The sequence below is a fragment of the Mytilus trossulus genome, chromosome 8, assembly GCF_036588685.1.
Source record: "Mytilus trossulus isolate FHL-02 chromosome 8, PNRI_Mtr1.1.1.hap1, whole genome shotgun sequence".
In the NCBI taxonomy this organism is placed as follows: Eukaryota; Metazoa; Mollusca; class Bivalvia; order Mytilida; family Mytilidae; genus Mytilus; species Mytilus trossulus.
This window is the reverse complement of record NC_086380.1, coordinates 26,623,942-26,765,243: the sequence shown is the minus strand read 5'-3', so window position 1 is coordinate 26,765,243 and position 141,302 is coordinate 26,623,942. Positions and strand designations below refer to the sequence as shown.

Below are 141,302 nucleotides of genomic sequence, written 5' to 3'. Positions count from 1 at the left end.
CTTCGGACGATGATGACGACGTGATACCTTTATATACAGCCATTTTGTGCAGTCGTATAAAAATTGAAATGACTCAATTTTACGTACAATAACAAATTATTTGAAAAAAATATCCTACAGTAGGATTTAAAAAAGCAATTTTATTTTTATTATCTGTTTGTGGAGACTGTATCCATATAATCACATGTTTGTCTTAATTTTAGATGTGTTAATAGGGGCTCGGCGCATTCATTTAATGTGGTGATGTTCTGTGGTCGTCAATTTTTGTAATCTTGCCTTTTATTTTCGGATCATGTGCTTTGTCTAAATTTTCCATTATATTTTTCTTTGTTAACAATTTTGTGGTTTGTTTTTATTGAGATTAAGATTACAATGCAATGTTGTCTGCTGAAGTCTGTACCCCTATTTTTGACATATTTACCTCTGTTTCGTTAACACTTTGTTGTCAATATCATGCAATTTTATGCAACTGTCAAACAAGTGTGAGGTTTTGCTAGATGTAAAATCCACTATTTTCTAAATGAGAAAATGCCTGTACCATGTCAGAAATCTACTGAGGGAAGAACAAAAATCTACAAACACAAATTTATATTTTTGAAGAAAAAAAGATTTTTTGTGACAGTAATGTTTTTTTTTATGAACAGGATAATTTTTTATGATTCTTAACATTGTGTTAAAATCTAAAATGATTATGTTTAACTGTATGTGTGCCTGGCCCTATTCAGGAACCTATTATTCAGTGGTTATTGTTGGTGGTGGTTTGTCATATTTGTTGTTGCTTTATTACATTAGCATACATCAGGCTGTTGGTTTACTCATATTAATTTTGTCATGCCATGGTATTTTACTACAGATGATCGATTTTACTCATGACTGAAATCCATATGTGCATATAGTTACAAATACATCATTTTGTCTCTGATTAATAGTGCTCTCATTGGCAACCATACCATATCTCTTTATTTTCATATTTTTTACCTAAAAATCTAAATGTTTACGTTGAAAAAAGGCCGTTATTGTAGAACAGTAGATGTCACATCCATCGAAATCAAATTTGACCAGTATCTTAAAGTTCATAAACGAATATGTGCAAATGTCACTTTAAATTTAACATTGGTTCTTGAAGTATCATCTGGAAACCCAAGTTTTGAGGTTATTATAAGTAACAAGTATTGACCAGTAAATTTTAAAACCATTAAAATCAAACTTGACATGTATTTCAAGGTCTATGACATTGTTTCCAATTTTCAAAAGTTTGGGTCAAGCAGTACTGTAATTGTCATCTGGAAACAAAAGAAATCGAATTTTTATGGCAACTTCGATTTTATGATACTGTGGATTCATTTATTTTCGTGGGTACTAAATTTTGTGTTTTGAGGAAAATTTGCATATTCATGGATTTTTAATTTCAGGGGTTTTGGCCAAGTCTGCATACAAAACCTTAGTAAATTTGTAATTCGTTGAACATTTATATTCGTGTTTCTTCTGAACCATTAAAATCCATGAAAATTGGTATCCAACAAATATTAATGAATCCACAGTAAACAACGATGAAAATGTAACTTGACTTGTATTAAGTAGATCCATTACATTTTTTCCCCAATTTTACAAAAATTGTTTCAAAAACTTTCATCAGGAAACCAAAAAAAATCTAAATTTCCGGTAAACTTACAGGGATATAGTTTCTTGGAATAGTAAATTCAAAAATAACAAAATCAAACTTGATTTGTATTTTACGCTCCATTGTGTTCAGATTTCAAAAGATTTGATCAAGAGATGGTTTTAAATTTTATCATTTGGCCATGGAAAACCAAACAATACATATTTGGACATCATTTTGTCCAGTATTCCTTGAATAAATACACAAAAATAGAACAAACTGCCATATCTATACTAACTTTTACTAATACAACATCATATTTACAAATTGCTTCATGTAACAACTAATACAATGATAATATGAAAATGTTGGACACAATTTTACAAGTCATAATTCATATATACATCTTACTATTACAATGAATGATCTCTGACATGACAAATGATACTCGGATCTCATCAACTTTTACTCATCATCAAATATAATTGATCCATTGACTCATTAAATATCATGGGTACACATTTTTGTAAATTTAATACAATTTGAAATTTCTTGGACAATTGATTTCTTGGTTTTGTCTAATTCTTAATAAAAGCTAATTAAAAAATTTGTGTTTTCTTAGAAAATTAAAATTCATGGTTAACCTGTAACCACAATACCTATGAAAGTTGGAACCCAAAAATAATAATAAATTCATATTAATCTATAACATTCATATCTATATGATTTAAGAGTGTATGTTTTATCCTTTTCTACAAGATTTTACAGTATCATGATTATATATGGAAATTTTTTGTGAATATTTTCCCTTTGAAATTGTTTTCATGAATAATTGGGGAAAAAAACATCCGTAAAATGTATCCCTGTTATCGTTATTAATCAAATAGATGATACAATGATAAAAAATGGCCTAATGTCATCATGATGATTCTACTTTTGGTCTCTTGACCGGTGATTCTTCTGATTCTTTACTTGTAGTGGAATCTGAAAGAGTAAAAACATAAATTATACACAAACAATAAAACTTGAGAAAAACATATCTAAAACACACACACATTACTTTGTTTTTAGATATTATTTATTGGAACAACTTTGCTAGTGCTTTTGTGATAACCAACCATGAACAGATCTTTTTCTTAGAATGATTTTTCTGTACCAAAAGTCAGGAAAATGGCAGTTATTTTCTATTCATATAGTCCATTTCTGTGTGTGCTGCTGTGCTGTTTTTGTTTTTGTTGCACTTCAGTGTTTCTGTTGTTTTGTTGTTTTCCTCTTATAGTTGATGTGTTTACCTTAGTTTCAATTGTAACCCAGATTTATGCTCAATCGATTTATGACTTTCTAACAGCGGTATACTACTGTTGCCTTTATTTAAAATCAGAACACCAAATTAGAATACTTTTATTATCATCGTGGATTTCATTGGTACAAAGGGACCACAATTTTAATGTTCAATAATTTACAAACATTCTAATGAAAATGAATGCAAACTTAAATCAAATATCAATGAAAATTCAAGATTTCCTATATTCACTTACAGTTTTAAAGATTTTTTGGAAGAAAATTTATGATATTTTTCAAATTGACAGTACATTGCAACACAAAACAATCTACTTTCTACAAATAATGCCTTCATCAAATTTTGTTTTAAAGGTTATAATTAAGTTTAAGTGTATTCTTATTTCAATTTTGAACTTAAAATGCTAAAATAAACTATTCAAAACATTATACCATTTGTACATATCTTACCATTTGTATCTTTCTTTTCTTCACGCATCATACTCATGGCTACAAAAACAAATAATATAAATATAGTAGCAATTAAAATGTCAGGAAATAATAGTTCCTTTCAGAGGTAATCTGGTTTAAACTGTTACAGATTTTTCCATTTATTGGCATATAGTTAGAGTTTTGAACATTTTTAATAACTCACAACTAAGTTAAACCTCGCTAATCTTGCCAATTTAATGTGCCTATCTCAAGTCAGGAGCCTGAAGTGCAAAGGTTGTTGTTTGTTCATGTTGGTCATCTTTGTATTTTCTTTGTTTTGTTATAAATTTATGAAATTAGGCTTTCAACTTATATTGCTTTTAGGGTTCTCATTTGAATTGTTTCACATTTATCATTTTGTGACCTTTTAAAGTGACCACATGGTATGAGTTCTTCTCATTGCTAAAGGCTGTATAGTAGTTTTTAATTATTTTCCAATAACTCATCTTAACTCTGGTGGATAGTTGTCTCATTGGCAATCATACCACATCTACTTATTTTTATGTACATGTAGTTTAGCTATAAGATAAGATAAGAAAACTTTATGTTGATTCCGCATGAGTACAAATAAGCAACACAAGCTCTAAGGAGCTTTTGACCGAATAAATCAGAGCTATAGTATGTATTTCTAAACAGACAATTACCTAGTCTGACATCAGTTGTTCTATTCTGATCTGATTCATTGCTATCCTCTCCAACTTGAGAAAATGCCATGTTAGAATTCTCAGCATAAGATTGGTTCGAATCTTCATTTATAAACCCAGAGCATTCACTATCAGCTGTGGACATAGTTGACTGCTGAGTGTTCTCATCTGTATAAACACTTGAGGGACCTGGAATATAACCAAACAAAATGACATTCTTTTTTAGCTTTTGAAATGAAGCAATATTCTTATGGTTCTTATCATTCTTATTGAAATATAGCATGGGTAGCATGTAATTGAAGTCATTATTTAAATTGCAACATCAGCAGTTGTTTTTTTAACAATGCTGGAGTTCAAATGGACATTTGTTTTGGTGGTGCATACTAAGAAAAAAATAAAAATCATTCTATAAGTCAATTTATATGTATCTGTAATATGAAAAGCTTGTTGTAGTGTGCAAGCCAAGGCTTTGTGTTGAAGACAGTACTTTGACCTATAATCATTCAACTAATCATATTTGTGTTCATGTATATTTAATTATATAGACTTTTTTATGAAGCTGTTGACATTTATCCTACCTTGACTAGAAAAGCTCCTATCATTAGATGGTGTATTTTCTTTGTTTTCGGTCTTCTTTGCCACAGTTTTACCTCTTGCTTTTATCGTTCTTTTAAGACCGCCACCCTGTAAAAATAATTGACATCATATAGATAAATACATTGTATTGTAGTTTGAGATTAACAGTAAAAAGTTGTCAAAGGTACCAGGATTATAATTTAGTAGGCCAGACAAGTGTTTCTTCTACATCGTCAGTGACGCTCATATCAAAATATTTAGAAAGCCAAACAAGAACAAAGTTGAAGAGCATTGAGGATCCAAATTCCAAAAAGTTGTGCCAAATATGGCTAAGGTAACAGGGTTTCCGCTGGCGGTCGCCATTTTCGCAATTTGCGAAAAAATAATAATTGTGGCGATTAAAATTCGTCATTGGCGAAAGAATTTGGCGAAAGAAATATATATAACGATTTATTTTCAGCCATCTTGTTTGTTTACTTTTTTCGTGTTTCTCTGACTTTATCCATCAGACAATACTCGTAATTCACCTTGAACTCGTTAAGATTTTGACAGAAAATCAATAATCAGCTGATTGCATTTATAGCTATCGACATTAAAGGACTAATTGATAAAGGTGTTGATTTTATGATATGACAAAATGATATGGTTAAATGGCTTCTGTCATATGTCTCAAAAGGGATTTATTTACCGCTTTGTGAAGCACGTGTTTGAAGCAAAATTTACGCTTCCTCTCCTTCCTTTGAAAAGAAAATTATTGTTATGACGAAAAATGTTCAAAAGCTAGAAAGGTCTCTGATTTAAAACTTTATCATTTAACTTTCATATAGATCATTGATTTGAGTGGGTACTTCAAAGTCGTTTCAGTAACACTGGTGTTTCAAGCATAGTTGTACTTATTTACGATGGTCTAGAAAAGAAAACTGTTGTTATAAAGAAATCTATTTAAAAGGTTGGCATGAGAGTAACCCTTCAATGTAATGACTACACTTTACACGAGGGATCAATTCCAAGTAATAAGATTCTTCGTTTTGTTGTAAAAAAACACTTCTTATTTTGGGGGAGGGGGGTTGGGGGTGCTGGAAAAAAGAAAATTTTAAAGGAAAAATATATTTGGCGAAAAAAATAATAAAGTGGCAAAAAATATATTGTTTTGGCGAAAGAGGTGGCGAAAAAAATAATTGACCCAGGGGAAACCCTGGGTAATCTATGCCTGGGCTAAGAAAAACCTTAGTTTTTTGAAAAATTAAAAGTTTTGTAACTGGAAATTTAAAAAATAACCACATTATTGATATTCATTTTGGTGTTGACTACTTGGCTGGTGATACCCTCAGGACACACAACCACCAGCAGTGGCATCGACCCAGTGGTGTAAATAGTTATCAAAGGTACCAGGATTATAATTGAGTAAGCAGACAAGGTTTCATTTCGTCAGTAACCTAGGAATATGGTATGAGATCTAACTGGCTATCCGTTTTACAATATTCATTTATTGATCACCAGCCCAGTAGTCATCACTTATGTGTAAACATGAATTTTCATTGAGATACAATGTAAAATACTATAATTATTTTTAAAATAACAACACTTTCAATTTTTCAAAATATTGAGGAGCATATATTCCAGGAATGAGTTTCTTAGATTGCATGCAAATTGTCTAAACACATAGAACAATAGAGAATGTACTGAATTTATTTTTTGTTCGGCGACTGATTTTGTTGATTCTGTCATCTCTTGACTTGTTTAACTTTATCACACATATTTGCAATTGTCTGTCCCACCATAACATCTCTTAGTCTTAAGTAAATTTGACACATGAATCATGATCAATTCTAATCAATCATTGTAACATGTTTAGATATTTATTTCTAGGTTTAAGTTGCTGTCCAATCAAAATGACACCAGATCTTCTTAATACATAATTGGGTTGCCGTTTACACTTAAGTCTATGTACAAACCTGACTGGGTTCAGAGGCTGTGACTGGTACCCATTTAAAAATCTTCATGGTTGTTTCTCCAATAGTCACCCATCGTTTCTCCCTGAAAATTATAAATTACAAATAAATCATAAATGCACATGATTGACTTTTAAAAGCATATTTGTACCTATAAACATGATAAATGTTAAAGGGGTCAAAATTACACTTTCCAAGCTAAGTTTTTAACATAAATGCATTTGAATGTAATTTATCTAAAGCATGTTACATGTACGCATTTAAACTTTTCCAGATTCATAGCAGTACTTGTACTTAGACCACTTGGCCATCGAGGCCCCTTCATATATGTTAATATTAGTGCATGTACACTGTGTATATTGTATGTTTGTAAATATTGTCATGTTTATGATGTTTGTCTTGGTATTAATTCAATATTTGAATTTTTAAACCAATAAAATTATTGACTTTTGGTTAGATAACCTTGATTAATGTGCATTGTACAGTGTACATGTGTTTATATATTTTTGTGTATATCAATTGTTTCAATTTATTGATTACAGTTGCTTCACTCCTGGACTATACAAGTCAATCATTTTATTGGTGTAAAATCCAAATATTGAATTATAACCAAGACAAACACCATTAACATGACAATATTTACAAACATACAATGTGTGTGGGTGGAATGCGTAATTTTTCCTTTTGTGATCAATGTCAGCTGTGCCATTCATGCATCCATAGTCATAGTAGTTATTATGTTTATTATCATAAGAATACTAATTCTCTACATGGTTAGTCCATTTCCGATGAACCCTGTCTTGTACAAATATTTCAATGGTGGACGAAGAAAGTTATCAAAATAACGATGTTTGACCATGTTGACAAGTTAAAAGAGCATTATTCTGCATCGATGGTACATGTAGCAGTTAGATTGGAACCCTCAATCTGGTGGTCTAATGGCAGCACTCTAACCAATTGAGCCAAAGAAGGTCTTCCCTAGCTAGTTAGATAGCTGCGAAAACATAGTTTGATGATTTTGATATTTGCGGACCATCAAAATCATCACCTTAAGAGCTACATTTTTGCAGCTACTAGTTACACTACATTTTATATATCTCCAAGACTACAATTGTTGTGAATCTCAGGGTCATAAAACTTTCAAGCATGATTTTTATACTCGGACTCAAATCAACCAATCAAATAGTACGAGATTACTCTGACGGACTCAAATCAACCAATCAAATAGTACAAGATTACTCTGACGTCTGTTTTGCCAGACAAGCTGGGGCCATGGGACGTCAGAGCTTGTCCCTATTAAAAAAGTGGATATTTGCCCACCCAAAATAGATGCACTGCTTTATCGCTTCTGGAGCTGACCGAGGGCCTTGCAATTATATAAATTGGGCATCAATCTCTTCATTTTTCATTTATCTCTTCATTTATGTAAGTTTCACCTACTTACCAACCTTTATGTGTCTATATTTTAACAGTTTTCACAGAGACCCGTCGATTTTCTAGAGTAATCTCGGACTACCAATAAAATTGCTTGATTTCATGTTTCGAGCATGATTTTTGTGCTCTGACAACTGAGCAAAGTTTTATGCCTTTACAACAATTGTAGTCTTGAAGATATAAAATGTAGTCAAATGGTTCAGTGGTCGCGTCGTGAAGCATAAAAATTTACAAATAAAAAAATTATGTTTACTGGAACACACTTGACACGTCAAATTTTCTCCGTTTTCTTACCACTTTCTAACTTTGTCAATTGCATTTATAACACGTTTGATGTCTTCCTTGGCTCTGCTTCGAGTTTCTGCTCTAACTGAGCGGGATAACATGATATATTTTGTTGATTGAGTTTGTCAATTTTCTTGTCTTTTGTTCTTTCCCCTTGTAGCCCGGATGATATGTGACCGGTCCATACCGGAGTGACTACGACATATTTCCGTATTAAAAAGAGTGGGTCTCTTCAGTGACAGATTTTAAGAGTGATTGAGAGTAGAATAGTCCGCATGCTTTATTCCGCTACATTCGCTTCTTCTTATATTACGTATATTTTGTTTGTTTTGTTATTTAGACATTTCAAGTTGGTATCATATATAAATATGCTGTCTTGCCGCCGGAATATCATGTATTTTTTTTTTTTGCAAAAATGTATCATTGGATGAAATGGGGTTGGGTTAGTGTTATTTACAGAAGGTCAATCAACTAATCAGATTGAAAGATCTTGCTTTATAAGAAATAAGGAAGTTTATGTCAATATTTGGTACATGCGTCCTGAGACTACTATAAAACATGTGTTATAGTAGTCTCAGATTCGTCATTCACTGATGTACGACGTGGACTGGTGGTTTGAAATATGCTAGACAAAATAAAAAAAAGATGTGTGTTTCCTATTACGGAACTCACCCTGTTTGTTTAGCTAAAAACTAACTTTTTGTATGTACTTATATGCATCATGATGTTTGATTTGTTTTATTGCTGTATATATACTTTCAAAATTAATAGTTAGTTTTCATATTTTACAAATGTTTCTAGATTGTCACCATTCTCTAATACAAATCTAATCAACTTAAAAGAAAAACCTTTAAAAAAACATCACCTAAACGGAGTCTAATGTATATACGTGTCTCAGTATACCCGAAAATGTTATGACTCGACATATAATATATGAAAAAAATAAGTCGAAATTATTGAAAATTTCTGCTTCAAATAAAAATAAGTCCAATATCCTCAGTTTATTGAGTTGAAACCTAAGGCACCAATGCCCCTTGTTTGAAGGTATGGATGCAATGAGGTTTACAGAATATATAATTACTACAACGTTCAGAAAATATGGCCTAAAAATATAAAAAATAGAGAAAAAATGACAAAAATAATAAGATTGAAAAGAGAATAAGGAGTGCTCGAATTAAAGGAAAAAAACATCATATCGTATGAGGGTTTGGATGGGGTTACATGATTAAAGAATAATGCCCTTAAAAATGAAGATTAGAGAATAACTTGCAAAAAAATGAAGATAGGAGAAAAAAAGGGTTAGCTTTTTGAAGATTAGAGAAAAAAGGGTTATTTTTTTGAAGATTAGAGAAAAAAGGGTGAAATAAGATGTTTACAGATTAAAAGACCCCCCCCCCCCCCCCCAATCCAGACCCTCATCGTATGGCTTAGAAAATTAGCGAACAAAAAAAAATAGGACCCAATCAGCCCCTCTTTGTGTGACTGAAACATCTATATTGTGTATTTAAAGATCTATATATATTGGGAGTGTAAATTTCCTACCGTATATGAGAGATAATTGATTGAAAATAGTTGCATTCAACAACACAAATTAGTGCCACACCACCAATTTAGCCAATCACAATGAAACATAATGTAAAAGTAGCTCTACTATGACAACATATGGCTTTTTGATGTACTTATAATAAGAAGGCTAACGAATTTACACGAATGCTGAATGAGTTATGCATTATGTAATAAATTAAGCCCGCTTGTATCTGATTATATAAACGTTGCGCACGATGTTCCTACAACACGACGTTACACCACCCGACGTCAAAGAGAGTTTTCTGAAAGTTTTGACTGACATATACATTTATTCAGTTTGCAAGTTGCTTTTGCTTTTTTTTGATTGATTCTAAATCTGTCTCTATTAATTTTGTGATGTCTATTGACCATGAATTTATTTACCTCAAGTTGTGGAAATCAATAAAAAAACTTTTACCCTTAATTCACCTTAAAATGTTGTATTGTCGTAAGTAATGAACTCGAAGGAAGGAAACATGGGACAGAAGTATACGTTTTTCACTAAATGAATTATAACAGAACTTTAATCGCAGGCTGCTAAAATTGCATGGTGCATATCATCTGTCATTGTAATTTTTTTTATATCTTGATTCAACCCTAATACAAATATATCCGACACTCTGCAAGTAAATAAAAACATATTTACCCTTGATTTATTTAAATTGAATTGTATTAAAAATTTGCTTGACACATAACTTGTCGAAATACAACCATTAAATAAGATTATTATAACCCGATCTTGAAAATTATTTTCTCAGTCATTTGAAGTTGCTTGCTTTTAAAATGTATTCTTCTCCTGAATCGTCCGTATAATATACGGGGTGGCATTAATTCAATGAAACTGTTTTTGTCGCTGTTTCCGACAAGTCTTTCATTTACCTCTGTTTCATGCACAACATGCACCGTGTGTTTTTTTTTCGACACAGCATTTTTTTTTTATAAATTTCACCACGCAATTCGTTTTAAGTATCAGGAATATACAATGGAACAAATTTTGCACATGTAACGTCGAGATAAAAAGTGTTTGTTTTGATTTTTCGACGTTTTTCGACGTTTAGACAAAATGGCTACCGTTTTGTAATGTTTCGTAGCATTTTATTCCTGTAAGACCCAAACATGCAGTCAAGAAAAAGAGAATCTAGACTTTATAATCTTTTCGTGTATCTAACTTTTGTTTTGTTAAATTATAAATTATTTATTGAAATATCAGGTAAAAAACCCGCATTAATTGCTGGGACAAATGAAATATCAACTTGGACAAAATGGCAACCGCTTGAAAAACGACTGTGCAGAGATGGTTTTATAGAATCTACAATTTTTGAGCTCACGAACAATGAGGCAAATGTTTGTTCTTTCGGTAGATGTTATAATTATCTCACATATTTGACATTTTTAGCTATGTCTACTTATAAAAGTACCTTTCAGTCGTTAAGTCAACGAAAAACGTCATTGGACATTTTTCTTATTTTAATATGCAGCCACCGAGTCAAACGAAATTCGACAAAAGAACGGCTTTAATTTTACCAAGAACTGACACACTTCGTTGCTTGTGTCAAGTTTTTGGAAGATCAGAGAATAAAAAATAGGATCACTATCCATAAAAGATAAAACAGTTGTTCAAAAATGTAACGTTGGATATCCGTTTTTTCACATAGCTTTGTTGTTTTAATCCTCAAATATACAAGATATTACTAAGCATATGACCAAGACATATAAGAACATAAAGGAAAACATATACTGAATTAGTTTTATAGTGGTTAGTGTTTGTTAACATTTTATTTTGTTTAGCGGAGGAAATTTCGAAACTTCTGTTTTAAATCATAGGGGTTGTAGGAACAGCGTGCGTAAAGATTGAAATAGAGTGAAAAAGAGTGCTATTTTTAGTCATTGGTATTAAACGTCATCTTTGAACATTCAAAAAAATATTCAACACAGGAACAAATGACAACCACTGAGTTACAGGCTTCTGATTTCGGACAGGCACATATATCTTGTTGTTCGGTGTGAGTCACGGCTCCGTGTTGAAGGCCGTGCATTGACCTATAATGGTTTACAAATTGTTATTTGGATGGAGAGTTGTCTCATTGGCACTCACACCACATCTTCCTATATCTACATACATTCAGAAGGTGAGGGTTTAAACATTTGACAGGCGCTCCCTATCAGTGGCGGATCCAGAAATTTTCATAAGTGGGGGCCCAATGACTGGCCTAAGAGGGGGGCCGCTCCAGTCACGCTTCAGAGATTCCCTATATAAGCAACCAATTTTTTTCTCAAAAAGGGGGGGACCCGGGCCCCTCGGCCCCCCTAAATCCGCCTCTGCCTATAACCTTTGACAGTGGTGCTACACAAACACCGAGTGAAAGGCTCATGACTTGGGACAGGCACATTATATAAACGCGATCCCGTTTCCTGGGACAGTGGTATAGCAATTCGTCAAGAACAAACAATAAATATCAGTTGAAAAGGCTATACTCATGAGATGGATACAGATAGAAATACATCTAACAAAAACATAAAGACGTGGCCGGGTACTTGTACATCCTAACATCCTAACAACATGCACAATAAAAAGTAACCTAGTACAGATCTCAGAGTACTTGCAGTTACTGACAGCTAGTTCTAAGAAAAAGTATGAAAATTCAACCGAACACCACTAGGTTCTTTGATATCACTTGATGGAAATTAAAAGAATTTTAATAATACATTAACCAAATATGATTAAAATACAGATACTGTGTCTTTGCTTTGACTGCCAATGATCTCATGACCATGCAGACAAGAGAATATATCTAGAGCTTGACATATTCAAATGTGTAAAAAAAAAACTACCTATTGTGAAGATTTAATGTCTATCAACTTTTAATCTTTATAGTCTATAATAAATGATTTGTATTAGTTGTTATTGTCTTTCGACTAGCTTTTAGTAACTGTAAGTACTCTCAGATCGGTTCTATCATTCTAAGTGATTTCACCTAAACGGATATCGGCTAACAACTACCGCGATTCGCCGTGTATAGTACGAAGTTGGTTATGTGTGTGCCTTGTGTTAAGTTTTAGCCAAACATGTTTAAGTTTGTCCTTAAGTTGTGCTGTAATACCACTGTTTACGATCAGAACACAAATATATTTTACATCGCCACATTATGTATGTTCCTATCTTATGTCAGGAGCATGTTATTAATTGAATTTTTCTTGTATCTGGCTATCGTATTTTTTGTACCTAAAACAGGCCGTTAATATATTTCGTTGGAATTGTTTTATGTTTGTCATTTTACAACTTGCTATGTGGTATTCAGTAGTGTTATCATTGATTTAGACCTATGGTGACCTATATATGCTTTTATCTACGTCATTTGGTCTCTTGTGGAATGATGCCAAATACCCTACATGTCTTCTTTATCATAGATGGTGGCCTTCGGTTGTTGTCTGTTCTTTGGTCGGATTGTTCTCTTTGACACATTCCCAGTCTCCATTTTCAATTTTATCTTTTGTTTTTTTTACGACTTCGTCTATTGCTTTCTCTTTTTCATGACGTATAAAGTAGACTCCACCTAAACGGCGATCGGCTAATATACCATTACCGTAATTGGCCGTGTATAGTGCGAAGTTGTATTTAATACGCACTCCTTTTCATCCCTACAAAAACGTTAAAAAAAAGTTTAAAAAAAGTTAAAAAAAAAAGCAAAAAATTAATAATTAGACAGGCAAAAAAGAGAATAAAATTTAAAAAAGTAAATATTATGGAAGTATATATTTCTGATATTGACTTATCGTGATTTTTGCCGCGGTGAATATAATATTTTAAAATAATTATCTATTTTGCAACTTCAAGAGTGATATAACTGCTCTTATCATACAGCCTCTTTGGTGTTTCAAATTAATAAACAATAACTATAGAAAATAAAAGCAACAACATAATGTATTAATTTCATTTTATGACATTTTTTGAAATTTTATTTTATACAGAAACAGTACAGTTTTAGTTGATCACGAATGTCTGGAATACAACTTGACTGATTTCCGTATTTGTTTATTCTGCTTATATCCCCTAACAGTTTCATATCAGATTTGCCATTATATTGAACAGTAGCTTCAAATTTACCCTTACTTGGGAAAGTATCTAATGCTATAAGATACCGTCTGTCTTCTGAGGAGGTATAGACAAACGTTCGTAACGACCATTCTTCTACAGCTTTGTCGCGCACAAAGTTTGATTTCACGAACGAAGCGCGATGTGTTGTGTTTAATGTCAATTTGGCACAACGGTGAAAATTATGTTCAAGAATATGGTTTATTTTATCGACAATATATAAAGAAACCTCCCTTACCACAGGATCTTTAATATCAATGAATTTTGATGAATAACATGGACAATAATGTTCGGGAATTCCTGCCTGATTGCAGCTTCGGCTTTCCGGAATTTCCCGAAAGAGACTTATACCTCTTGGGATACTTTTACGAATATCAAATGGTTTTTGAACCTGGAAATTTTTATTTAAGATATCCATTAACGTTTCGTGTACGTCAAATGGTGTTGTGAGTCTTTCTGTATTTTTCATTAAATTTGCATGTAAATGTGGAAAACGGTCCCGTATTTGTTTAGGTATATATATTGCTAAAGTTGGCATCATGCTGGTTACACGACCTATACCAGTGTTTTGAATTTCGCTATACCTCGGTCCGTGATCCGCGTAAAGAACGATAACGCCGTTATCAAGTTTTTTACTTTCTTTCATCCACTTGAACAATTCCATTGTGTCTCTATCACCATGCTCATAGAAATTAAGAAAATCATGTCCAATCTCATTCAAGAATGAAACTGCGATCTTTTTCTTGTTCCCATAGGATTCGATAAATCTTTTATAATAGTCTATAACAAGCTGATGCTTCGGTGTGTTGCCAAAACATAAAAATGAAACATCTTTTAATCTGAAGTTATGATGTTCTAAAAATAGCAACAATCTTCTAACATTACGTATTGATTGCGTGCGGATTTTTTCTGCTGCCAGGAAAAATGGTCGAAAATAATGATGTGCTGGCGGAACAGTAAAGTTAGTAAATGTGGCAATACTTGGCCAATCTTCGCAATACATGTCAACATAACCTTTAGCGGAGAAATTCTTCCACACAAAAGGCATTGTATCTATGTTTACTCCCGGCAACTCGCTGCCTCCTGTAGTCCCAGTAAACAGGGCAACTAAATTCGGGTACGAATTGTCACCTACTTTTGTGTAGCCGTTTAAAATATACGCACCAAGATTGTCTCTTAGATAGTTCATAGTCAGTGGCATCTTACGTTCAGCAAGTAAATGCGATAAAGAATCTAATCCAAACATATAAATACTTAATTCGTCCTGATTTTCGGTTTCTAACTGTTTTTGTTGTAAAATTGATTTATAATCTATATGAAAATGAAGGTTGTCATAAACTAATTTATCGTTCTGTTTACATTGCACATATATAATATCATGAGGTATGTAAACTGGTTTCTTGAATACCGTCGCTTCAGTAAATGTTACATTGAAGTCTCCGACACGAACTACTTTTTTGTAGACACACTTCAAATCATCATATCCCGACGCATTAACTGCAGAACTATTGAATTGTAACATCCCATCTGAATCTATTAACATAAGAGCATCCCATGGTTCACACTTAACTGGATCCGGTTTCCAGAAGAAATTAGCAATGGATGAATCGTAAAAGTCGAACTGCGGAAGAACACAAGGACTCATTATATCTCGGTTTATGAACACATGAAAAACTGGCCAGTTGTAATAAACTGTTGCAAATAGGAAAAACGGCACAAAAACGATCATAAAAAATAATATCCTACATTTTCGGTTCATATGACAGGAACAAAATACATGTATGGTGCTTGCACAGGAAGGTGTCATCTTCTAAGCATATCTGAAATTTAAAGAGTACTAATTTTACAACGCAATTATAACCAATTGACACGGATTCTTTATACATAGATATAGAAAAACCTTGCAGCCGAGTAACTCTTGACAACATGATACATTTGAGAAAAATTACTGAAAAGATTTTACCTATTGCTGCCGTCGCCATATTGGGATCGTCGTAATTAAAGTTACGATTATCAGTCTTTCACCAGAGGTCTTTAGTACGTGGTATCAATATTTTACGTTGTGAATGAATGAATTAATAAATACTTAATTCTCATTGAACATGTTAAAAATATTGTGAAAAACATACTTCATATTTTTGCGAAACTTCATGACAGTTATATGATATTTTTTCCCTCACTTGGTTTATACCAAAAGTCAATTTTACGTATCTGTTTGAATAAAAGGACAAAATGTCAATTTAGCAGATTATTTTCTGGTTCTAACGGTGGTGTCATTGTGCACAACAAAAGCCGACATTTCCGTGTAGATAATATAAAGGTCATACAGTCATTTTGCAGTTTAAACTTTTACTGAATATTATTGTTATATTAAAATTTTGTCTTTGGCAATTCATAATTTTTCTATAACAAAAATACAGCTCTGTGATTCAAACTGAAAATAAACAAAAAAGGCTTATTATGTTTTATTTAAAAAATCGTTTTATCCAAATTTCCTCTATTATACCAATCTCCTTATATATGGAGTCCCGAAAAACAGACTAAGGACATATATTAAAGTATTGATATGTTATTGGGAGATGCCACACAATAAAGTTTTTCTTTTGAATTCCAAACTGTCATATATTAATTACAAACTTTGTAGCATGATCTGATACTGTACGAGATCCCTTTTTTTTCAGATATAAGACTTAATTCAGACTTAGAAGGTCAGCCCTTTCCTCCAAAATTGTAATTTCTCCCAATTTCAACGAATAAGGCCGACATAAAAAATATGGCAGTTAGTTGTTTGAAAGTTAAAATCACAATTAATTACTAGTGTGGATCTAGCCGTCGATAGCAGCCGGCGTTAATATTCATGAGGCCAGCCTTCAATAATATTCATGAGCCGTCAATAATATTCATGAGATGACTTGCGTTCGAAGAAGTGTTATTAGAAACTATGAACGATAATTATAATTAAATAACGTTCCTATTTATATTTGATATTGCTTCAAACAGGCATGTCAATGGGTGTCTTCTTCGAGGTCCGCGTTTACTAAATCAACTTTGGGTCTTCCTCAAGGTCTGCGTCTTTAAACAACAGCGTAAATGTAATAAAAACAATGTAAATGCCTCCATAAATATAAAACAAAGAAATGGTCTTTTAACATTCTGTGATTAGAGAAATAATGTAAACTAAAGCAATGGCAAGTTAAAAAAATATATAATTACATATAGAAATTGAACGGGACATTACAACAAACAAATAAAGTAAAGGACAGTTCTTATTCAAACTTTGTGATAATGGAATCAATGTAAGCTACAATAAATAAAAACAAATGATAAAAAAAATTTTGAGTAATGACAGAGAATTGATGGTCATATGGGCATTCCATAATTTGTTCGTTGATTTGTTCGTTGTCTACAAATATAGTCCAATCATGAAACTAAAACATACAATACATACGACAGTATTTTCTACTTAACCAGACCAGAAAAATAGAAACATGGTTTATTGCAGAAATAAAAACATCAGAAAAATAAATAACTGGCAATAACTATTTCAATGACATATGATTCTTCAAAATTACGGAGACCAATCTGAGTCATTAATCAGTTAACATTACCAATTCATATTATTGCCTTTAAAATGGCCCATAGCACTTATGCCCTAGACCCGTACGAGTTAGTCAGGAAAGGATAAGGGGGTACCCTGGTATATCACAAATTCGAAAATGAACTATTGCCGGCTGGCCAAACGAAGAGATTCTCCACATGGGCAATGATACCAGACGAAGAGGTACTTATTGCCTTTAAAATGGCCAATAGCACTTGTACCCTAGACCCGTACGAGTTTGTCAGCAGAGGGTTAAAAGGGGGGATATGGTATCCCGGTTTACACCAATTCTTACTGAACTATTGCCGACTGACCAAACTAAGAGATTCTCCACATCGACCATCATACCAGAGGTAGAGGTTGGTATTACCTCTAAAAAGGCCCATAGCACTTATGCCCTAGACCCGTACGAATTAGTCAGGAAAGGATAAGGGGATACCCTGGTATATCACAAATTCGAAAATGAACTATTGCTGGCTGGCCAAACGAAGAGATTCTCCACATGGGCAATGATACCAGACGAAGAGGTACTTATTGCCTTTAAAATGGTCAATAGCACTTGTACCCTAGACCCGTACAAGTTTGTCAGCAGAGGGTTAAAAGGGGGGATATGGTATCCCGGTTTACACCAATTCTTACTGAACTATTGCCGGCTGACCAAACTAAGAGATTCTCCACATCGACCATCATACCAGAGGTAGAGGTTGGTATTACCTCTAAAATGGCCCATAGCACTTATGCCCTAGACCCGTACGAGTTAGTCAGGAAAGGATAAGGGGGTACCCTGGTATATCACAAATTCGAAAATGAACTATTGCCGGCTGGCCAAACGAAGAGATTCTCCACATGGGCAATGATACCAGACGAAGAGGTACTTATTGCCTTTAAAATGGCCAATAGCACTTGTACCCTAGACCCGTACGAGTTTGTCAGCAGAGGGTTAAAAGGGGGGATATGGTATCCCGGTTTACACCAATTCTTACTGAACTATTGCCGACTGACCAAACTAAGAGATTCTCCACATCGACCATCATACCAGAGGTAGAGGTTGGTATTACCTCTAAAAAGGCCCATAGCACTTATGCCCTAGACCCGTACGAATTAGTCAGGAAAGGATAAGGGGATACCCTGGTATATCACAAATTCGAAAATGAACTATTGCCGGCTGGCCAAACGAAGAGATTCTCCACATGGGCAATGATACCAGACGAAGAGGTACTTATTGCCTTTAAAATGGTCAATAGCACTTGTACCCTAGACCCGTACAAGTTTGTCAGCAGAGGGTTAAAAGGGGGGATATGGTATCCCGGTTTACACCAATTCTTACTGAACTATTGCCGGCTGACCAAACTAAGAGATTCTCCACATCGACCATCATACCAGAGGTAGAGGTTGGTATTACCTCTAAAATGGCCCATAGCACTTATGCCCTAGACCCGTACGAGTTAGTCAGGAAAGGATAAGGGGGTACCCTGGTATATCACAAATTCGAAAATGAACTATTGCCGGCTGGCCAAACGAAGAGATTCTCCACATGGGCAATGATACCAGACGAAGAGGTACTTATTGCCTTTAAAATGGCCAATAGCACTTGTACCCTAGACCCGTACGAGTTTGTCAGCAGAGGGTTAAAAGGGGGGATATGGTATCCCGGTTTACACCAATTCTTACTGAACTATTGCCGACTGACCAAACTAAGAGATTCTCCACATCGACCATCATACCAGAGGTAGAGGTTGGTATTACCTCTAAAATGGCCCATAGCACTTATGCCCTAGACCCGTACGAATTAGTCAGGAAAGGATAAGGGGATACCCTGGTATATCACAAATTCGAAAATGAACTATTTCCGGCTGGCCAAACGAAGAGATTCTCCACATGGGCAATGATACCAGACGAAGAGGTACTTATTGCCTTTAAAATGGCCAATAGCACTTGTACCCTAGACCCGTACGAGTTTGTCAGCAGAGGGTTAAAAGGGGGGATATGGTATCCCGGTTTACACCAATTCTTACTGAACTATTGCCGGCTGACCAAACTAAGGGATTCTCCAATTAGGCCATTATACCAGAGGTAGAGGTGTTTATTGCCTCTAAAATGGCCTATAGGTATGCCTTACTCCTGTCCGATTTTGTCAGCAAGGGATTAAAAAAGGGATTTGTACCTCTGTTTACAATGAAGTCGAAATAAACTATTGCCGGCTGGCCAAACTAAGGGATTCTCCAATTACGCCATTATACCAGAGGTAGAGGTGTTCATTGCCTCTAAAATGGCTTATAACTGTTATGCCCTAGACCCGTACAAATTTCTCAGCAGAGGGTTTAAAGGGGTATCTGATATTCTGGTGTACAACGAAGTCGAAATGAAATATTGCCAGCTGACCGACTAAGATATTATAAACGTGGACCATTTTAGCAGAGGTAAAGGTAGTCATTGCCTTTAAGAGGGGCCAAATCACTAACCCTGATTGCGTTGTCCATTATATCAGATGTAGAGAATAATATTACCTAGAAAATTACCTATGGTACTTATGTCCTAGACCCATATCTGTTGGTCAGCAAAGGGAAAGTAATAATGCTGTATATCACAGACAAAAATAACAGATTAGCCTTGTTGGCTATTAAATCCGATATTAACGTAGGTGTTTTCTCTTAAAAGGCCCATCGAACGTATGTCATAGATCCGTACGCATTTGTAGGAAAAGGGTAGGGAAAGTACTCTTGTATATCAAAATATTCAAACAAACTATGGGCTTTGATCATTGTTGAAGGCCGTACGGTGACCTATAGTTGTTAATGTCTATGTCATTTTGGTCTTTTGGTGATAGTTGTCTCATTGGCAATCATACCACATCTTCTTTTTCATATTTTGCTGCCTGGTCAATTTAAAGCCAATTATTACCTTTACCTCTGAATCATGGTCCATGAGGAGAATATTTTAGTTCGACAAGTCGTCATAAGATCAATACGACTTTGAGATATATAAAGGTACCAACCTTACTATTTGCTGACTAAGTTGTACGGTTCTAGGGAATAAGTAATATGGGTCATTTTAGAGGCAATGCCTACTTTTTCCTCTGATATAATGGCCCACTTGGAGAATTATACTGACTTGAATCTGTTTGCGGTTACAGCAGTTGACTATTTGGATCATCCGGGTTACTAAGCTAAAAGAATCTGGTTACTTCACGATCCTCTTCATCCAACCCATATTAACAATTCTGATGGGCATTGTTGACGACTTTTTTACGGAAATGATTGTGCGATATGAAATGAACATTTGTGTTGATTGATCGTTCATCAACTCTCTCGATAAATACGCGTTTTTCTTGTTCATTGATATTTTTTCCGTTTTTCTGTAAAAATTCACGACTAAGACGCTTAATGACATTTTCTGTTCTCCGTTGTGTAATACTTCTGTTGTCTAGTAATTTATGGTGTTCCTCCCAACAAGGTAACTTAGCGATATATCTTTCTGTTTCCATATGGTAATCTCTACAATTTGCTTTATATACATCTTGGAATTTGAAATTTAATTGATTGTACCGGACAGAACTTTTTTTCGACGGATTTTCGACTTGAAAGTAGTAGGTCCTACTCCTCATCCTATTCTATCATCGACAATTGACCAGTAATAATCGAATTCAATCAAAAGAGAAACTTCAACTAATTTGTCATGTGAGACCGAATGGGCTAATTTCAAGCCAAACAAATACTTTAAATTGGTAATATTATGTACATAAGTCTTCATTTGTACAGCTATGTATAGTACAATCAAAACGTTGATGGGTAATTTTCCGTTGTCTGTAAGTAAGCAAATGGTACCATTATTTAGATGTCGAACTTTTTTGCCCTCACTTGTGTCACCAAATCCTGACAAGTTTATTGTCTCCTGTCTGGTAATTGACAAACCAAGCTTTGTAGCTAATTGAATGCCCGACCTTACTTGCGCTACGGCAATTTTTAGTTATACATTAATCTGTATCTGTGATTGAAAAACTGTGCCCGTTTCCTTCGCGTTGTGTTGGTTTTCCTAAATTAAGTTAATATTTACATTAGTGTCACTCTGTTTTTCCTCTTTTTCAACTTCGTCTTTGCATAAACTAGTATGGTGCCATATTTTACATTTCCTTCAACTTCAGTTTGATTTGCAATCAGCTACATTTTTATATTGGGAGGTCAAAGACATTTAAAACATAAACGATCCAGTTTAACATTAGAAATATTTGCTGTGTGATCAATTATCTAAGTGCAGTTAAAAGGAGCATGTGATTCGTTACAAAAGTACACATGGTTTTACGTTTATTTTTCTGTTGATTTATTTTGTACGTATCTTTGCATTGGTGAGAAATGCTGCTCTAGTGGCATACGTTACCGTATGATCAGAGGAATTGCCTTCCTCCATAATGTTGAGTTCGTGAGATAGTATATGTAGTAGATAATTTAATTGCCAACTATTTGATTCATGGTGTCTTGTTATATTTATGCGTACGTCTACCGGTAACCTTTTCAATATTATAGGGACCAATAATGGGCCATATGTATTCTCTGTCTGACCAAGGGATTCTAAACCACGTTTCAATTTTGTCGTAAAAATAACGTATGCTCTAGTGTGAAGGTATGTAAAATAATGCATTCATGTACTTTTGCGTGATGTTGTGAACTTGTGGCATTAGCATTACAATGATTAACAGCAGCGAAAACTTGATCAATTACTCCTTAACAAATAGTCTAAGTGTCGGTACACAATACGATTGTAGTACGTGAGTCCAAAATGAAGTGAACGCTCGTGTTCGTCTGTCACTATCATTTTGTTAAGTAAATAATTTGCAGGTAATAAATACGGAAATTTGGTATTCTCTGAAATCGTTAAGTCGGCAAAAACCCTGCAGTCCCGTCATATTGAATCAAATACTTAAGTACTAGAACGCACACTTTAAATCCAGAAACTATACCGTTTGTTTCAACGCACAGCATAGCCAACCCACACAACGCACAGTCGCTTGAAAACCAGTTTTCCTAAGCCAGTCTCACTATCAACACGCAATAAAGTACATTTTCTTCAGCTATTAATCAGAGTCACGGCCTACAAAAACTTACGCTTCCAACTATCTAAGGCACCATTTTAGAATGGCAAACCTTCTTGGACTCATATGAGTCGGCCGTTCATTTGAACCTGTCACTTACACATATACAAATGTGTAACTGCTTGAAAGCTCATGAGATAGAACACGAAGCACTTGGTTTAGAAGTTCCATCGCCTAGAAATCAGTTAACAAGCTTACGAAGTTTTTACGATCAAATCAAAGGTAAGGTCAGGGTCCAGAAACTTTGGGTCAGACACATGAAACATACGACATGCTACTTGTTCCCATTATTGTGAAAAAGTTATCCGTGGAAGTCAGAAAATATCTCGCGCGAGAACAGAGAACAAAAACCTTGGTATCTCGAGACCTCCGTAAAAGCATATTAGACGAGATCGTTATACTGGACACATACAAGAGATAGAGCAGACACAGAATCCCGTATGAACAGATTAGTTATTCTTTAACTGCCTTGGTATACACATGCTAAACGTATGTAAATCTAAACACACATATACACATTGTAATTAGAAACACCAAACACAAACTAATGTAATGCAGTTCCAAGAAACAACATAAAACAAGGGAATGGGGTTGGCCATTGAAACAAGGGTAGCCACTAAGTGCATAGAATTTTCGCGCAAAAGATAATCAGAGCAGCAACCCGTCAAACCAACCATCTTAAAATTCGACAAACGTTCAACTCGTGAATGACATTCATGATACGGAACATGATGCTACAATAACACTATACAGCTACATTGATGGAAAGAGATTTGTAAGTGGATAACATTTTGTAAAGTTTACAGAACGAGGGTGGGCTGACTATCAGGAAGGGAAACAATGATGGAGGAATCTGGATTCTATCTACGATCCTGGACGTCAAACAGTGTGAATATACGTAAGCTAGCTAAAACGGAAAAGGTACTATATACGAACAAAACACAAAAGTACTTGGTATGTTATGGAATAGCTGAATCGATGATCTGATGAACAAGAAATTAGTACGGCCGCTTTGTGAAAAATTGTGCAAATCTACTACAATCATAAAATTTGGCATAGACCTTCCTCAGCTATTACTCTTTTATTTCAGATAGGAATGCGTTTGAAAAAAATGTCTCACTTCTGGTAAAAATCCAAAATGGCCGACATCATACTTAAATCATCCAAACACCAGAGGCTACTTTGTAAAAAGGTGTGTTTATCGTGCTGTTATAATAATATTTGGTACAAACCTTTGTTATGTACTACTCATGGATAAATTATATAGATTGGATGTCTTTAAAAACCCTACTTCTGTTAAAATACAACATGGCGGACATTGTCCTAAAATAAGCTTATTTTTGAGGGAGAGCGATTGAAACGTGTTTTGACGAATTGCTTCTATCATTAAATTGTTCAGGAACCTTTCTTTGATGCTGCAAACGGATACAATATATAAGACATATGGAAGCACTCCACAGAAATGAACCCCAAAATGTTTTATCATTTCCTATTCCTTGATTTGTAATACATAAACCTAACTGTTTGTGTTGAACATGTGCATATGTATGTAAGCAGTATCTTCCATAGATTTCTTTTGCAAAAGTTGAAAGGTTGAAAATTAATTCCTTTTATGTGTATCCATGACAGCATTCTGCATTTATTTACCATACAATATTGCAAAAAAGGGACGAACATGTCACATATCCCCCCAAAATATGGATCAAACTAAATTTCAATGCCTTTGAGTGATACCTTTTTAGAATCTGTTTTCTAAAATCTTCCTAATGAACAAATAAAAAATGGGTGTCTTTCGCCTCATTTCTCCGTAAAATCCAATCACAAAGTTCGTGCCATAAAAAGTTGGAAAAAACATTACAATAAATGCCGGAACAATGAATGGACATGCAAATACGGACTGTCATACAGAAAACAAATTATATTACATACATTACATAACCTTGATGTTTATATAAACCCAATACAAAGGCTATTTTAAAACTCAGCTATCCAAAAATGAATGTAAACTTGCTCTCATTTTAGAGAAATCCACAGGAGCCAAAATGCGAAACTACACACACACCTAACTGTGGAGTGCTATGTATGTCTTTAAAATCATTACTTCCGATTATATTCAAAATGGCGGACATAAAATATCATTATGTGATTTTGATATTCACCTTTTTTTCAAAATGTATCGTAAAAAGTTTTTTTTTTGTGCTGGTCATTAAACATTTGGCTTTGGCTTTCAGTTATGCTCTTAACGACGTATTCTATTCTATAAATAATGATTATATACAAAGTTAACACTTCCGGTAAATAAAACAAAAATGGCATAAATTTCAAAGATGAGTCCTCGGTCCTATTCTTAGATGTAGAGTTTTGGATAGATTGATGAAAATAAAATAAAATCACTGAAGTACTAAAACATCTTTAAAATTACTGATTTATGGCCGCAAATATTCACAATCGGAGAGCTGATTTTCCTCATTTACAAAAACAGCGGTATTGTTTCTTACATCAAGAATGTAAAAGCTCCTGATAAGGTGAAAAGGCCCCACAAAGAGTTGTTCAAACGGGTTGCAATGGTTCATATTTTCTCCTTTGCCAATCATAAGCGTCTGGACTATTAAGCAAAGAAACCAATTCCAAGCCAAATCAATGACATTATCAAATCCATATCTGGTGATGTTGGCTGATCAATCATCATTCTAAATCATAAAGTCATATCCTCAAACGCTATCCATGTCAACAACGAAGTTGCCTTTCAAATAAACGTTCATTTGAAAGGTTATGGATAGATTATACCTAAAGCTTTTGCCACTTCCAAATGCAAGCCAAAGTACGTCTGCTCCTATGTCACGAAATAACGAAACAGTAACGACAGTAGCATCAGTATCGACTGTTTAAGTAATGACTCAGTTAAGTCTGTGTATCACTCATCAGACACATGTATATTGATTCTTTAGTATAAGCCTCTTCGTTTTAATTTGGGGCTAAACCTGAGACACCATCATGTGGTGAATAACACAGAACATCCTGAGCATTTGTTGCTACAACTAACTCTTCTTCAAAATCTATTGAGCAAGCTGCTGTGAATAAAAACTAACAAGTTCTTTCTTAATGTCGTCATCTCTCAGAAAACTTTACCAATTTTGAGATTTGTTTTGACTCTGGATTCGTCTGTGTATTCCATTACCCCTGAATGTAGCTCTTAGTTCTTGTAGCAGCCTTCAAGCTACCGGTATTGTCTATGTACGCATTCATCTACTGTTATTACAGTTTCAAGTTGTTTCATAACGAGTATGCTGGTAGGGTATTATGCCCTTACCTTAAAAATCATGAAACTATAATGATGAAGTCTTGGATGCATATGACAGTAGTAGCAACACATGTTCAGGATATGCTATCTTAATCACCACGTGATGTATTTCAAGACCATATTCACATTAAAAGGCTGACACTATAATCATGGTGCGTGTGTCTGATGTAGTGAAATATGAACATAAATGAGTCATTATTCGAACAGTCGTTACTGATGATGCTGCCATTACTGTTTCGCTATTCCGTGACGTAGGGGTAGACGAACTATGGATTTTGTTTAGAAGGAGGAAAAGCTTTGGATAAATATATATCAATAACCTTCCAAATGCGCTAGCGATGAGTGATCACATAAATATTGTGATCCATATATTAACGGGTTGTGATACTGTTCTCTGTTTTCTTGAAAAGAGGGGGCGGAGACTGCTTGGGTGATATTGTAAGCATTTGAAGACGTGACTTTATCATACAGAATAATAATTAATCCGCCTAAGTCATCATTGTTTACTGTAAGATAGCACAAACTTATCATATGGGGTTAGTTTGACTAGTAAAGCAAGAAATATATATTTACGCAAAAGGGTAGGTTAATTAAGGCTATCAATTTAGTCTAGTCTTTTCCAGCATGCAAAACGTACAATATACCAAGACACGTGTTTAGGGGAAGAGCCTGAAATATGCTCTTATGCTACCAAGTTCAGGAGCTAATAGATGACGAAGGGACAAAGATGATCACTTTTAAAAAAAACTCTGTCTGAGGACTGATCATATTGTCAGAACCTTGCATATTGTGGATGTAAGGAAGGTTGTCGCGGTTGTTGTTAATGTGGAAAATCAAGTCTCCCGTGCCCTGCGTCGATTGCATGTGGTGGTGACTGGGAATTATCATATCTGTTTTACCTATTGTGGTAATTTTGATAATGTTTTAGTACATAAGTGATTTTATTTTGTTTAAATAAATCTTTCAAAAAGATATGGCTTTAGGAATCATCTTGAAATTTACGCCATGTTTTTTTTTAACAGGAAGTGTTAACTTTGTATTTAAATATCAATTTATGAATATGATTAGTGGTTTCGAGATTGAATTAAAGCTTAAAATTAATGAAATCTACAAAAAAAACACTTTCTACACATTTTGAAAAGAAGTTAAATATAAAAAAAAAATATATCTTTGACCGCCATTTTAAATATTACCGGAAGTAAGGGTTTTATAGACTATGTCTTATACATTGTATCCTTTAGAAGCATCAAAGAAAGTTTCCTGTACAGTTTAATGATAGTAACAATACGTTAAAACATATTTCAATCACACTCCCTAAAATATAAGCTTATTTTAGTGAATGTCCGCCATGTTGGATTCTACCGGAGGTAGGGTTTTGAAAGACATGTTATCTATTTAATATATTCAAAAGTAGTATATGACAAAGGTTTGAACCAAACTTTATTATGGCAGCATGAAAATAGTACCTTTAAACATACTAGCCTTCTATATTGGGCATATTTAAGTATGATTTCCGCCATTTTGAATTTAACCGGAAGTAAGACATTTTTTTCAAATGTCTTCCTATCTGAAATAAAACAGTAATAATTGAGGAAGGTCTATGACAGATTTCATGCTTGTAGCAGGATGTGTACAGTTCGTCTGAAATATGCTTGTGGCCGCCGGACTAAATGTGGTATTCCAATACGAGACATTGTAACCAGAAGTGAAATTTTTAAACATTCTTCGAAAATATACGATCCACTTGGAATAAATAGTCCGGTAACAATACGAACAAAGAAGCTCATACAGGATCTATAGCTAGAATAGCGGATTGGATTGGGATAAACACGTTACGGAAAACTTTAAGGGTACTTGGATAAATGTAGCAAGCGACTTAGAGAAAGCGACACACAAATTATTTCCGAGATATTATTTCTCCGCTAATTCTTCTTCGGAAAATTCTGATAACAACGCTTCTGTTCACTGATCTGACTGAATTCCAATTTTTCGAGATCTTGGTCACGATATCATAAATATAGATGATAGCTAATGCAATGTGTACTACAACAACTGTTCAGCCAGTACATGAAATATACAAGAACGTATTTCCGCCCAAGACGAAGTCAATGACAGTACGACGTCGACAATGGACAAGTACAATTATTCGGACGTTATGTTCCGGCGATAGGCTCACCAAAAATGACAAACGTGGAGAATCTCTTAGTATGGCCAGTAGACAAGAGATTATTTCAATTATTAACACTCTGTTGAAAAACTCGTACGGTTCTAATGTATAAGTTCTATGGGTCAGTTTAAGGTAATTACTACATCTACCCCTGTTATCGTTGCCCAAGTGGAGAATCTTTTAGTTTTGCCAGTCGGCAATAGTTCAATTCGACTTAGTGATACACCAGGGTACACCCCTTTCCCTTTGCTGACTAACTCGTACGGGTCTAGGGCATTAATGCAATATACCATTTAAGAGTAAATGCCCACCTCTATCTCTAGTATAATAACCCAAGTGAAGAATCTCTTAGTTTGGCTAGCCGCCAATAGTTGATGTCTATGTCGTTGTTAACAGAGCTACCACCTTCCCCTTTTAACCCTTTGCAGACAAACTCATACGGGTCTAGGGCATTAGTGATATTGTAAAGAAAAAATTGACATTATAAAGGCAATACTGTGAAAGTACTTTAATTCGTGGGTATCAATTTTCGTGGTTTGAGCAATATTTACATGTTCGTGGGTTTTTAAATTCGTGGATTTCAAATTTCTAAAAAAAAGAAATTTAAAATTTGAAGCTATTAGAAACGAAGTTTACAAAATGTCTGGATTGAAGGAAATTGCAAATTAAACATTGACTCCTGTAAATCGTAGTAATAACAGTAATTAGCTCATCATAAAGTGATCAACAGATTTAAGACCATCAAAGGTGTTAATTAGGCCATAAACATGTCACCTAAAGAGACAGTAACATAACAAATGTTATAAACGTATCTTGACATGTCAAATAATTCTTATCAAAATCAAGCCTAAGCATGAAATTATTATTTCCCATATATGTTCGAGAACTATGATGATATAAAATGAACACTTTATCATACTAGCATAACAAAACCGGAAATCTGACTTTCATCGATCAAAAAAGTTTTTATGATAATTAAAAGATAAAAAGTTGTACATTTTAGGTAATTAAAGATTAAATGGGTATAATCCCGTATGTAGTTGTAGTTATGTGACTGCTTTTAAAGTATTCTCAGATTTGGCGTCATTCAATATATTATCTAGATCATATCAGTAGTAAAACCTACGGATCAGGATCTTTCCATATCTTGATTTGGACAATGGTTGTTTTATTTCGTTAGACACTTAAATTCGTGGATCAAGTCACCCACGAAAACCACGAAAATTGGTACCCCACGAATAAAAGTACTTTCACAGTAACTACCTCTACCTCTGGTATCATGGCCTAAGTGGAGAATCTGTTAGTTTGGCCAGGAGCCAAAAGCTCAATTTGACTTTGTGATCTACCAGGATACCCCCTTTACCTTAGCTGAACAACCCGTACGCGTCTATGGGTAAAGTGCTATGAGCCAATTTAGAGTCCTCTACATCTGGTATAATGGCCCAAGTGGGGATTCTCTTAATTTGGCCAGCCGGGAATAGCAAATTCGACTTTGTGATAAACCAGGGTACCCCCTTTCCCTTTCCTGACCAACCCTTACGGGCCAAGAGCATAAGTGCTAATGGCCGTTTTAGAGTCAACACTCACCTCTACCTCTAGTATAAAGGCCAATGCGGAGAATCTCTTAGTTTGGCCAGACGGCAATAGTTCAGTTCGACTTCGTTGTTAACTAAGCTACCACTTCAGCTTTTAACCCTTTAAAGCCAAGCCCTTGGGTCGAGGGCATCAATGCTTTGAGCCATTTGAGAGGCAATAAGTACATGTACCTTTACTTCTGGTATCATGGCTCACGTGGAGAATCTCTTCGTTTGGCCAGCCGGCAATAGTTCATTTTCGAATTTGTGATATACCAGGGCACCCCCTTATCCTTTTCTGACTTACACGTACGGGTCTAGGGCATAAGTGCTATGAGCCATTTTAGAGGAAATATCAACCTCTACCTCTGGTATCATTGCCCACGTGGAGAATCTCTTCGTTTGGCCAGCCGGCAATAGTTCATTTTCGAATTTGTGATATACCAGGGTACCCCCCTTATCCTTTTCTGACTAACTCGTACGGGTCTAGGGCATAAGTGCTATGGGCCATTTTAGAGGCAATACCAACCTCTACCTCTGGTATAATGGTCGATGTGGAGAATGTCTTAGTTTGGCCAGCCGGCAATAGCTCAGGTCGAATTCGTTGTATCCGGGATACCATATCCCCCCTTTGAACCCTCTACTGACAAACTCGTACGGGTCTAGGGTATAAGTGCTATGGACCATTTTAAAGGCAATAAGTACCTCTTCCTCTGGTATCATTGCCCACGTGGAGAATCTCTTCGTTTGGCCAGCCGGCAATAGTTCATTTTCGAATTTGTGATATACCAGGGTACCCCCCTTATCCTTTTCTGACTAACTCGTACGGGTCTAGGGCATAAGTGCTATGGGCCATTTTTGAGGCAATACAATGGACTGGTAATGTTGAGATTAAAGACTCTTATTGATCTCCGTAATTTCGAAGAATAAGGTCATTGAAATAGTAATTTACAGTTTCTATTTTTCTGTTTATTATATTCCTTCAATTAACGATGTTTCTTGTTTTTCTGATCTTTTTAATTGTGTGATACTATCGTATGTATTGTATATTTTATTTTAGAATTGAACTATATTTGTAGACAACGAACAGATTATGGAATGCCCATACGACAATTAATTCCATTGAATTACCCTATATTTAATCATCTTGTTACCGTATCACCATGGTGATTACCGTATCACCATGGTGATACGGTCTGATTAGTCAGAGGCTAAACGTCAGGTTCGGGTAAATCTGTTTACGGTATTTCTGTTATTTCATTGGTTATAAATACTATCTAATGGCTGCTTCGTGGCTGTTTCCGGGATGATTCTGGGGGAAATGAAGGTCATTCTAACGTCTGATTGGCTATAAATGAGTGGCATGCATTATATGTTCCACGCGTCCGTAAGTGGGGTCGGATTGAAATCATGATACTTGGTTATAGGAACATATTATGATAAAGTGTTCATTTGCTATAGTGATTAGTTATGATGATAACTCACAACAAACTGTCAATTTGGTGCAGATTATATAATCATGTGACAATGTGATGATCTAATCTTGAAATTATGTTGCTATTATGGTAAGAAAACTGTACATTTATGTATTATTGCTATTCTCTAAAAATAGAACAGTAATGTGTATAATTTACACTTTACACTGCGTATTAAAACGGTTTAATGATTGAGATACTTTTGTATTAGATTTCTTCGTATAAAGCTTAAACTTTAAATAGTAAATACACAAAACGTATGCTCTATGTATAAAACAAATAACCATTTATTTTTCATTGCTTGGAATTATTGATTAGAAAATATTAATATCACGGAATTTACCGAAGATGTAATTTCGTTTCCAGCACTTTCATCGCTTCATTGATTTCTGGTGTAAATAAACAAACCCGACGATACTGATTAGAAGAATACAAAAATTACAAGGTGAGCAATAGGGTTGCTTTAATATGTGCAAAGAAGCCTACATCAAGCAGCACGGTATTGTTATTGGCAAGGTCTTTAGTGCATTAATATAGGATACTATAGTGTCAGCGGTTGCAAATTATTTAATTTAGCGTTTTACAATGCACAGCTCTATATTTGAAAATGACCCCAAGGCAATCATTTACACGATCCTTTGAACCCAAAAAACTTGTAACACAGCGAACTCCCAAAAAGATGTTTGCATGTTGGGTTAGACAGTTTGATGATCTTAGATGTACTCAAACATGATGATTTATTCTTTGGAGTTGTCAGGAGGCTGATTTAGAAGGGGGCCAGGGGGCATGCCATACTTTTCTGGGAAATTTGGTGGGCCTGCACTTATGAAAATTTCTGGATCCGCCACCGGTTGTTGGACCATAATAGTCCCAGTATGGACACAGTGGTGATCAGCCGTCATTATAAAAAAGAAGATGTGGTATGATTGCCAATGAGACAACTGTCTACAAGAGACCAAAATGACAAAGACATTAACAACTATAGATCACTGTACGGCCTTCAACAATCATCAAAGCCTATACAACATAGTCAGCTATAAAAGGCCCTGATATGACATGTAAAATAATTCAAACCAGAAAACCAACAGCCTTATTTATATAAAAAAATTGAACGAAAAACAAATATGTAACACATTAACATACGACAAACACTGAATTATAGGCTCCTGACTTTGCACAGACACATACATAAATAATGTGGCGGGGTAAAACATGTTAGCGGGATTCTGATCCTCCCCCTAATCTTGGACAGTGGTACATGTATAACAGTACATCATACGAACGAACTATAAAAATCAGTCAAAAAAGGCTTAACTCATCAGATTGATCATAGATATATCAATAGCATGGAAAATTTCATTTGATATGTCTGATTTAATTTATTCACATCATCAGATCTTACACTTAGGCAGCAACCATTTGATTTTCGGGGGGGGGGGGGGGGCTAAGGTTTTTTTTGGAAAAAAAAGTTTGTTTCCAGTTTTTGGAGAAAAAAATAATTTGTTTTGAATTCTGAAAAAAAAAATTGTTTGTTACACCCTCAGCTGTCACTATATGTAATGCTAAAATTGAAAGAAAATAATTGTTTTCGACTTGTCGCGAAAAAAATAGATTGTTTTTCGCCGCAGGCGAAAAAAAAAGTTTGTACAGAAAAAAAACTCATAGCCCCCCCCCCCCCCAGAAAATCAAATGGTTGCTGCCTTAGTATATTTTTTCATGATGAACATTACTATTCGGTTGATTATGTAGGGAATCACTGAAGCATGACTGGTGAAGTCGCCCACCTCCCCCACCCCCACTTATTGTCCCAGCTGACCTGAGAATCTGTCCCTCTATAACCATTAACGTCATACAACAATTACTTTTCCATTGTGGCATCATATATTTTGTATTAAAACATCAAATTTTTACATGTAATATTTGTGATGTACATGTTCAGTTTGTAATGGCGGACATACACATATACATATTGTAGCAATAAGGTGTATTCAAAGCAAAATAATTAATATTAAATCTACTCAATGGATAGAAGCATACTGGTAAGTCAATTTTTTTTTCACACAGCATCTGCATAGAGTGATGAGATGTAAATCAGGAGATCAATCACTGGTTTTAGAAGTCAAGAATTTTTATATTTTACTTATTTGGGTAGATACATGTAACACAACATTTATCTTGTCATAATACCTGTGCGCTCAGTGTTCTTCATGAAAACTATCACACTGATTTTAAATCATTATAAGAAAGCACAGTGTATAAGCAAACATTTCAGAAGGCAGAGTCTTTTATAGGCTGAATGCAATAGTCTGTATATTATCTGAAATAGCTTAGTTTTTGTCAACTTTCTTATTATTTTGGGTCACCTCTAACAAAGGCTATATTTTTTGTCAATGCAAACATTTTACCTGTTCAACACCAAATGCTGTAAAGCTTAGGGCCCCTGGCCATGGCTTTCTATTTTTTCATAAATCATCTTACATGTACATCTTCTTTGAATTTGTTTGCTTATTTAACTATTTGTTTTATGGTCTATCTATATACCACATTTTCTTGGTCCCACAAAAATGTTTAAAATATATACATTTTATTTTTTTCTAGATACTCATGTGATAGCCATACCTTTTTGGTCACTATTTATGTGTTGCGTTTAGATATGAATTGTAACACTTTACAGTGACTGAACAGGTAAAACAAATACTTCTCAAGAAACAGAAAAAAGAAGACTACTTGGAACAGCACCAGATTACATGTATGTATGAATAAAAACTCAGATCAGAATAGCATGAAGGGTATTATATGTCCTTGTGAATAAGCAAAGACAGCTTTTAATAATACATGTAGGGCCTATTTTTTAATATACTAGATTTTTCATTCATTATCTGTGTAAATTTTAACATTATTTGTCATAAATTAAATTGCTATCTAAATTTACCCAAACTTTCAGTGGTGGATCCAGAAATTTTCATAATCAGAACCCACTGACTGCCTAAGAAGGGGCCAACTCCAGTCATGCCTCAGTGATTCCCTATAAAAACAACAAAACATTTCCTACAAAAGGGGTGGCCCAGGCCCCCAGAAAAACTCTAACTCAACCTCTGACTTTAATTTAATATGACAAGTGTTTCATTCACCAAAATACTGGTGCGTTTCTGTGATAAATATCATGCACAATTTTATAAATGAGAGGGGAAAGAAGATCCACATGTGGTGTACCTGCACATGACAACTGCCCATTTTTTTTTATCACAACCAATCAATTAATCATGCTGATACTGACATTACCAGAGAGTACCGGTACACATCAAATGAAAAATCAAAAATACCTGATACATATTATCAGATATTACAGAATAAAATATGTTTTAAATTTATTACAAATAAATGTGTTCTCAATCTTGTAGATAGACATTACTGGATCTCATATATATGTAAGTACCAAAGACAACTGTCTATCCAAGTCACAATTTATAAAAGTGAACTATTAAAGGTTGTAGTTTGGTCTTCAACGCAAAGCTTGGTTCACACCAAACAACAATTTTATATAGTCCATATCAATCATGACAATGGCGTTTGGGGTTAAACATGTTTTTGTAGGTAAATAATATTGCCATTTTTTCACGAGAGTGTTATAGTCTATAGAGTATTACTTCCTGTTTGGTGGAATAGTGAAATAGAAGTCAATATGTTCTTGCTCAATCCTATGTTGCTTTGAAGGTGTCATGATTGTCATCCTCAGCTTAAGCAATGTGTTACTGTAATTTGAATTTCAAAATATCTGAGCGACGTTTTTTGAAGCACTGGTCAACTCCACCATAGTGAATCACATGACTTTGACAATCAGTAAATTATGGCGAAAAAAATCTTTTAAGTAAAGAATTGTCGCATAAATATTAAATAATAGAGTTTACAGGAAATGGCGAAGTTCACATAGTCTAGTATGATTCATCATTTAAAAAAAAACAAGCAAAAGGGGGGGATGGGGCGTACGCCCCCCTCTGGATCTGCCACTGCCGTCTGTTGTCCATTTTGTCAAGTAGTAATCCTCAAAAGTACATTTACGTTATATGCTATTTTTATCAAGTTCATTATAGACACAGAATACATTTTATTATAATATCATTCCCCATTTCCATTCTCATTTTTATAAAGTCTCCTTCCATTATAACACAGGTCCAAAAACAAAAATGACATATTAGTACAAGAAAGCGCTATGTTTTCATATTGCTTGAAGTGCAATATTCCGATAAAAATAAACTACTCACAAACCACTGATCTCAAAATAATCAGCTAAAATACGGCAAGCTTTTTAGAAAAGCTATTACTTGTTTTAATTACTATAGTTTACATTGATTCAATAATAACAACATTTTAATGTTCATAATTTTTGTTGTTGTGTGAGGCAATGCAATTAAACTTTTCATTTACTTTCATTTTAAATGACGCGGACCTTGCAGAAGACACCTATTGGCTTAATATTTCCTAATTACTTTATATTGCTAATATTAAAAAGAAGCATAACCATAATGGATATTAACAGCAAAAGTTATTTTATTGTCACAATCTAATAACTACCCAAAAACATTTCATCGAACGCGGTTTTGATCTCATGAATATTATTGACGGCTAGCCTCATGAATATTAACGCCGGCTAGATCCACACTAGTCAATTAATTAATAAAGCTAAAAGAATTTAAAGATAATAACAGAAAGCAAAAATGTGATGACAACGACATTAAATTTACACACAAAGGTATCTATGAAGGGTCTCGGTTAGAGGGCATGTATAAATGCAGGCTTGTCTGTTTAATAGTATAAACATTAGTGAAAAAGTGTATACGGATGTAAGATTCTCTAAATAAGGTTGATAGTTCTAATGTATTAGACTTCCGAAAGTTAGTAACTTCACATCGTTTGCATTTAACGTTTTTTTTCTAATATTTTTTTTATTATCAATGCTGAACCACTTCCCCATGTTCATCCGAATAAAAAAACGTTTAATACAAACGATATAAACCTACGAAATCTTATATTATAGGACTAAATAGGGGAATATATTTCAGATAGCCCATAAAATATTTGGACTATCTATTGCTATTTTTTTTTTATATTTTGCAATAAAGGGGGATAGGTTACCTATAAGCCCCCATCTAGAATCTACAAGTGCTTTTTTGCATTATCTTCTTTGCTTTGCTTAAAGGTGATAACTGCATATATTTCTTTTCTATTTTGAAAACGTCTGCGGCATCGTTTGGATTTTAATCTTTATTGCAAGATTACACCCGTGCACGCACATAAGGGACAAGCAATAAGATATATGCCCTTTTAAAATCATTACTTTGAGGTTTAAACCTTTCCATCAACGGGTTAAATTGAAAGATTTATCAAAACTTTTATATAGTTATTAATTTCTGTGCAAACATAGAGATTAAGTTTTAAATTAGTTAACTAGAAGCAGTAATTTAGCACTTAGTCTATATTGCTCTTGTGTCAATAACAGCGACGAATCAAAAGATTTGTCCCCAACTCAAATACTAGTATACGGCTACAGAAAAAACGGTTTTTTTTTCAAATTTTAAGTGTGACTGACTTTTCCTTATCTACCAAAAACCCGACTTATAATCCAATGGTCATCATTGGTCGACTAAAGCTTAATTAATCTACGTTTACAGAAATGTTTCTATTTTTCATATAAAAGCTTTATTGCTAAACTGAAACCCTCAGTGACTCAGTCTTTTCATATTGGGTATAGACTGAATTTTAAAGATTTAAGAGGGTCTGGACTTTCAGAATCATGAGATAAAATTTTGCCAATATTTAAAAAAAAATACCAAATAAATAAAGAATAGAGAAAATAGGACCCTAAAATAATGAAAGAAAAAATTGGGTGCTAAATAAAATATTGATAATAGAGAATATGTGCAAAAAATGTAAAGAAAAGAGAAATTGATCCTCCATCCCGACTCTCATATAATTTAGATAAAGTTATTCCAAACTGCAGATTTAAACTTTTAATGTAATTCTAACCCTGTGAAATAAAGTAAAAATAGCATTGCAACTGGTGCGTGACTTTGTCGATATGAACTACCTGAAAGAGATTGAAGCATGACTGTCAATATTGTGTCTCTATTTTGCCTCTTATCGTCTCTTTGTATCATGAAATGGAGTGACAGAGGCCGGCAGATATTTTTATAATGTTAATGGACCGAGCAAGAATTAACAAAACATTCAAAGTTTTTATGTAATATAAAAAAAGAAGATGTGGTATGATTGCCAATAAGACAACTATCCACAAAATACCATAAATGACACAGTCATTAACAAATATAGGTCGACGTACGGCCTTCAACAATGAGCAAAGCCCATACCACATAGTCAGCTGTAAAAGGCTCCGATAAGACAATGCAAAACAATGTAAAACAATTCAAACGAGAAAATAAACTTGTTCTGCTTTTGTCATTATTAATCAACAGCTATAAAGAAATGAAGAAGACATAGACGACTACAAAATGTAAAATTATAATTATAATTGTCAAATATAAGCGCACCATGAAAAAAGGGGGAGGGTTAACTTGATACTCAAATTCTACACCAACCTCCGGAACATTATTGTGCGCCTATCCCAAATCCGGAACAACGTAACTGGACCCCTCCCTCGTTGCAGGTTGGAACCCTATGAGCCTTCACCCTAAAATAACTATTGATGAAAGTCCGGCGAACCCGAGACAGGCTTGATGGTTTTAGATATTATATTTTCACATACTAGTCTAGTAATGTTGTTGACGTTTATTTTTTTTCCCTCATAAAAACCTCAGAATGCTATATTTATAACATACCAGTTGACTGATTCAGTTATGTTTGAAATTCACTTAGCAACATGGCCATAATCGATAGCATATTTTATACCATAGCAGGATTTATTTCATTACTTTATGATGTATGCCCATCAAAATCAGCAGTCGATGAAATGAATTAGAAAGTGCGTATTATATAGTTACTCGATATGCACTACAATTAAAATCTTTTTATATTCGTGAGTGGCGGATCCAAGGGTTTGGTGGGTGGGGGCGGTTGTTGGAATCCCCTTCCCTTTTTTAGGACTATCAATGCATTTGAATTGGGACCTACAATTGGACCCCCCTTTTATCCTACGTTGGGAACTCCATTTAAAATGGCTAAAAATTCGCCCCTGAATAATTAATAGTTGAAATGAAATATTGATTAAATTTTGAAATTCATAAATTGATAAACGAAAATTATGATAAATTATCGTGCACTAGCTAGTTTCTTTAAGTAACTTAGGAATGTAACTGTACAAGACAGGTTACGTTCAGTCAAGCGCGTGCATTGAAAAGTGCTTTATCTTGATATAGGTTAATTGAAAAGTTCCGTCGCAATAAAAAATAAATATGATATGTTAACCATTGTCAGACATTCATCCTTCAATCTAATTTTTAGTAAAAACAAATAAATACAACTATGATGTTTTTAATAACAAATGATTGACCTAACTTACCTTTGAATTAACGTTTTCCTCACCTTTATAGTGTTTACATCCGTGAATACCTGTGATCGAATATTTATGTGTGTACTGAAACCCGACACTTTTAGAAACAGATTGCATCCGTCTCAAATTTTTAGTATAAATGAAAACAGTGTCGATTAGATTAACAATTCATTAACGATTTCATTTGATACGCATGATTAATTAAATGTTGAAATTGATTTTCATCGAAGAAGCGGTATAAAATATAGCTGCCCTAGCTTATTGCATTGGGAGTTTCCATTTATCATTTTATTCATGTATGATCATGCACGACAGCCTTACAAAAACATATTAAATCAACCAAGCAGAATATTTGAATTCTCTGAACTTTTATTTGTATGTTATAACATGGACGAGTGCATGCTAGTTTTAGCATCACAAATCAATGATAATTAAAGTAAAAACTTTCTAATTTTCGCTATATTTTCGCTATATTTTCCTTTGGACTTCTTCTCTGATATTTTTTTGTCATATTTAGAAATGTTGTTATATTAAGTATTAAGATTTAAAATCATTTGTACGCAATAATTCCTTGATTTGACATTTTAATAAAATCAAAGATTAAGTGTATAAGTAGATAATAAAAAAAATTTCAGCAACATACAAAAAAATCAATTTTTTATATAAAAAAACTTACACGACATCTGTGGCCATACAAGGTCATACAAATCATCTTGTGTTTGTATAATGTATATGTCGTTTAATTTCGGCTTACAAATACAATCATTATTTAAGTAGGCTAGCTGGGGTTTCTAAATATAAGTGAATATAAGATGACAGATTTTTCTTAAACTTTAGTTATAAAAGAATCAGGGTCAATACAAAAACTTTGAAAGGGGTAGGTTCAGTAAGAACCCTTTTTGGCCTCAAAATATAGCAGTTTTATAAAATTGTGAAAATGTAATCTTTTAGCTATTTATTTGAAAGCAGAATGCTTCTGCTACACTAATATGGGCTGTTTTTGACAATACAATGCACATATATCGGTTCTACTATCATTAATTCATGCTAAATTACTGAAATATTTCACAATTTTAGCATTTAGTTAAATATCAGACGGTTTCCGTGTTAAATGAAAGTGAGGTTCGTGTTCATTCTTTAATATTGAAATGTAAGTTGTATTTGATGATAATCCATAACATATATAAAGGTTGAGGATGAACATGGATGCGGCAACTTTCATTTTTGACAAAAAAACATCTGAAAAGTGATGATTTCTTGCGTATCTGAAAGATTTTTCATATTTAATTAAGCTTGAATCGGAGCGTTTTTAATGACTTAATCAGTTAAAATCCTTCACATATATAAATTGAATCAATTGAAATAGACACTAAAGTGTTTAAAAAGTGTCCAGAACATTACGTTAGATGAACCTGAAATTTGAGGCCAAAATCGGCCCTTACTACTCCTTTGAAAGTGATAACTAGAAGTCTCGGCCTCTTTTTTCGTCGGAAAAGATAATTAGCGAATCCCACGTTTTTTTCGGGAGGGGAGGACTGACTTAAGTTTTCTCAGTGAACAATAGAATTGGTTAAAATTCAACGAGATAATTGCTTTTCATAATATACCAAAATGAACTAAATTATGTTTGAAGATTGTTAGCAATTTAATTGGACCTTTTTTTTACTGAATTTATTTCAAACCAGGATCAGGGTTCACTGGAACAGGTGTTAATCTGGTAAGGAAAATTGCCAAGAAGCCTAATTACACGACCGGTACCATACATGTATGTAAAACATGGTCACATATTTGTGGGTAAGCATTTACGAAGTGTCTTACCATATCTATTATACAATTTCATAAATATTTTAATTCCAGCATAAAAAACAGTGGCTATAAATAAACTCATCATAGATACCAGGACTAAATTTTGTATAAACGCTAGACGCCCGTGTTGTCTACAAAAGAATCATCAGTGACGCTCGAATCCAAAAAAGTTAAAAAGACCAAATAAAGTACGAAGTTGCAGAGCATTGAGGACTAAAATTATTAAAAGTTTTGCCAAATACATCTAAGCTAATCATATACCATCTATGAATCAGACCAAGAATGCTATAATGATTGTTATCTTTATTTTGGAATTACATTGTATTTTTCGCATTTCATTTATTTGATTAGTGTCCAGCGGCAATTTTTGTTTATGTTCCACGCGTATTCAGTACGAAAACACAATCACAGTTAACGCAAACAAATAAATTATGCAAAGAGAATCGATCGGGATGACTGAAGGGCCACTAAATTAGATTATCACTTGAAAATAAGGGTATGTTAAATAGAGGGAAGAATTTTCGGCTTGAAACATACCTCTGAAATTATTATCGCAAGGGTTCAGTAACGGACAGGGATTATGGCACTATCTCTCGACGCATCAAGTTAACATGGATGTTGCTATGTACTCATGGTACTTATACAAAATGTCCAAAACAAAGATTGTGTCACAACTTTTTCCTATCATTTTTAACATGCATCTTTTTAAATCAACGATCATGAATGTGTTATTTGTTGTGTTAAGCATAACCCTACTCGTAATTCAAAGTTATTAAAATTATGAAATAGGTGTCTGATAGCTCCAAAAAGGACACAAACTGTCCCAAATTAGGTGGAGGGTTGGGATCCCGCTAACATGTTAAACCCCGCCACATTCTATATGTATGTGCCTGTCCCAAGTCAGGAGCTTGTTATTCAGTGGTTGTCGTTTGTTTATGTGTTACATATCTGTTATTCGTTCATTTTTTTTTATATAAATAAGGCCGTTAGTTTTCTCGTTTGAATTGTTTTACATTGTCATTTCGGGGCCTTTTATATCTGACTAGGCGGTATGGGCTTTGCTTATTGTTGAAGGCCGGGCTTTGCTTATTGTTGAAGGCCGTACGGTGGCCTATAGTTGTTGTCATTTTTAGTCCCTTGTGGAGAGTTGTCTCTTTGGCCACCATACCACATCTTCTTTTTTATACACACGTTGCAATCCATCACTGCAAAACTGCATTGCATTGGTAAAAATGAATAATTGTCCTATATATCCTTGTTACCGTTAAAATTGATTACTGTCAAGCAGCTGACTAAATACGAAACCGTTGTGTTTAAAGGTTTTTAAGAAAAATGCAACCAAAATAATTGCTAAACGGACGAACGGTCAAGGTTATTGCCAAATCATTTTCATGAAAATTGTAATGTATATATAAGTGTTAAAGATAACAAAAACGCATTAAAAAATTCAAAGAATATACAGAAACTATATACTATACAGATATCGGAGTAACTCATCATATCTCAGTAACTCAACAATCTTAGTTTCTTTTCTACCTTAGGCATAGATTACCTTAGCTGTATTTGGCAACACCTTTAGGAATTTTGGATCTCAATGCTCTTCAACTTCGTACTTTATTTGGCTTTTTAAAAAAAAAACTTTTTTGGATTCTAGCGTCACTGATGAGTCTTTTGTAGACGAAACGCGCGTCTGGCGTATATATAAAATTTAGTCCTGGTATCTGTGATGAGTTTATTTAGTAACTCACTTTATAATGTTTCATGTGACATGTAGAATGACACAGTAGTTATTTGATGTCATTAGTGATGAATTTAATTCAATGTCGTCAATAAACCTGCAATAAAAAAAAATAATGTAAACTATATACTGGAGGATTTCTCGATCTTCCTCTAAAACTTCGTAGATTTCTTCAGTTGACCATCCTGATAAATAGTAATTTCCCCAACTAAATTCCCGACTTTCCCATTGGCGGATCCAAAGGGGGGGGGTCCGGGGTTGGAACCCCCTTTTTTTTTACAAATCAATGCATTTGAATGAGGCCATAAAGTTGGACCCCCCTTTTTGTCCTTGGTTGGGAAACTCCCTTTTTAAAATGGCTGGGTCCTTCTCTGCTCAAATCACTATCATAACCCCTTACACACACATATATACGTGATATTTAAATATCAGAAATAGTTATTAGTATTTAGTAAAAGTATTTTTCTTACCATACCAAGTGTCACTTTCCGTTTGAATCCAATTATTATAAAACAAAAAAAATTGTTCTCACCTTTTTAATGTAGTAAAATGATATATTAATCTTCTAAAAATAACAACCACAATGTGAATAAGTGCTTAACTAGTTAATAACCCACTTACATGACTATGATTAAAGATATAATGCATATAATAGGTTGTTCATATCTTTATCTGGACGTGGAATATAATAGAACAATTATTTATCATGTAAAATAAATAGAACATACACGAGGGTGCTATGCATATATACGCTTTGCAGTTAGGCGTCTAACAGTCATTTTAGGCTACTGCTAGCGTCAAATTGATTAAATTTTACCGTGATTCGTCAGAGGTCTTAATTTTTTGTCGTAACCGTTATTTTTGGAAAAATCACGCGATTTGTCAAAACTAGTTGATTTTTCTATCTTTTAAAAGAAAGTGTACATTGAATCGTCATTCACCAAAAAATACAGTTAACGTCCTGTCAATACTTTCTTTTACCGTTATTCGTCATGATGGTACATCCATCACGACCCTCATGCATCATATCACGGACACCTATTAATAGGTACAAGAATTTAAAATTGTTATTTGCTGCATCTCCGCGATACGAATTCGGCATTATAAAGGAATAAGAGAATATACTGGTAGTATTATATTCAGAATAAAGTGTCCGATGCTCTTTCTTTGTATAGTAATTTTTCACAACTTGTATTTTTTGGTGGGTTTTCGTGTTGTTTATTCTTTAGTTTGCTATGTTGTGTCATGTGTACTGCTGTTTGTCTGTTTGTCTTTTTCATTTTTAGTCATGGCGTTGTCAGTTTGTTTTAGATTTATGAGTTTTACTGTCCCTTTGGTATCTTTCGTCCCTCTTTTGTAGCGTAAAAACCATATCTGGGACCTATCATTTTTTTCATACTACATTATGGCAAAGTATCATATTTTCTTTCTATGATTTTAAGTTTCTAATTCCATACCGCCTTTAAAAGCTCATTTATATGCCCCACCTACGATAGTACATGTATTTTGTTGGTTTATTTTTTTCTTTTCTTTATGTTTTATAGATATAGGAAGATGTGGTGTGAGTGCCAATGAGACAACTCTCCATCCAAATAACAATTTAAAAAAAAGTAAACCATTATAGGTCAATGTACGGCCTTCAACACGGAGCATTGGCTTACACCGAACAACAAGCTATAAAGGGCCCCAACATTACTAGAGTAAAACCATTCAAACTGGAAAACCAACGGTCTAATATATATAAAAAAACGAGAAACGAGAAACACGTATATATTACATAAACAAACGATCTTTTTTCCCTATTTCTCTCTATTTTTAGTATTTTTTGCCTTTCATTCTGCACATTTTACCCATCATCCTCTATTCTTTACACCACACCCACACCCTCATAAATCAGTTCGATACTTATATTTTTGCATTGTACACAACAGTCTTAACACTAAATCCATTGGAATGATTTGTTAACATGATAAATGCGATTTTATTTATTAGTTGTGAGTTGAATGCTTTGAACTATCATTCATAAGCAATTTTTAGAAATCTTAGCTCGGTAATTTGCTTGATTGCTTGTTTGATTGGTTGGTTACTTGGTTGTTTGCTTGTTTGTTTGTTTGTTTGTTTTTTGTGTTTGTTAGTTGTTTTGTGCTTTGTGATCTAATGAGGTTACTTATTATAAAACAGGGAGATGTGGTATGAATACCAATATGACAATGTTCACACTGTAAAACATTTCAACTCATCATAGGTACCTGGATTAAAGTTTGTCTAATCAAAAGTGTCCTTGAATACAAAGGTATGCAAAATGTAAAATCACAAAACAACCAAGCTCCGAGGAAATTTCAAAAAGGAAAGTTCCTACTCAAATGTCAAAATCGAATGCTGAAATACATCATACGAATGGATAACAACTGTCATATTCATAACTTTGTATAATATGGTAAGTCAATCAATATCCCCAAGAAAAAAACGCAAACCCTTTACAGAACCAAAAATCCCATTTGTATGACAGTTTTTGACAAGTATATTAAAACACACAAAGCAAGATACATGTTTATTGTAATATACACATAACACGGATTAAGGAAACAAAAAAATAATGTTCTCGTTTTTTATTGCACATTTAAAACTGAGATCAGGATAAAATATTATGTCTACTTTTTGTATAACATTATTTTTCCATTTTTAATAACACCTCTAACAATACTTTAAAGATGCATTTCAATTTGTTTATGTTACATTTGTTCACCGGATTGCATTATGCAATTGGATTTAAATGTGTTATGTAACATTGGTGAATAAACATGATTGTTATAAAAAAAAATTCATACACCAACTAATGAAAATACGAATTTTACAAATTTTGTAACATTTGATGTAAAAACAGAATACAATTGAAACTTGATACATCGTTTATTCATCTTCAGTAAGTCCACACGGTCTTCTAAATTCTTGTCCTCGTGTACGGATCCATTTATTGGACACCCACTTAGTACCAACCAAAACAGGACAGGCAGCATGTCTTGTTTCCATGATACCTTTACCACTTCTCCTAAGGTTGTACCAAAATACTGCTGTTCCCTGAAAATCGTATGCATATTAAGATAAAAATTGAATATATCTTAGTTTCTAAACGTAAATTTATACATGTGCATAAAGTACCGATTTGATGGGTCATTTGTTCATTTTGTTTTTATGGTGGGTTGTTACATCTATGTTCAAATCTAGTGATACAAACGTTTTGTTTTTACATTCGCCCAGTTTCAAATGTGCATGTCCCAAGACAGTGTTCTAAATAACAAACTGATGGAAAATATGAAGAAGAGGTATACAGACGAACATGAATATGTTCCACATGTAACATTATATCAACTTTGCCATCACCGATTCCGGACATGCCATGAGCTAAACACAGATGCCAGTTGTGGAGCAGGATATGCTTAACCGTTTTCAGCACTTGAAATCAATCATGAATTCTGGTAGATGTCCTGTTCTTTAGTTGTTTATTGTTTTTGTTTAATTTTTTTATACTTGTCTGTTTGCAATACCATTGTCTACTTTCCTTCAATTAGTGATATTTGTTTTTAATACCAAATTCTTTCCGTTCTAGAGAATTCTGTATGAAGTGTGACTCATAAGAATGAAGAAACAGGTCTAAGAAGAGAGCATCGTAATTGATTCTCGTTTGAAGGTCATTAAAAAATTAAATTACAAAAATACTGAACTCCAAGGAAAATCAAAACCGGAAAGTCCCTAATCGAATATCAAACGAATGGACATCAACTGTCACATTCCTGACTTGGTACAGGCATATTCTTCTGTAGAAAATGATGGATTAATTGTTGGTCACACTGCCGCTTACCAATGATGGTATATACAAATTTACGACGACATTGAATTAAAAAATCTAAATATTAGCAAGAAACAATAGCAATCAAATTGAAATGAAAAAATACAGACCACCAAAAATATAATCTTTTAATATTTTATTCAAATGTTGAATAATTCAAATTAAGACGTCTGTAAAATAAACAACAAAGTCAATAAAACGACCCTGTGATAGCTGCAAAAGCTTGTTGGAATAGTGAGAAAATGTATACCGGCATGGTATAAAGTGTTAGAAAAGCATAGAGAATAAAAATGGTGAATGAGTCAGAGAGAAAACACCCCGACCATAAAGCAGAAAAGAGAGCAAAAACAACCAATGAGGTGTCAACCTAGCGACAACATTTTTTGTGTGTATTGTAATGAGCTGTAGTTATTTCTTACACACCTTTTTAGGGAGTACTCGTACATCTATTATTGGAAAAACAGTAGCACCACCTGCATCAACGTCTGTCATCTTTAAAAAAGAAAATATGGTGAATTTATGAAATATCCGTTACATCAAAATGCCTTGAGTGTGTAGGTAAAGGTAATATCTTTGGTTATCTTGCTTGCTAGATGAACCGTGAAGTCATTGTTATGCTAGGTATATTGCCCTCCTCTCAAAGTAGACTAGTCCAACATATTACCAATCTATCAGTCTGTAGGACTAGACTACTCCGAAAGGAGTGTTAACCTTGTGATGATTTTACGGTTTAGCGAACTAACCAACGATATTACCTTTACCTAAACACTAAAACATTTAGCTGTGATTCAATTTAAAATGGAATAACCTATAATAACTTGAATTACGCCATATTAACTTTTAAAAGGAAATTTTGGATCGGGGTTAAGAAGTAATACTTACAAACATGTATGTTTTACAAGAATCCTTACTTTTAACTGCCATGAAACTTGTTCAGAAGCTCATCTTCAAAATCTGGACTGAATAGCAGTTCAAATCATTTATTTTTTAGATTCTGTGTATTGCTGATATATAGAATGACCTGTTCCGGTAAACATTACACTTTAGAACTGACAATAGCAAACGCAAGAGACTAAAGGTTCCGAGGAATTCTTTACAATTCATTTTGACAATGGAGCGTCGTTGTTATTTACTTACATACAAAAGAAAAGTAGCTATTCTGTTTCCGTCTCTTTTCTCCGTCTCAGATGTGTCGTCATCGTCTCTCTGTAAGGATAAATAAAAATTATTACATTGGTTGAAATACATCACCGTGATTTCCAAGTGAAATACAAACACATGTGAAATAAATAAACTCGGCTATTTCACTACTTTGACGTCATCAACAATATGTTTTATCAAGATGTTGTCGATGACGTCGCATCTAAACAAATTATGAATGCGTAGAAAAAAAATAAATAAAGGTAAAGCATATGAAATGCATCATAACCAAACAAATCCAAATTTTATATTTATAGCAAATGTACATGTCCAGATTGAAAACTTCAGGCTTTTAAAATATAATAGGCTTTTCGAAATCGAAAAAAAACAATCATCTCATATATAGTCATGATAGTAGGAAACAAATACAGTCTCTATTCGATATGGGGTTATCGGTTTTCGCGTTAAAATAAAATAATTCAGAGTCAATACCACAGTGTAGATACTATTCTGTACGCTATCCGGAAGTCGCGATTTTCGAAACGAGAACTTTTTGGATCACATTCTAAATTTGTTGGATATACTATTTTAAACGGTAAGATGTTCATCTGTACATTGCTTAATGCTTAATTCAGCTGACATCGATATTCACAAATGGTTTATAATTAAATTTAGCACATTCATTATTCGTATCTTTGCCTTAATCAAGAGATTTTCAAGTGCATCACTAAGGAAAATCAGTCGGTGAACATAAAAACAATCTTTTGGCACCCTTACTGTACAAATTAACGTAAAACCCAGACTTAATTAACTAAATAAAGTATATTTTAAGTGGTGGTAAAAGTTTCAGCCAGATCTTTGAAGCCAGAAATAAGAAAATTACACTTGTTTGAATATCTCACTGTACGATCAGTCTCGCTTGTATATTTTGAAACTGTATGATCAGTCGTTATTTCACTGTATTCTAGTAGTGATTTCAAAGTTATTTACGATACATTAGAAGGGGGCAATTTTTATAAATAACACAAATATATTTCAATAAATTCACATCCTGAAAACTTATGAATCATGTTTAAGCTTGATAGGGTGTACTCGACTTACTTCATTAAGTATAAGGATGTTTGAATGTTGCTGAGATAAGAGGAAGTTTTGTTTGTTTATATAAGTTCCAGAAATGTCCTCCGTTATACTAAAAATTGTACAAACACACTGATTTAATTGTTATACAAACATTCGAGGTCGTACTGTAGCCTATAATTGATCACAGTTCCTTCACTTTGTTTTGGATGTAGATCTGTCTCTTTCACACGCAATTGTACACCTCTTTGTAAAGCGGTGGTTTATAGTGATAATGAAGTCCGTCTTTCCGTTCGTCCGTTGGACCAGTACAACATGTTTCGCGGATTTGTAAGCGCATCTCCTATAAACCACTTAATATACATTGGGGTTTCCAGACATTTTTAAATGGAGAGGGTGTCCAATCCAGGAGAATAGAGGATTACAAATATATGTTCACATACAATTGCATTGAAAGTTAAAAATGATTTTCAAACCGCCGGATCCCAATTGTCAATAAAAGACCCCGAAATGACAATGTTAAACAATTCAAACGAGAAAATTAACGGCCTTATTTATATATAAAAAAAAAGGAATGTATTTCGAATTTTATTTAAAATCTTTTATGGGGTTTCTTTGTATAAGATACGGACTTGAACATTGCATTCTATGGGGGCACCCAGCAGGTATTTCCAACCGTCACCCCAAAAACCAATTGTTAAACTATTCTAAAATTGCTCCATTTTTAATCAATTAATGTATTATGGACCTTCTATTTCGAATTTTTGGTTAAAATATTTTTGATGTTTCTATATCTAAAATACGGACTTTGTCATAACCTTATATTGGGCGTACCTATTTTATATCCACAACTTCCTTCAGACACTTGTCATAACTTAATTAATCTTTTTCAGTTTCCTTATCATTTAATTAAATTGTGCACCTCTTTTTTTTATTTTTCGAAAATTCAGCAGTTTTCTAGTTCCATGATAAGGACTTTTCCACTACTTTAGTTTAAACATATTTGTTTATAGTGGATTGGGAAACAAGTTTTACAACTTATATTAATCCCTTTCCACTTTGCGGGTGCGAGGGCTGCCTTGTAGCGGCATTAGCCTACTCTTTTTCGAAATCTACAAGGGTGTCTTTAACGTGCAAGAGATATGACTCTCTCTTAACACGGGTCAGCCATTTATCGTCCCCGTCCGACGGACTATCATCGTTTCCTCAAGACCAAACTCGCACTACTTTATTGGGTGATACCAATTTACTATACGCAACTTTCAAAAACTTACCATATATTAATAAAACTTCCACATATTCGTTATTGAATGATGCCCCTGTGCACCTATAATTTAGTTTTTTTGGTGGTCTATTTTTTTCCAAAACATGGACTATAGAAGTGGCGGGATATAATTTCGTCAATTCTTTGCTCAATACCTAAAGTTTTTAAACAAAGCTTTCTCTTTCTATTTTTTGTCATTTTAAAAGAGAAAAGCTTGATGTATGTTATCACCAATTGGTCAACGGCAGACGGTGTCTTTAAAAATGTAATAGTTAAACAGATTACTGCAACGACACACTAATACAAAGTCCACAAGCGAATCATGTATCGCTTTTTATGTATTTGATTTTAAATAAGACTGACGGAACAAAATATAATTATTTTGCAGTCTACAAAAATCATCAGAAATATATTTGTATTGTCTGATGAAAGAAATTACACGTTATAGTTCCATGGACACAATCATAATATCACATAGACACGTATATACCTTCAAATTGCCGTTGTTTTTTTCCTTCAAAATCACGACTGGTCATACAGACAAAAAATATGAAATCGCTACTAGAATACAGTTACTTTTAGACTGATCGTACAGTAATTTATTTTGGGATCCTCACGGAAAGCATATTTTTTATTTGAAATACGAACATTCTACTTATATACGGTAAGAATATTGAAACAGTATATATTTAACTGTAAACTGATGCAAATATTTGCAATAAAAGATCATTTGATTTGTACTACGGGAGCAAAATTGTCCATCGATTTCACTTTTTTCTATGAAGTTGGTGTGATGCACACGTATATTTTATATTCTACTGCATGTTTTTGTTACAGTTACTAATATTTATGATGCTATACATACATTTAAGATGTGCAAAACACTTTATAGATATAGGAGTAAACAAATGATGAGAAAATGCACCAAAACAAAACCGTTCTGTTAGCCAGTTTGAAAGTCCTCGCTTCGAAAATCTCGACTTCCGGATAGCGTACAGAATAGTATCTACACTGTGAATACTTATAAGGTTGATACGCCATACGCGCATTTTATCTACAAAGAACGCACTCACCATAACAAAGCAATGTAAGCTCGTGCATTGTGTCATGCAGATATAGTTGTGATATATAGAAAATACTTACTGTTGAAAAGTCATAATGAGGATCGTAATGACCACCAATACCATAATTAGCAACCTGCAAATACAAAAATGTATATTCAAAGTAAGACAGTTAAACAAGTTTACCAACTTTTGCAACAAATAATAGTAATGTGTCTCAGTTTGATATCTAAGAATATCTAATAGCCTATCTTCAAGCTACCTACTTTTGACTCCGGATTACATAATTTTCCGTTTGAGTTTAAGCGTTGTTAAATCCAGATGAACGCATCGGAAGTACAAATTTATTGCTTCGCATCACGGTGCGAAGCTTTTAGTTTCATAAGATATTACCGCAATCTTGAAGTTATTACGTTACAAATATCACTTTTATCGGGCTGCCTTATGATGTGGGAAAGATTCTATTGGCTTTATTTAGATATAGAATTGGAATCTTGTCACGGACAGATATAGATACCAAATACTGACTAAATTACAATATGAGATCTGATACCCGATATCGAGTCAAATCATATTGACAAGTAAGAGAAGGTACAAAGACGATTAGCTTCTGAGTGATCGTTTGACTTTATAAGCATGACCAGCAGCACTTTAAAACAAACAACATTACTACCAATGATCTTCAGTGATTGTGTCAGAATGCATGTATTCTATATTATTAACCAAACTATATATATATATAATATATATATATAAACCAGCTGCACAAGCTTAGCGCCACATGAAAGACCCGAATTGTGCATTATAATTGTCGTGATGATGACATGAACTATATAGGAAGCATCTCAGAACAAGTTCGAAAACATGCATAAATATATTCATATGAAGTAAAAAAGAAGCTATGATACAATTGCATCGATTTACCAAACAAATTTACACATTTTAAGTAAGGTAAGAATAGATTCGCCAATGCGAACAAAAGTGTGAAATATATTAAATTGATGCAAGTGTACTAGATCTAGTGCGTGCCATGTACAATATAAAACTTTTTATAAACAAACCGTCAAATTCACATAACTGTGAAAAAAACCAAGTCTAACAAAATCATAGTGTTATAGGAAAGGAAAAGAAAAGAAATGAAAAAGGAATCGGAATAGTTTTCATAACATTTGGTCTCATTGAGCTCCTAGCGTCCTTTACCAGATTTACTGAAACCACAATCAGACTTCTTCAATTTTGTATTCAATCGGAAATATTTGCTTTGAAAAGTATAAAATGATTCTTATAATGGAAATATAGGGTTGTTCGACAGTTTTATCTTCCGCCATTGTTTCAAATACGATTTTTTTTCGGAGACAAGTGCCTTTGTATTGTTTTCCTAATTTCTTCATAATGAAGCGTATGTTTAGTTAAATAAATATTCAAAATAATATCAAATCCTACCTGTAATGCGTCCGCTGAATCTAAATCAAGACCTGTAACAGCTTTTATTCTATTTTGTACTCTATCAACGACTAAATGGTCGCGATCATCTAACCATGCCCTACAAGTATGTATAGAAGCAAAGTAAGAGTTTGATCTTGCCTTAAAACCAATTTAGCACTGGAGTGTATGTCTTAATGACTTCTATCAGCATTATTGTAAAATAAGAACAAATGATTATTACACATTAATGTTAGAGAGAAAGTAAAAGAAACATAAGGAACATTCATCTCAACATTAAACAAATATAAAAAAGAAGATGTGGTATGATTGCCAATGAGACAACTATCCACAAAAGACCAATGACACAGACATGTTTAAACAACTATAGGTCACCGTACGGCCATACAAAGGCTTCATTACAATGTGGCTGACAAATATAGATTTAGGAAGCTTCATCAGGTACATTCACAAACAAAATTAGACACATCAGGCCCTAAAAAAAGAAAGATCATTTGCCAGCAACAAATCAACCAAATAAAATTTTAAGGAATATCATAGAGACGTTCATTTTCTGAAAATTAATTGTTTATGCAAAGACATATAATTTCAAGCACTATGGTTATTCTACTAACAGACTGCCACAGTTATAGTTGACACTATTCGAACGATTTAGTGTTTAGTGCACAACAACTCAAATTTGATGTGTCCTTGGAATTATTTTGATTCGAGTGCCAATGAGTCTGATGTCGACCAATCCCGTGTCAGCTGTAACAATATATTTGCTAGTGTTTCTGTTAAGTTTAACTAACTACCGGCTCGATGCCACCGCTGGAAGGCGTTTGTAAACTAGTGTATCACAATCTCGATATTCAACACTTCTGTGTTTACTTTTACTATCATTAATTCATTTAATTTATGTAAATTTACTAAATGTTGAAATATTTAACCATGGAAAGATTTCTACCCACAACTTACTATGTTTTAGCTGACTTTGACACAGCTATTTCAAATGTTTGGTTTTCAATGCTCTTCAAGTTTTTATACTTTGGCCTTCTATATGTTTTATTAGAAGGCCACTGACTATTCATATGCAGAGACTGACGTACTAATGTATAAACTCATTGATGTTTTAGTTTCCTCGTTGATAAACATACACTTTCTCCTTATTCCATTTTAATGTTTTTGCACACAAACTGGACAAACATTCACTGACGACATTAGTGGTGGTGCCGTCAATTTTTATACTTTGGCCTTCTATATGTTTAATTAGAAGGCCAATGACTATTCATATGTAGAGACTGACGTACTAATGTATAAACTCATTGATTTTTAGTTTCCTTGTTGACAAACATACACTTTCTCCTTATTACATTTTAATGTTTTTGCACACAAACTGGACAAACATCCACTGACGACCGTAGAAGTTGCGCCGTCAGTTTCAAACTATCATGGAAGTGTTTGTGCGTATTCAAATAAAGAAAACAGGGATATATGATTTTGTTATACTTCAGTGTTCTATTGGTTTGTTGTTTCCCTAAGTTTTTGTTTGTAACCCGGATTTGTTTTCTCTCAATCGAGTTATGACTTTTGAACAGCTTTATACAACTGTTGCCTTTATTTAAAACTTACGTTTTTGTTATTCTGTATTTTGCATGAATCAGTTTTCCTGTCGTCGGATCGTGGACGGTTGCTCTAAATAACTGAAACATATTTTTAGAATGTTAAGACGAGGAAACATCTTTCCCAGTTTTGTTTTGTGTTGTCCTTTTGTTTTTATTTTTATTTTGTGTTTCTGTTTTGTAATTGTTATGTTTATAACATGTTTGAAATACAGATACTTCCTATGCACGCAATAATAAGATACATGTATATTGGCATAAAAATGTTTCAAATGTACAAAATTTAAAAAGTGTACTTTTCTCTTACATGCTGATTAGATTCATGACCGCAATAAATAAAAGTAAACTAAATAAAGAAGCCATATGCTATTTATATCAATATGTATTCGACAGTGTACATGTCATTCTTTTCAGATGCGCAAAGGGGCGTAATACATTAACCAGCTTTTCACGTTTTAGTATAAATTTCGGTACCAAAAATAAAAATTCATTCGGCCCGATAGCGATATCAACGCAATATTATACCATATGCCGAAGTTTAATTAGAAAATAAAATGAATTCTTATACACTTTACAGCGTTCAAAAAATTATCGTTATCTTTTTTACATTAATACAAAGATTTTAAACCTCCAATTCCCGAGTTTTAAAATGCTATAACTTTCTGTTTAATGCTTGAAAATGTATAAAAGTGGTTTTTATGGATAGCTAACAGATTACTCTTTCAAATTAATACAATGTTAGTATTATACAACAATTATGTAATCAATTATAACTTTAACTGTATCTACAAAATTTTACAAGAAATTCCCACTTTCAATTGAAATAAGCTTCTTCGTGGAGACTCAGAGAGGTTTTTTTTAATAATATTTTGTTCCTAGCGCATTATCTCAGATTTCGGATAGAATGTATAGGTCAGATTTTACACCGTATCAAAAAATCTCTACTTTTATGTGGTAAGGATGTTTACACTAGTTTCAGATTTATGGGAGAATGGAATACGTTAGCAATAGTTTGGAACACCGTTGTGTAGCACCTGTTGCGTTGATTAAGATCATGTTTAAATTTCTTGTGTAGTTAAAGAGATGTCAGAGATAAATTCATTCAAGTGAAATGACCAAGATTTTGCCATTAATTGCATAAAAATTGATTTCATAATGATTTTATAACAAAAATATTGCATTCATTTAATAGATTAATCTTTTATCTATCTAGTTATACCTCTTTTATTAATTTATATGCAGTCATAAGGAAGTAATAACATTTTTAAAAAGGTTAGAGATTTGAAGTTATCTTCACGTAATAGACGTTTTCTTGAAATACGCTTCTATTCCTTATGCCTAACACACTTTGTCATATATCAGAGTAAAACTTATCAGATGGACACTTTGTTTCTCACCTAGCCAAGAGTTATGATCTAGACCCTTCCTCTCCACCCTTGGCAGATGAAGCTAACATTTATGATAATAATGCTGCGCCATCTACCGGTAAATAGTATTGACAATCAGCTGTTCTGTTATAATAGAATGAGTAATTACGGGAAAACATTATTTCTAGTTTATCATGTACGATGACGAAAACCTAGCGCTTGATCAAGATATATAGTGTAGGTATGCAGGTGATCCCCTATATATGTTAAATGACGTCATCAAAGCGCGCATAATTGCACGATATCGTTCAGTGAAGGACATTACTCGAAAGTTGTCTTTTCTGTACATTTTCTACATTCACATGTGATCATATTAAAGGCAACGGAAAGAGCCAGTTTCATCTGTGCCTAATGGAATCATTACCTTTAAACATGTTAAAGTCCGTGAATCGTAATCCGCCAAGGGTAGATAGGAACTGTATCGTAATGTTTTGCTAACGAGGATGTCAATCTACATGACTTTGCCTTTAGTTTTTAATTGTGCAAGCATGGCTGAAAACAGAATGTCTTGGTTGATTTGACGCAATCCGAATCCCGACTTCTATAAAAAAAAAAAAGACCGTTTGATTTTACTAATTGTATTGTATAACTGAATTCATATAGCATTAAGTTAAGATACCTTTGTTGTGGCCAAAGATTTGATAATTTGTATAGCTCAATTTATAAGGGTTAAAATGAAGGTACCTTTGGTATAGCTAAAGATCTGATAATTTTCATTTCTTTATCTGAAGCTATGTCATGAAACAGGACCATGTTAGCATCCCGGTAAACCTCTTCTTCCTTCACAGGTGACAACAGTAGTCTTGGGTTATTGTTGTGTCGATATCTACACACTACTTGGCTCATCTTCTCTCGAGGCTTTTGCGAAAGGAAAAAAGAAAAATAATCAAGACTTTATATATTTTTTAAATAGAAGAAATACGAGATGAAATAAGATATACGGTGGTATTGAAAAAAGTAAAATCACAACTATACTGAACTTAGAGGAAAATCATTTCGGGGAAAGTCCATAATCCCATGGCAAAATCAAATAACAAAACGCATCAAAAACGAGTGGACAAGAACTGTCATATTCCTGAATTGGTACAGGCATTTTCCAATGAAGAAAATGGTAAATTAAACCTGGTTCTATAGCGCTAACCCTCTCACTTTAATGACAGTCTCGTCAAATGCCATTATATTTACATTGATGCGTTAAATAAACAGACAAAATAAATAAAATAGTCAAAATATGGGTACATCAGTCATCATCGTATAACAATTTTAAAAGGAACAATTTAACAGAACACAAAAACAAATACTATCTACGAACACATTCATTGATTTGAGTGTCTGACGTCAGAAAATTGTATACGTCACATAAATTTGTCGTGCAATGTGCATATAAACAATTTTAAATTTTACATGGGCAATGTTAGCACTGGGTTAAAAAAATCAAAAGTATGTAAGAATACGTTTCAGAAAAAGACCGAGATTAACACTAGTCGAAAAGTTATATATAGAATTTATAAGAATTCACAAATAGTTAATTCCACTACGCGATTGAATGATTTTGACGTTTGTGGTTCAACGTATATTGTAATTCATAATAGAAATATATCATAATGACATATAATAGAACAATCTCAAACTGACGGGATCTTTTAAAGTACAGAGTCACGTTATAAGAACAAAAGAAATACAAAAAGTCGCATTTTAAAAACAAACCACCAAAAAATGAAAGCCAATACAAACACATGGACGAGATGTATAAGTACCGAGCCACGTCAAACGGGTATCACATTCAACAGTAGAAGTAATATTAATAATAGAACAAAGACAAATGAAAGAACTATAAAACACGTTGTTAATATGATAAACAACATCAGTACGCAGAATCTATACATCAAGACATCGTGTATTATTTGAGAAGTTGATACGGAATATTTATCAACAAGGTCTTGGTACCTTCCGATGAACTTTTTTTTAGAAAAAAGACGAGACATTCTTTGACATACCCCTGGTTCATCAACTTTCTACTGAGACACTGATGACGTTTTACAAAGTCTGAGTAGGAGCTGCAAGCTCTTGAATATCGAATAAATTGGGAAATATATATCCAATATGCAGGTGAAGTTGGTATATTGCTACAAAAGGTGGGGGGAATTTATTATTTCAAAATTAAAATCGTCTCGTTTGTCATAGATTCCGGTACTGAGATGACTGTGTAAGTCAAATTCGAGATATCAGTCTAAAAATGAGAAGGAGGAATCCGAAAAAGTTCGGATTGTTTATGGAAATAACATCATCAATATATCTGAAAGTGAAATCAAATAATCTGGCTTCTTTGAATCCTAACACTTGCCTTGTCCAGAAAATGGACGTAAGTTCTTTTTATTGTTATTTAATAGCTGTTTTGAAATGAACCGACAAGGAGGAAGGTTTTGTACCATTAAAACTTTTAAACTCGCTGTAATTGATTTCACCTGTCCTAATTCCGGAAGCTGATGTTCTGTAATTTTCGTTTATTGATATGGTTCATAAGTGTTTATATAAATTAGAACGTGTGTTTCCCCGTTTGAATGGTTTTACACTGGTTATATTTGGGGTCCTTTATAGCTTACTGTTCAGTGTGAGTCAAGGCTCAGTGTTGAAGACAACACTTTGACCTATAATGGTTTACTTTTATAAATTTTGACTTGGATTGAGTGTTGTCTCATTGGCACTTATATCACGTTTTCTTATATCGATAAGAATATAGCTTAATGATAAGCAAACATCATCTGCGACACCATGCACGCGTAAATTAGTATTTAAGTTTAATTTCCCTGTTCTTTTATGTCAAATGCAATTACATGTAGCAAGTGTTCATCATTAACTATATATACACAATGTGTATTTATGTTTCATATATTTCAAAACACATATCCTAATAGACGAAGGTGCACAGGAACCATATCTAAACAAAAGGAATACTGTGAACCAACTTATTTTGCGGGCGATTTAGTTTAGATACTTTTGCGTGTACATAAAAATGAGAATATAAATCGCCTCTTATATGTAAAACTTGGCTATTTTCTTATAAAACTAAATTAGGTTAATATGAAAAATGCGAAATTAAATAGCAGCAAATTGTACAAGAAAGGACAACACGCTAAATACTGTATACGCGAAAACAAGTTGAGTTTCAGTATTCAGCAGGTGTCGGATAAATAACATAACGAGTGACCACAGCATGACAGTGACTCATTTTTATACAATGATTGCGGAAATTTAGTTAACAAGCCATATGAAACAAATTCATACCGAACCTTTACATCCAATCCTTTACATAGGCGCTTATAGGATTGCAATTCTGGAGTGCTGTTGTACTCTGGTGTTGGTTTTGGTACATAGTGAGTTGTATTAGTCAAGTCACGTGTCACACGGGACGTCGTGACGTTGGATGCTTTCTTGACTTTCTCCATAAAATCAATTTTGTTGTTCTGTGCTCGTACATGATCTGGAACTATAATGTTTGGTATATACTAATTTTGTCCTTCTTTTATAACTTGTTGTAACTGTCATAAGTGGCGATGAACATATTTTACGTATAACTAGAACTTTGTCAAAATATTTCCCCCCTGAGTTTGAAAGTAAAATGGACATGTATGCATGCAATGGAGTTAGAATGTTGGATACCATTTAGGAAGTAAAGATCTAGATCTATAACACGTTATAGCAAGGTAATACTATTAAGTCTGAAACTAACAAAAAAGTAATTAAATGCATAAAAGCCTCAACTTTGCATCAGAACATTGTTTATATAGTATATGACTCTATACAGGGATTCAATAAACAAAAGAGATAAAATCAAATCGTTCACAAATGAACCAACAAGATGTTTAGTCCATCATGCCAATCCATTGCTCGACATTGTTGATTTGTGACAACCTGATGAAGCATTTTGTAACATGTCAAGTTGCTTATGATGATTAGATACTGACGAAAAAAGTCGCATAAGTCCATTGCATTTTCAACAGTATAAAGTAAAATAACAAAAATACCGAACTGCGTAGAAATTCAAAATAAAAAGTCCCTATTTAAATGACAAAAGCAAAATCTCAAACACATCAAAGAATGGATAACAACGGTAATATTATTTACAAAGAACAGGCATTTTCCTATGTAGGTGGATTCAATTATTTAAACCTCTTACTTGTATGAAAGTCGCATAAATTTCATAGAACTAGTACACGCTTGAGATGCTGATCTTTATTTGATTTAAATATAGTAGTCATTAAGATTATATATGGTCATTTTAATAAATTAACTGTTTGCAAAAGTAAGAATTATTCGAAATACTAAGGATTTTCTTTATCCCATGCATAAATTAAGTCGTATTTGGCACAACGTTTTGGTACTTTGGATTCTCAATGGTCTTCAACTTTGTACTGGTTTGGCATCCGAACTGTTTTGATCTGAACGTCACTGATGCATGAACGACAGAAGACGCTCAGTATATCGACACAAATTGCATTGCGCCTTTTGGTTTTCGTTCGATGCCTACATTTTTAGTCTTTCACCTTGACTTTTTATCTTCCTAATGGTTTGAAGAAATGTAAATCGGTAAAAACGGTTTCCTGTAGCTTACATTGATTAAAATGCTACCAAAAATTCTGAACCTTCCAAACAACGGAATAAGAAAACACATAAGAGAATATAAACGAGAGAAAAGAGAAAATCAAAATTGGATAAAGATGACTAAAATGTTAGGTTAAAGACAATATATACTAGATCCAAATACATATTGAATATCAATATAGTAAAATAGCATATCAATAAAACAATGACAAGAAATTTTAGCTAGCTATTAACCAGGTTCCATCCACCAGTTTCTACATAACAAAAAGGCCTGTACCAAGTCAGGAATATGACAATTGTTATCCATTGGTTGAATGTGTTTTGAGTTTTTCAGTTTTTCAGTTTGCCATTTGACTATGGACTTTCCCTTTTTCAAAACATATTTTCTTGCATATGGTTTTCTATTTTCATAAATTTAAAGGTCATATGAAAAATGTTGGGAAAAATCTAAACCTCTAATTTTACACAGAATTTATCAATATAACCTTATACTATAAACCAACTTATTATTTGTGACTTTTGCAATTAGAGAAAAAAACGATTATATAAATCATTGCAAGTATGTAAAATGAGAGTCTTCCTTTATATAATTGTATCAAGAACATCGGTTGATCGCGAGAAAAAAATCGTTGCACAGTACTTCTATGAAACATTGTCTCTTATTTGGCCTGTTAAACTTTTTGACTCGAGACTGATTAACGAGTCTTATGTATATGAATCGCGCGTTTAGAGTATTAAATTATAATCCTGGTAACTTTGGCATGTTTGATAACTATTCAACACCACTGGATCGATGCCACTGCTGGTGGATGTTTCGTCCCTGAGGGTATCACCAGCCCAGTAGTCAGCACTTCGGTGTTGACATGAATATCAATTATATGGTCATTTCAATAAATTTCCTGTTAACAAACTTTTAATTTTTCGAAACACTAAGGATTTTCTTATCCCATGAGAAGATAACCTTAGCCGTATTTGGCACAACTTTTTGGCATTTTGGATCCTCAATGCTCTTCAACTTTGTACTTGATTGGCTTTTTGCTGTTTTGATATGAACATCACAGGCGATTCATATGTAGACAAAACGCACGTTTGACGTATTAAATTATAATCCTGGTATCTTTGATAACTATTTTGGCCGAAACGGGAATCTGGCATACAAATATTTCATCCTGGTTTCAATCGCGAGTTTATTTGCACATAACTTGAGCTTTAGTCTTAAATACTTATACATCCTGTGTATGTTAGTTTATGATAATCTGTGTATGTTAGTTTATGACAATTTTCTACCAGACCATTATTATGTTTTCTTATAACTTATGAAAAAATACAATAGTCAAAATTCCAGATGCCGAGATGGATACAACGGGAAATAACATGATACAAATGTATTCAACTGATAACATGTGGCTTAATTCTATAAAGTTAAAAATGTCCTCCTGTGCAAACATCAAGATTGAGAGAATCAGAAAGGATGGATTATATGAAGTAAATTAACATTTCATTAAGGTTTATTATGAAGAAATAACGTTACAGAATTTGATAAGGTTGTGAAAAATGTCATGAGCACGTGAACTCAGCATTGAGTCACTATGTAAAAAATAATGGTCCTTCCAATAAATGATTGGGGTAAGCAATATATAACTGATATCTATAAATAAAATCAAGTTTTAATCTTTATAGGGGATGCGAAAGATTGTAGAAAGACATTCAAGCTCTATATTCGAAATCAAATTGTTAACGTTATGGCACAAAAAAAAAAACAACACGAAAGACAAAAGTAAGACAAACAACAGTTTACAAAACACAACATAGAAACTTTCATGTTATTACAATGACGAAAGGATGTAGAAGGATTTGGTCAAACATGAAAACTCGGTATAAATGAAACACCTTTTTATAACAATGACCAACTAAATAAAAGAAAAAGCAACCATTTGCGTAGGGTTTAAAGAATATATGTCTAATTCCTTGCACGATCTTAAGTAGTTTGTGTAATCTGTTCTAAACAAAATAATTAATAAAAGAAGACAAATAACTGTCTTCATCATCTTTGTTTCAAAACGCGTTTTTTTTTCAATCGATGTTCGACTTTTGAACATCAGTTTTTTACTGTTGCCTTTATTTTTTATTTTCTACATGATAATGTGAACGGATCATGTGGAATAGAAAATAAGTCAGTACGTTCTTCGACTTGTGAAAAAAACACCAGTAATTTGAAAAAATGGCGACATGTTAAATCGGATTCTTGAGGAAAGAGAAGAACTATGTATTTGTATAACTAGTACTCTTATTAAGTCACCGTTTAGAATTCCATACATGTCGTATATAAGACACAGCTATTATCGGCAGATATAAAACAACCGTGTATCTTTTCCTGTGTCTGCCTTCTATCTTAATTTTGTTTGAGCGCCGCTGATGAGTCTTATGAGACGAAAATTGTGTTTGTTTAGAGAACCAAATCATAATCCTAGAATCTTTTGTGAGTTTTTTTTTAATATAAATATTTTACATTAATTATTGTTTTTTTATACTTAGTTTGCCTTACCTAAATTTAATAATTCTTCCGTCAGTTCCAGAGCAAGTTTGTCGTTACCTAGCTGAAGACAGAAAAAAACTTTAAATTAATAATTTACATATTTTTAAATAAAATAGGTTGTTGCTTTTTAGTCTTATAACGATAACAAATTATTTGTTAATAATTGATTGCATTGTTTAAAATTGAAAACAAAAGAACTAATTTGCATACAGTACATACATATACGTTTATCGCGGATACCACAAACCTAATATGCTCTCAATTGTTTTAAGAAAATAACAATCAAAACTAAGGAGTAAATTAATCATACGAAATAAGTTTCATGAAAACATTGGTTTTTAAACGTCCATGTCTTTCAAACATTGATTTGAGCATGGCGCGTGAAGGTAACTTCAAAAAGCATGACGTCAAAAGAACCACATTTATTAAGTGTTATTTTCATTTGATTTCAACATTAGTAGGCATACGTATATTTCAAAACCTAAAAGATAATCGTAGATCTTTATATACCAGTATATTTATCTACCGATTATGTCATATCCGACTGTGACATTCTGAAAGTATATGGATTCTCAAAACGGGTGATGCATTCAAAGTAGGAGACTCCAATCCTGTCGACGCATCCAGACTTGTTACTTCTGGAGTTCGTTCGATTTTCTTAATTTGTGTGTTGTCTCTTATTTCACGATTTACCAGATTTTAACATAGATAAACAACTGTCGCCTTTGCTTTTTGTCATGTGTTTTACCTCATGTGCAGTCCATGCCATATAATCTAAAATTTCTGTCATGTCTGTCGTTTTATTTGTTTCTTTGTCAAGTCGCTCTTTTGCTATTGCCATCCAATGGAAACCGTGGTAATAGTCGCCGTCTTCGTATGCAATCCTTCCCAATTCAAAACAAGCATCAGCTGATAAAAAAAATTAGTTATAACAGTGAAATAATAATTATCAAATGTATGCATGAATTAACTTATTAAATTAATAAACTAATATATGAATTAATAAATTAAATAAATTAATTATAAACACCAAATTTCTATTTAGAAAGATTAATTATCAAATATACATTTAAACCCAAAATAAATATATATTATGTCGTACTTTCAAGAGTTTTTTTCCTATAAAAAAAAATATGTCTTAAATAAGTAATTGATATCTCCTAATGCCTAATTATGGTCTACCTATGTTCATTTTACATTCGAAAAATGTAATAACATTTCCGTTTTCTTTCTACAATGAATCTCCTAAGTCTGACTTAAATAATATAACTGCAGTCAAAATATTACAATTTAAAATAAAGAGGAAAAAGATACTAAAAGGGACATTCAAACTCATTAGTTAAATCAACTGACAACACAAATGTAAGAAAATAAAATAGAAAAAAGACAAACAACATTATACAATATACACAAAAAAAAATAGACACGAACCCTCACCAATATCGAATTGATTGCAGGTGTCTTGTAAGTAGTTACATGCCAGTAAGCTCTCCTGCATTTAAGCCGCCTATAGATCCCTCTGCTATTTCTTTAGCAGGAATATCATACATATGTCTTGTAATAGCAGTAATGAGGTGATACCATGTGTTCTATAAGTAACTACCTACCAGTGAGCTCTAGTATTTAAGCCACATATTGATCCCTCTGCTATCTCTTGGGGAGTAATATCACACAAGTCTTGTAATATCAGTTATGAGGTGATACCATGTGTTCTATAAGTAACTACCTATCAGTGAGCTCTCTAGTATTTAAACCACATATTGATCCTTTAATATCTCTTTGGGAGGAATATCATGCACGTCTTGTAATAGCAGTATATGGTTGATATCATATGCTACTAGTATATAAGTAATAATAACCTACCATTAAGTTCTCCAGTATGTAAGCCGCCTATTGACCCCTCTGCTATCTCTTCAGCAGGAATATCATACATGTGTTGTAAACGAAGTATAGGGGTGATATCATGTGTTCTATAAGTAATAACCTACCATTTAGTTCTCCAGTATTTAAGCCGCCTATAGATCCCTCTGCTATCTGTTTAGCAGGAATATCATACATGTCTTGTAATCGTAGTATAGCTTGAACGGATCCAGTAAGATCTTCTTCATCTGGCAATTTTATCCGCAATCTATCTAGCTGAGTATTAAATTCTGTTGTAACTGAAAATCAATAGAAAAATAACAGTATGAGGTATATCTGCAAATGAAACAACTTTCCAACTGAGATGATGCATACATAAGGTTAGCAACTTCTAGTTACCGTACGGCCTTCAATATTGAGCAAAATACTTCTTTTGTGAAGAAAAATGTTAGACGCGGACATAATGAATATCTAGAACAATTGAGAAAGACGAAACGTTCATGGCATTCACAAGGATTTTGGTGGGGTTTACAGAGTAGAAATAACTGAAAAACGTGCAGTATAGAGGGCAAGTAAAAAAGGCAAAATAAAAGGAAAGAAAAATAATGGGCAAAAAGAAAAACAAAAAAAATAATGGGTAAAAAAAATACAAAAAAAGAAATAATGCCAAAAGAAAATTCAAATTAAAAAGTGAGAAACACCATCACAACCATCGTTTATGTCTTTTTATATAATGCTCATATTTATCCCCCTAAAAATAAAAGTACAGTAAAACAATTTAAGATGAATCTCTAGGGACCGAATAGTTCCGATTAGACAGGTGTTGGAATACATGGTATATATATAGAGAAACTAAATAAAAAAAAGTATCAACTATGAAAAAAGAATTAAATACACAAAATTGTCAATCAAATTTCTTCATATTTTTTAACATGCCTTTGAGCATACAGTTCAAGATTAAATAGCTATCGATCGTCATTGCTCATTCATATTCATGGGCCGCCAGTTGGTCCATCTATGTAATGCGTTTATATATAAGAAATATTCTAATAATGTCTTGTTTCCTAACGTCATATGTTTGCTATTGTGAATGTCATTAGTTGTACATTTTTACAATCAATAAATTATAACCACATGGTATTCATTTAAAAATTGTAGACCGGCTTATTAAGATGCAAAATCTAATTTGAAGACAAAACAGTCGACCCTTTCATGTGCAGAAAGAAGGGAGGCAACTCGGTCCAAGCTTCGGTTCATAAATTTATTTGCTGACATCATTTCGTCTTTAAATGTATGTTGATTTTATCATCATTTCAGCAATGTCCTTTTATTTGGGATTTCAAAATACTGAACATATTACAAATTTAGATGGAATGATATACATGAAAATACATAAAGGAAAATATTTACAAAATTGAAATTAAAACCTTTTTCAGTCATCATGATTTAAATGTAGATATCATACATAAAAAACATACTATTTGATAAACTGTCATAATCCTGACTTGGTATAGGACACTTTAAGAAACAACGGTGGACTGAACCTGGTTTTATGGCTAGCAAAACATCTTGCCTACATGACAATATTGATAAATACCTTGTGTCTGTTTATGTTTTATTGACTCCTCAACGTTTTTTTCCCAATCAATTGTAAACTTTTTAACAAATAAAAATGCATTTATAGGATTTCCAAGGTAAGCATTTGGATTCTTTAAACCTTGCCGGCTGTGTTCGTCAAAGGAATCGGCTAATCTGAAATGAAACAGGAGTTCAAATACTAATTTTCTAAATTGAATGTTTAATGAGTTTTAAAACCGGTATACACGATAGAAGATTTCGAAGATGTTCAAAAAATCAAATGGAAGTCCTTTGATGTTTCATCTTATGAATGTTTGAGGTAAAATATTAGAACAATTAAATGTTTAGTAGTTGGAACCAAAATCTCCTTTGGCTTGATCATAATGTAGTTTTGTATCACAGGCACTTGTCTCAATTTTTCCCCGCTATATACCTTTATATATTAAGGTATATAGGAATTTTTTTTTTGAGACAAGTGCATGCCTGTGTTTTGTATCGGGATTTGTATGATCTCTATTCATCAATGAACAACTTTGTATACCCCCAGGAGTAGATTACCTTAGCCGTATTTGTCACAACTTTTTGGAATTTTCGGTCCTCAATGCTCTTCAACTTTGTATTTGTTTGGCTTTTTAACTGTTTTGATCTGAGCGTCTTATGTAGACGAAACGCGCGTCTGGCGTATTAAATTATAATCCTGGTACCTTTGATAACTATTTGTGTATGATGTGTTTCATTCCATTATCTTGATTAAAGTACTAATACGAAAGATGGATTAAAAGCAATATTAGAATTCACAGTCTCGTACGCTCGATATATTTGAATTGAAAAACAAAAGCACAAAACCTGCTACAATTACAAGTAAGCCATATATTTTTGTTGCAACATACATTATATGTATGAATTGTAGTTTAATACGGAAAATGTATGCATTAATATAATTTATCGTTGAAATAAAAGAAATGTGTGATTTATTCTTAAAAATGTACAAACATCTTAAGTATGCAATACTGGGTTTTATTTCGAAATGGCGATATAAGTGGATTATGTAACAGCTGGGGACAGTTTATAAGTAATCTCTATTAGAAGCAGACGACTAAAAAGATATTGTCCAATCAAAATTAGCATATAGAGGTATACTCATGCACGTGATGAGGGATTGTACACTCAAGGCAATCGTCTATCCCACCCAAGCAGTTGTTTGTCCATAAATTGTCCAATTACTCACTTACTAATAATAATTTCAACTATACTATTTTCTAGAATTGAGTGGTGAATGATTTTCAAATATTACAGCTACTCGTGGCTTTGGTATTTTAATTATGCAATGACCATTTGATACAACATATTTTTACTAAATTTATATGATTATAATAACATTATATGTATGTTTCATTATATATAGTACGTTTACGTTATTATGATTGGCTAACTGTACATCACGTATTATTCCTTATGCAATTGCATTACTCAATAAAACGTATCATTCATGATAGCACGAGATCACACAATAAATTGCACAGTTGAATCAAATAAAAAAAATGATGAAATTCGTGTTTTCATGATCTTAGCGTAAAACTGTAATTATAAGTACGCGCTTCATACAAAATGTACTTCGGTCAACGCTTTTACACCCAAATGAAGTTACAAAAAGAAGCATTCAATTCTTCAATAACTTTTGTTGTTCTTTATAATAATCGGTTCTTATTGAATAATATTTTAATATCTTAACCTAAATAGAGCCAAGTGAGTTGTGGAGAACGTTGATGTGACAGTAACCTTCCAAATTAATTATGAAATTAAAAATTTAAAACAAATGCATCCTATAGACATTGCACGGTCTTTACAACATACAATGGTCAAACTCGAAATCACCACCGAGTACAGAAAAGAACTTCAACGACAAACATTAAAGATCTACAATCGTCACCAAGTTCTCACAAGAAAATCAAATTGAGAAGCATAATTGAACTTGTACAGTTAAACAAAGGCAACAGGATAAACATATCGTATTTCATATTTCAAAACTCTCACACGATCTATGCTCCAAACCAAATTTATCGATTATTATGTTAATATCTGAAATGCCTTTTGGCCGCTGTCATTTGCGATTAAAACTTGCTTTTTCCGGGTTATACACAGTTTTAAGTTGTCTTTTTCTTGTTTTTTTTATGGTTAGTGTTGAGTTGTAGAAAAGTGGGCTTGCATATATCTATTATATCAAATGATAACGAAACCAAGATCCACAACAATCGATATGACAACGCTAACTATTGTAATAACACCGCTAACTAAGTGGTAAGAAAATAGTAATGTGCAGGGTATTACAGTGTATTTAATGTTGCATTCGTTGCATGTACCTCAAACTTCAAACCCAGCTAGCGGTGACGTGTGGATAGATAATTCAGCATATTACTTCAACTATCAATCTATAATAATAGTAATATTATACAAATCCTTGCTATGACTATGTCGTATAACAAAATATAATGTAATATAATATCAATACTTTCATGGTGAACCTATCCACCGTATGCTAATGCTAATAAGATCTCATAACTGAAGTTGTCGATGAGTTTACAGAATAAAGAATAATGGGCGAAATGTACAGAAATAAAGGCAAAAAAATAAAGAATACAAAAATGGACCAAACAATAAAATGAAGAATACAAAAATAGATCAAACAATAAATGAAGAATACAAACTGAATGGACCAAACAATAAATGAAGAATACAAAAATAGACCAAACAATAAAATAAAAAATATAAAAATAGACCAAACAATAAAATTAAGAATTTAGAATAAAGGGGTGCTGAAATATAAACTATCTTCTTTTATATATAGAGAGAGAATAACAGGAACAATTTATAAAGAATAGAGAACTAGATGTTTGTATACAAAATGAGGCCCCTCATTGGGTTGTCCAAGTAATCACACTTTCGACAATATAATCACATACTGATTAAAGAAAAAAAAAACACTCCAAGATAATCCAATAATCATGAAATAGTTGTTGTGTTATTCAAATAATCACTATACAAACGGCCAAGTAATCAAAAGCTAAAAAAACTACAAATTTCAGAATGCAGAAATAAAGACCCCAAACCAGATCCCCAAACTATTAATATAATATAATGTTAAGATATTGATCGTTTTAATAATGATATGTGCACGTGGATATATTAATATGTCCCAAACGTTTGATCTACTTTTAAAATCAATTCAACATCATGGTTTATAGTGTTATATGTCAGAATGAATAAGTGATGAATCAGATTGCACCAAACTACATGCAATACAGAAGAAATTGAGAAAGCGAAAAAAGTCTTAAGTCAACAAATTCTCACTGTGTTGATGACCGATTGGTGATCTTTGGCTGTTTTCTGCTTTTTGGTCGGTTTGTTGTCTTTTCGACTCGTTCCGCTTTTCAATGCTTAATTTTCTTTGTTTGAAGAAATTTGCCACTTATACGTCTGTTTTATTCTATCGATTGAGTCTTTATCGTAAGTTTGTTCTATGCTGTTTCATTTGATTCGTGCCATGTGAAACAAAATATGTTGTTTTGCTTTAAGTCTTCTGTCCAGTTGACAACACTAAGCTAATACGGTTACGCCAGAATTAACTTTACATATTGTTTTTCGCAGTTTTTATTGCTTTATTTAGTTTGTCTAGCAAAAACAAATATGAAACCTGTAGCATGTGTAAGATGACAGGAAATTTTGTGATTATTGACAAATTACAGGTTTTTGTAATTATTAAAAAGTGTTCTAGTTCTTCATAGGCGCTTATCTATGATTTGATGTTAGGAAGAGAATAGGAATGGGCGCCTCCGTCCCCGTCTGAATACAGCCGTCACACGGTCGGTTGCACAAATGACAAAACACCCCTCTTCCTCCAGTCCCTCTGAGTTTGGCTTAATAAGCATATACTCCCTTGGTTAAACACTATCGACTATCATAGACTTTTACAGATAAAGGGCTCATGAATTATTTAGAAGGCTTATTTTGAGGCAAATTTAGCTGCAAATATAGATTTTTTTATAATAAAAAAAATGGGAATCGGCGGTTCCGTCCCCGTCTGAATTCACAATTGCTTAATCCTCTCAGTTTTGTTATTGAACTCAAATTAATTTCCTTTCACCTCACAGAAAAAGCCTGTTAAGTCATGAGTTGTTTCACTTTTTTTTCTATAAACACTGGGTTGTATACATGTAGAGCTAGCATCATTAATCTCGACAGATCATCATAGGTATATATATAAACACTGGGTTGTATACATGTAGAGCTAGCATCATTAATCTCGACAGATCATCATAGGTATATATATAAACACTGGGTTGTATACATGTAGAGCTAGCATCATTAATCTCGACAGATCATCATAGGTATACATATAAACACTGGGTTGTATACATGTAGAGCTAGCATCATTAATCTCGACAGATCATCATAGGTATATATATATAAACACTGGGTTGTATACATGTAGAGCTAGCATCATTAATCTCGACAGATCATCATAGGTATATATATAAACACTGGGTTGTATACATGTAGAGCTAGCATCATTAATCTCGACAGATCATCATAGGTATATATATAAACACTGGGTTGTATACATGTAGAGCTAGCATCATTAATCTTGACAGATCATCATAGGTGAATAAATATAGCGAGGGGAAGAAAAATAGAAACAAATTTCGAAACAGTTTAATGTGCTTGTTATATCACAATTATTCGTGTACGGTTAATTTATCAACAAATTATACACATATTTATACACGTTGAATGTTTCTATTTCAAACTAAATAACTAGTATATGTACATGTATTTCATTTAATGTTTGAAAGTCTCGTTAAACATTCAGATTTCTAGATTTTCATAAGATTGCCTTGTAGGGGTATATTTTTTTTTTTTTCTATTTTAGACTTTTTAAAACCTACACCATTAAGCCGTTGCACACATGAAAAAAATACCCCCTCCCCCCCCCCTTTTCCAGTCTTCCGAGTTTTGGCTTAATAAGCATATACTCACTTGGTTAAACACTATCGACTATAATAGACTTTTACAGATCAAGAAAATGTAGTGTTATACTATATTCAGAAGTACATCTTTTCCTATAAATCTTCTACCATCAATCAAAAAAGCGCACTGCTAATTGCATGCGCCCGTACATCCATTACAAGTTAAGTGTAGTCTGACTGACACTCACATGATATAACATAGACTAACATTTAGATATACATGTAAACTTTTTTATTTACATGATCCTCATTTCCTAGTCTTGTAATTAATTCATATAATAGGAATAGACTAACCACAACACAGAAATAACAATGTAGACAGAAATTCTGAATAAATGGAAATGGATGGGAAATTGAAAAAGCTCTTTGCGGGGTGAACTTTTCTGTAAAAATTCGTATGACAATCACAGTTTCATGTACTTTATAATGTTTGCTAAATTGCAACAAGAATCTAATGGGGGGGGGGAGTAGGGACTTCTACGTCCTCCCTGGATCCGGCACTGAAAGTGCAGTTGAGGGCAAGAATTTATAACAGCAGTTTCATCCTATACACAATTCTTAGCCTAATGAATTTTATGGTTCGTATTTATCATACAATTCAAAAACAAATTACAGAAAGTGCAGCTTCACCTTCTACCCCGACCCTATTGTCCCAACGAATTGTATCACAAATACTACATTAATAATAAAGAAAAATATAGTATATCATACTGACAATATGCGTCAAGCATTATTAGAGATAATTATAAAACAATTGCTGGTATGTCTTGTTTTGTCTTCTCTCTGTCACTATCACTAAACTCTTCCTGTGTATTGGTGGTTTACAGACAGTCGACACTTTATACACATGTATGTTTTAGAATTAATAAGATCTATTATACACATTTTTGTCGTCAATTGCGATTTGAATAAATAATTTCTTAGATATGAACAGATCATGAATATTAGTTTATGCTAATAGAATTAGATATTAGTTTTGCAACACCAGATGTGCATTTCAACAATAATACTCGAATCAGCTGACTCGAATCCTTAATATTTTTTAAAATCCTTTAACCTTACACAATCATTAAAGAGCTGATATCGGTAAAAAAAGAAGACATAATTTCAGATAAAATTGTCCCCATTAATCAACACAGTGCACTCTGTACTGCATGTACTCATATATCAACTGCAATGGTTACTGTTTGACTGACAATGAGGTGATGCATACTGAAACTTACAGATTGAGACCGGCATACAGATTTATAAGTAGTGACATTAAAGAAAGTATTTGAATTGATCTGATTTATTCAAGAGGGTATGGATGGTGGTTCTTAACTACCCAGTTATCGTTAACTTAAGGCCATTTTTCTCTGTTCTTTATAAATCTACAAAAAATGAATTTGTTTTCTCTATATTATTTACTTATATAGACCATTTTCTGAAGTATTGGTCTATAATTGTTCATTATTCTGTTGACCCCAAACATCATTCAAGGAACAACATGATTGATTAATTGATTAACGCCACTTTTTGCACTATTGTGCTATTTTGCGACGGTCAGTTATTATTTGTGGAGAAAGCAGGTTTGCACGGAGAGAAAAAAAACGACCTTCGGAAGGAAATCTGACAATCCTAGTCAATTAAGATTTGATTCGAGCGCACCTGGCACGTGCTGAATTCGATCTTAGATCAGTTGCAAAATGCTAGTAATAAAGTAGTTCGACTCCTTAGAACAAAAAATATATCACCGATGCCTCATATAAGCAACGAAGATCCTATTAAACATATTCCACGATTAACAAATAATGTGTTGCAATTTTTTTTAATTATTCTTTCTGTACTGTTTTCTTTTCAGTATACTTGCCTGTCTAATGTCTGCAGTCTTTCTTTTTCTTTGGTAATATATTCTCTGATTTTATCAGCCATATTTTGTTCTGCCTTTAAACCATGTTCCATAGTGGCAAGCGATGTAAATAGTTCACAACGTACATATGTGAATAGTATATAAAATAATGTAAAAAAGTACATTTCCATTTAGTATGCTTATCTAAGTATAGGTATAAAATATACAACTTTCCGTTTGTTATTTCGAATAGTCCAAGCGAATTATTGAATCAATGCACTTGAAATATCAACACTGTTTGTAGTATTACTATAAGCATAAACAAACTAATGAATTCGTTAGTTTCAGTTTAAACGGATAAACTGTCTTTTTTGTCACTTCATAATAAGCCACTTTTACACGTCCAAACTTTCTTTATATGAAAAAATAAATCTAATGCAACGTCACAAAACTTTTCCACTGATTGTCACGTAAACGCAATGTTTCAACTTTCAACAAATTGAACAAATCCGATTTGATTAAAGATTTAATGTATGAAAATTCGTAGAAAGTACGAGCGGTAAATCTAGAAAAGTCTTAATCAATATACAGATGTTACAAACAATATGCTGTTAGGTTTGTGAATATAACAATACACATTAATGTACATGTTAAGTTGCTACTAATTATTTTTACCTTTATTTTACCTGTAAACTGTTTACGTGTTGTTTTACATGCTGTAACCGGAGTAGTCATCATTTATCTTGTTAATTCCTAGTGGCGGATCCAGAAATTTTAATAAAGGGGGAGGGGAGACGTATTTACTGCATAAGAGGGGGCCACTCCAGTCATGCTTCAGTGATTCCATAAACAATCAACCAAATGTTTCTAAAAATGATGCGGAGGGGAGGGGTGTAGGCCTTTTGAACTTATTAACCTTCATATCAGGAAAGTATTCGTTTGTTGGTATAAATATTTATTCTGCGATTTTTTTTTAAATGAAAGAACAATTTTTAACACGAAAAAGTTGGCGAAACGTTTTCCCTGTTTGTCCAGTTTTAAACACCTGGAACTCTTCCGTCTTCGTTCCCATTTTGATCCACCTTTGCTAAACTCGTAAAATCTTCAATAGATAATTGAAAAAAGAAATAACTTTCAAATATGTTGCGGAGACAAACATTATGAAAACAAGAAAGTAAGGAACGCTATCATAACTAGTATGTTAGGAAAATTATGTGTACATGTTTTTATCTATTTTAATAGCTGCGTTGTAATATAAATCTAAGATAACTAAACTTAGGAGAAATCAAGAACAAGTGACATTGAAATATTAATAAAAAGTAATTCTTTATTGTCATATATGAAAAACATGATACTAGTGACAAATACAAATGATAAATAACAACGAAAAATAAACTGATGTAAATAAATATGTATATATAGCCTACAAGCAAAAATAAATAAGAGTTCCCTAGCCTGTTTATAAAAAAGAAGATATGGTATGATTACCAATGAGACAACTATCCACAAAAGCCCAAAATGATACAAACATTAACAACTATAGGTCACCGTACGGCCTTCAACAATGAGCAAAGCCCATACCGCAAGGCGCATAGTCAGCTATAAAAGGCCCCGATAAGACAATGTAAAACAATTCAAACTAGAAAACTAACGGCCTTATTTATATACCTGTATTTTCACTTGTTTTACATTTGAAGTTATAAACAATCATTATAAATCAATTTTCTCTGCGACTATATTTCTGCTAAACATTCTACCACTGGTAAAAAGAAGACACGTGACTGCATGTCTATTGTTAATCATCGTGCATTGATCCCTATCCGTCTTAAGATTTTTATTTGTGTCGTCATGTTGAACACATGTATTGATGCATATCCCATATATTTTTGTCATGTAAAAACACCGTTAGAACATTTTTTTTTTAAATGAATAGAATATATAGAGAGAGAAATTTTTAAAGTTACAGGTTTATTTTGCGTTCATTTATTATAAAATTTTACTAAGGGCAAATCAGTTATCTTTGGACGTTGTATGTGCTAAATAAAATTGAGACTGGACATGGGGAGTATGTCAAAGTGGCAACAATCTGACCAAAGAGCAGAAAACAGCCGAAGGCCACCAATTGGTCTTTGACGCAGCGAGAAAAATCCTGCAGCCGGAGGTGGTACTCAGGTGGCCCCTAAATACAATTGTGTACTAGTTCAGTGAAAATGGACTTTACACTAAACCCAAAAACATATATTAAATGCACTAAAAAAAAAATTAAAAACCACTGCGTACAAGACTAACAAAGGCCAGAGGCTCCTAACTTGGAGCAAGCGCAAAAATGCGGCGGGGTTAAATATACAAATTTACCTCGTACCCGTAGAGGTTTTGCGTCATACCATCATGAAATATATGAGAAGTACATAACCCGCATCAACAAATCGTTTTAGCATAAATGTGTTTATTTCAGATGCAAACTTTATTTTTTTCAAATGCCAAAAAGATTTATACATCATTTGTACAAGTGATTCTCTATGTCATGGTTTTGATGATGGATTGGTTAATAGTTGTTCTTACTGTGTAAAGTAGAAGATGAACTTTACAGAAAGAAGGTTTGTATTGCTCATACGCACCCCTTTTTTTTCAAAAAAAGAGAGGAAAATAACACCTTTTTTCAGCAATGTCAATACACTGTCAGCCAATTAGAAGACGAGTTCATCCAAAATTGAATTATTAAACCATAATCGTAATGATCTTGATGGTATAAAAAAGTGCTTCAACACCTGTGTCATTGGAGCATGATATGTACGGGCGCCGAATGGGACTCTTGTGGTTTTGTACAAAATTCAATTCTGTCATGACACAATCATTTTTGTCTTACAAAACTATGTGATACAAACTGACTTGTTTTATGAGAACTTCAATTTTGTGATTACAAAATTCATTTTTGTAAACAAAATTCGTTTTTGTGATGACAAACTTCAGTTTTGTAGACAAAATTCAGTTTTCGTCATGACAAAAGTCAATTTTGTCAAAAAGGTGTGCAAATATAAACTTATTTGCATAAAAAAAAATACTTTTGTTACCTGATATGGAAACTAAAACACAAGATTCAATGTTGTGAGACAAAATTCAATTTTGTCTCAAAAAATTGAATCTTGTGTTTTAATGGCCGTACAAAATTGAATGTCGAGTACAAAACCACAAGAGTCCCATTTGGCGCCCCCTAATATGCCCGTAGATTTGTCAACCATTAAATGTTCACTACTCAATGTCATATCAGGGTTAAATATAAAAAAAAACCCGAAAGAATCTTATTAGAATAGCTATAAACCAGTCACCAAACTTTCATGAAAATTGCTCAAAGCGTTTTGAGTTATAATTTGAAAATTGGAAATTTCCCCCTTTTTAAATATGAATAAAATCACATAATTCGGAAGAAAAAAATAATGGAAAGGGGCTGACGTCAACATATAGATATAAATAAGTCGCCAGAGTTTCGTGCAAATTGTTTAAAGCGTTTTTAAGTTATTGTCCAACATGTTGACGAAGGACAGGCGGTCAGGCGGACGGATAACGGTATACCATATTACAGTCCGTAAACGGGTATTTACAAATATAAAAAAGAAGATGTGGTATGATTGCCAATGAGACAACTATCCACAAAAGAGCAAAATGACACAGACATTAACAACTATAGGTCACCGTACGGCCTTCAACAATGAGCAAAGCCCATACCGCATAGTTAGCTAAGACGGTTTATTATTGATTTTATACACTTTATAAGACTAATAATAAACCATCTCTGAGCCTGTAACCATTCATAAGATGTTTTTTTTTTCTGTTGAAGCTTTCATGTTTAGTGCATGATGTTTCGGATGGCAAATACAAACCACAAACGAAGAGCTTGAATGCGCAAAATTCTATGTCTTACTTGACGTTTCAAACGTTGAAAAAAAGAACGCAAGAAGAAGGGAGTGAATTTATTTAATTTCTATCTTCAAGCGTCAATTAAGACAGAAAAACGGTGTACGCATATGTAAGTCCATACATCATGTAAGTATCATTTTTGTACTTAAACATGTTAAAAAAATGTTCCAAGTAAATATACTTTATGAACGTGTATTTTTTCTCGATCTAGGAAGTGAATGTGATTGGCCTATTGTCTGCATACTGAAACGGGTAATCATGCATATATGTAAGTAAATTGTAGGTAGTCATATATAAGTAATCGTATTGAGATGATAAAAAGCATAAGATTATACATTTGTATAGATAATATGTTTATCACAGTGTCAATAGATATGAACGCCTATTTGTAAGGATAACTAATGTATACGGTAAGTTAAAATAGTGTCCACATATTAACTTTGATAAGACCAAAGCCGGCTCCTCTTTTTTTTTTATGAATGTTAACTTTAGCAATCAACCTATGCATACACTACAATCACTCCATTCCATAAAATAGACAGTTTCCTTTATATCATTAGGCCTAAAGTATGAGTATATTATAGGACTGCAGTCTGCTCAAGGTATACCCCACATTTCATTTTTTTTAATTATAAAATGGACTACAGGCCAGCATTTCTGTTGGTTGTTTATATGCCTCGTGTGCATTAATCTTGAATACCCTTGTTCATGTTCTTGTGCATGTGTCACTCGCATTTTAGGTTGGGAGCTCGCAAACATGTTTAACACCACCACATTTCGTATGTTCCTGTTCCAAGTTAAGAGCCTTGAAATTCGTTATGTGACAGTTGTTGTTGATTGTTGTCTGCCATATTAGTTTAATGTTAGCCTGTTTGTCATATTTCATGTATAAGAAACAAACAGAAGATGGCCATAACTCAAGTTAATCTAGTAATTAATACATTGAAACCAATCTGCTATGTGTATTAATATACAAATCCTGGTTGAGCATAGATTAATAGAAATCAATAAAATTTTAACACAAGGTTTAATTATACTTACTGTTAAATGAAGGTTGTGATTGATTTGAGGGTTTTAGGTTCAAACTGTTTAGAAATTAGGAGCCAAATGGGCATTTTTGTAGTTTCCAGAAAATAACTTGTGTTAAAGTGTACGAATCTCCCTGAATTTATACCACAAGCCAAGTTTTCATATTACAAAGGGATGGCTTTGAAACCAAGTTTGAAGCCAAAAATGAGGAAACAAGAGATAGCGATATAAATCAAGCATTAGACACTTCTGCTGAATTATTAATAAACTATTGATTAAGACGATTCATTAAAATAGCCATGTCGTTTGCCTTTTTGAACTTGGACAAACTAATTAGTGAAATCAGGGACTTCCTATACTAGTTTCACAGGCACTTGTTTTTATCCATACGAAGGTCGACTATTTATATGGATAGTCGACCTTCGTATGGATAGAAACAAGTGCCTGTGACTAGTTTTGTATAATTTAGTTTACTTAGAAAGTCACTAAGAAAACACGAATATTGTTCATATCTTGTAAAAATATTTAGATGTCCAGGATTAGCCCCGTTTTATAAAACCAATTCAGGCTTCTCTCGTTAATTCCTCCCACCCGCACTTCAAATGACAAGTAACCAGTCAGAGTCCCAAAGGACTGACATTTCAACTTATACCGGAAATATTGACCGTCATTGACTTATTTTTACAATTTATTGCTGATTTTCCTTCAAAGAAAAGAGCTCGGAAGTAGGTGGCGGAGAAAATTATTAGAAAAATCGATCAATAGCAACCAAAGATGGAATATTAGAACATAATTTATGCCCAACTGTGTTTATTATGACAGAGGAATCTGATTTCGGTGCCTTTGAGGCAGCGGAGGGTGATAAAAATGGTATAGTTAAAGTCCAAGTTCAAAGTCTTTCTAGAACGATTTGTTTACATAATTTATTGTCAATATTGAAGCCATAAAACCCTTTAGAAATGTTGTAATATTGAACTATTCTGTCAAATTTTACCCATATTAGATATCATATGTACTTTTTATAAGATCTATTTGTTATCTATAGTAACAGTAGTTACAGATCATCTGTTCATATTATTTCTGTCTCTGACTGGCTGTGTCAAACCTACATGTAGGGCTATAAATTATGCTCACAGGATGTTGAAACCAAAACGACCCAAAACCAACATTCCAAGAACGAATACTAATGGTATTACTTCATGCTCATAATGATTCAATGGACTTGCTCACTAGACCACCATTTTAACCATTTTGTTAACAGCTTCTTCTTCCTTGCTTAGGACTGGATTCTTAAAGAATGTTATAGCTTCAGAGATCAGCTAACTAAAAATGTACAGTAACTAAAACAGAAACTTAATTAAAGACATAATAATTTTTCCCTAAAAGGAAAAGTTATCTGTCTGCACAGCTGATTTATAGCTACCTGGCATAGAATTAAATAATGACCTTTATGAATAGCAGTTTATTGTACATTGTATATCAAACCAAAACCAAAATGGTAAAGACAAAAATCTACTTACGCATAGCTAAAGGGCTACCTCCCGCTTTTTGAACAACGTTTTGATAACAACAACATATTTAAATGCTCAACAAATGCCTAACCAATTGTGTTAAGACTTTCAAGTCTGTCAAAGTGGTAAAACATGTACACTACACATGCTACAGTAATTTGACGGGATTTTATTACCTCCCTTGATCAACCAGAAGTTTACACAGTTATTTCAAAATATGTCAGGGAGTTGTCACTAAGGAAGAAATTGACATGTTATCTGCTTGCTTTCGGTTAACCTATTTCTGTTATACTCTCATAAAGTATACTTTCCAGATAAATTAGCAAATTTGAGCTATGGATATTGAAAAAAAACCCAAGTACACAGAAAATTGTGCTATAATGTGAAATTATTTGTTACTTCATGTACATGATGTATGGCCATTTTGATGGCAGGTGCATCAAATGTTTCTTACAGTCAAAACTATTCCAAGCTATACTTTGACATGTTTAACATCAGTGTATGTCACCAATGTATGTGATGTAGGCTAAATTTAATGTTTGCTAATATATATAATCATAAATGCACACATGGCGATTCATCATCTTTTGTTTAGTTTATCAAATTTTTGATTGATGGGGAGATGGTCCATATGTTTTTGTTTCTTTTAGTTAAAAGCAGAACAATACTTCTTTTGCAAATTATAAGGATGCTTCACATTATATTAGCATCAAAATATTTTATTGACTTTATAATCTGTCCTGCTATTATATCCTTTGCCCTTAAAGCTGTCAGCATTGTTTAGAAGATTTTTTAGTGTGCTTCAGTTCATTGTTCTTATTCATGTAATTATTTATCATGTTTATTTCAGATGAAATTGAAAATTTGAAAACAAAAATTAAAGAGTTTGAAGAGAGGGAACTAAAATATAAAGAAGAAAAGGAACTTCAAGAAAAGGAATTTGGATCAAAAAGAGCCAAATTTAAGGAAATATTCTTACAAAAAGAAGGTACGGAACATGTACTAAAAAACACTTTCTGAGAACAATGGTTATGAAGTCGTTAGATATTTTTTTTTAATATACATGCATAATTCTTTATTAAAGTAAAGCTGTTAAGAAACCTCTTTAGGCATGTAAGGATACAGTTTATCCTTAAGAACAGAAACATACAATTTCACATATATAAGCCTACAGTTACTTCTTAAAATTGATAGTTTTATTTTAAGACAAACTGTTAATAGATATATAATATTGTTTTTCTTGTTAACATTTGTTACTACATGTAATTATATGCTGCTCTACAAGATATATACAATGTATAATAATCTTGCTGCAAATCAATTTTGGGAATTAGATTTAAGAGTTTGAAAGAATTTCAAATAATGAAAAAACTTCAAATAACAACAAGATCAATATCACCATGTATATATCTTCATAATAAACTACAGATACATGTACCAAAAGTATCACTAGTAACGTGAAATGTGAACTGATTTGAATATGTCTAACTCCAACCATTTTAGAGGAATATTTCCAAAAGGGTTCTTGTTTCAGAAATCTATACATGTGTACCATCTGCGGCAGGATGGTGCTAAAAACCTTGAGGTGGAACACTGAGCATCTTGTAACATATATTTTATATCTACCTGACCGATCACTTGCACGCTATACATGTATAACAATGATAATGAGCTGAAAATTGTATTCTGTCTACTTATATGACAACAATGTATGAGAATACTTCAAGGTTTCTGGGTTATTTTTTTTTTAATTTGCAATTTGAGAGGATTCATAGAGTAAAACTCAATGAAACAGAAACTTCAAATGAAAAATTAAGTTGGCATTCACGTTAATTAATTATTATTATTATAATACTTATTCTTCGATTTTATTTTGAATGAAGCAATTATTCATGTAAAATTTTTTTTGTAAATTTCAGAGGAATATAAGACAGAAAGAGATGCCCATTTGGAGACACAGAAGAAAGCAGACATTCTAGCGAAGGAATTAAATGACGTGAGAACAGAATTAGAGGATATTAAAGCAGCAGTGTCCTTCTCTGAGTCAAATAAAGAAGACGCCATTTTGGAAATACGTAGACAGTGTAATCAGGAAGTAGACACACTTCAGGGGTTACTTAAGGGTAAATTTGTGTACTAAAGTCTATATTTATTGATAGAAGAATCTCTGAATGAAAAAAAATATATTGTTACACATTAAATCTTAATTGGCACCTGCATGACCTGAAAAGCTTTCAAGATTATTGTTTTTACTATAGAGTTCAAAGACGTAATGTCTATTCTAAGAGGTAAAAATTGCATCTGTTATTGAATTTGCCTGTAAGAACCTTGTGTTTAAAGATTATAACAAGAGCCTTTTGGCAGATAAAATACAAATCAAAATTGTTTTCAGATTAGTCTCGTTTGAATATAAGGTAATATTGATAAAGCGAAATGGCTTAATAATAAAGTGATGTAAAACACCATCAATCAGAATAATGACCCTTATTTGCAATCACCCTTGTTACCACCTTATGTATTCTTATTTTCTGCTAGAGTATTAATTAACAAAAAATTAATAGATTTACTTACAAATAAATGTATGCTTAAAGCCATATGTATTCCAGTATAAAAGTATTTATCAGCAATTTGTACATTTTCCTTTTAATCTCACTGCCTTGTATTTTTTAAATCATAGAAAAGACTTAATATTCCAAAAAATATTAGGCAATGACAAAAAAATATGACATTATGTTTAAGTGCGTGCTCATGTCCATACCGTATTCGGCCGTGTATAGTACGCATTTATGTATAGTCCGCACCCTCTTACATCCCCTTAAAATCGAGAAAAAAAGTTTTGTAAAAAAAAATAAAAAAAAAAATAAAAAATTATTGTAAAAGTCTAGTTCACTGTAAAAATCCATTGAAAGAGAGCTATTCTCCATGTATTTTATAAAAAAAAATAATTATGTTTTATTTATTTCATAAAAAAATGAAATGGTAGAACTTTTCATCAGGTAGTTAATATTTAATAATTTTATATAAGTAGTTATTAATCAAGAGATTCATTTTAAAATCAACATTTGTCTAAGTATGTCCAAGCTGATATATAATATAACAGAAATAATTTGAATATTATGGAACAAAAGAAAAAAGAGATCAAACATTTATCTAAATTATTTAGCAGTAATCAAAATTTTAAAACTATTTAATCTTATATAATCTTTTCAATGATCATGTTGTTTTATTGCCTGGGATTATAATATTTAACACCTGTCAAAACTTGACATCATTATTTAATTGCTACACACCCATACTTAATCCCTAATTACCTCTCTTGATTACCTATGCAGGATGTCACACCTTTACGTTTAATAATCAATTTTGAAAAGAAAAGTTAAAAAAGAATAAAAGAATAAGAATTAAATGAAGTAAATACAATAAACGTCTCCAATATACATTGTTGATGCAGAAAAACGAAATTAAAAAAAAAATTAAAAAAAAAAAAAATTTTTTTTTTAATAAATTTCGAAAACCGTCTATAGTTGTGTATAGTCCGCACCCCTTGTACACACTACATATTTAAGGAAAAAAAGTGCGGACTATACATGCCCAAATACGGTACATGGCAATTTATCAATTAAATGCATGCAACGTCATTCATACAACCAAACAAATATCCCAAAGTTTTGTATGCATAAAAGTTGTTTTACTTACAAAGTTACTATAATTTCATTCTACTACATACTCTCAGCCTACAAAAACTACAGCTATGACAAATTGCAAATAGAAATAATAATGACATTTTAATTTTTGATGCAAATGTACTGACTTCATCAGCTTGAATATCAGCTGCCCTAACAGGCCCGCTTGGTATTCTGGCTGATAAAGTCAGTATTAAAAAAAACCATTTGATATCCAGGTGCAGGAATTTCTCGCTACATTGAAGACCGGTTGGTGACCTTCTACTGTTATTTTTTCTATGGTCGGGTTGTTGTCTCTTTGACACATTCCCCATTTCCATTCTCAATTTTATATATATTTTGATAGAAGTAGCAGAAGAAGCATCTACATCTACAGCAGCACAATATGAAAATGAAAGAACAAAACTACAAGAACTGAACGAGAAGTATGAGGATGAAGTGAGAGATCTACGAAGTAAACTCAGTCAGGAAAGGTAACTGGAATGGAAGTTGTAGAATTAAGACAATTTCTTGTTTCTCCCAACAACAAAACAATTGATCAAGTTTGAGATAAGGTTTCACTGACTTAAAATTTATCTGTGTAAACACCTATTTTATTCTCATCTAAGCTATATACTTAAAATCAATTTTCAATATAGACTTATCATTATACTATACAAAAATAAGAAGATGTGGTATACTGCCATTGAGACAACTTTCCAACACCTTTAAGTCACCATGTCATTTTAACAATGAACAAACCAAAAACCACATAGTCAGCTATGTACTATATACATGTATTATCTATATGAAGGTGTTATACCATAGTATTTTTGAGATAATTGTCGGACATGTTTAAATAAAAAGAAAAGCAGACAGCTATCATGCTTGTTTCGTCTGCCATGCAGATTTATTGAGATGTGTCCTACTGTGGATTCATTATTATTCATTGGTTACCAAGTTTGAGGACTTGGGTAGTCTATTTTGAAGTTTTAATATTTAATATGCTTACATGGAAACTGGTAAATACATCTAAATCAAATATCTATGAAACAATAATTTTTTCCTTAATCCATGAAAATTTATACTCATGAAATTCACAGTAGTAGGCAGAAAAACACAATTAGTTAATTTATAAATAAAGGCAACAGTAGTATACCGCTGTTCAAAAGTCATAAATCCATGGACAAAAAACAAAATCGGGGTAACAAACCAAAACCGAAACAACTCACACAGAACATTTCAGAAACATTTTGTATTGTGCTATATATAATTGAAACTAAATAGGAATATGAATACTTTATTTCAGAGAAGGGTTTCTAACTTCAGTTGCTAAGCAGTTAAAACAGATAGCTCCAGGTTCTCTGGGACAACAGTCATCTAATCTGTCAATGGAGGAAGAAAATTTAGAGGCCAGTATGAAAAAGGTAAAAAAAACAGAATCTTCAGAAAGTGACTGAAAAGACTGATTATGATTATAACTCAATGTTGACTGCTGTATTTTGACATTTTTAACCGGATTTTTGTGACAAAAATGTCAGTTATTGATTTGGGGATGTACGGCAGCCGGACTGTCGGTGGGCAGGCAGGCGGCAATCAAATGTTGTCCATGCATTAACTCATGAACCATTCAACCAAAGCTTTTAAAATTTTAATATGTTGTTACTGACAACTAAATGAAGGTCAAGTTCAATAATGGCGATTTTGACTTTTACCTTTCAGGAGTTATGGTTCTTGAAAGATTGAAAAATGGAGTTTCCAGTTGTGTCCGTGCATTTACGCATAAACTGTTCTACCAAAGCTTCCCAAATTTTAATATGTTGTTACCGATGACAAAATGGAGGTCAAGTTTAATAATGTCGATTTTGATTTTTACAGTTCAGGAGTTATGGTTCTTGAATGATTGAAAAATGGAGTTTCCAGTCGTGTCAGTGCATTTACGCATGAACTGTTCTACCAAAGCTTCCAAAATTTTAATATATTGTTACTGATGACAAAATGGAGGTCAAGTTCAATAATTACGATATTGACTTTTACCGTTCAGGAGTTATGCTTCTTGAAAGATTGAAAAATGATGTTTCCAGTCGTGTCCGTGCATTTTCTCATAAACCATTCAACTCAAGCTTTTGAAATTTACATATGTTGTTACTGATAACAAAATAGAGGTTAAGTTTAATAATGACGATTTTGATTTTTACTGTTCAGGAGTTGTGGTTCTTGAAAGATCGTAAAATGGCGTTTCCATTCACTTTGTTGCATTTACTAATGAACCATTCAATCTAAGCTTTTCAAATTTTAATATGTTGATACTGACTACAAAATGGAGGTCAAATTTGATATTGACGATTTTCAATTTCAGCATTCATCAGTTATGGTTCTTGTGATACTAGTATTGCCAGGACACAAATAAATGTTAATAAATTCGGTTTGCTGTCGTTGTGACAGCCTCTTGTTACCTATTATGTCTGTTTGTTTTGTTCATGCATCAGTGTCAATAGAATAGAATTTAATGTGACTGTCATATAAGTGAGAGGTTTAGCAAGCTATAAAACCAGGTTCAATCCCCCATTTTCTACATAAGAAAATGTCTGTACCAAGTCAGGAATATGACAGTTGTTATCCATACATTTGATGTGTTTGAGCTTTTGATTTTGCCATTTGATTAGGGACTTTTCATTTTGAATTTTCCTCAGAGTTCAGTATTTTTGTGATTTTACTTTTTACAGAACTTTCAAATAGAACGTCTAACTATGTAAAACTATAATTGAGCTTGCTAGACAATTAAGATTGTATGTTTATCCTGCCTTGTAAGATCTTTTTCTCCTAGAGTTGTTGAAGGAATTCGATATCAATCATTAAAAGGAGAATTATACATCTTAAACATTTTAAAAATATAAATGTGTTACACAAAAAAACACTTTAATTTAAAACTTTGAAAAAATGTAAAAAAAATATTAAGTAGAATTTTAACTTGACATAAAACAAGAATATGGGGGAATTATATTTTTTTATTTGCCTACATTACAAAGAACCTATTATGAATAAAATGATATACGGTCTAGAAATCTCTGAGACTGCAATTTGAAGACACCAAAAAAGATTGTATTTATTTTTCTTATTATATATAAAAAGCAAAAGGGAAAGTCTTTGATCTATTTATAGGTATTTATAAACTAGGAAAACTGACAATAAAAAAAGACAACAATGACAGGACATTCAGTATGATAAATCAAATAACACATAACTGAGAGGGTGATAGAGCAGATTGGTACCCCGAGAAAAAGCATTGTTAACCTTGGCTTCTTGTTTATTGGGCTGTTTGTAATGAGATACTCTGCTTTCATTCATCTCTTCATTCACCAGACAACAATGTGTTTCCATAAACCTATAAATAGACCAAAAAAAAACTGCCTAAATAACTTGACATACCAATGTTTACCTTATAAAATCATTTTCATTCAATTTTATGTATACAAGCTGAGAAAAATAAGGGCTTGATATTTTTTCTTGATATGAATGTTTGTACATGTAAAAGTGATTGTCTTGCATTTCAGGCCCAAGCTGATGCAGAAATACTGAAATCAGTTGTTTTACCTTTAGAAGAAGAGATTAAAGGGTTGAAATTCAAACTTGCTACATATGAGGTACATGTAATAAATTGTGCTTAAAATAATATAAAATTGGCTTACACAGTACTTAAGGTGATACCGATCACTACAGGGAGATAACTCTGTAAAAATCTGCAAAACGTTATAATCATATTTTTAAAGGAGCACATTAATATTAGTCAAGGTGTTGGGTACCACCTTAAGTATAGCATGTGTCAATACTTATTATACTTGCTATAGATAAAATATATGAAAATTATTTTTTCACATCAAATGCAGATTTAGAAAAGGAGGTTAATTGAAAAAAATCATCCTTAGATGAAGATTTTTCTGTTTAAAATTTAATAAAATTTTGACATGTTCTATTTAATTTACTTTCTCTTTCATTCAATGCTGCAAATAGTTATTTGATCTAAGATATACAGTAGCTTCTAGAAATAAAGTGTTTTTATAAGATATTAAATGAAATTTCATCTTTTATTGCTTATGAATTTAATATTATTTATTCTAATTTCATGAAACTGTAAATTCAGAAATGATTGTGAGGTTTTTATTATTGCGAAAAATGCAACAGAGTTGTAAACGCAATAATTTAAACTCGCATTTTGAAATGTTTTATATGAATAAAACAGGATTTTTCTTAAAATCATAAAAATTTAAATCACATTAAAGACTAAAATGACAAAATCGCGAAAATAATTGTATGCAATAATTACTGAATTTACAGTACTTTATGTTCTGTAGAGGAATCAAAATGAAATAATTTTTATAAAAGAATTTTTATCTTTTATTGTGCATGAATTTTATATTATTTATTCTAATTTCATAACATTTTATGTTCTGTAGAGGAATCCTGATGATATAGGTACACCTCCAATGAAACATGCCACTCCAGAAACACAGTCTTTGTCAGATCTGGATGCTAAAGATCCAGAAGATAGGGTAAGATCAATGTCAAAGCAGACAAAAAAATCAACGATAGATAAGAGAAGAAGAGAGCACAGATAATTTTATGCCCCCCTTGGCGCAGGGGGCATTAAGTTTTACCCATGTCTGTCTGTAGTTTGCCTCAAATACATGTTATGAAACTTATACATAATGCTCATTACCACAAAACACAGATTAAAGTACAAATTTTGTAAGTGTCACTTTTACTGTTGTAGAGTGATGTCTCTTTGCAATCTTATATGCAAAAAGGAGGGCATCATCTGTGTCCTAATGAAACATTTTAATTCCCTATTTATTTGTTAATAATTTTGTTACTTTCATCTTTTTGATTGTTTTCTATTTTGATATGGCAGAACCTTTTAAAGTTGAAAAAATATATATATATATATGTAGGTCTAGGTCTTGCTCATTATTTAAGGCTATACTGCGACCCATAGCTGTTTAAATCTCATCATTTGAAATCTGGTGAATAGTTGTCTCATTGGCAATCATCTACCTCACCTCCATAGTTTATATTTTAAACATTTAGTGACAGGGTCCTGTTATCTGAACACCATTTCTACATTATTGTAAATAGTCATAAATGATTATGATATATTGGTACTGCTTTCAATAAAGTTTCATGGTGTTACAACCAATTCCAGATGAGAAATCTGTGATACTATTTTAAGCAATATGTTTTCTCATATGGGAACTATTTTAGATGAAAAATAACAAGAATTCATTGATCGTTTCTATTTCAATAGTATTTTGGGTTTTTTGACATCAGAACCAATATATTTAATAATATTGTCTTTACTGCTTAAAACAAAGTGGAGGTTCCAATCAATTAGTTGAACAAACTAAAAATGTTTACATTTGTTATCAAATATTTTGACAGTGACCATCAGAGAGGAAACAGTAAGGGTTATTTTCTCAGGGTGTAAATTAACACTAATTTCACGGAAAGAACAAAATAGCCAAAGGGTTTTATATAACCTTTAAATCCGGCAAAATAATGATGTCCAAAATATTTTTATACTATTTAAAATTCAGAAATTATTTGGATGTATTTATTATTGCAAAAAATGTGACAGGGTTATAATCAAATATTTAAAACTCACGTTTTGAAATATTTTATATGAATTAACCAGGATTTTTCTCTATATTGCAAAAATTCAAATCACATATTAGTCTCAAATGACAAAATCGCAATAATAAATTTACAGTATTAAACTTTTGTACTGGTTTTTAAATTATTTGATTTTATTATATATGCCAGAAGAAAGGACTCATATTGCATGTTAATAGGATTTATTAATGGAAGTTTGTCTATATTGATATTAAATTTAGATTAGCAATTCCATTACAGATTCAAGAATTACTTCATTATTTAAGAGTAGAAAAGTCGTCAAGGAAAGATTTAGAAATGTATGTGGCTGTTCTGACAACACAGAAAAACATCTTTGAAGAAGAATGTGATAAGACGAAGAAAGATTTAGAAGAAGGTAATAATGCAATAGACCACTTTCGAGTTCATCCGTCACCGAAGAAAACTCGTCAATTATACACCCCTTTGTGACATCATTTACCAGATAGAGGGGCTCGCCTGTATCCCTGCAATATAAACGTTCATTAAGCGTCTAAGTGATCGTCATTGTGCAGTGTAAACTAGAAATAATATTTGTTCCGTAGGTAACTAATCACAATTCCCTAATGTCAGCAGTGCAGATTGTCAATTATGAGAGTTTAATTTGCCAAATTATTTGTGCAATATAACTTTATAGTTTTTCAATCACTTGCTCAACATTGAAACAGAAGTCATGACGCACCTAAACGCACCAGTGATGTTCATTAAAACCAAAGTTTTTGACGGAAATGCATGGAACTCGAAAGTTGTCTATTCATTTAAGTTTTCTAAGTATTAATTTTTGTGGTTTGAGGAATTCATGGATATTTGATTTTGTGGTTTTGTCAATCACTGCACAAAATAGAAATTTTGAATTCGTTGAAAATTTGAATTAGTGATTCCAATGTACCCACGAAATCAATGAAAATTGGTACCGAGCAAATTATAATCAATCCACAGTATTGGAGAAGGTCATATATAGGTGAGAGTGGTATGTGCATGGACAAACAAAATAATGACTATTACATGAAAAATGAAAAAAAAAAATGCTTACATGTTGTGTTTTTCCCTATTTGCACAAAAAATCTGAATAATTGGCTTCAAGCAAAGAAAAGTAGCAAATATGGGCAAGAAAACATGACCCACCCCAATTTAATTGAAATAAAATTCAATATATTTTGTGTAACAATGACCCACAAGCCTCTGATCCATCACAATAAAAAAATATGATTGTTATGTCAGTTAATGAGTAATGAATGCCATTGTCACAGACATGATGAGAATAACTTTTTTGTAATCAAATGTTCCATAGCACTTCCATAAATGGACATTGAAGAACTGGAAAGGAAACACATATGAGGGGGGTAAGAGGGTCCTGATCCCGAAATCCTAGGTTTAAAAACACGAAATCCCAGACTTAAAAAAAAGAACTCCAAGATCCTGAATAGGTCAATCCTGAAATCCTGAGCTGAAAATCCCAGAGTCCCCATAAAGTTTCTATCCCCCCCCCACATATTCAACCTGACAGAATAAAAAATGTTGTTACATTCAGAACTCCATGGTATTTTATTTAAGCAAATTTTGATGTTTTTCTTTTGCCCAATTATTGGAAAAATCTAACGCTATGCTCTTATTCAATAAATACAGACTAGCCAGCAGAAGATTTTTCATAAAGTGATAATCTAAAGAAACATATGTGTTTTTATGAGTCCTTATTTCTTCCTCAAGTCTTATTCCACAGTGTAAAAAGTATTTAAAAATAAAAAATTAAAACAGAACAAAATAGGATTTTGATTATATTTCTAGGTATTGAATAATAATAAAGTCTGTTTATATTTTAGTTTGTCGTATTTTAAATGAAGAGAAACGAGAGCATGAACAGTTACAACAGACTTGGCAAATGGCCAATGATCAGTTTTTAGAATCACAAACATTAATGATGATGGATTTACGGAGAATGGAAAGTGTTCTGTCAGCAGAACAACAAAGACAAATAGCAGGTTAGAGGTCATATATAGGTCAAGGATATTGTACAGCTTACACATTCAGATGAATATAGCAAATATAGTATTTAAATGTCAAATGAAGGATAAAACTATTTAGCAAATAAACCCAAGTTTTCAAAAGTTTTCAAAATTAAAATCATATGCAAACATATAGCCTTTTTTCTGATATAAGCTTGTCTTTCCTGAAAACTTCTAAATCTTATTCATAATTAATTATCAATATAGAGTTAATGTTATCTTACTTTTCATTAGATTTATTAGTTGTTATCATACAATGAATACATATATTGATGGAAAAAATACATACACATTTCTACATCTTTTTAGGAGTGCAAATTCTCATTATTGACAATTAAAAAAGTGAAAAATAGATATTTCAGAAATTAAAGAAAGCATGCATTGTTTAGATATATGTAATAACAGCCTGGTTTAAAAACTAACGGAATGAATTGTTTTATTGTGTGTGTTTTGTAAGAATATATCTGTCTTGATATCAACTTTACAAATTAGGTTTACAAAAAACAAAAACATGTATGTCATGAACGTAGTAACCTAATTTTGTTGCAATTTATTTGTGAACACATGGATATTTTTTTTTGACAAAATTTTGAGGTTTGTCAATTTTATACGACGGGAAAATATTTTTGCGTTCATATATTGTTTAGATTTATTTAAGTTACTTTTAAATGTAAAATGTAAACAACAAGAAAATAACAGTTATGTGTTATGATAACATAGCCATTTGTTTTTATGGATAGCTTGCTTCGCTTAACTCTTTCAAATTGATGATCATTTAAATGCAAACTTGCCCCCATTTTATTTTTATTTCAGATGTATAACCAAAAATAATAGTATATAAGGCAAACAAAAATATATGTCTGTTTACGGTTACCCGACCGACCCTATTTTATACGCTGACCCTAAGCCATTTTATTTCCGTCTTAAAGTGAAAAATAAACTGACTTCTTGTTAAAAGTGAAGATATTGTTGCCTGATACATCCCAATATTCATAATAATGAATATGATAGCTGTTTTTAGTAAATTCGCGACTTGTGTGATGAAATAAACATTTTGCCGCCATTTTTTCCCAAATCAATAACAAAGGGAAATAATCCAATCATTCAAAATACGGGTAAACTCAGCCCATGGACAACCCCGACCACAGCAAGACTGACTGCAGAAAATAAAATGGATAAAAATAATAAAATTGAAATGCCGACCTACCCCTGTTTATTTTGATCATGTAACCTTAAACAGACATATATTTTTTTCGGCCTAAAAAAAGCCTGATATGGTTCTATATTTGTTTGAAGTGTATCTGCTAATAAAGATGATTCATTGGTGTTTTCACAAAATTGGACCTATTACAGTATACTCCTTAATTTCAACTAGCATTTTTAAGCTTTAAGCCAAATTTATTAAACATTATCTTACATGATAGCATCAGAGTCAACCAAATTTTATAATAAAAACTCAGAAAATGTAATTATGATAGATTAAGATGAGTTAAAAAGTCAAACAATATGGTACAATGTACCATGATGCAAAATTCATTTTAACCAATATCTATGCTAATTCATGAATCTTGTACAGTTTTCTCCCATTATCTAGACAGTGGTATAATTTTGAGTCAACCCAAGTTTGACCAAAGCAGTGCTAATGATAAAGTAATCAATGGGAGACAATTTGAATTTGCTCATGTGATAACATAAATAATGTGTATCTTGTTGACTAAATTGTGCTTTTAAACAAAACAGAAAAATATTTGAAAGTCAACTGTACATATTTTTTTTTAAATAATAGCATTCATTTGTGAATATATGTGAATATAAATTAGATATTCCGGTACTAAAGATATTACTTTTATTCTTTGACCATCTTTAAAAGCATAAATCAGTTATCTGACACCTTGCTATGAAAATTGAGATAAATAAAACATCTTTATCTTTATATTTCCTTCAAAGCTGATTCTTTCAAGAGCTTTTCTTTGGCAATTCTTCCTTAGCTTTCAGCTTTACACTTTAAATATTCAACGAACAAGTAGACCTATGCTATAGCACTTGTAAAAGGAAATAGAAAAAAGAAAAACATCTATTTATACATGTTATACTGGATAAGTAAACAGTACATATAGAACAAAATCTTTGAGATGTAGATTTTTTAATGATAACTTTAAATGACAAATAGAAATGCAGAAAAAAGATGAAGAAAGAATGGCACAAGAGAAGAAAGTAAAGGATCTGGAAGGAGCAAAGAAACAACAAGAAGAAGGACGCTTGATAGGTACTACTGTAAATCATTTCAGAGGTCGTTATATTGATCAATAAAAAAAATACATGTAGACAGGGGCAGTATGTACAATTTGAAAGCATTAACAAAAAATGATGGTCTACACCAGGTCATCAATGCCAAAAATGACTTTAAAATATCATTAATTTTTTTCGCTTGTTGCACAGGTTGCATGGAAGGAGTGATTACTTGCATGACTATAAATAATTTCAACCATAAATGTTTATAACATGTGATATCTGCTGTCTTTAAAAATTTGTAGCATGGTTTGCATGCAGTGTAAACATTGTACAGCAAAACTGAAACTTTGAACTTTTATATATAATTCTAAAAAAGCTTCTACTTCTGGGCCATTGTGATCTATTGTTGTGCTGACATTATTTATTGCTTCATAAATAAAAAAAACAAAAACATTTTGAGATTAAAAAATCTTTTTTAAAGTATTAGTATAATTACGATTTTATTCTATATATTGAAAGGTGGGAATATATAATAATGTAGCAAACTTGAAATGTATATTTCAAATTTTTACTGTTTGTTGTACAGAAATCATTATCTTTTTACAGAGGCGTTGAAGAAGGCAGAGGAAGCTTCGGAGGTAAGAACAAATAACAAAAAAACTATTTTGATATTGGCTACTAGAAGAGTAATATAAGTCAATTCAACCTGTTTATTATTAATCTAAAAAAAATCATGTGCTTGATAAGTGCTTTAAAAAAATATATTGGTTAAGAAACGAGTCTTAAACAATTGATACAGCTGTTGGTATAATATGGACTGGCTGTATGACACTTTATACCGTAATGCAGATCTAATAATTATATAATGACTTGCTCCATTATCAGGGGAGATAATAACTACTTGACTATGGTGGCCTCAGTGGCCAATTTTTCGAAGTAATTCATCTGCAGTGATCAATATTGAGGTTATGAGTCTGAATACTGCTTTCAGTAAAGTGTGTGCTACCCTGGTCTTATTTCACTAGAATTGCTAGTTTAGTTCTTAAAGTCGATGGTTCTATTCCTATCCAGAAACTCAAGTATTCTCCACTAATAAAAACTGTATATAACCATGGCTACTGATAGTGGTATTAAACCAGAATTAACTGTTGATCTGTCTAATTAACTACTTTGTCCAGCTCATAATCTTATGTGTAGTAAAGTTTGCTAGAATTATAAAATGCTGTGTTTTCATAAAATGTTTTATTTCTTTTCTTTTTTTTACAGAAATTTAAAAATGCAGACGCCAAAATGCAAGAAAAGCTAAAACAACAATCTCAAAAAGACTTAGTACGTGCCAATTCTCCTAATATAACTGCAGATTTGAACAATGAGACTGACGATGATAAATCAATTTTAGATGCCTCAGATTTACCAGAAGGAGATTCATTTTTAGACAGTCGTGTTTTAGATTCTAATGAGGAACTTGATGGATTACGTATACAAATAAGTCCAGAAAAAGTTCTTAATTTACCATATTTATCACAGGCACAAACTAAAGCTCTAACAGGTAAAAGGTTATATAGATTAATCAGGTCAAATTCTGTACCATAGTTTTGAAAGAAAAAAAATTACAGATAATGGTTCTCAAAGGATCAGAATACGATGATGTTGAAGAAAGCAGAACATAAATAATAAAAAGATTCACTGAGCGGTTTCAGTTGTTGACATTTGTATTTACAAGTCACTTTAACTTTTTTCACTATAACAAGTGTTGGAGACTGACTTCTCTTGGGAGTGTGAGGTTAAATAGTTATTTCTAAAATTGTTGTTTTTTGAAAAAGTAAAATTAGTACAAAAACATTAACCACAGAAGGCAAATATTTAATTTAAAGCTGAAATTAAAACTAATATTTTGTAGATCCTACACCAGAACTACAACTACGACAGTCACTAATAGCCTCAGCTAAATCTAAAGTGGACAGAATCTCAGTGGATGGTAAAAGATTGGTAGGACAAAAAGAATGGGACCTTCTACAGCAACAGGTCAGTAATTTAAAATAACAAAATTAAAAAAGCATCTTCTAAATGATAGTGACCCTACATTGAGAATGATGTCAATTGTCACTCAAAGAAGAATGAGACTTTTCACAGCATTAGTTATGACCATGACTGATACCAACTTATGTGCTGCCTACTGGTTTAACTCTGCCTGACCAGGACAGCTTTGCAATCGTATGTCACCAACACATCTTTAATGCATTTTGCCAAGCAACTTCAAGTCATCACATGATGGCATTTTGCACCAAGTTTAACCCATCATGCAATTATATTGTGAGACATGTTTTCAGTTCGTTTGAGGTCTTATATTCTGGTAAAATAAAAAAACCCCAAAAAAAAAATCATGGATGTACATTAAAGAAACAATCCCATGTCAGATAATATCTTTTTAATGAGTGTTATATCTACAGTTGTATGTTGAAAGATGTTTTACAGTGAAATCTTCACTAATAAAAGTTAATAAAACTGGTTTATTAAAAAGGAAAATGTAGGGTATTAATTGATGAGATATATAGCACCACAACACAACATCTGCTAGTCCTGCGTGTCCTTTGTAGAAAATTAATGTACTAAGACATTGTATACTGTTAACAAAACATCTGAGATTTTGAAATGAATTTATACTTGACGGGTAAAATAAGAACATATTTATATTACTATTTTTTCAGTTAAAGGAATCCCGAGATAAGTTAGGTAAGCCATGTGATATGTGTAATAACTATGAAGACCAGTTACAGAACATTCAGGACGATCTGAAGAAAGAACAAGTTAGAGCCAAGTCATTTGAGAGAAATCTAAACAGTGAGATACTTACAACGGAGAGTCAACAAAAATATATAGCAGAACTAGAAGACACGCTCAAAAAGACAGTGTCTGAGGCTGACGAACAGGTAATATAACATTTGTAATAGCTGTTATTGACATTGTTTTTTTTACAATAATTCTTATATGAATTGCACAATATGATTGGTCATAAGGGTTTCCAGTAGTGGCTCTTGGCACTATTTATTTTCTATGGATGTCATTGATGGAACTACTTTTGGTAACCAGTGTAAATAAGATGGCGTTGATAATGATCCAAACCAGATCACAGATAAAAATCAGATCGCAAATTTCCTGGAGTATATTTGTTTGTGTAAACCAAAAAATATATTCATGTGCCAGGCCAATTCATTCACACAAATATACAAATTATAAATTAATGTGTGATAGAGGTTACAATAGCAATTAGATTCCTTATCTGGAATTCTGAAGAATCATAAGCAATAAATGCCTTCAACCCTTTCACCGATTGCTGCCCAGACAGAAGCTACTCTGAGACGATGGCTTCCCTGGCTACTATTACTCAAGTGGGAGATGATCATAATAAATGTCAATAAAAACTTGTTTGTACTTATTTGTGTATTTATTTCATTCACTAAAACCATGTTCACAGATTTGTTCATGTTTGGATAATTTTTTCTTCATAAAATATTCAAATTTTCCAATTTTCAGCATATTTTGGGTGAAATTCGTAAAATTCTGCTTTTTAACCCCCAATTGTAATTTTTTAACCCAAAACGGCAAAATTTTGAAAATTTTTATAAGGCTGTACAAATTCCTCACATTGAATGATGTCCATTCCTAGTGTTTTGTTTTATGTCAAAAAAGTATACTAGTTTGGCTTCAATTCTTCCGTATTCTTTCAAAAAAAATGTTCCCTCATTTCAAATTCTCGTAAATTCCGTAAATTATCTCTGATTTTGACGCGGTTTTCAACAAACAAAACCGCCATGTTTACACTTTCATCAGGGTATTCATCAAAGAAAGATAACCACTGTTTGCACTGTTTTGAGCGGGAAACATAAAACAGGTATTCCGATCCCGGTAAAATGGGACTCATCGTCAGCTGTCTGAAGCGTGAATCCAGGTAAACCGGGACTCATCGGCGAAAGGGTTAAAGGAATTTATTGGTGTAATAATTGAACCAAGTCACTTACAAACATATCTAAAGGACTCATATTTGTTTGTGAGTGAAATGGTCCGGTTTATATACCAATAAATTCCCTTAAAAAGGGGTTAAATCCTAAAATGTGATTTATGATTTTGAATTATTTTAAAAGAATTACCATAAATATATCATGTACATGCACAACAAGTAAAAATTGAAATTCATTTTTATGTATTGAGCCTTATTATTAGTTTTATGTAATATTCAAGTTCAGTAAAATGTAATGAATTCAACACTGTCAACTATTAATTTTGCAGCTTTGTTATTTAACTGATGTTAATGTTTTTATAATGTATGTTTTCAAGTAAAATCAGTTTTAATTGAGTATAGAAAATAATAAATAATTTTCTTTAATACTTCTTTTATTATCAGGTTTCTAGTCTTTTAAACAAATTACAAGATTGTGAAAAGTATATAGAAGAATTGAAACAGCAGTTTACACAGTCCCAAGTAGATCTCAGAGATCAGCTGGTAGGTATAAGTATTATTTTATTGAGGCAAATTTCTAGAAATATTTTTAAAGGAATGGTGTCAGATAACACTTGAAATGTAATTTTGTGTTTTCACAATTGGATAATAAAGATATGAAGAAAATCATCAAAATTTAATGTATCATAAGGTTAAATAAAAAAAGTGCATTGTAAGCTTTGGTAGCCAATTTATTGTCGCACATTCAATGAAGTGTTCAAAGTAAATACCAAACGATCTTTTATTTTGTTGAGATAGACAACATTTGGTTCAGTCTGTTGTAAAACTTTTTTTTTTAGATGATAGTAATTTGTCAACATTTGAAAAACAAGGAATACATTATCAGGACAATGATATAAAAAAATGTATGAAAATCTAAAACAAAAAGAGAAACAGGGGGCTGCAATTTTACGACTGTTAATTTTAGATTTTATTTAATTCTTTTTACAGCAAGTATTGACAGGATCCAGAGAAGAAGTTCAAAATGAGGTCAGTAATATTAATTATAATTACATACACATAATTTTACATGATAGCTATCTCATTGGCGCTCATACCACATCTTCCTTATATCTATGAGTAACCAACAATAGATCTTTTCAAGATAATATGCAGATATGAATAAATTGAGATGCAGGGCAATAGCCCAAACGAGAGAACAACCTTACATCACAAAAAAGACAAAAAAAAAAATACATCTAGAAGTCATATTAAGAGCCATTCTCTGTAAGGACCAAAATTAGTGTTCACACCTATGTCACAGATTTTTACCATTCTTTGTACACATACTACATAACTAACATACTTAACAACTAACACTTTAAAAATTGATTTTGGGCTTTGTTACTATGGAAATGGCGGCCATTTTGATTTTGGGCTTTTTTTTCAATGAAAATTCTAAAAAAATTCCTAAATATCAATGCTTATTTTCTCGTAATCCTGACAGTAAATGATGCAGACAATTATCACATCTAAAAGCTGTTACCTTTGCCTTTTTAAAAATATATTACATATTTGGCTGACAATTGTGTACATATGCTTATTTTCTATTGGAGAAGGGGGCGATTCTGACATCTAAATGAAAACCAAATTTCACCAAAATTCATTGAAGCTTTGAAAAAATTTCCGAGATAGTTTTTTGAAAATTTTGTCAAAATCATAAAGATAAACCCCCCATTTAAAAATTCAAAAAAATTCAGGGATGTGTTTTTTGATTTAAGAAAAAAAATGTGGATTGAAAACTTGAAAAAATCAACTATGTGTCTATGAATTATCTCCCCTTTATGGTTCATATTTTCTTCATTGAAAACATAAAGAAACAACAGGAAGTACAAGGGTAACTGCCCAAAATAAAGTGCAGACGAAATGCAGACACTGATAAACCATTATAATGTTGGTAAAAATAAGAAATATCAAGGTAGATAGGACTATGGAGTGCAATTTCTCTCCAAAGTTTGTGGATTGTGATAAACTCATTTGATGAACCTCTTGCCAAACACTGAAACAGTGAAACACATGTACCAAATGTTTGCTATTTTCTGCGAATGGTCTCAAACCATCAGTAGCTCTAGATCTTCACATCAATATTGTATTTCAATTAAATGAAGAAGAAAAAACAATTCAAATTGTGCACGTCGCATGTTATGCCAACAAAAAGTTTTCATCCAGATATTGACCACATCAAGGATTCTGGACTCAAGTCGTTACTGGTTACCTTAAACTAGCAAGTAGTGGACCGAAGGAAAAGGATTTTATTCAACTTATTAACTAGACAAGAATGTGAGTAATGAAAATAACATGAAATTGACATGACCCCCCCCCCCCCCCCCCCCCTTTTCCCCCCTTTTATAGTTTGGATTAGTTTATCTAATATTTAGATTTTCATAATTATCATTCATCATTGATTATTTGTTAAACATTCTCAATTACTAAGACAATGCAAACATTTCTTTTAATGAAAAGCAGGAGCACTTTCTATGTATTTATTTAGTTTCAAAACAGATAATTTACAATGTACCTCCTTTCATGACTTTCATGAGTGTAAGAATTGGGGTCCTCTAATTTTCATGTATTATTTACTTTTTACACATTTTCTAAAACAAATACTTATTCTGTACAATTCTAAGGAACATGATTTTATAATTAAAATGTAGATTTCTGTAGTAATTTGATTTCTTTTTAATGTTTGTCCTTCATTCTGATATTTATAATCTATATTGTCAGTGGCAGACCCAGAGTGGGGCCCACTGACTGACCTATTAAGAGGGGGCCCGCTTCAGTGATTCCCTAGATAAGCAACTAATTTTTTTCCTAAAAATGGGGGAGGGGGCGGGCTCCCTGGCCCCCCTAAATCTGCCTCTGATTGTATTACCTTATTTTGTTTTCCACAGTTATTCTTCTTACTTTTGCACCCCATTATTCTCTATTTTAGTTATGATCAATTATGTGTGCTTATTTATCTCCAATTATAATGTTCATAATTATTTTTTAATTCAATAATTTGCTTATATTAATTATTCTTTGTTTGGTAAACCCTATTAAGCTTCTTAAATGATGTGTTCATGGTTTAATCTATTATTTTTACAATTTATGAATTATTTGATATTGATTTCAAAACAGTACTTTAGCTGTAAAATTGTCAAAACTTTAAAATTCCTATTTAAATAACACCATTGTTCTGAATATAAATATTTGATTTGTATTCAATATCAAGCTCCCCACCCCCTGACCCAAGATAAGATGTGAATTCTATATCCCTCCTCCCCATCTCTGAGATTTGATCAGGTTTTTAAAACATCATAAATAATGAGTATCTTTTAACAATGGTTTGAAGCTGTAAATAACCAGCTTCCCCAAAAAAAATATATTGAAAAACAAATTGTATGATGATAGAAAATAGATGAGTACTCTGTTGCAAATAAAATCTGTGTATGGTTTATTACCTTTCACTTTAACATATGCATAATTGGTATGCAATATTACAGCTAATTTCTTAATGCATGTAGAATAAAATTTTGGTTAGCCTGCTTGCTTTGTTTGTACATTGCACACTCATAAGGATAACACCCAATTAAATTCAAATATGATATACAGGTTAAACTATGCCAATATAAATTGTTTAAAGATGTAATTCTTATTTATAAAGCTTGTATAAACAATTATACAAACAAAGCAAGCAAGAAAACCAAAGATTTACTTTGTAAGCATTAGGAAATTAGCTGTAATAAATCTTGAACAGCAATACATGTATATATTAACACAGAACTTGTTCCAATGTTTAACTGTAGTTTTAAAAATAATTGCTATCATTTTTTCCAGCATGTTGTACTTTGTTTCTGAAGAAAATAAGAATAGATGTCAATGATGCAGTACTTGAAGGTGAAATGAGGTAATAATAATATATTGTTTAAAAGTAATCCTTGTATATATTCACAAAAGGTTCAGCATGTGTTTAGCAATAATACTATGATATACAGGTACAAATTTGTCATACAAAGTCTTCACAAACAAGGATAGAGACAGGTAGGCTAGAAAAATATATATTAGAGAGTCTTGTCCTTTTCACAAATTGCACCTATTTAAATTTATTTAAAAAATTATACTTAACTGTATCATAATAGATTTTTTTGTCTATGAAAAAATAATCATTTTAACAAAAATTACAAACCTTATTTGCTGTTTATATTGCTGATTCTTATTTTTATTCTCCATTTAAATAAGCTGAATCAATTTAATTGTTGTGTAAATAATTATTATTCTTACATAATCAAAATTAAATTTACTTCCACTAAATAGAAAATATTTTGTTAAACTGATTATGCCTTATATATTTAGTAAGATACAATGAAGGGAATTAATTGCTGTTTAAAATTATATTTTGCAATTTAATTTTTATTACGGGCAAATATTTCAGCTTATTATAGATGCTGTTAGTATTATAGATCCTGTTAGTATTAATTAAAATTTATTTTACAGGTTAAATAAACAAGTAGAAAAGGGGATTTACCAACATATCCAGAAAAGATGGAAACAACAGAAGATGTATGTTATCAGACCACATCAACCCACTTTAGTAATTTTTGTATTCTCTCAAAAATGTTTGCCAAATAATTTATCCCTGTATTTCCCCAAAACAATCCATTTAAGAAGATTCTATTTATACTAAGAACTATAATCAACTTTGTATTTTACGCAATTGCTGAGCAATGCTAACTTACATCAAGACAGATTCAGATTCAATATTTTATTATATGAAATTCATATACAGTACATACAGAGTATATACACAATATAAGACAGCCAATATACAAATATAAAACACAAGTAACAAGACATTTAACATAAGCGATATTTTCCAATTAACAAAGTTCCATAACTCATCAGTTAAAAGGTAAAATTTGTCACGATCAGAAGTGCTGACATCCATTATTCCTGATGTTGTGTAATCATTGTAATAAATCTTCCTTTCTCAATTTTATTCTTTATCAATGCAGACTGTAAATGAAAAGGTGTACAGCAAGCAAATGTTATATCAAAAATAATCATTAAGTGATTGCATAGAATTGAACCCCTAGAAACTATTACTGGCAAAAATAAAAATATATTTTTGCTGAATTATTGCCAATGAAAATTATCTCTACTAGAGATCAAAGAACATAGAAGTAAACAGTTTAGGTCAGCCATGATCACTCAAACATGTCAGAGTCAATATTTTATGTGCCCATAACTGAGTTATATTGTAGTAAGTTACAAATGTCCCTCAGGTTTTTTTTTTTATCTTTTCAAAGCCAGATTTATTTGACAAATTCCTTAGAATTAACCAGGGGAAATAGCAATTCAACATGACGTCATCAGAAACCTTATATTTTTCAGAGTGATGTTACACAGACAAGAATTTAAGTGAATGAAACAGCATCACTTCTTAAAGTAGCATGGAATTTTTATCACAGGTATTATTTAGACAGACAGATTAAAAAGTGTTTTGCCTTGTAAATCAACAACAACAGATTCTCAATCAATATTTTATAATTGTGTTTAAAGGTTTTACTAAACCCCTTCAAACTATGTATATATAGAATCGCCCTTTTTTTTGGCAAAAAGGGGGGGGGTATTTATCTTATAAACACTCTGTTGTCCAGTTCCAGTCAAAAACATTTGGGAATCTAAACTTAATACCAAAATGTTAATGCTTACAAGTGATTATAACATCAATTAGCCAAAATTAAAGCCATTTTTTTCTTTTTAAATTAGAAATATCTTTGCAATAGGGAGAAACATGACTCAGAAACAATACTTTTTTATAACTTTTTATAAATTGTTTATTTCTTGACCCATTTCAATGCGATTTTATTCTTGAATTTCAGGGCTTCTTTCATGTGCTAAATCTAAACATGTATTAAGTTTAGGAATTGTGGGTCCCTTTTTTAAATGGGTCCAAAATTTTATCAAAAATTGAATTATTGGGGTTCTTTGATATGTCAAATCTAACTATCTATTTAGATTTTTAATTGTGGGTCCCGTTTTCAAATTGATCTACACTAATAAGGTACCAAGGGTCTACAATTGAACTTGGTTTGATTTTATCAAAAATTGAATTCTTGAGATTAATTGATAAGCCCAATTTAACTGTATATTTCAATTTTTAATTTTGGGTCCTGTTTTTAAATAGGTCTACATTAAGGTCCAAAGGGTCCAAAATTAAACTTAGTTTGATTTTTACAAAAAAATAATTTAAGGGGTTCTTTTACATGCTGAATTTAACCATGTATTGTGATTTTTGGGCCCTGTTATCAAATTTGTCCATATTGAGGTTTAAAGGTTCCAAAACTGTTTAATTTCATCAAACCATTGAATTCCTGGGTATCTTTGATATGCTCAATCAAACTGTGTATTTAGATGTTTGATTTTTGGTCACATTTTCAAATTTGTCTACATTAAGTTCCAAAGGGTCCATAATTAAACTTAGCTTGATTTTAACAAATATTGAATTCTTGGGGTTCTTATATATGCTGAATCTAAACATATGTTTAGATTTTTGATTATGGGCCCAGTTTTCAAGTTGGTCCATATCAAGTTCCAAAATTTAACTTTGTTTGATTTCAACAAAAATTGAAATCTTGGGGTTCTTTGACATGTTGAATCTATTTAGAGTTTGGATATTGAACCATTTTAGCTTAATTGTCAAATGTTTAATCACAATCCAAATTCAGAGCTGTATCAAGCCTGGTTCTTGCTATGCAAATTGGTTAAAAAGAAATTATATGCCCAAGACCTATTTTGGTATACAAATGTCCTCCGTCTGTCCAGCGTAAACATGTCACACCATAACATTAGAAGGACTTTTCCAAATTTCATGAAACATAATATAGTTGTTACTTATAATGGTCAAAATGATCTGTATACGTTTTGGTAAAAATAAGATTAAACATTTTTGAGTTACAGGACTTTGTAACTAAAACAGGGGTGTTTTATTTTTCACATGTCGCGCCATATCTCAATAATGATTTTTGATGATTGCCTTAAACTGTACACACTTCTTAGTTATGTTAATCTAAAGATCTGTTTACTTTTTGGTGATGATTCAAGATGTTTATATTTTAGAGTTATTGAGTTTTCTGGTATAAAAGGGTTTATTTGCACCTGTCGCGCTGTATCTCAGAAAATGTTGATGATTATTGCATAAAACTTACACTTAAGACAAAGGGCGTATCATACACTCATGGCGCAGCAGTTTATTGAGTTCATGTCTGACATGTTGATGACCGATAGACAAACGGACAACAGTATGCCATAATAGTCCTGTAAATGATGTATAAAAAGTGCATAAATAATGCACTCAAAAGTTAACCATGAAAGAAACAAAACTATCTTTTGAATTTTGTGGAAGCATCAATCATTAGGAAAAAAATATTTTAACTAGTAAAAATTGCTTATATCTAATATTTGATTAAGTTTGTAAAATAAAATACTTTCTTTTATTTAGAAATAATCCAGCAGTTTCCAGATTATGAATTTCACCATGTTAATGAGTTTTACAAGCAGTAATGATGAGGTGTTTTGCAGAAGAAGAAATGAGTTCCAAGAATATGTATTCTAAAAGTTCCAAATCTGTTTATTGTAATAGATTACTTGAAATAATGAAGAAAATTATTACAACTGTTTTTCCACAAAATGTAGAAGATGTCCCTCATTCACTGACAATGTAATTGAGTTCTAATAACCAGGAACAGAAACCTCAAGTATTACCAAAAGGTTCATGTGGTTCTTTTGTTGATTCATTGGAAAAGGCTGAATCTTAGCGCTACAAAAAAAAACTTTCATTCTAGACACAGACCATGTTGTATAATCAAGTTTATCAGATGCTTCCAGACATATCTGAGAATAAATGTTATGTGACATCTAGCTGCAAAATAAAACTGATTTCAAGTTTTCTGTTAATCTCTTTTGTTAATGCCAATTAGTTTGTCATAGTCGCATCTCAAGTTGCATGTTTTACCTGTAACCTCTAGAAATGTATCCAACTGTTATACAAGTGAGTGGTTTAACTAGCTATAAAACCAGGTATAATCCCCCATTTTCTACATTAAAAAAAGGTCTGTACCAATTCAGGAATATGAAAGCTGTTATTCATTCTTTTGACATGTTTTAGCTTTTGATTTTGCCATTTGATAAGGGATTTTCCATTGTGAATTTTACCTTACTTTCATTTTGCCCAAATCACTACTTTCACTTTAAACAATTTGTTTTTTTTCAAATGTTTTACTTTTTTCAATATATATATGCAACTGATAGGACCAATTAAATAGTAAACATTTCAAAGAAAACAGTAGCCAGAATACTTAGGAAGAAATACCCCATATAATAATTGGGAACTATATTCAAAGGCCATGGAAAAAGGGAATTAATTGTGGTCTGAAGCCAACTGCAATGTTCTTTGTAATGTGTTTCCATAGCAACTGTTATTGATATTTATTTTGAATAATATTAGTTGTGTATCAAAACAATTCCTAATCAGTATGGTTTTACAAAGTTAAATAAGAAAAACTTTGAAATTGATGAATATAACCACTTACTTTCTTTTAATCTGCACAATGTAATTTCAAGTTTTGCCCAATTTCAGAAAATTTTGAACAATTTTTTTTTTTAAACAACAAAAAACACACAGCCAATTATTTTCTTGGTGAAAGAGTGATATATGAAGATCATTTTGGAGGCATAACAAATATATCTGACGTTGGGTTAAAAAATAAAATCATTTTGAAATTCACTAAAAAATGCCTTTTTCAGCAGTTTGAAAAAATGCAAAATCAGCACTTTTCAGATACAAGTTTTAATGTTATGAATGGGTTCAAGACAATGTCTGTTTACTTTAATGTGTTATTTCAGACCTTTACTTGTTCAGTATACCTATAATTTAGGCTAAAAATGTATATTTGTTAAAAATAATGAAAGTTGAAAAATGATGCATTTTGAGATTTTGCTACTCTGTTACTGGGCTTATATATATGGGACCTGTAACCATGGCAACAGAAACCCCAAAAACAAAAATGAAAGTTATTTTTGTTATCAGGGCATCATATGGGCTTAATATTGAAAAGATATTGAAAATCTGTGACATTGGTGTGAACAGTCCCTTGAATTTCTTTGGTTTTTACAGAGAATGACTCTTAAGTGTCTTACGACCATTTGACTGAAAATTGTACATCAAAATAGCTTGAATCTGAGGAAAGGAAATTTAAAAACTGGATAACTGTCTAAAGATGAAATTAAGAAAATTGTCTTACACCATGCAATTTACAAAAACAACCATTCATAGATGAAGTTTTGACATGCCTTCCCTGTGCCCATGTATGTTTTGATGGAACAATAATTTCAGCTCGAAATTGCCAAATTAATGTATATTTGTTAGAAATAACAAAAACTGTTTAATCTTATTCCCTATGTTTCTAATGATATATTATACATTTGTTTTCAGTTGACGAGGTTACAGAAAGAAAATGACACTTTAATAGGGAAACATTCAAAATATGCACAACAACTTCAGAATGAGGATATTAACTTACCTAATAATATAGAGGTATATTTACTTAGTTAATAGATTTTGTTAATTTGTTTACAATGATAAGTTATCTGTATATGATATATTTACATCCTAAACCATTCAATTTATTATAATTCTTACTGCATAGATTAATTTTGTAGTGGAATCTTTGCTAAAATGTCTTTTTTTTTTAATTTTGTGTGCCCAGAAACTCAGTGGATTATAATTATATAATATCATTCCTTTATTTTTTCTGAAATCTAACAACAGCCCATATTTTTTTTATCATGGGGTATATTTTTTATCATGAGTTAGAGATCAAGGTCACAGTCTACTTTTTATCGGGTTACTATCCTTGAAATCAGTTTTATCATTGAATACTTCATGTACATTTTGCAGTTTATGTAAAATATTTTTGTTATCATTAAGATAATAAAATATCATTTTAACCTCAGTTATCATTGAGACAGGTTAACATCATGAACATGACATTTGAGAAAAACAGAAAACTAATGTTAAGGGTCATGCTGTCCATACTATTGATCTAGCAGGAAATTAAATACTTATTTATAGTTTAAGTCTTATGTACTATGCACCTAAATAGGAGTGAAAATATTCTGAAATTTGAAAATGCAGCTGTTTTATTCTTCTGTTATTTCACACTGGTAGGTCTAATGCTAAAAAAATATTTGCATAAGGAATGGGACAAATGCATTAATAAAATACAGGAGGTATCTTAAAGGTAAAGAGACAAGCATTGTGCTAAATTATCTATTAAACATATCTTATTTAATATTTAAAATTAGACCTGATTTTCTACAGATAATTTCTAGGTTCTTAATTCTTGTTTGTATGCTTAGGTCATTATTATTTTTGCAGAAAAGTAAAGTAAGTATGGACCCTTGATATTGCATTTGAAAGAAGGTATAAAAAAAATTAATGCCCTGGCTTCCCTCATCATGCTTATTGTATCACTTATTCATTGAAGAATTGCTTATAAGTTTTTTCTTAATTTTGATTTTTTTTTTATACACCTACACTATTACAAAATCATACTTGAAAATGAAACTGTAGCTAATTCCCCAAGCCATTTTCAGCTCCTGTCTAGCTAAGGTTTGAATCAATGTTACATCCCTTAATTCACAACATGCTCATTCATAATGCACAAAGTATTTATAAAACCCTTACAATATATAGCAACCTATTAAATACATAAAAAGGTATTGCATCCAACAGAGCAATTGAACTAGATATGTTTTTTTAAGCACAAAGTATACACCTTATCGCTATTTGTCAGCCATTGCTGGATATCACACAGGTTCCCATAAAATTTTGACATCATAAAACAAAATATCTGACACCACAATAGAAAAGTGATTGTTGTAGCGTCAAAAGTTCAAGCCACCGGGTCAGCCGGGATTAGCGATAAGGTATATTGTTATAACATTTTCTTTTGGTAATGTTATATTGAGTATTTTATCATTTCATCGTGGAAAACACAAATCATTGTAGAATAAATCAGGAGTTTATTTTAGAGTTACCTTTTTTAAACTCCAATCTTTGAAAATTGATATCTGAAAAACTAATGAATCAGTATTTTCAAAGTTAAAGCAGACATTTGTTTTGTTCTGATAACTGTTCTTTCTTTTGATAGGAAATGCAGTTATTATTATTAAAGTATCGTGAAGAGATAATTCAGTGTAAGGTTGCTAAGGAACACACAGAGGAAACATTAAAAAGTGAAATCATGTTCCTGAAAGATCAAATACACGCTGAACAACAGGAGAAAAATAATATAGAGGAATCTTTATCACAAGAACTTGCTACAGTGCAGGAAAAACTTGGTAATTAGCATAAATTACTTGAAGCTTGAAGAAAAAAATTCTCAATTAAGCTCAAATAATGATAATGTAATTTTACTCACCTTGAAGCTAGCATTTTGTTCGGAAAGCATTAAAAAGAAATTCCTTCTGTTTTCAAACTATTAATTTAAAACTTCATATCACACAACCTTGAAAAATTGCAAATATGAAAAATGAACCAAACAAAATATCTTCCCAACAAAATATGTAGCAGTTTCAAATTGAAGAGATAAGTTAAGCAGTGTTTCAAGTCACCAAATTTACAAAAGAATGTGAATATGATTTGCATGCCTAATTACTTTTAGCTGATTTTTGGTGTATAGGACAATTCCATTGTTGTATAGAATTCTTTTTCAATAACTTCAAATATGTCTTTTCTACGTATATCTTTAATTATAAGAAATGTAGGGACTAGAGAAACCTGGAATACACCTTTTTCGAATTTTTAAACTTGTAGGCCAATCTTTCAGCTGACATAATCAAATTTTTTATGATAAGGGATTTTTTTTATGAAATCCAAGATGACCATGCAGAAATTCCAAAACCCTTGTTTGAAACAAAATTAGATGAAAATTTAGTTCTCCTATTTTATTCTTTGAAGTATAAGCTATGTGTAATAGTTTTGTCATGATAAATGTCTTTTCCAGTTGTACAAGAAAGTTTAAAATCTGAACTAGAAAGAGAATCTTCTGTGAGAGCAGATCTGAGTAAAAAATTAACAGAGTCAGAAACAACGTTAAAGAGTATTCAAGCTAAATCAAAACAACTTATAAAAGCACTGCAGCAGCAAGTTGCAGAGCAATCTGAGATTAGAGTAAGTACAAAACTTTCTAATGAGTGTATTGATATTATTTCAACCATTTGTTTTTTAGATAAAGATTCATGAAATGCAATCAAAACCTTATGGGACTGACTTGATATCTAAATGATGTAAGGCTGATCACTACCTTTTTGATACACAAAATATAGTGCATTTACCATAATATTCTATACATACTAATCATGAACATTCTCTGAAAGTTATTGATGTAATATATGCTCAGATATTCAAGGCAAAAAACAATGTTTCACTTGTCAAGAAAATTACATAACTTTTGCAAGTTGCAGGAATCTTATATCTTTTCTATAAATATAAATTATGTCATTGTTAACCTCATCTTCAAAAATTGAAGTTATCTTTCTTTGTATAGAATTGTAGTTAAATCAACAACAACCAATGCAATATTTAATTTTACGGGTTGGGCGGCTGCCAAACAGTGTCCATGCATTCACTCAAAAGCTGTCAACTAAAACTTTTCAAATTGTAATATGTTATTGATGACAACATGGAGGTCAATTTTGACAATTTTCACTGTTCAGGATTTATGATTCTTGAAAGATTGAAAAAAGGTCTTTCCAGTGGTGTCAATGCTTTAAATCATAAACTGTTTAACCATAGCTTTTCAAATATTGATGTGTTGTTACTGATGACAAAATGGAGGTCAAGTTCAATAATGAAGATTTTCACTTTCTATGTTTAGTAGGTATGGTTCTTGAAAGATTGAAAATAGGACTTTTCAATGGTGTCCCTGCTTTGACTCATAAACTGTTTAACCAAAGCTTTTCAAATTTGAATCTGTTGTTGCTGATGAAAAATGGAGGTCAAGTTTAAAATAGATGATTTTTCTCTTTTACAGTTAAGGAGTTTTGGCCCTTGAAAGATTAAAAATAGACTTTCCAGTGGTGTCAGTGATTTAAATCATGAACATTTTAACCAATGCTTTTCAAATTCAAAATGTTGTTACTGATGACAAAATGGAGATCAATTTCAATTTGTTGTCACTTTTACTGTTCAGGAGTTATGGCCCCAGTGATATTAAAAAATGCAGATATTTGCTATAGCTTGATGACTTAATGCAGGGTATAAACTTTTTCTTTTTTGTCTTTTTTATATACTTAAATTTTTATATGTTCAGAGTAAATTAGAGAGTGATGTTCAAAAATACAGAAGTAAAGTACAGTCACTACAGATAGACCTTGATAATAGTGAAGCAGTACAGAGAGACTTTGTTAAACTCTCACAGTCATTACAGGTAATAAACAGTCACGGTAGGCAATACATTGTCACTACAGGTAACAACAGTCACGGTAGGCAATACACTGTCACTACAGGTAATAAACAGTCACAACAGGCAATACATTGTCACTACAGAAAATAAACAGTCATGGTAGGCAATAGACTGTCACTACAGGTAATAAACAGTCACTGTAGGCAATACATTGTCACTACAGGTAATAAACAGTCACGGTAGGCAATACACTGTCACTACAGGTAATAAACAGTCACTGTAGGCAATACATTGTCACTACAGGTAATAAACAGTCACAACAGGCAATACATTGTCACTACAGGTAATAAACAGTCACTGTAGGCAATACATTGTCACTACAGGTAATAAACAGTCACAACAGGCAATACATTGTCACTACAGGTATTAAACAGTCACTGTAGGCAATACATTGTCACTACAGGTAATAAACAGTTACAACAGGCAATACATTGTCACTACAGGTAATTAACAGTCACGGTAGGCAATACATTGTCACTACAGGTAATTAACAGTCACGGTAGGCAATACATTGTCACTACAGGTAATAGACAGTCACGGTAGGCAATACATTGTCACTACAGGTTATAAACAGTCACAACAGGCAATACATTGTCACTACAGGTAATTAACAGTCACGGTAGGCAATACATTGTCACTACAGGTAATTAACAGTCACGGTAGGCAATACATTGTCACTACAGGTATTAGACAGTCACTGTAGGCAATACATTGTCACTACAGGTTATAAACAGTCACAACAGGCAATACATTGTCACTACAGGTAATTAACAGTCACGGTAGGCAATACATTGTCACTACAGGTAATTAACAGTCACGGTAGGCAATACATTGTCACTACAGGTAATAGACAGTCACTGTAGGCAATACATTGTCACTACAGGTAATTAACAGTCACGGTAGGCAATACATTGTCACTACAGGTAATTAACAGTCACGGTAGGCAATACATTGTCACTACAGGTAATTAACAGTCACGGTAGGCAATACATTGTCACTACAGGTAATAGACAGTCACTGTAGGCAATACATTGTCACTACAGGTTATAAACAGTCACAACAGGCAATACATTGTCACTACAGGTAATTAACAGTCACGGTAGGCAATACATTGTCACTACAGGTAATTAACAGTCACGGTAGGCAATACATTGTCACTACAGGTAATAAACAGTCATAACAGGCAATACATTGTCACTACAGAAAATAAACAGTCACGGTAGGCAATAGACTGTCACTACAGGTAATAAACAGTCACTGTAGGCAATACATTGTCACTACAGGTAATAAACAGTCACGGTAGGCAATACACTGTCACTACAGGTAATAAACAGTCACTGTAGGCAATACATTGTCACTACAGGTAATAAACAGTCACAACAGGCAATACATTGTCACTACAGGTAATAAACAGTCACTGTAGGCAATACATTGTCACTACAGGTAATAAACAGTCACAACAGGCAATACATTGTCACTACAGGTATTAAACAGTCACTGTAGGCAATACATTGTCACTACAGGTAATTAACAGTCACGGTAGGCAATACATTGTCACTACAGGTAATAGACAGTCACTGTAGGCAATACATTGTCACTACAGGTAATTAACAGTTACAACAGGCAATACATTGTCACTACAGGTAATTAACAGTCACGGTAGGCAATACATTGTCACTACAGGTAATTAACAGTCACGGTAGGCAATACATTGTCACTACAGGTAATAGACAGTCACTGTAGGCAATACATTGTCACTACAGGTTATAAACAGTCACAACAGGCAATACATTGTCACTACAGGTAATTAACAGTCACGGTAGGCAATACATTGTCACTACAGGTAATTAACAGTCACGGTAGGCAATACATTGTCACTACAGGTAATAAACAGTCACAACAGGCAATACATTGTCACTACAGGTAATAAACAGTCACTGTAGGCAATACATTGTCACTACAGGTAATAAACAGTCACAACAGGCAATACATTGTCACTACAGGTAATAAACTGTTATTTCAAACAACAGAAACTTTCAACAGATATAAATAGCAGTGAAGCAGTACAGAGAGACTTTGTAAAACTCTCAGTCATTTCAGTTAATAAGTCTATGCAGGCAATCAAAATAGACAATTGGTAACAGTCACTAAAAGTATTCAAAATACACTATTAGAAATCAACTGTCACCCTAGTTATTAACAGTCACCAAAGAAAATAAACAGTCACTACAGGTATGCAATGTGCCTTATGGGTAATTAACATTCACATCAAGTTATACTGTAAATTCAGAAATTATTGTGATGTTTTTGTTATTGTGAAAAATGAGACAGGGTTATAATCGAATAATTTAAACTTGCATTTTTAAAGTTTTATATGAATTGAACAGAATTTTTCTCAATAAAGCACATTCTGGCCAAAAATTAAAGTCCAATTGTTTGAATTTCAAATTCTTTACAATTTTACAAGATAAAGGAGAGAAACATTGTGTTTTTCGAAGTGCGTGGTTCCCTTTTATGAACCTTGAAACACAACAATAGTGGAGAAGTCCTGGATTACAATATTCTTTTTCTAGTTTATGGATAAGTGCAACAAGGTTTTAACCATGATGAAAATTTTGTTTACTTATTGACTGGGTATGAGTGGAATAGTAAGTTTATTGTCCCAAGGATCAACTGTTGTCCTGAGACATGGCCGAGGGACAATAAACTTACTTTTCCACGAATATCCAGTCGGTAAGTGTTTTATTATATTGAAAAAAGACAACAGACAATAAATGGCGGTGATAAATCAGCTATCGTTATATTAAAAAGAAGAAACCAAACCATAAAGTTTACTTCATAGATATGTTCAAATGCAAACTGGCGTCAACCCTATACCATATACAAAAGGTAAAACACGACCTTGTTACTCCCGCATTATTTTCAAAATCCTCCAATGGCGTTGCGTTTAAAATTCCACGAAATATAATGAAGCTTGCAGTCAAATAGTTTCACCCAGGTCCAATAGTTGGAAATTTTTTACAGGTCCAACAGATCAAAGCTTGTAATTTGCAAAAGAGTGAAAATATTGTGTTCTTATTTTATAAAGAAAATGACAACTGAGGTATAATAGAATAGATAATACCACATTAGGACATGTGTTTTGTCTACTTAATACAGAAAATGAAATACAAAAATAAATATAATTTAAATAATCAATGTTCACCTATCCTTATGTGGAGGGATGAAATACTTTCGATCGTGCTACACTGTACGGTGTAGATACGGTTTTTGGTGGTGAAAGTTTGTCCATCATTCAATTTCCATCCATTGAGATCCCTGTACAATGCCATAATGTTCTAAAAAGGGTGCAGTTGTATACTATTAGGCATTTTCTTCATACTTATATATTTTTACAGATTCAATTAGAAAAGATTAGGCAGGCAGAAACAGAAGTTCGGTGGCAACAGGAAGATGATATTGATGATTGTAATAACTGTAAACAACAATTTTCTGTCACGAAAAGAAAGGTAAAATACTTAGGTTCACAAGTGAAATTTTATTGTTGGAGGAACTGAAGGATTGATTGATTGTTGGTTGCTTAACATCAATACATAAATATTTCATGCATGTTCAGAACGAGAATGGTACTGAGTGAGATAAATGTTGGTAGGGTTTAGTACTTATTATGTACATAGAATTGAGAATGGAAATGGGGAATGTGTCAAAGGGACAACAACCCGACCATAGAAAAAACAACAGCAGAAGGTCACCAACAGGTCTTCAATGTAGCGAGAAATTCCCACACCCAGTTTAAGTTTACTCCTGCCACATGTCAATTTGCTTGTCTAATGTTAGAAAACTTAATTAATTATGGTTTCTTGTCCCAAGTTTTTATGTTTTTAAGTTTTTATCCCAATTTCACTGTCCACTGAACACAGATTGTATTCATAGGACAATATATTTTGTCATCTATGCAAACATAAACAAATAATTGATCCTGTCAGATGTTGGTCAAGTGTGTCATAAAGAACAATCTTCTAAGAAGCAATTTTATTTTTAAGCAATATTTATCTTGTGATGTTTAAGCAGTTAAGAAATGACTCAAAATGAGGATAACTGTACATGTGTGTCCTGACCCAACAATAAATTATTTTTTCAGTGATTTTGTGTTTTAGTCATGAAAAAAAAATACTACCCTGCAAAATTACTTTGATGTGTACATGAAAAGTTTGCTTATTTGGGTGATGGTTATGTATCATTATCACAAATAACCACTGACAGATATACGCTACTTATTGTTCTCTTTTTCTTGACTACGATGTGATGAATTGACTTAGCTTTGCATTTATATAACTGAATTCTGTTACGTGACGGTGTCATCTGTCGTGCAGGAACTCATAACTCTTCATTAGCAACTGAGGTCCTGAGTTCATAACATGCATGTTTTCAGTGAGATTTTAGTTTTTTTCTCCTGATACTTTTTCTTTTTAGAATTATTGACGCCTGTTCTTGTTTTTTCTAAGTATATCATTGTGCATCTTCTCTCTCTTCTTTTTTGTTTTGTTTTGGGGAGGCTTTTCATTATTTGGTTATGGTTAAAATAATTTTAAAAATGCTGTAACTGTAACCCATATTTATTTACTTTACAGCATCATTGCAGACATTGTGGGAGGATATTTTGTAGTGACTGTGTAACTAAAACTGTGAACAGTGGTCCGAACTCTCGACCGTCAAAAGTTTGTGATATATGTCATACAATTCTTGTTAGGGACGCTTTACCATACTTCAGTACAGAGCCACCCAGCACGCCCAGCTGAAACTACAACAAATAATTAATCCGACTAAATGTATAGAGTGGATGTGACTGCCATTTGCAAGGTTTGAGCTAAGTGCTGGGCTATTGCTAGCAGTGACATGAGCACTATGTCATTAACATGTGTATCACATGACATAGATACTGACAAGTTATGCCACCAGCGTAATATAGTCCAGTACTAAGAGCTGAGACTTTTGTTGTTGTTTTATTTATTGTTAAGTTGTGTCAATACTTATTGTTATGTTTATACAGGTCAGTAATTTTAAATTGAAGAAGAAACTGAATTGATTTGGCTTTTGACAAATGTCATGGAGTTCTTCAGCCATTGTTTATTTTTCTCAACCCTGCTAATTAACCTATCTTTAGTCAATGTGATCCTTCTCAAAATTACAGAAGCTAAAGTTGGTTTTAAAGAATAGTCACCATTAGCCATTTATATATATACTGGAAATTCAGAAATTATAACGTGCATTTATCATTGCAATTTTGTAATTTTAGACTAAAATGCGATTTTATTTTTTGCAATATTGAGAAAAATCCTGTTTAATTCATATAAAAATTTCAAATGCCAGTTGAAATTATTGAGATTATAACCGTGTCACATTTGTCACAATAATAAAAATATCACAATAATTTCTGAATTTACAGCAGTCAAGATTCAGTAAATGTCAACATACTGTTTCTTTTTTTTAGTCCAAAATGATTTTGTAGAAGTTTTAGTTTAGTTAAGTAATAAGACAAATGCATACTTGCACGATGTTGCCTTGCACTTAGGCTTGCCAAAATAAATTAAACTTATTGTATGCATTTAATTATGAGTCCCTTATCCAATCAATTGTTAGTGTATAAAAGTACAGTGTATAGGACGAAGTCAGTGTTTTAATTTTAAATATGAAAAGTTTTGAAGTGATTGTGATGGTCTGATTTTATTCCTAGTTTACCTTTTAGATAAGCATCTTCTATGATAAAAGCATCATGTTACACCATTTATTGAAATTTATTATCAACTTTTGTTTACAATAGTGTTATTAAAAATTCATGGGTCATTATCCTCTGATAATATTGTTTTGGGATAAAAAATGTAGAAAAAATTTGAATTTTCATTTCAAATTATATAAAATCGGTTTCATATTAGGTTTAAAATTCATTATTGAAATATAGGAATTTATGCAAGAACATTAATTGTTTGTGTACCAATGCTATTTCTTTAAATAATAACTCAAAAACTATAAACAGTCTTTCATTTTCATTCATTGTTTTTTAAAAATGTTGAAGTATAAAGCGATATTTTTGCTGTGAAACTTATGTTTGCTGCAGTTTGTGTGCATTAATGAGTGTTTTCTGTTTGTTTTGGTCCATACTTTTTGTTTATTTATCCATTAAGTATTTTTTAATTCTTCGATAGTTGCACGTTTCTATTAATAATGATAACAAATAAGATAAATATCAAAAGTATGCAAATAGAAAAATTGGATTTATTGAGTTAATTTAGGTTCATTTACTTTAAAAGGAGCTAGTCAATTGCCATAAAGCTATTGAGTGTTAGTTGTATTTTACCTGTTCATTATTATTTAACATGTCAACAGCTTCAAGTGATTCATAGGCTGTCAAAGTTTATTTGCTCCAGTTTGTATCTCTAGTGGTCATAAAAACATGAGTAATAATTTCTTTCAATAGTTTTGTTTTTGATGACCACATTGTTTCAACTACACAAATCAAAGTTTCTTTCTTGTTATGCATAACTGTATCATAATAATAATTTTATTATTTGATGATTTTTAGATATCTGTGCACAAACATAGAACATGGTTCTTCAAACAAACCTTTATGAAATTTGTTGAACATTTAATTTTGTGCTTCACCTGTACCCACAAAATCAATTAAAATTGAATAATGATGAATACACAGTACACTGCGATTTATAAAGTAGATACATCTTACAATTAATGAAAGAATTTGGGAATGAACATATACATACACAAATTTATTTGAAAACATAGATTACAAACTTTTTTTCAAGATTTATCACTATATATCAGATGTAGAATGAACTTTTGGAAATAATTGTGATATCCTAGTCCCAACCAAATGTATAAACGAACTGTACACAAATATATGTGTAACAAGTATTCATATTAAAAAAACCATATTAATTGTATTCATATTTAGTATTTGTAATAAGTAAAAAAGTCTGGTTTTATAATTATTATATTTTGGTGAAATTTTGATATGATTACTTTTTAGGGTAGAGCATAGCATAATCTCCTAAATGGAAAAACAAAATTGCCTATCATATATATTAGTCATTATATTTTTAAATTTATTTATAAAAAAGAATTAACGCCTGATTTGGATTATTTTACATTTGATTTTTGTCAATTTCTAGCTTGGAAGATTATACTTATCTGCTTGATTCACTATATGACACAAGTTTAATACTTAATGAGAGCTGAATATAACTAAAACACTTATCAATATTTTACGCAAATCACACCAATTCCTATCTGCTTTGAATTGTTAATTACTAATTTCAGCCTTAGCATTATTTGTCCTTCAATAGTTTTAATTTGAATACTTGTAAGATTGTTTTCTATAATCTAAGTATGTTTGGACATTGGTATCAACTTACATTATATGCACTGATATGCATGTAGGTAATATGAAAGAAGTATAATAGAGTTGAGCATAAATATCAGTAAATACTGTACATGTCCCAAGAGGAATATTATATTGTACAACTTTCAGATTAAAAAGTTGATTTTTGCCAATTTGTTTGCAAATCATCTTTTATTATATGGACTTTTTACAAAAAGGATATAAGTATCATATTTAACTGCTGTAAACATCACTTTTTTAAAGCTAAGAAAGATTTTAATCCTGGAAATGGAGGATATACTTGTCTGTTTGTATTTTGGAACTTCTACGAATTTCTTCACATACTTCTCTGCTTCAGCATCCTAAAAAATACTTTGAATTTTGGTCCTGATCCTTTTAAAGTTGAGTTGTTTTTTCCCTCAGTTTTAGTTTGTAACCCCGATTTTGTTTTTTGTCCATGGATTCATGAGTTTTGAACAGTGGTATACTACTTTTGCCTTTTTTTATGTGCCATCTTAAAAGTAAAATCACAAAAATACAGAACTCTGAGGAAAATTCAAAAGGGTTAGTCCCTAATCTAAGAGATTGATATCAATATCTTTTGCATACATCACTTGAAACATCTTGTTTATGTTAATTGTGTTTTGTGGTGAATATTCCTTTGCTTTACAGAACAATGCCATGTATTGCCAATGTAGAAAGTTGAGTTGTTAGTTTTATTTTTAAAGGTTATAAGTTAAGTACCATTAAATAAATAAAATATTTATTGTTCTATTTAGAGGTCATTCAATAGGAACTTTAAAAATATCCCTGAAAACTAAACAATAAATAAATGATTTGATTTTCAAGGAGAAATTTAAAGTTGTCATTGAATGACTTCTAAATAGAACAAAACTGATATTTATTTATTTAGATAAACAATTCACCTTGAAAAAAAATAAATATAATGACTCACACTAACTGATTTTTAAGCATGAAAGTTTGTATTCTCTTTGTAATCACACCTAGGAATCATGAAACCTACATTAAATCCTATATACACATTATATCAAACTTACAGCAATAAAAATGAAGTATCAAAAATATAAATTCGGATTTGCATAAAAGTAAAATGTTATATGAAATTATATACCTAATGGGTAACATTTTTGATTATTGGCCAAAATATTTGATATTTAAAGTCGGAGTTCATATATAGCATACATTAACATATGTTATATTAATATATAAGAAAAAATATTGTTTATTTGGAAAAATGAATTTTTAAGAATTATTTTTTGAAGATTTATAGAAGTCAAAATTCCTATTATAACTGTTGTTTTGTACTTGTTCAAATTTTGTGAATCTTTTGTTATAAATTTTGCATATGAATTTGTGATAAAGAGATTAGAGTTGTTAACACATATATGCATGCATATTATATAGTTTTTCACTCAATAATGTATTGCAGATTTGGTGTCCAGGAATGCAAATTGCAAAACTAGCAGAAGAAACTATTATTTCACAAACGTTTTTTTGCTCATTGATTCAATACTTTTGAAATACATGGAATGATTCATATATTACATTTCATTGACATGTGTAATTTCTATTTTAACATGTGTTATGTGTGCAGAGAAATGGTTATTTTTTTGTTATTGAAATTTTATGAAAATTTGTTAAATAAACGACTAGTTCACACTGACAAATAGTTGATTGCACTATTCAAAGCAAAAACAAATATTAATTTAAATTTGATTTGGAACTGAGTCAACAATATTGGTGCTCTTATTTTGTACACAAATCAATTGTTTGGCACCGATTATTATTCATTGGTGTTCAATCACTGATTACTGTAAATCAGAAATTATTTCATGCATTTATGAAGAATGTACAAAAATATGAGATTTAAAATTATTGCGATTTCTGGAATCTCTGCATATAGATCAGATATCAGAATATCAGAATACAAGTTCTTGTTATTGTAAAACTGATTCAGTCACATTAATTAAAACCACACTATAATTTCTTAATTTACAGTAACAAGATCAGGCCATGCAGTGATGTTATTTTTTTTGTAGTAAGATATCTGGAACTAATATGTAAAAATAATGTGTTTTTGGGGATAATATTTCTAAGCTTAGATTACTGTTTAACCAGTATCATCATTTGATATATTAAGTAAATCTAGCAAATTTTTATTTGTCATGGTATTTTAATAGCAAACCCTGAAATCTAGTCTCATGACAGTTAGCTTGAAATGTTTGAATATTCTCTATGAGAAATGTTGCTATGGATGTGTTGTCATGGTTACTCATTATACAGATCCTCGTTATCATATTAAATTTTTTACAACAATGTCTTTGCATTTGTTTTGTCTTTGAGCAATGAATTGGGATTTCCTCAGATATATATTGTGTATCAAACTACATATATGTTACAGATGTTATTTCTTCTTTAAAGAATTACATGTTCAAACTATCTGAACAGGTGTTCAAAAAATTGTCTTTCCTTTTAATACCACCGCCAAAAAAAATTGGGATGTATCAAGTAAAATCACAAAAATACTGAACTTAGAGGAAAATCCATTCGGAAAGTCCATAATCACATGGCAAAATCAAATATCAAAAACGAATGGAGAACTGTCATATTCCTGACTTGGTACAGGCATTTTCAAATGTAGAAAAGGGTTAAACCTGGTTTTATAACGCTAACACTCTCACTTTAATGACAGTCGCATCCTAATTGTAGTTGTCGATGTCTGAGTTGTTGTCGTCGTCTGAGGACACAAAGGTTTCTGTACAATAACGTTAGTTGAAGTAAATGAATCTGAATGAAATTTATTTAAAAGGTTCAACTAAAGGCAACAGTAGAATACCGCTGTTCAAAACTCAAAAATCCATGGACAAAAACAAAAAAGGAGTAACAAACTAAAACTGAGGGAAACGCATTAAATATAAGAGGAGAACAACGACACAACATTAAAATGTAACACACATAGAAACGGACTAAGCACTAAACAAAATCCCATGAGAATAACATACAACATTAAAACCAAATACATAAATTTGTCATTTCAAAACAACAAAAGGAAAGTTGGGATTGATTTTGGGGATGATGGTCCAACCCATTTCGGAATAAGGGGCCATAAAGGTGCCAAAAAACAAGTATTTTTTTCTTTCAGGATAATAACTTGTGTACAAGTATTTCTATTGCTCTGAAATTGTACAAAATGTTCAATTCAACAAATAGAAAGGTTTAGATTTATTTAAGGGATAATAGGACCCACAGTTTAGGAATGAAGGGCCAAAAACGGACCACAAACAAACATTTTTTTCTAGTTTCTAGCATATCTGTGTCATTATCCCACAAAGGTTCCATATAACATAGGAAAGGCTGGGACTTAGTTGCCCCAAACATAGAGGAATTAGGGGCAAAACAAAGGGCCAAAAACAAGCATTTCTGATATCATTCTACAAAGGAAAGACTGGGATTGAGATTTGAGCATTCTCATTTTTGCGCCTGTCCCAAGTCATGAGCCTCTAGCCTTTGTTAGCTTGTATTATTTTAATTTCAATTTCTTGTGTACAATTTGAAAATAAGTATGGCGTTCATCATCACTTAACTAGTATATATTTGTTTAGGGGCCAGCTGAAGGACGCCTCCGGGTGCTGAAATTTCTCGCTACATTGAAGATCTGTTGGTGACCTTCTGCTGTTGTTTTTTCTATGGTCGGGTTGTTGTCTCTTTGACACATTCCCCATTTCCGTTCTCAATTTTATCTAAGAGGGGTTTCAAAAAGTTTAGCTGGGAGATTTTGTTTACAATTCTTTTAATGGATTCATATTTTGTTTTTTTTAAATTTTAAGTATTTTTTTTTTATTTCTATCAACATCTCTCTCTTTGCTATAACCAACTTCACAGCTAAATGTTCACAAAAGATTAAATCGTCTATGACATATTTAAAGTCGATGTCTGAAGCATCTGACATACATACATGACCGTGACATAACACGAATATAATATCATATATGTTTATGATGTTTGATTAAACTCAATTTAGTAATTTATTATATTTTATAGTTTGTTTGAGAATTCAAACAGCTGACATTGTAAGTTCAAACAAGGTTATAATTTGAAGTCAAACAAATAAAGTTGAATAATTTATAATGCATGATTGAAAATATTGATCCACACCATTCTGCGTGTTCTTTATATGTCATTTAGGTTTAATATTTACAGTTTTTCCGATAGTTCCCACCAAGACATTGAAGACAATAGAATACTAACGCACTGAAAATCAAAACTAAAAGTTTCAACCACAACTCGAACACACTGGAACTAGGACACATGTTATATCAATGCTTAGTCCTCAGTATAGTACAACGTGTATTATTGTTCTGTATAAGTCTATTTGAGGTCATCGAACACAATGTATGTTGTTTATTATTGATTTTTTTAACAAACTTTGTGCGGATCCTAGTATTACAAAGCACTACTTTCACACAGAAAACAAGTACTGATCTTATACGATATTAGAATATGGTTAACAACATTTACATGTAAATCACATAAGCAACACGACGGGTGCCGCATGTGGAGCAGGATCTGCTTACCCTTCCAGAGCACCTGAGATCACCCCTAGTTTTTGGTGGGGTTCGTGTTGTTTATTCTTTAGTTTTCTATGTTGTGTCATGTGTACTATTGTTTTTCTGTTTTTCTGTTTGTCTTTTTCATTTTTAGCCATGGCGTATTGAGTTTGTTTTAGATTAATGAGTTTGACTGTCCCTTTGGTATCTTTCGTCCCTCTTCTTTTACAAAACTTACTAAAATATTAACCAGAAACAATCAAACTGCAGATAAATAATGTACTGATGAAACAACGTTAAGACGTAGATAGTAAAAGTAAAATAGCAAAAATATCGAAATCCAAGGAAAGTTCCAAACGGAATGTCGTTTATCAAATGGCAATATTAAAAGCTCAAATACTCCAAACGAATAAAAAACAACTGTCATGTTCCTGACTAGGAATATACATTTCCTCATATAGTAAATGGTAGAGTAAAATAGTGTTTCGGCTTACTTACATAAACCTCTAAACATTTGTTCTGTTCTTTCGATGACCTACATTTGAGAAAACAAATTCGACATTAATGTCATAAAAGTAATGTTGGATGTATGCGAATTAGTCAAAATCCATACAGCACAATAAAATTGTATGATCACCAACAATAAACCATAGAAAATTCGGCATAACATTCTTTGCTAAGTAGGTTACCGATCAATCCAGTTAAGATGTGCAGTAAATCACACTGTCTACAAATTATAAATACAATCAGAAGTGTCTAACCATGAGCTGGTAATATCGCACGAATCATCCAATGATAAATTATCTAATAATAAAGACAAAGAATGACATTTTCTGTACTTTGTAGAAAAGAAACACATACAGATCATGTCAGATATGTGACCAAACTCGTCAACAGTTTGAATAATATTCTACTAAACAAGGAACGTCACGACGCCAGCTAGATTACCATATCAACTAATAAAACTAAATATTTCAATACAAAAAAAAGCATAACTTCAATGGATACATTTTTGCTGCTGGACTGTTTCGATTGACCACTATAAAACTTCAGACAAGAAACTTGCATCTCACAGCCAACTGTCATAGAAGAAAGAATGTTTAATACTTGAAAAAAAAAGACACTGTTGTTTGCTCATTTGAATTATGCTTCATTTTGTCATACCTCTTTAAGCTGAGTATACAGTCTGTGTGTTCTTATCGTTGAATGCCGTACGAATACTTGAAGTTGCTTATATCCATGTGCATTAATCGGTGCTGAATAAATGTCTCATCGGCAATCATACCACATCTCCTTATTTTTATATCAACAAACATTTTTTAGCTTACAATTTTTACGGTAGGCATGTTAAAGTGATGTTATTATTGTACATACGCAACGTATACAGAGCTAGTGAAACCCACGAAATGTTACAGTACACCAAAATGAGCAAGCTCAATTAATGATGATATAAAATACCATGTAAGAATAAGGAGATGTGGTATGATTTTCAACACATTTTCAGACACAACAATTCACTTCAATTGGAGTAGATGTCAGCAATCATATTCAACCGTACGGCGTTCATCAATGAGAAAAAACTCGCTTATAGTACTCCAAATTATGTTCACACGGCGAAAGTCGTTTCATTTAAAATATAGATGAAATGTAATGTAGGAAAAAATATCATAATATCTGTAAAAGCCAAAGACATAAAATATGTTGTGCCAGTTTAGATTTGTTAAAGGTCGACGTTCTATCAAGGAGAAGATTTACCAATTATGGCCTTACATTTTTAAACCAATAACCTCGTTTTAACTATAAAACCAGGTGTATAATGTCTCATAATAATTTATATAAAATGAATTAGACTCTTACTCAATATTTATAACATTTGATAATAGTTATAATTTATTTTTGTCATTGTTAAGATTACATTATATTTCTCGAGTATCACGTACACAGCTGTTAAAACACACATGGTCAGCAGTTATCTTTTGTATATAAAAGGTTCAATCTAACAAGTAGTAGAAGACATCCAATTCCCGTGACACTGACATCAACGCAAATAATGAAGACTTTCATCCTACTTCTCGCATTCGGCTTTGCAGGTAACTATATATTTTAAGTATGAGCTTTTATAAAATTTATATATAATTAAATCGCGAATATATCTTTGATGATCATTAATTATATACGCTTTTGAAAAAATATCCATTAATGTTCTTCCGGTTTAAACAGCATCACATTCTTTACTGATGAAACCTTATGTTTGAGTAAATTTGAGGTTTCGGTATGTATAATATGTTTCAGGTTTTGGTTGAACATCATAAAATATGTTACATTTCGTATTCGATAAGTGAGAGATTTGGCTAGTGATATAACCAGGTTCAATCCACCACTATTTTCTACTTAAGAAAATGCCTGTACCAAGTCATGAATATGACAGTTGTTATTCATTCTTTTGATGTGTTACAGCTTCTGATTTACCATTTGACTAGGGACGTTCCGTTTTTAATTTTCTTTGGAGGTTTTTTTTTGTGATTTTACTTTTTTACAACAAGCTTAACAAAGATTAACAATTCTTTGATGAAAATTCAATTTGAAATTATTTTATGAACAACACTATTCTTTAGTATAAAACATCATGCATAGTTTGAGTTTAATATGTTAAGCAAGGCTTTTAGACTTTCAGTGAATTACAAGGTTTAAGCAAGAAATTAATTTATTGTTAATATGAAAAAGAAGATACGGTATGATTGCCAATGCGACAACTGTCCACTAGGTACCAAAAATGACACATACATTTACAACTATAGGTCACCGTACGGCCTTCAAAAATACCGCATAGTCAGCTATGAAAGGCCCCGATAAGTCTGTAGTTGTAGTGCTGTGCATACTGATTGACTTTTGTGTTGTTTTCCATCTTTATAAAAGCATTGTCAGGTTGTCAACACCTGACTTTAGTCGTATTCACGTTATGAGAATTAAAAATTAGCATAACTGTCGATATCTCAATTGACCTGCTCTTAAAAATTATACTTTATAGCTATCATTGTAAACGAATTCAATGCGACTATTCGATACAGGAAGATTTTAATCGAAAAGAGTTCATCATGATTATATTTTCCCTTCATTTCTTATTTTGTAGTCTGCTCACAGAGAATATCCCAACCTGGAAAGGAACTTATCAAAGAGATATTTTCGCATTCGGTAAGCTGTATTAAATGTAACAGATATGTTTTAGTCAATATTGTGTCTATGAAGTCATTTTGTAAGATCAAAGAAATAAAATATGTTTTTTTAAGTATCGGCAACCACTTTGGTAAATTAATAATTATTTCCTTCTGAAGTTAAATCCGTTATTTTCAGATTTTCTTTTAAAAAGTTTGCCAGCCTTATAATAATTAATTCACCGGAATTATTGTGTCTACATTTAGCTTTTTAGTGGTGTTCTTATCAATTAGAAAAATGTTAAAGAGCAAATGATCCATTCCTTTTTAATTTTTTAGTCTGAACATATTTTATCTACTCAAAGCAAAAAAGGATCAGACACAAGTAAAACATCGTTATAAAGTCTTCTCCACAATACAATATTTATAACAATACAAATTGAACGTGAGCATGCATCATATAATATAAACAACATAAATATTACTTAACTATACTGTAAAAAGTAGAGGGAATTAGGAAAAAACGACAGAGATTAGGTTGATGATGATAATGATGATGATGTGCGTTTTACCTTTGTTGATACTATACTACAATGAATCGTTGTGATCTCTTTATAAAATTGAATACTTGTTTAACAATTTGCACATTTGGATCATAGGAAAGAGTTTCTTTTGCAAAAACTTGTAGTTTTAAGTCCAAATCGCAGCCGTCGGGAAACCAGGTGAGACCGTTTAACAGAATAGCCCTTTCATTTAGATAGAAAGGACTATCAAAGAAAAATGGTGCATGTCGTCAATATCCAAACCACATTTACATGTTGGATCAGATATAATGTTAGCTCTATACAAGTCATTCCTTTTTACCTCTACTCCGAATAACCTGCAACGATGATCTGTGCGATTTGAACTGCATTTATACAGATCATGATCCCAGATTTGTAAAGGATGTTTATATAAGCTATGCGAATATCACAAGATAAAGCGTACAATTTAGGGAGAAAGACACCCAACGACAACTACAACACATCAATCTTTATTGTCCAAGATATTTTAGGGTCTGTATTCTTCTCATCTTAGATTTTCATTTTAGAGTGAAGTACAAAATGTAGATGGACTAACCAGTAAAATCGTCGGAGGAAGTAATGCTGACATTAGTGATTACCCCTGGCAGGTGTCCCTACAGTTGAGAAGTAGTGGAAGTTGGTATCATATTTGTGGTGGTTCTATCATTAACAACAACTGGGTTGTAACAGCCGCTCACTGTGTAGATGGAAGTTCGTAAGTATTCTTTTTCAATTCATGAGTTCATGTGGGAGCTGATTTTAGAGTAGTTCTGTAAAGCGATCAAATATTTAGAATTTGTCAAGTTCAATCCAAATTACCAATAAAATTGCAAATGGAAATGGGGAATATGTCAAAGAGACAACAACCCGACCATAGAAAAATAATATTTAGATATAAGACACAGAATAAAAAAAAATATAGTAAAAAAAAAACCCACAGAACTCCAATGTAAATTCAAAAAGTTAATAAAACTAACAAAACACTATCAATCAAAGGGACAAGTAGAACAATTGTTATATTCCTGACTTGGTACGGATATTTTTTTTAAAAGAAAATGGTTATTTATAGTCGACTACACGGTACTGGTTTTCTGTTTTTGAAGGCCGTACACTGATATTATTTGAATTTGTGGATAGTTGTCGTATTGGTAATCATATTTTATCTCCTTATTTTTATATTAAACTTGGTTTTATAACTGGCTAATCCGCCTGTTTTTGGAGACTTTCCCTTTCAATATATATTTTTGTCATTGGTTCGAGTTGTTACAAGTTGTCAATCTGGATAATGATGTAAAATAAAATTGAGAATGGAAATGGGGAATGTGTCAAAGAGACAACAACCCGACCAAAATAAAAAAACACAACAGCAGAAGGTCACCAACAGGTCTTCAATGTAGCGAGAAATTCCCGCACCCGGAGGCGTCCTTCAGCTGGCCCCTAAACAAATATATACTAGTTCAGTGATAATGAACGCCATACTAATTTCCAAATTGTACACAAGAAACTAAAATTTAAATAATACAAGACTAACAAAGGCCAGAGGCTCCTGACTTGGGACAGGCGCAAAAATGCGGCGGGGTTAAACATGTTTGTGAGATCTCAACCCTCCCCCTATACCTCTAACCAGTGTAGAAAAGTAAAAGCATAACAATACGCACATTAAAATTCAGTTCAAGAGAAGTCCGAGTCTGATGTCAGAAGATGTAACCAAAGAAAATAAACAAAATGACAATAATACATAAATAACAACAGACTACTAGCAGTTAACTGACATGCCAGCTCCAGACTTCAATTAAACTGACTGAAAGATTATGATTTCATCATATGAACATCAGACACAATCCTTCCCGTAAGGGGTTTAGTATCATACCATCATAACATATATGAGAAGAACATAACCCGTGTCATGCCAACAACTGTTTTTAGAATAAATGTGTTTAGTTCCGACGCAAAGACCTTATCAGTGACTCAATATTAACGCCAAAATATGCAATCTTTAATGACTTGACAACAGTATCGTAATTATATCCCTTCTTAATAAGTCTATTCAAAGGTTTTGTAAGTTTATGAGGTGAATACTGACACCTTTGTGCTTTATAAAGAATATTTCCATAAAAAATTGGATGTGAAATACCTGAACGTATAAAAAGTCTGCATGTTGAGCTATATTTACGAATGATGTCATTATACCGATGATAAAATTTAGTAAATGTTTTGACTAGTTTATGATATCGAAAACCCTGGTGTAATAATTTTTCAGTAATACATAAATTTCTCTCGTTAAAATCTAAAACATTGTTACATACACGAGCGAATCGTACAAGTTGAGATATATAAACACTTGATATGTTCCTATTCTTAATAGTTAACAGTTGATGCTCTTGGTTAAGGATATTTTAATCTTGCCTCCCTGAAATTCAACTCCAAAAACTACAAACAAAATCAACAAAGAATATATACCGATTTCATTTTTATTAATGTATTTGTTCCTAGTTTGTAGATGTCTGTATATGTATTTTTTAGTGTGCTTAAAGGAATGTTATCATTTACTGTTAATTCAGAAATTATTGCGAGGTTTTTATCATTGCGAATAATGCGACAGACTTGTAAACGCAATAATTATAACTCGCATTTTGTAATATTCTTACTGAATTAAGCATGACTTTTCTTAAAATCGTAAAAATTAAAATCGCTTTTAAGTTTAAAATGACAAAATCGCAATAATAAATGCACGCAATAATTTCTGAATTTACAGTATTTGATAGTCTCTGAAATTATGTTTGGTCTAGACTGGTGAATTTAGTGGTTTTACAAACTGGTTATGCATGTTTCTATTGATTGTGACAGAACACTAAACTTAGGTTGATTTTTCGGTCTTTTTTTATTTTATTTGCTCATTTTCTGTGTATTTAGTAGATTCTACATTTCTATGAACGATACTTGCATATTATTGATATCATGCATACACGAATCTGAAAATTAAAAAGTTAATATCCTCGGCAGCACTTACTGCTAAAATAAAAATCGCTACAAGAAAAACAATCTGTTAAATAAATTGTTAAACAAAGTGTTTTTTTTTTTTTAGATTTAAGCACTTGATTTCATCTTAGTTTTGTATTATTGTGGTATGTTATTAAAAATTAATATTTTGAGTTACTTTATTAGTGCTGTGTTTTTTTATTTTTATTTTCTTGTCTATGTGGTTTATAGAACGAATAATCTACGAATTGCCGCTGGGATGACACTGTTGTCAGATACTTCAAGAACAGTAAGAACCTTAAATCGAGTTATTATGGTAAGTTATTTTAAAACTATTATTACGGACTTTAGTACCTTATAAGGCAACAAGATAAAGAAAAAGTAGAGAATACCCAAGGTTCCAAGCTGTTATTGTAGAATTGCATGATATTTGAATGATATTGCTATCTACGATCAAAATAAAATACAATTACGCGGCCACGTTCAATTGTATTTTTGTCCATTTGATGAGTTAAGCCTTTTTCAACGGATTTTTATAGTTCGTTCTTGTATTGTACTGTTATACAACTGTACCATGTTAGGAGGAGGGTTGGGATCCCACTAACATGTTAAACACGCCACATTATGTATGTATCTGCCTGTCCCAAGTCAGGAGCCTGTAATTCAGTAGTTGCCGTTTGTTTATGTTTTACAAATTTGTTTTTCGTTAATTTTTTTATATGAATAAGGCCGTTACTTTTCTGTTTGAATTATTTTACATCGTCATATCGGGGCCTTTTATAGCTGACTGTACGGTGACCTACAGTTGTCAATGTCTGTGTCAGTTTGGTCTCTTGTGGACATTTGTCTCATTCGCACTCATACCACATCTCCTATTTTGAATTGTTAACGAATTTCATACATAATCTATAAATTATTAAACTTGGTGTAGGCAAGACATAAACATGTATTTCAAAGTAGTATTACAAAAGTTTTTTTTTAACATATGAGGGCTTTGGATCACATTGAATAAATACAATGTATCCGATCAAATTTATTCGTTCATGGTGTAATAATTTACGTTTTTTTATTGAGTTAAGGCTGCCAATTGATGTTTTATCGTGTGGTTTTCTCTGTTGTGATGTTATACTATTGTTTCAGAAAAAGGTGAAGGTTTGGATCCATTAAAACGTTTAATCCCGCTGCAAATGTTTGCACCTGTCCTAAGTCAGGAATTGGATGTACAGTAGTTGTCGTTTGTTTATGTAATTTATACGTGTTTCTCGTTTCTCGTTTTTTTATATAGATAAGACCGTTTGTTTTCTCGTTTGAATGGTTTTACACTAGTAATTTTGGGGCCCTTTATAGCTTGTTGTTCGGTGTGAGCCAAGGCACCGTGTCGGAGGCCGTACATTGACCTATAATGGTAAACTTTTTAAAATTATTTGGAAGGAGAGTTGTCTCACTGGCAACCACACCACATATTCCTATATCAATGTACAGAGATTTGAAAAATGTTGTTTTATCTGTAATTTCAAACTTTATTGAAAATTACAGCATCCAAGCTATAGTGGAAGTGCTGCCGGATATCCAAATGACATTGCTCTGTTAGAGTTATCACAGTCTTTGTCATTTGGTGCAAACATAGATGCTATAGCTGTTCCTTCAACTCAAGATTTCACTGGATCGAGATGTTTCCTATCAGGATGGGGTCGATTAACTGGAAGTATGTTAGCTATGTTAAACATTTTTTTCTAAATACTTTCCAATTTTTACGATAGTCATTGATCATCTCAAAGTAAAAATATTCGATTAAATATCAAACCAAAAATTAGAATGAAAAAAGAACACAATTCATAGTCATTGGTCATCTTAAGGCAAAAATATTTGATTAAATATCGAACCAAAAATTAGAATGAAAAAAGAAACACGATTCATTGTCATTGGTAATCTTAAGGTAAAAATATTTGATGAAATATCGAACCAAAAATTAGAATGAAAAAAAGAACACGATTCATAGTAATTGGTCATCTTAAGGTAAAAATATTTGATTAAATATCAAACCAAAAATTAGAATGAAAAAAGAACACAATTTATAGTCACCGTTCTATTATTAACATGATTTTATGCGTACACACCCATTCGATCAGTGCATATATATATATATATATTACTGCATATGTACAATGTATATAAGGTTTTTATTTAAACGTTATACCTGTATGAATGCTGGAAGAATTTTTAGAACTCTCATATCTCATAAAATCAGACATTTGATACATGTTAACCATTGTATCATCGTAGAAGAATAAGGCTTAAGACATGTTTGGTTCGTAGTCATTATAAAAGACCAGTTAAACTACAAATAAAATATGTTTTTACATGTTTTACCATTATCAGGTGGAAGCAGCCCAAATAATTTACAAGATGTTGAGATGACTGTTATCAGCAATTCGGAATGTTCAACAAGATGGTCATCTGTCAGTGGTGCTTCTATTAATAGTGGACACATTTGTATACTCGAATCTGGTAAATCCGCCTGCAGTGTAAGTGTTATTTATAATGGTTATTAAGTTATCAGATGAATTAAGACTTCCCGCGATCACAGTGCTGAGTTGATGCTCAGAAATAAAAATCAAGTGTTGAATGAATACATCATACACTATGACAAAAGATTGACAGAAGAACCTAAAACTGTAAAACGTCATATTTGCCCGAAAGATTTATCATTTTAGTATTTGTGATTACTACACAATCTATAAATTTCGATTATTAGAATGAGTCGGATGTAAGAGTGCCGTTTGACTATTAAAAGAGCCTATGATATCAACTGTATCATATGCCTTTTGTGGCAAAAATCTGATAGCAGCGATTTGAAGCCATGAAAAATGTATTGATGCAATTAAATTAACGGTACCAATTTTCTTGCACCAGATGCGCATTTCGACAATACATGTCTCTTCAGTGATGCTCGTGGCCAAAATATTTGAAATGCAAATTAGCATTCAATTATATTTCAATTGCAATTTTCGGAAACAAATCTGTGCCAATTTGAATTATGATATCCGGTGCTTTAGCGTTTGATTGGCTTGTGGAGTTTAAATATATCGCCGCGAGTTTCATATAAGAAATATTGTTAGTTGAATTGTGCATCTTAAATATTTGATTGATAACGAAATCCAACATGTCAGCTTACGTGTTGAATATGTATATCTTGCAAGATTTTAAACTGTTTTTTATTTACAATAGGGTGATAGCGGTGGTCCAATGACATGCTACTCTGGAAATACTCCATATCTCGCTGGAGCTACTTCTTGGGGAATTAGCACATGCTCTGGAAGCTTTCCCAGCGTCTACGCCAGACTGACATCGTTCAGGTCATGGATCAGTACCTACGTCAGCATTTAATGCCAACAGACAAATGATTTTTTGAACTAAATCCTTTGATGAATAAATACCGCAATGAAATGTACTTTATTTATCATATATCTTTAACCTTAAAAATGTCAAAGTAAAGTACGATGTTGAAGAGCATTATGGAAGCAAACCTTTATTTCAACAATAAAGGCCTCGTTGCCATCAGCTTCACTACTTCTCTTCATCATAAACCAATTTACTTGAGTAAACAAGTCCTTTTTAAAGATCATTCTTTGCATATCATTTCTTCTGCCTATACCAAACCATTATAAACTAAGTTTTATGATTACAATTACATTTCAAAAATTAAGAAATGTTCCAATGCCTACTTGTGGAGTTTACATCTCCCAGTTGATACAATATTAAGGTTCTTGTATTTCCTATCATGCTTTCCTTGAATGAGGGTTGCTACTCACATAGGCTATCAAACCAAGAGTTCTAAGTAGTGAAGTTGAAATCATCCCTTCATAAATTCAACGGACGGCATTACGAATTAGTTGATCATTATGGAATATCAGCAGATATGTTACAAATGTTCAAAAATACAACCCCGTACCTTTTTCCATGAATGTGACATACGGAATTAGATTTGTTACCGTCTATGTGCTATTGACTAACATGATCAACACGACGAGTGTCACATGTGGAGCAAAATCGGCTTACCATTCTGGAACATCTGTGATCAATCCTGGTTTTCTGATTGGTTTTGTGTTGCTCAGTCCTTAGTGTTTTATGTTGGCTTTTGTTCAGTATGGTTTTTTAAGCCATGCCGTATGTCAATTGGTAATTTACTTATGGGTTCGAATATCAATTTGGTATTTTTCGTCTCTCTTTTAAAATTATGTTACAAGTACTTAGCAGACAGTATCAAATCCAATCATTGTGTATATTTTTGTTTTACCATCATCTCCAACGATTATAAAAAGTTCAATAAAACTCAAAAACATATTTTATTTTTCTGAAACACAATATATATTGATTTAATATATAAATATATATTGAATCTAGTAGATACAAAGTTTTCAAACGCAAAGGTTTGTCTGTACTGAGTAGTTTGTTACATGGTTTTGGGGATTATCATCATTTCAGTTTAAAAAATAGGGGCGAAAGATGCTAGAGGAACAGTCAAAATCATTAAATAAACTGACAACGCCATGGAAAAAAGAAAAAATTAAAACAGTAAGGTGTAATAGATCACAGGACACTAGAAAACTAAAGACTTAGCAACACGAACCCTACTAAAACTGGGGTTGATCTCATGCGCACCAGATTAGTAGGCAAATACTAATAGATACTTGTCATGTTCTGTTAATATTTCAAATACTGCAATTTGTTAATAACAAAAAGTAAAATGAACATTCATTCAGTGGTTACAATCACGGTGGATCAACAATATGTTATTTAAACAGTTCATTTCCCAATCATAACGAAACACATCGTACACATTTTTATTTTAATATTTCTATTTCATATATTAACAATATTTGTGATAGGTTCCGATAATATATAACTTCCTCAGCAATGCCCCTTCGCAACTTCAGATGAATGGGCATTGCAAAGAAAACAAATAGCAAGTCCTTTGTTGCAATTGATTAGTAATGTATTAATATGTTGTTAACATATGTTGTGTTGAATCACTTTACATGCTAGTATTATATATGACACACAAGTTAAATTCTTCCTTATCGTTGTATTGTTTTCAAACTTGTCGTTGTTCCATTTCCTGTAATAAGCAATTGACATTGTATGGCTATGAAACAATTATGAATATTATTTATCTGGCAAATTTGTTAATTGTGTTAAGTAAAATCCAGGTTTCTTTGCAACTTAGTGGTGGCGTTTGTAAGAAAAATGGGTATGTTAAATTGTATATGAATAGATTTACAAATTGTGACTTGGATGGAATTTTGTCTCATTTGACACTCATACATTTTTCTACTTTCATAATAGTGTAGCAAACTCAAAAATTTAATAATATGTAGGAAAAATAGAAATAAACCAATTTAAGGAATACTCCAAAACTGATATAAAATTGTTACCGAGGTACCTCGCTTGTATGTTGTCACTAAACTATAGGCTTGCTGAATTGAATTGACCTATGTTTTTTTGGTGTTTTAACGCCACTCTTTAGAGCTGCATTTAGGCTATTTCGTGGTGGCAATTTTTTTTGTGGAGGAAGCCGGAGTTGCCCTGCGAAAACCACTGACTTTCGATATGAAACTGAAAATCCTAGTCAATAAAGATTTGAGTCGAGTGCACCTGCACGGGCGGGGTTCGAACTCACCTCAGTGTTGGCTGGCTTGTGATTACTCGGCTACCGAGGTCTCTTTTGCTGAATTGAATAATCCCACAAGACAAATGTGCTAAATGGTAAATGTTGCTCAGTCATTAGTTTTCTATGTTATTTTTTGTGTACTGTTGTTCGCGTCGTTGTCCTTCTCATTTAAGCCATGGCGTTTCAGTTTAGTTTGGATTTATGAGTCTGAATGTCCGTCTGGTGTATGTCATCCCTCTTCCGTAATGTAGATACCTGATTACTAACAAATTGATACATATATACACATAAAATTCCATATTTACACCAGACGCGCGTTTTGTCTACATAAGACTGATCAATGACGCTCGCATCAATTTTTTTTAAAAGGCCAAATAAACTACGAAGTTGAAGAGCATTGAGAACCAACAATTCCTACAAGTTTTGCCAAATACAGCCAAAGTAATCTATTCCTGATATTTAGTTACTAGTACCTTAAAATGTGGAAATTGAGAGGTTCTTCGAGTTTAAGTTTTGTTCATGTCATGTGATGTAAAAAAAAAACCCAAAAAAACAATTTCAACATTCGTCCGTCTTATTACAGGTTGAATGCGACAAAAGAACAATACACATGAAGGTCCCAGAGAAAATAATTAAATCCATACATTACAAGTGATTCCCCGACCCATATATTAAAACAAAAATTAATGATAAATAAAAAAATGTTAATATGTTTAAACAAACATGCAATACTCGTACAGAATCTAGACTTCATTTGAGGTTAATTCCAAAACCTTTTTTTATAATGATGAGACTTTATCCATTTAGTTGACAACAATGCTGTTGTTATTGTGTGAGTAGCCTTCATGCCTACCAAACGTAAATTAAATGTCCAAAATGTCTAATCTATTGAGTTATAGATTCATTTGAAAGATGTTGTCGTGAAATCGTTTAGCACAAAAACTTGTCATATAAGTTGAAGGTTAAGCTAACCATAAACCAATTTTAACCTACTTTTTCCTTTGATAATTTAACGAACCAACTCAAGAATATGGTTTATGTTTATAGCTTGTTCCGTTTATTCATAACGATTGATTTGTACTTACATTTTTTAAATTTGACTTGGAGCTCGTTTTATTATTAATCTGTTATACTAAACAGCTATACATGAATAGCACAGGACAGAAATACTAAATACTCAGAGAGATATTATGAATTAAGAAAATTTAGCAAACGATATTCTTATTATCACCTTTTCTTTACAGTAGAGATGTATGTTGCTATAACTTTCAAAATATCAACAATATATGTACAGGTAAGTGGTTATTATGCAAATATTTAAAATAATTATGAATTATATTGGAATTCTGAAAAAATGTTAATATCATACATTATCGGGCTATTTATGGTTTAAATATTATCAACTGAGGTTTAATTGTTTGAAACTTTTTGTAAGTTGAAGGTTGCGTAAAATGAGATTGATTGATATGGTTTTTGCCAATTAAAAGTAAAGGTATGACACATGGAACTACCAATATATATGTGTGTGATATAATTTATCATTTAATGCATTTCACTTTTTCTGTCTTTCGAGGCCATTGATTTTTAGGAGTGATCAATCAAATTTTACAAAAGGAACATGCATGTAAACACGCTGATTTGTAGCAAAAGTAAAATCTTAAAATGCCAAGTTTGGCAAAACGATTACTTCAAAAGCACCTTTATGCACACTTTGAAAACAAGGAGACACTGGGTTAATTGTATAATAGACTTCAGTCAATCAGTTAATTTAATAAAAACATTTATTTTGGCTCAATTTCAGCGTGCACAGCTGGAACTGTTTCTCTACAGGACGGAATATGTCTTCCATGCACTGAGAACAAGTACGGCTATAAATGCTTGAATGATTGTAGTTGCAATCATTCACAGAGGTAATATATATTAAAGAAAAACCTTTCATAATAAAACCAAATTATTTCATTTCATATTTTATTAACACATAATATACATAAAGCTATCGTGAATACTCCATTTTAAGGTGGGATAAAAAGTTTTCACAAACATCTGATGCTTTTAAAATGGTGGATGTTTGCTGTAAGTTTGGTACATTTACTTAGTTTGCATTTTATGCTTAATATAGTTCAATTTTATTCAAAATCGGTCAATCTAAAACTACTGGGTGTGTGTAGTAATTGATAATTTGTTTTGGATACACGAGTTGTTTTTCTAATTATTTGTTGTTGGCTTTTGGTTATCTTTGATTAATAACAGTTATTACTACTGTATTGGTACTCCAGGTAATCATCGTCTTATTATGTGTTTGATGCTTTGTATCAGTCTGATAACTATAGCCCATTTTCAAATATGTTGCAATCATGTTTCTGGTAAAGGGAGAGTAGCTTGCCCTTCAAACATCTTTCACTATGTCATATTCTGCATATCAATGTACCGTAAAGTATACAAATCAATGAACATGATGAAATTTCAAAAGTGTTCTGTAAAAGCTGTCTTAGACTTTCGATATCAGGGGTAAGAAAACAAAAAGTTTGAAAGAATGAAATAAATATTTTACATACAGTTAAAACATAGGCTCTTCAAAATTGGAATAACGTTTTTGAATTTTGAAAATTCTGAATTAAAGAATCAAGCATCAACGACAAACAAAAGTGTTTTCTAAATTTGAAACATCCAAAGCAGAACAGTGGAATTCACTCTTGCTGCCACTGTGTGGATACCTCTCCTGACGGACGGTAAATCCATGATAATATTTAGCAAATTAAAAGCTGTAAGGTAAATACACATAATACAAGCTAGCTGATTTTAGATAAAAGAATTCTGTTATTTTCTTATTTTGATCGTTTAAATTTAAAAGCTGCCTACCATTTGAGATTGCGATTCTTATTTTTGTTTTCAAGGTGCGATGCAAAAGTAGGATGTATTATGCTGACAGTAACAACAACAGACACCGGAAATAAAGGTATTTCCTTTAATTAAAGCGCAAGTACAAATTTGAAACTACTTTGTATATGAAAACCAATAAAATTTAAAACAGGTGAATGGTCTGGTATGAAATATTGTATGTGCCAAAACTAGTTAATTAACCGTTACACATATACAACTGGAAGATCTTGTTTATAGATTTTCTTGAACCTGTTAAAGAAACAAAATAATGAAGAAAAAAAAGTTTTTTGTTTCAAACTTTGTATTTGATAACTAACTCGCAATTAAGGCCAGTTAGAATGATTTTCTCTTAGCCGGAAGACCAATCATTAATAAAGACACCATATGAAAATTTTATGCATTTTCATATAATTCTTTTGAAATTATGGTAAATGCATAAGTAGGTTATAATCAAATTAAACGTTTGACTTAATTCAGAGGGAATGAATGTGGCAGCTGATATAAAATGAGAAGATGTGGCATGAATACCATTGAGACAAATATCTATCAGAGTTCAAATGATATTGAATATACGCAATTATAAGCAAGGTAATGTGTAAAACATGCCATATAGTCGGCAATAAAAGGCATCCTCAGGAGAAATAGGAAACAATTTAAACCAGAAAAAATATTTACTGCTACACAATTTATGAAAAAAGATATAACAGCCATTAATAACGACAACCACTGGACCACTGGCTCTTCCCTTAAAGAACATGAAGAATAGCACTCGAATTCTTGTTAATGGTGCTATAGATCGACTAATCTTATTAATTTGCATACCTAATCTTTGGACAACACTTTATAAAATATACAACTAAAAATACGATCCAATGAAAAATTAAAGATCACTTGTATAATATTAAAGATCACTACCTTGGTTCATTGAAAATTCGAAAATAAAAACAAAAACTAATCTGTATTTTTAATATTAATATTATTGTCAGTTTTAGTGTATTGCAAAATATTGTCATACAACTGATGCGTTTGGGCAGAAGAACACATCTCAAACCATTGATGACACTTCATTTAAAAATACGATGTGCTCCATCAGAAGCATCTATCATTGAAAACAAAACATAAGAATATAAAATTCAGTTTGTTGTAAAAGCCAATGAAGTTTGTAAGGATATATTTTTACATAATCCTTTTTTTATTAGTAGAATATAGTTTCACATCACAGAATGTTACTACCACTTATCTGTTCAGAGACAAAGCTTTAAACAGAGACGGTTCGTAAATATATACTTTGGATTTATTAATATTAGAATAATACCTTTTTTGTTGATTTCGTGGGTGTTTGGGAACCACGAATTTTAATATTCAATGAATATCAAGTGTTCTAAAGAAATGTATGCAGACTTTGCAAAAACCACGAAAATAAATATCTACGAAATGCAAGTTTTCTTCAAACCATTTGGAACTCTTGGTTTAAAAGCTTCCTTGTGCATGTTGTGAGTAGCAATCCTCTATCAAGGAAATCATGTTTGGAAATACAAGCCCGGGAATATTGTATTTATTGGGAGATATATACTCCGTATGCAGGCGCTTATGAAATGTTGCTACATAGAAAAGGAAAGCTGAAATTATCTCTTTTGTCGTAATGTCTAGTGTTCAACCAACCCTCGTTGTCAATTTCTAGATGTAAGTCAATATATGAGGTATCTGTAGTATCCTTTATTTCCAGCTCGATTGAATAAAAAACAAATATACACAATGTACAAAATATCAACATTACACCGAAGATCTGTGAAATTTATTTGACCGACCGATGACGAATAAACATTTATAGTCATATAGATAAAAACATTTGACTGGAGGTAATGGGGAAGGTTGAGATCTCACAAAACATTTTTACCCCCGTTTCATGTTTGCGACTGTCCCAAATCAGTAGCTACTAACCTTTTTTAGTCTAGTATTTTTTTCTATTTTAGTTCATTTTTTTTTTTATTAAATAAGGCCGTTAGTTTTCTCGTTTGAATTGTTTTTTTCTCGTTTGAATTGTTTAACATTGTCTTATCGGGGCCTTTTATAGCTGATTATGCGGTATGGGCTTTGCTCATTGTTGTAGGCCGTACGGTGACCTATAGTTGTTAATGTCTGTGTCATTTCGGTCTCTTGTGGACAGTTGTCTCATTGGCAATCATACCACATCTTCTTTTTTTATATTTGGAGTTTAGTGTAAGGTCCATTCTCACTGAGCTAGTACATAATTTTATTTGGGGACCAGCTGAGGATCACCTCCAGATGTGGTATTTTATTGCTGAGTTGAAGAATCATATTGGACTTCGGCTGTTGTCTGTTTTTTTTCGGTGGGGTTGTTGTCTCTTTGACATATTCCCATTTCCATTCTCAATTTCAACTTGTTCAGAAATTTATGACGACGGCTATATGTGGTTTTATTTTTTTTGGTATGTTACAAATTCTCTGTCATTGAACTTTTAATGTTATACTCTTCTTGAGTTCTGCTATTTTATCATAACGCTTTATTTTGTTTATCTTGTAGGACCTTCAAATATGGAATTGATTGTGTACACACTCTGCGTTATTGGATTTCTGATAATAATTGGATTGAGTCATTTTGTTCGTTCTTACCGAAAACGATCTTCAATTAACATACCAAGACAAAATGGTAGAGAAGATATAGAAATGAGACAAGAGATAGCTGAACCACAATACATTGAAATATACGATGAAATTGACGAGCACTTAATATTAGAGGTCACCAAGGAGACTGCAGTAACACCACAATTAAGGAATACCAATGCAACTGTATCAAAGGCGCATACTGATAAAACAACAAGTATTCACGATGATACCTCAAGTTATCTTGATCCATATTTTGCAGAGGAAGAAAAGGAAAACCCAAGCATATTAAAGGAATCCAGTTCTAGTGATTCATCGAACTTTGATCCTATTATTATGGATCATACAGCATATCTCAATCCCTACCAACCTCTTCGTGAAAGGCAACTGATATCAGATGGCTATGAAGTTACAGTTCATGTTCATAAAAGCTCTGATAGTTCGTCTGGATCCGAGTCGTCAGAAGAAATGAGTTCTAGTTATAAATATTCTCACGTTTATCAACAACTGCAAAAAGATCAAAGTACACAGAATCACGAATATGAGAAAGCAACAAAAACGTCGAATGAAATGAATATTAATTTGAGTGAGAAAAATGAGATACATGACTGTAGAAAAAAAGGCAGTAAGGATATAGAATCTATCGATTTGCTTAATATTACGGAAACAGATGGAATAGATAATGGAAAAGGACAGCTTAATGCACATTTATTCTTTGGACAAATAATAGGGGATGCTTATTGTGGAGTTTCAGAGAAACCACTAAATGAAGAAAACGATGGAACTGACTACACAGATAAATCACTGAACACAGATACAAATCAGAGTTTGTATTCAGAGGAGAGTGACGAAAACAATGCACACGATCAACGTGTCGATATTTCGACTGATTACTTAGATATGAACAATCCTATAAATACATGTACAGGAGATATATTACAAACAGTCAAATCAAACATCTAGACAACTGAAAATGTATTGCAATTTAACTTATAATAACGTTGTTCTGAATAGAGTAAACGTAATTATACCTTTCTGTAGCAATTTTACCTGACCATATCGGGAAAAAGGTATTTGGTTGGATCTTAACACGTACTTGTGATTTGGTTAAAACCGGTTTTGATATAAATATACGAAGAAATGTCGAAATGTTCAGGACTTAATTAAATCCGTATTTCGGTAGGATGGTGCAAGCATACGATTTTATTGCGTCTTACACTCTGAGAAGCGAAAACTCCTTAACCACTTTATTCAAATATTGTTTAAAAACGTTAATTTTGAGCTTTGAAAGTCAAGTGACTCGAGCATTTTCCTGAGGAAGTTTTAAAAAATTGCAAAATAATATTTTTACAGTGGGTTAGCTTTCATTAGTCTTCACTATCTATAAATTAACAACTTTTGGTTATATTTATAATTAATAATCATCATTGAAGGTGGAGGACGATTGCACAGTTAATTAATTCTATTGA

At 32.1% G+C, this 141,302-nt stretch overlaps 5 protein-coding genes and 1 long non-coding RNA gene across 7 annotated transcripts; 3 read left to right on the top strand and 3 right to left on the bottom strand.

Moving 5' to 3' along the window:
- Positions 1–1,885: 1,885 nt before the first annotated feature.
- On the bottom strand, positions 1,886–8,444 carry LOC134681788 (B-cell CLL/lymphoma 7 protein family member A-like). Its single transcript, XM_063541433.1, has 6 exons — positions 8,271–8,444; positions 6,546–6,627; positions 4,593–4,698; positions 4,015–4,203; positions 3,350–3,388; positions 1,886–2,584 (listed from the first exon to the last, which is right to left on the bottom strand). Exons 1-6 carry the CDS (start codon positions 8,360–8,362, stop codon positions 2,520–2,522), a joined length of 573 nt encoding a protein of 190 aa, XP_063397503.1. The 5' UTR covers positions 8,363–8,444; the 3' UTR covers positions 1,886–2,519.
- A 5,339-nt stretch (positions 8,445–13,783) lies between these two features.
- Positions 13,784–15,565, bottom strand: LOC134727521 (uncharacterized). Its single transcript, XM_063591901.1, has one exon. It carries the CDS (start codon positions 15,563–15,565, stop codon positions 13,784–13,786), a length of 1,782 nt encoding a protein of 593 aa, XP_063447971.1.
- Positions 15,566–44,777: 29,212 nt separating this feature from the next.
- On the bottom strand, positions 44,778–73,113 carry LOC134680752 (prolyl 4-hydroxylase subunit alpha-1-like). The gene is made up of 13 exons (XM_063539971.1): positions 72,479–73,113; positions 65,625–65,779; positions 64,156–64,326; positions 62,916–63,076; positions 62,177–62,228; positions 58,320–58,516; positions 55,714–55,887; positions 53,613–53,683; positions 52,002–52,101; positions 50,641–50,694; positions 47,154–47,222; positions 46,440–46,508; positions 44,778–45,247 (listed from the first exon to the last, which is right to left on the bottom strand). The coding sequence occupies exons 1-13, from the start codon at positions 72,646–72,648 to the stop codon at positions 45,080–45,082; spliced, it is 1,611 nt and encodes a 536-aa protein (XP_063396041.1). The 5' UTR covers positions 72,649–73,113; the 3' UTR covers positions 44,778–45,079.
- A 4,998-nt stretch (positions 73,114–78,111) lies between these two features.
- On the top strand, positions 78,112–119,736 carry LOC134680751 (rab GTPase-binding effector protein 1-like). Of its 2 annotated transcripts, XM_063539969.1 has the most exons (22): positions 78,112–78,271; positions 79,763–79,900; positions 80,832–81,035; positions 82,942–83,068; positions 83,884–84,001; positions 86,129–86,218; positions 87,029–87,124; positions 88,482–88,617; positions 90,080–90,238; positions 92,433–92,528; positions 93,101–93,132; positions 93,761–94,043; positions 94,395–94,519; positions 95,203–95,424; positions 96,897–96,995; positions 97,443–97,481; positions 105,967–106,068; positions 107,687–107,876; positions 108,542–108,708; positions 109,850–109,966; positions 113,401–113,511; positions 114,634–119,736. In XM_063539969.1, exons 1-22 carry the CDS (start codon positions 78,217–78,219, stop codon positions 114,799–114,801), a joined length of 2,874 nt encoding a protein of 957 aa, XP_063396039.1. In that variant the 5' UTR covers positions 78,112–78,216; the 3' UTR covers positions 114,802–119,736. The 2 variants fall into 2 exon arrangements, with proteins under 2 accessions (XP_063396039.1, XP_063396040.1); XM_063539970.1 differs by lacking the exon at positions 92,433–92,528.
- Positions 101,762–104,032, top strand: LOC134681787 (uncharacterized). The gene is made up of 2 exons (XR_010100692.1): positions 101,762–101,941; positions 103,975–104,032. It is a non-coding gene; the product is annotated as an uncharacterized LOC134681787 (long non-coding RNA).
- Positions 119,737–123,902: 4,166 nt separating the features above from the next.
- Positions 123,903–132,108, top strand: LOC134681786 (chymotrypsin-like serine proteinase). Its single transcript, XM_063541432.1, has 7 exons — positions 123,903–124,053; positions 125,094–125,155; positions 126,206–126,393; positions 128,889–128,973; positions 130,194–130,362; positions 131,037–131,182; positions 131,886–132,108. Exons 1-7 carry the CDS (start codon positions 124,014–124,016, stop codon positions 132,042–132,044), a joined length of 849 nt encoding a protein of 282 aa, XP_063397502.1. The 5' UTR covers positions 123,903–124,013; the 3' UTR covers positions 132,045–132,108.
- Positions 132,109–141,302: the final 9,194 nt, after the last annotated feature.

What these genes read in the sequence shown, in the direction of transcription:
- LOC134681788 (XM_063541433.1), bottom strand. Translation starts at nt 8,362, where the DNA reads ATGTTATCCCGCTCAGTTAGAGCAGAAACTCGAAGCAGAGCCAAGGAA. An exon ending in AACAACTGATGTCAGACTAG is followed by an intron (nt 3,389 to 4,014) that starts GTAATTGTCTGT and finishes TTGTTTTTGTAG; the next exon opens with CCATGAGTATGATGCGTGAA. An exon ending in AGAAAAGAAAGATACAAATG is followed by an intron (nt 2,585 to 3,349) that starts GTAAGATATGTA and finishes TTACTCTTTCAG; the next exon opens with ATTCCACTACAAGTAAAGAA.
- LOC134727521 (XM_063591901.1), bottom strand. Translation starts at nt 15,565, where the DNA reads ATGAGTCCTTGTGTTCTTCCGCAGTTCGACTTTTACGATTCATCCATT.
- LOC134680752 (XM_063539971.1), bottom strand. Translation starts at nt 72,648, where the DNA reads ATGGAAATGTACTTTTTTACATTATTTTATATACTATTCACATATGTA. An exon ending in AAAACATAAACAGACACAAG is followed by an intron (nt 64,327 to 65,624) that starts GTATTTATCAAT and finishes ATTGATTTTCAG; the next exon opens with TTACAACAGAATTTAATACT. An exon ending in TGGCATGGACTGCACATGAG is followed by an intron (nt 62,229 to 62,915) that starts GTAAAACACATG and finishes TTCTGTCTTCAG; the next exon opens with CTAGGTAACGACAAACTTGC.
- LOC134680751 (XM_063539969.1), top strand. Translation starts at nt 78,217, where the DNA reads ATGACAGAGGAATCTGATTTCGGTGCCTTTGAGGCAGCGGAGGGTGAT. An exon ending in TAGAGGCCAGTATGAAAAAG is followed by an intron (nt 84,002 to 86,128) that starts GTAAAAAAAACA and finishes CTTGCATTTCAG; the next exon opens with GCCCAAGCTGATGCAGAAAT. An exon ending in AACTCTCACAGTCATTACAG is followed by an intron (nt 109,967 to 113,400) that starts GTAATAAACAGT and finishes ATATTTTTACAG; the next exon opens with ATTCAATTAGAAAAGATTAG.
- LOC134681786 (XM_063541432.1), top strand. Translation starts at nt 124,014, where the DNA reads ATGAAGACTTTCATCCTACTTCTCGCATTCGGCTTTGCAG. An exon ending in AAGAGATATTTTCGCATTCG is followed by an intron (nt 125,156 to 126,205) that starts GTAAGCTGTATT and finishes TTTTCATTTTAG; the next exon opens with AGTGAAGTACAAAATGTAGA. An exon ending in CACTGTGTAGATGGAAGTTC is followed by an intron (nt 126,394 to 128,888) that starts GTAAGTATTCTT and finishes TGTGGTTTATAG; the next exon opens with AACGAATAATCTACGAATTG.